The sequence below is a fragment of the Neodiprion pinetum genome, chromosome 2 (genome assembly GCF_021155775.2).
Source record: "Neodiprion pinetum isolate iyNeoPine1 chromosome 2, iyNeoPine1.2, whole genome shotgun sequence".
NCBI lineage: Eukaryota > Metazoa > Arthropoda > Insecta > Hymenoptera > Diprionidae > Neodiprion > Neodiprion pinetum.
This window is the reverse complement of record NC_060233.1, coordinates 14,414,523-14,539,048: the sequence shown is the minus strand read 5'-3', so window position 1 is coordinate 14,539,048 and position 124,526 is coordinate 14,414,523. Positions and strand designations below refer to the sequence as shown.

Sequence of the window (124,526 nt, the reverse complement as noted above, 5' to 3'; positions counted from 1 at the left end):
AATGATTTGCACACCCGCATCTCATTTATTAGACGGCATTGCCGTCTTACGGGCTTCTCATCGGAAGCAAAGGATTCAAAAAGGGTAAACATAACATCTACACACTACAGTCTCCTTACATCGTGCATGCAGAGAAGAAATTCTTACACATTAAGCATCTACATTTGAACTAATCACTGTTTAACACAATCCTTGGTAAGCTTCAAAATTCGTTTAATGTACACGTGAGATCAAAATTGGATTTATCATTCTGATATTCCAGTTGTTCCAAGAACTTTAGTTTTGGTTACCGAATTACTGATTCTTACGCTACTGGATATTTCTTTTGAGTTTCCATTGCCACCGAAAAAGAATATGTTAAAGATCAACAGTTGCTTTATTTTTTGTGCAATAGATAAGGAAACAAGATTTGCTCGATTCTGTGCATCAGTAACCAAGAATTTCCGCTATATGTACTGCAAAATAAATATCTTCATTACGAGGCGAAGCAGGGAATCTGAAATCGAATTGAATATTGATTAAGTATGCATAGGAAAAAATTCTTATTACAGTATAAATTCGTTTACAAGGGAAAACTTTTAGATTCGGACCACAATCAAAATGTGTTATTTGTCATAGTTCTGTCGTTAGGCGCCAGGTGGCGTAACGCAACCTAGAGCGGATTTCTCTACGGCGCGAAAGCAAAGACCAGAGCATGCCGAGCTTTCACTACGCCACGATTAAGCACATCGTACCGTTGGTTATGTTATAACAAAGTACTTTTCTTGTTGTAATGAACGTACACTAATCCCAATACACCACATTATTTTGTTCACTTGAAACGTGAACTAAGAATTTGACTAGTTTTACTTATTTTCCATAAGCCTCACAGAGTGAAAGGAGAACATTCTTTGGCACGGGTGGTTCTAGTTCCGTTTAAAGCATGTGTGATTAGTCGTTCGATGCTTCACGCATCGTGAAAGTTACTTCGCCCCCGATTTCACTCCCACGCGAATAATACTTCTCCATGGCTGACAGACCGTACAGCGAGACTTTCCTTTCGCGCTTCTCAACGGTCGGAGATGAGTAATCCAGCAGAAGTTCATCGAGCTGAAAATCGGCCTGGTGTCCAGTCGATCCGTTGGTCAGGATACCGGAGCTTAAGAAATTATTCGATGCTGAACTGAGACCGAATGAAGCAAGGCCTATCTCCCCCCACTGTCGGCGAAACGGGTCACTAGAAAATTGGACTCATCGTGTCTGGATAGCCGTGTAACCGTCGCTCTCTGCACTGCGTCCGAGACAAACCGTGTGTGCGTATCACTGTAGAGGAGTGCGGTGGACAGTAAAATCCGCGATAGTATAACAGTCCAAGTGCGAAAGATCTTTCGGTCATCGACGTCACGTGGAGCTATTCGTGTAATCAGAAACTTTTCGATCAACTCGAAGTGACAACTCGTTGATAAATTTGATAAAAAGATTAGACCGAATACGGTACGAAGACTCCGAGGCTCAGTTCAAAAAGGATGACAACCGGCTAACGCGGGAACCAAGAAAATCAGGATCATCGATCATCATGAACTCCATACAGCTGACAGAAGGTGGTACCTGTACGATTCTGCGGCTCGATGAAGACAGTAAATTGCTGGATATTGAGGCCGGCAACCCCGCGACCTCCAGACTTGTCATCGAATTCGCTAATTTGAGCTACGCGGTTGACTGCGACACAGGCAAGTCTTCTTATTCGATTGTATTTCAATTTTTCACGATCCCAATTTTCTCACCAACGTATACGAGTATGGGTATACAAATCTCTCCGTGTATTGGAAGTGCGATGATTCGTGCATCAAAAGTTAACAAAGATCGATTCTCCCACCGTAAACACACAGTTGCTTTGACTGTCATGTAGAACGCTTCAATACATTGCGGTATGATAAGAACTTTTGAGATTTATCTACGCTTGGCCAGACTTTTTTAGTACAGCGATAAGGCGATGATGCAGTTACCGAGGAAGTCGGAAATGTCGGTAATGAAAATGACAATTATCGAATAGCTCGAAAATGAAAACAGTAAATCGATTTTTTCTCTGCTTTTAAATGATTCAAGTTAATCATAAACATGAAAAACTGTGATAGATATTTACAGCAAAACTTAGACGATTTTGTACACCGTAGTAGAAGAAACCGGTTGTACCACTTCAAGAATGTTGCGCCCCCACAAAATATTTCTGCTCGTGCGATATAATAGCATTCAAATGTGTCTCACATCACTACATCAAAATGATTGCAATCGACCCGTAAACATTTTTTAGCCAGCAAAATCAATACCGCCATTGAATTTATCATAAATAGTTAATTACTAGTACTATTTCATATACCAAGGACAAAGTCTTCGTAAATTTGTTGATTCTCTTCGAAACTGTTTGATAAAATTCGATAAAATTATGTAGGTTAATTTTCATATCATAAATCGATAACCAAATTCAAAAACACGAAAGTTGCTAACTCATTGAACTCAGCTCAAATGCACGTTTGGCTAAATCAACCATGTAACGACGAAGGCAATTACACCAACTGCGATCTTGATACTTTGTCAAATGGATAGTTTCATCTCAAGAAGACGTAGTTCACTTAAAGTCAAGAAGATGTGAAAAAGCTGGGTACGGCATTGCTACAACGATGGAGATATTTTAACATAAACATCAGATTTGTTTCAAGAATTGCTAGGAAAAATTATGCGTACGCATTTGCTTACAAACATCAAGTCGTGTCACGTGTTTACGTTGACTGTGAAGAATATTAGATTTGTTTACGCATAGTCTCGATTACAACTATACGTATGTACTGCGATTATGATGACAAACGTAGTAACTTTTGCTTATTAAGAATAACAAGATGCTACAAAGTATTAAATTATGCAGTCTTTATATCGAGTAAAAACTAGTAAACCAACACTAGTAAATTGAAGCAATTCTGTACAGTTACAATAAATATTTCATATTCATTTACGAGAGCTGTCATGAACAAATTTCGTAATGATCCAAAGTTTCGAATACTTGATACTTCCTGAAACAGCCGGTAGGCTCAGTTCAAGGCTTCGCAAGATGAGTGAATTAAGCATCAGAAAAGTGGATGGCCTTGCAACCATGTATTGTAGAATCTGTGACATGTTATTGCATTTCTAAGACGCAATAAATCATTCTTCCATCGTCAACGTTGAGTATTAGACTACACTTGTATTTTTCTTCTATGCCACTTTCGTCAACTATGCCTAGCGAATCTGACTGATGTCATTTAATGCAATCATATATCATCTATTAAATATATCCATAATAATAAAAACACAGTGTCCGATCCAACAATAATATCATTAGTCAACAAGTGAGCACCAAAAATCGCCAAAAACGACAGACAAGCCGCGACTGTCTCATGTAACAGAAATGAATATGGATAACAAGACGTGATATGAATTTGAATAATATTTTTGTTACCGGTAAACCGCGAAGAAAAAACTTGTATAGCAGCTGTGGTTTCGATTCACCACATCGTTTTGGTAATTTTTCTTTTCTATTCTTAACAGGTACTCAGAAGCAGAAACAAATTCTTTGCTCAGTGGCCGGACATTTTCGACCTGGTCGTTTAACCGCCATCATCGGGCCTTCAGGTGCTGGGAAGACTACGCTCTTGAGCATAATTTCCGGCCTGCGAGCCTCTAAACTCATGGGGACGATTACCATTAATGGCGTCGAGAGAAACAGGGAAGCCTTCCGAAGACAGGTCTGCTACATACCCCAGGATTTTGCACTATTGCCCCTGCTTACAGTACGTGAGACTCTCCAAATCGCTGCTGACCTGAAACTCGGATCTCCTCATACGGATCACCTTAGAAGACGTGCGGTAAGAAGACTGAATTTCATACCACGAATAAGGATCAAAAACAAAGTCCGAGTATTCTAAACGCTTTCACAACTCTTTGGTAGCTGAAACATGTTTTATTGCGCAGTGCCAGCATTGTAAGGTGGGGAAATTGCAATGTATGACCGGTTTTAGTAAGCCTCAATGAATTTCACAACAATTTTACGTTCCCTTACAGGTAATCGATATTGCTAGCAAGCTGGGACTTCTGTCGAGTTTAGATACAGCTGCAGGTAATCTCAGCGGTGGTGAACGAAAAAGACTGTCTATTGGAATAGAGTTGATAACTAACCCACCCGTAATGCTGTTAGATGAGCCTACGAGCGGATTAGATAGTGCAGCATCAGGCCAGGTTCGTTTTTCCGAATGATGCAGGAAATCATGGGTTCAGTAATGGAAGTTGTGACTTTGTCGCCACAGGTGATTGCCCTGCTGCACTCACTTGCCGAGGCAGGTCGGACTGTGGTTTGCACTGTTCACCAGCCTGGCAGTCACATGATATCCTTGTTCGATGACATCGTCGTCTTGTCTCGAGGACAAATAATGTACTGCGGACCGCGAGACCAAATTCTCGACAGCTTTGCAAAGGCTGGTCACGTTTGTCCTCAGCTCTGTAACCTGGCCGAATTCGGTAAGAGACTTTTTGTCTTGGGTTGACCTTGTTTAGTAACTTTCATCCGAATCACGGACTTGATTGTTTTGCTTCCATGCAGTACTGGATGTAGTTTCGACACCAAAGGAAAATTTGAAGAGATTGCGGGACGTGAGCAACGAAAAATACGAGGCAGCCAGACTACAACTTGAATCTACTCGCGGTCCTCAACTTAGTAAGTATAGTCAGACCAAAAATCACCAATTCCAAGTCATCTACGTCGATATTCTTCAAAGTTTTCACCTTATTTCCTCTATTAATTTTGCAGAGCACCAAACATCGAACGGTTCCAGGCCACCGCCAGGTTATTTTAACAAGGAGAAGGACGAAATTTCGCGGATAAGAACTTATCCAGTGTCCCACTGCAAACAATTCCTCATCCTTTTCAAAAGAGCGATGATCTGTATACAAAGAGACAATGTAAGGCGATCGAACTAACATCATTTATAAGTTTAAAAGTTACATCATTTTACGTTACCCTGCAGATGTTGACAAAACTCAGAATCGTTGCTCATCTGATGGTCGGACTTCTGGTTGGCATTGTATTCTATGACTTTGGAAGCAACGCAGCCAGATTTCAAAGCAACAACGCTTGCATTTTTACTTCTCTGTTGTTTCTATTCTTCGGTAACGCCATGCCAGCTGTACAGATGTGTAAGTTTGCAGTTATCTTCACGATTAGCAATTTTCAGTTTCTCGATTGCGACACGTTGCGAACGTGACGAAATCACTGTCACTCGCATCATCTTTTCTGCAGTTCCAATCGAAGCTGCAGTATTTCTCCGAGAACACATGAACAACTGGTACTCGTTGCAATCGTACTATATGGCAAAAGTTCTAGCAGATATTCAAGTGCAGGTGGGATAAGTCAAAAAGTACTTTCCTAGACTTTCTTACTTCAGTGAATAATTATTTTGTGGTCTCTAGGTTCTCTGTCCAACCTGCTTTCTCATCTTTGCCTACTGGCTAACGGGGCAGCCCCTTGAATTGGACCGGATATGGCGTGTCTGGCTCATCTGTGTTCTGTTGACGATGCTCGCTCAGTCTTTTGGCATTGCTGCTGGAGCTGCTTGCGGCTCACAGGTACATCAATATCTTCGATAATATTTTGATTAAAAACTATTGGGATGAACGTATCACGATTCTTACACTCCGACTGAAGACCATTTATGATAGTCCCCGTGTTTGTACCGCAGAAGTTTACAGTACGTGGGTTAAAAGTGTTATTTCACACTGTATCAGCGTCGCTGGTGCTCAGACAGCCGCGAAGGTCTCAATTGACGTTAATCAGGGTCATAACTAGAGGAATCGAGAAGCCAAATTTGAAATAGAGGTTCAGCTAAGCTGTACTAGCAGTTTATACGACCGTAACGTTTACGGTTAAGAATCTTCAGCATACACCTACCTTTGATACCAGTATACTGCTGTTGGACGGTTAACAATTTGTAATGAATTTATGGTCTACAAATTTACTGTGGGAAAAGTTGATAATCGTTTCATATTATTCAACCAATCGTGTTTATTTCAGGTGGGCGTTTTTGTTGTACCAGCTTTGAACATCCCGATGTTTTTATTTGCCGGATTTTTCCTTAGACTTGGAGAAGTTTCGGCATATCTTCGGCCTATTTGTAGCATCAGCTACTTCCGGTTTGTACTCTTTGTTGCGTCAATAGCTTTAACCAAGTAGACTGCTTTTTCTACAGCAGGCGCGCTAACTCTGGGAAATGCAACGATGTTTAATTTCCAAAATATAATAGTAAAACTTTCAAAACCGAAGACACAGAGTTTCGGAGGCTTATTGTTAGTGGCATATTGGGATATTCTTCATAATTTCGTATGAATAATTCAAATAATTTCCTCTCGATACCTTAACGTGAACCGTGGGTTGGTATTGCAGATACGCTTTTGAGGGAGTTCTTCAGGCGTTGTATGGGAATTCCCGTAAAAATTTGCCCTGTTCGGAGGTTTTTTGTCCTATTCGTTTACCGGCAAAAATTCTCTCGAACTTAGGCATGCCTACAGCACCATTTTACGTTCTGGCTCTAGCTCTGACTATATGGATCTTCGCACTGCACATATCCGTTTATGGATTACTTCGCTGGAAATTGTATCGTGCTACGAAATAAAATCTCATAAACTAAATATTTGCATTTCGAATATATAGTTTTTATTAATTGACAAGAAAAAGGAGAAGAAAAAAAAAAAAACCATGACCATCTGAAATATGTCTAGTGACTTTACAGGCAGTAAATGAATGGATGGCTTGGCTAACAGGGATGATGGCGTAGCGTCTCTCTTACCTGGAAGCCTCTTAATTCGTTTCATTAGACTGAACAATCTTTTATATGGGCTGTGCGCGCATGACTTTATTCTCTCATTCCCAGAACCCTGATCTTGTAGTTTGCCTACTGCACCCATCCTCGTTTCATTCTGCTAATTCCAAATCACTAACTCACTTACTTCTTAAACCGTACACTTCGTCTCTATCTTTCAAACCAATAACTTGAAAATGAACATCAAACTGATATTTTAATCGTATCTACATTTATTCGATCCTACTTCTCGGGTCTGGGACTGAACCCTCTTGGGTTGATTCTCCCCAGATTTAATTTCTTGGACAATATCTACGTGACCTAATTCCCTCCCAGAAAAAATTACCCTATTGCAAAATTCCCCCGGACATGGTTCCCGGCTATTCATTTATATCTATTTATTTATTTTACTTTATTTATTATTTATTATCCTGGAGATTTAAAAAAAGGAGAATCGTCCGGGGACATTTTATGAAGGGGAGATTCTATTTGGAAAGATTTGTGCGGAGGGGAAATTTTGTCCAGAGTTTAATTTTACGCGAGAAATTTAGTTCACCGAGATACTTTACTTCTCGACTTTCCGATTATTTCCTTAATGCAAAATCATCAGGGGTGATCATTAAATTACGTCACAAAAATATCATAGTTTCTGATTCCCCGCCCCAAGTCGTGACGCTCCTCATTTAGCAATTTTTAATTTAGAACTTGATTAAAAAAGTACTTATTATTATAATTATTTTTTAATATTTTTGAATAAAGTAACAATTTGTATGTTCTTGGACAATAAATAGGTATAGGTCTATGTATTGGAACTTGTAGGAAGAAAAATTTCATGCCGGAAAAAATGTTTTCTCTATATTTCGATTTTAGCTGGCCCCTCCTTGCTCAATTTTTTTCAGAAACTCGATCTAATAATTAGAATTGAATGAAACAAATTGCAATCTCTTTGTCAATTAAAGTTCTTAATATTCGTATCCCTAACTTTTTGCTGTAATAACAACCATACCACCGCTGCTTGCAAGGAAACGAATTAAAAAACCTTTGTCATAGCTTTTCAACAATAACTCAACACTGTTTTATATTTTTTTTTTAAATCCTAACGGTTTTGTCTCAAGAATACCTTAGCATTTTTTTTCTCCATTACAATCATTGTTTATAAATCAGACCAAACAATTTTGGTAAACTAAGCTTTAAAATTTTTTGTCACAGAAAAACTTCTTATTGTTGAGATCAATTTGGTTGGTAAGAAATAAAAAAAAAACAAACCAAATTGTTTGTAAGAAAATTTCCAGACCCTCAGAATTATTTTTCTACTGATTGTTTTTACTTTTAAAGATTATATTTGAAAAAAAGTATTTTATAGGTACTTACAAACTATATGTATAGGTAGGAACCATTTAGTTGTTTTGATCTTTAAAACTCAGGCGAAAATCATATATGGTTGATGCATACAATGCTTCGCCGGCAAATAGGCAATCGAAGTGAAATCTTGTACCCAGATGTAACGTCGATTGCCTATCTGCTGGCGACAGACGTTCGCATCGTTAACCTTCTACGGTATAACAGCCGTGGATATGTGTTAGATATTTCTGTCAGACCTTTAATTAAAAAATGTGTTTATGTTTTCATCGAATCAGATATTATAAAATAGATGACACTAATTGTAACCACCTGTCTTTTTATTACGATCTTGCGCACTTCGGTTTTTATAAAAGAGATGAACATCTACCAAAATTTGCCGAGAAGTAAAAGTAAAAATATGTAATGAAAAAAAAAGTATGAAAGACGATTTTGATCAGATAATTTGTAAAATTCTTTAGAATGGAGCTCGTTCACTTGTCGGTATATTTGTGCGTTTGATGACACATAATTTAAGGATGACTCGAAAAATCGAAACATACTCCGAACACAGGAATTTTATGAATAATCTGGATATTAGAAAAGTCATTTAGATTTTTTTGTTATCTTCAAGTTTCGCAATATTGCATTAGTCTTATATTACTTGCGTAAAAAAGGATTGCAATAAACAAACAAGCGATCGCGATTAGTGTCATTTTTTTTTATAAAACCTGAATCAATGACAAAATACATACATACTAATCAAAATTTCGACTGACACATTCAGTTAATTCAACCAAAATTACATGTATCGTGTTCTTTTTGTCTATGATTCGATATTGGAATAACAAAATTATATTGTATAATAATAAAATTCAACTTGTTCGAGTATATATATGAATTTTTTGAGTTGTTTTTAGGCAACATATTTATCACCAACAAATGGCATAAGTAATGATAATATTTTTTTTCTAAATGCCATTATGTCGAGCAAAAGTAATCAATCGATTGATCATTTTCAGCATGTGAATTGATAACAATTTAAAGATAATAGCGTTAATTAAGAAAAAGAAATGTTAGAATGTTCTTGGGACAGAATCGTTTTGATCAAGAATAGCCAATCTCAAAAAAAATTATGAGATAATAATGTTTAAAAACTGTAATAAAGGCTTATTCATTTGTTTACTTGCAAATAGCATCAGTACGGTAAAACGTATCGTCGAAAGTTAGACAAGTGACTTTTTAGAGCATTAAAAGAAGAAGCGATTGTAAGTTGTTTCATTCAATTCTGATTAATCAATCAAAATTAATACGCACTTTATGAAACAAAAACGAAATTTTGGAAAAAATTGAGCAAGAAATGATCATCTAAAATCGAAATATAAATAATAACAAATTTTCAAACATGAAATCCTCCATTTTATACATTCTATGACATGAAAAAATTGGTGATTTTTTTTAAAGAACTTCACGTACCTAAAATGAATTTAACGATTATGACGAGCTTTCGGGGTCTTTTGCGGGGCTATTCTCATAACTGTTCTGTGGATTTGTTTTACCCTGTAAAAATGAGTGCTACTGATATGCTAATAAAACTCCATAATCTAAAAAAATTTTACCAAGCCGATCTTGATAGCTATAATCAAAGAGAAGTAAGTCCTACGCCTTTGGTGAGAGTAAAAGGAAAGGATGATCCCATTGTTGAGTCAAACGCGGGAGGTCGGTAAGAATTGCAGTTTGGAATACGAAGGATCGATACCGTAGCCAGCCGGTAAGGTAGAATTTCGTCCCAAGTTGAAGCTGTGCCGAGAGAATTTGGCAGCTCTCGCCATCTACTTCGTTCGTCCATGAATCGCCAGGTGGCGTCGAGGCTCGATTCTCGCCGTCAGAGTGGGCTGCGACGTTTGTGAGGCATTTGACCCAACTGCCATGACAGTGTGCCGTCCAACACCAACAAGGTGGTGGGTTTTCGGTGCTGGCCATACGCGTCTCGATTGAATCTATTAGATTAGGTAACCGTTGTTTCTGGTTAGTGAAATTGATGCGCGGTGGAATCAGAGCGTCTCACGGTTTAACATGCAGGTAGAATCGGAGCGGGAATCGCGGTGAGATGTGTGGTTATTCGGTGAACCTTAGAGCGGCTGCAGTGTTGTGACGTCTCGTGGTACGTGTTGGCTGTCAATATCGTCGGCCAAGCGTGAATATCACGTCGAGGCCCCAAGAGGCTGGATCTCCTGGGTTATAACAGTTGTTTTCGAGGCGGCGTATTCACAGTTGTGTTTTTTAAATAGTAGGTTTCGTTTCAAGGTAGTGTATATTTCGCTTCTCTTAGTCGCCGGCGACTCAGGGATGAGTGCTGAATTATTGATTCGCGTTGAAAGAAGAAGAAGAAGCTTTAAGTAAATAATAACACGGTTATCAACCGGAGAAGGTGAACATGTTCAACTTTATGAAAAAGGCTGCGGAAAAAGATGACAAGGAGAAGCGTAAGCGAGAAAAGAAGGAGAGGAAGGAAATCAAGAAACGCGATCGTGGCAGCATGTCTGCCGAAGAACTTCTCCGTCTCGACGAGGTTCGTAGACGTTTCTATTGTTCGTATTCACGAACCCTTATATTGCTAACCCTCGTTCACAGATATCGTCGCACTTCAATTTGGCGATCAATTTTTATTCCCACGCAGTAATTAATTTCCATAGCGTTGACATAAGATTCTCTAATCCCAACGAAATACCTCCATTTACAAACGGCATTCTACGCTACTGCGGGAGATTCATGTTTACATTTTGTCATTTCACTTCATCCTTTCCGAGGCGGTATTCAGGTATCTGCAATGTGAGTGGCGGGTAGGTCAAACCCGGTCGGTTCGCAATCACTTTCCATTTCGCACAACTGTCGTAGTCAATTATTGAGTGAATGAAAAGAGCTTCGCCCAATCGACGCAACCATTCGTTGAAAGTGACTCCAGAATGCAGTTCATTCAATTATCGACCCTCTGTCTTAATAACTTCGGCTGTGTGCAATATATGACGATTGTTATTTGTTTCAGGTTCGAAGATCGTTGAAAATCCGCGGCCGACGCAAGGAAAAGGAAAAACTTCCAAGTGGAATAACGGCTGATTACAGCGCGTCATTTTTTGCACCGTTGGATCGAGATTTGTTGGATAGTATTCATCACCCGGCTGGTTCGAGCTGGTCTCGAGGTACGGGTGACGGTTTGACGCAGAGTGATTCCTCCGAGGCTTCGTTAACGTCTCTAACAGCCGGTGGCAAGACGCTGCCACCTCTCCCGCCGAAGCCTCCAAAAAGAGGGATTTTAAAAGGTCCGAGACTCAGTATAACCAGCATAACATCGGAAGTGAGCGTGGTTCAGAACGGGAATGAAAATCACCAAGATTCGAACGTCCTTGTGAGGAATACGCTCCAAAACGAGGTGATCGCTTACCAAAACGTTCCAAACCTGAACAACTCGGGTATCGGGAAGGAGGAGAGCTTCAGCGAGGAGGAAACCTACAGGAGAAGTCCTCAACACCGGGACAACAAACTGCTCCAAGTTGTCACGAGCGCCAGCCCCTCTGCGGACTCCCTGACAGACACTACAAATTCAAGTTTTGCGACTCCGCCGTTCAGCTTGTCTCCGGTAGGCGAGTCTCAGGGTTTCTCCAGGTGGCGATCGTCGGGTTCGTTCGAGGAACAAGGCGTCGAACTTACCCTACCTGAAATAGTTCCTCTCAAACTACCAGATCCGAGGGAACTTACTATTCAGCGACAACCACCGCCTAGGAATGATTTTGGATTTTCGCTACGACGTGCTATGATTGTGGAACGTGGTGCTAACGGTGTTACTCAAATGAGGCCCGTCATCTTTGCGGAGCCTGGTGCTATTGTGCAAAACAACAACGAGACTGGATTACTACCTGGCGACAGATTAATCGAAGTGAACGGTATTAACGTTAACGACAAATCCAGGGAGGAAATCATTGATCTTATCAAAGGATCTACCAACAGCGTCACCGTGAAGGTAAGCTCATCTTTTGTCCATATTCACTTCACTAGAAATATTGATGGATGGTTAAGTTAAGAAAGTTTAAATCTCGTCTTTTATGGCCGCTCCTATATAAATCTATGCCAAGAAAGATGTTACGAATGTTTGCGATATCGATCTTCTTTATTGATTTCGTTAATTACGTATAAAGTTTTTACTTTCCAGTGCGATCCAATCATTTGATTACTTACTTTGTACTAAACGTAAGTGGTAGGCTCGAAACTTCTCAAATATGAAAGAGCAGTCGATATGTGCAGATTCGTGTTAGCTGTCAATGCCTACATTTACGCGCCTAGCATGTGTCGACATGGTTGGATTACCGGTTACGAGTCGAGTGCCAACAGTAACGTTGCAAACCGTTAACCAAGTACCGACTAACAATACCAATCGTCGTATTCAATCGAGTAGGAAATAGTTGCGTTGAAATTTTTTCTTACTTATTGCTACAAAACGTGTGCGAGAAAAACAAAATCCAACGGACCTTTGTGAATGCTATAAAACGTTATAAAAGCGGTTAAATCGATTAACCGGCAAATTTAAAAACGGTATAACATCATTCTGTACGCTTCACATCTTTCGATGCCATATCCCAATGAACATTTTCCGGGGCAGACATTGAATTAATCCAGTGTGTATTCCAGATTAAACGGTTAAGTTCGTCATCATCCGTGAGGTTGAAGTATAGTAACCTTGTTGTAACGATGCATTTTAATTGTAAGAAATGTCTTTATTCGCAACTCTAGGATTGTCTGTAATTTTCATTGAACCGTAATACAGTGGAACATATTCGTATGATCATGTTTTGAAAACTCGACTTCTTTAAAGTTATTCTAAAATTGCATAATTCGTTCAGTTATTGTTACTTAAACTTTAATCTTGTCATCATTTCGTGTTAAATATGTAATGAATAATTTGGTCAGCTCTATTAACCCGGTGACGTATTATCGTCAATAAAGTACAAAACATTTCGATGAAATTTGATCAAGAGCTCCAGTTAGCGATTATTTTAAGTTCTGATAATAACCGAATTTATATCAGTGGAATATTTGATCTCAAGTTCACCGGCTATAGTGCACCTTGATAGCTTGCCGAGTTTCATTTGCTGTCTTGAAGACCCTAAAATTAGAAAATTCGGTCCAACATGATGGATCGACATTTCAGGTACACATAAAAAAACATATCTTCTTCGGCTCCGTTACCTTTAGAATTTTCTTCGAAACACTATTCCGAATCAAGGTTTGCTCCCCTGGGTCTCAAGTCTCGATTTACCTGCAGCTGGGCTGTGATGACGGGACGGACTGCGACCCTTTAAGCTACCTGAGATTTCAAGGGGCCAACAGGGGTTCAGTTTTTGTCCATAATATAATATGCAGGTGGTTGGCCATTTGCGGCGTTGGCAGATTTTCATTCCAGTTCACTTCATCTCCGTCCTGTAGGCTGTAGAATTTAGTTTTTTTTTGTTTCCTTTCGTCCTGTCGTGTCTTTCTCTTTCTGTGTGTTTTATTGAACTGAGGTTCTCGTTCCGCTGTGTGTACTACCTTGAGACCATTATTAGCACTCATCTCGTTTACTTTACTGATTCGTCACGACGTGGATTGACACCCTCTGTGTATGGTTCGGTGGAGAGAAGACTTTGTAGTAGCACTTGCATATATTGACATTGAAATATGTCCACAAACCAGAATTGGGCAGCAGAAATTACTTTCGTCATTTCATTACCCGTAAATTACAATTACTGTGAATAACTGTAATATTTAGTAACTAATTACAATTGCGGGAAATAATTATAAATTTTGATTTACCAATTACAGTTAGTATAAACAATTGTAATTTTATGATTATCAACTACAATTACTTGAAATAATTGTAATTTTTTTGTTGTCAATTAAAATTACTTGAAAAAATTGTAATTTTTTTGCTACTAATTACAATTACTTGGAACAATTGTAATTTTTCTGTTATCCATTACAATTAATGGAAATGATTATGTTTTTTTTCAAATTTCAATTGTTTTTCATAATTTATTTAAACAAATTACCTTTGGAAACGTAATGTCGAATTCTCAACATAATTTCAAATTCCGAAAACATCGGGAACTTCATGGAGCTTACATATTCACATTGACTGGTCAAGCAAATTATTTAAACAAATTAATTTTTCAAAGTAATGTGAAATCCTTGATCAGCTACCCAAAAAACTTTGGTAACCATAGCCCATTCACATATTGACTGTAAAAGACTCGTTCCGATCACACCATTTGAATACTCCAAAAACGGAGTAAATTTATTTGTCTATTTGTTATTATTTCACAGGAATAACGTTAGAGAAAAAAATTCAATTGGACCACATCGTGTGGTTTACAATTACTCAAAAGAATTTTAATAATGTCTGATTTAATTACAATCACTGAGGATAATTGAAATGATTTCTGATTAAATTCCAATCACTGAAAGTAATTTTGATAAACTTTGATTAAATTCAAATTACTCAATGTAATTTTAATGAAATCCAATTCAATTACAATTACTGGAAATAATTTCGATGGACTCTGAGTCAAATACAATTATCAAAAGTAATTTCACTGAACTCCGATTCAATTATAATATTATTACTGAAAATAATTTTAATGAAATTCAATGTCATTAAAAATTATCCTTAGTGATTTGTAATTGTTAATTTTTTATTACAATTTTGCCCAACACTGCCACAAACCACGTCAGAAAGCCAATACTATACTTATGCTCAGCTGCTCTGCACAGTGTCCGAATAGCTAATTCCTTTATTCAAGATCTCTGACGTGCCTTTGCACGATCGCGAGAAGTAAAGGCTATTCTGACGGGGTTTTTTCACATCGTTAGGGAATTTGGTAGGTTTGAAAGAATCGTCGTCACTCTCCTAAAATAGGCTAAATAAAGGTCTTGTTCGGTAATACCTACGTATAGATAGGCGTATCGTCGAGTTTTCATCGGTAGGCCACCTTTTAATTATTGCAACATTATACGGTAATGTGAGGGATTTCTCTGTGTCACAGGTCAATAAAGTGAAAACGAAATTTTGACATTTCGGCCCTAAGTGGGGCCCTACTCAGAAAAATTAGAATAAAGTTTGTTCGTAACAATTAAGAGAAACATTATGGCTAAATATTGTTTTATAACAGTGGTTAAATAAGCCTACGGTAGTTGAATTAATTTATTACAAAAACCACATCCTGACGTGAAACTTTCATTACGAAAGGAATTATATATACACACACAAACGAGGAATTAACAAAGAAATCTAACAATTATATTTCCATGGCCAAAAAGTTTTCCATTAAACATCAGATTCAAAAGGTGCGCCACGTCGTCATCTAAATAATGACATGATATTAACCTTCACATCATTTCCATCATCATTGATCATTAGTTAAAAGAAAAAATTTGACCAGTATCGGAGGATGTTTCACATTTACTTGTCCGGCTCTTTCGGTGAATTTATTTTTTTATATTTTTAACGTTGGAACAATTTACTCAAGTATTCAATGTAGTGGACAGAATACGTCGTCACGTCAGCACGAAAGACGAGGAAAGAAGGATCTTAAATTGATAATGATGTGAAGGGAAACTCTAATATGGTTACGTTTCAGGGGAATAACATGATGTCTTCAACGTGGTGCCAACAAATCTAATTGTTCAAATGTTAGATTCTGTCTTGCGAAAGATCGTTCAATTTCAATGTCTGTTGGAAGTTAATCTGTAATAGAAACTACTGAAATTTTTAGTGTCTGATCTGAGATTGACACTGTTTTTGTCACCAACAATGTTGCACATTTCTAGAATCAATTTTTTCGGATAATCTTTTTCGCGGTACATGATACTAACATTCTCGTAAATAAAATTATGATCAATTAACGCAACTATGCGGTATCGTAACATCGATTACTAACCACACCATTGTCACGCAAACAATTTATGATAGGAACTAGATACCTATATTATCTTAGACGTAATAAAAGACATTGAGATAAAGTAGGCCTCGCACAAGGGCGACTTTATGCTAGTCATTTTACATAAAATAAATTATAGGAAATAGCCCAAGGTCATAATGATCATAAGTACTGTGAAGGAACGATGGTGCATTTGCTTTTCCTCTATAAATTCTTTTCTCATCGCTCGCTCAGGGTATAAAATACATAATCTCATCAGAGATGTGTGAATCGAGATTCTCCAAAGAACATTCACCAAAAAATAATAAAACAGTTGTTTTGTGATGAATGTCTTGACAGTTTTCCCCTGCATTTTATGCAGCCATTAGTTTTCAATAATATACGACAAAGGTAGAAATAAATTAACAAATAAAACTTTTCTTCAATGGCAATAAGTACGGCATAACGAGTATGGAGTAGTTCGTAGATATTCTATTTTCAATGTTTGAGATGATCCACTTGTCGTTTTACACTCGATACATGCCACCCATCCAGTGACACACGGCTGTGTCCAACCTGATACCAACCTATCGGAAACAACAAACTCATGTCTGCTGTTGTTATATGTATATCTTATGACGAGTGCAGTTTGCTTTGGATGATGCATGTATACATACACTGTGACTATACCTGAATTACATCACACAGCAGAGCTTGTCGCAACGAGAAAACGTAAGGCATCAGGGACAGAATCCGATTAGCTGTAGCGCGATAGGCTTATCTCGTTTGAACTTCTTGTCCACACCACATATCCTGGTTATCTAACCACTATCTTACTTCTCTTATCATCGCGGAAAAGCTTTCCGACCGGGTTTGCAATTCCAATGGAAGATTCTATCGCAATATACTCTCTGGAATATTCCGTTAGATTAGAATGAAAATTTTTACCAATTTTTTCATTCAGATCACGTTATACCTATGTGGATACTCAAACAAATTGGTTGTTCAGGTAGCTCAGAGTGTGGCCTCAGACTGAAAAACTTTGTTGGTGAATTCCGACTTTCAATGTATTCACAATGAAAGATGAAAATGCTTGTGGAGGATACGAACATTCATTGTCGGGAGGCATTCCTAAAGCTTTTGTTCCACCTGGTACTGTCTGCCGTTTTATACTACGCAGACGCTGTTTCAAATCAGGATGAAAGAACCTGTATTTCTTTGGGTATATTCAAGCTTGCTCCAACCAGTGAAAGATTGCGAATCTTAAAAGTCCTTTGGTTACTTTGTAATTAGTCAGGAAAAGGTCGAAAATTTTCGTCGGTCCTATTACTTTTGGCTGAATAACTGATAATGGGAGAATTTCAGCCAGAGCGGGGAATGGCTCGCATCGATCTCTGTACTGTTGGCAGTCTTAGTTTTCTCTGCCAGCCGGCGAGGTAGAAGCCACGCCCACACCATGACACTTCCTAATATCAAACGACTTGGTACAGTGCTGAAGGAATCAATGTGCATGTTGTCTCAGTTTTACGATTTGTTTTCGAAGCAGACCTTCGACGTTGAATTTCAATTTCTGAGTTTTCACTTTCATTTCAACGTTCGACACCGTAATCGGAATTCGATTGAAATTATTGATACCGGTAGAAGGTTTAAAACAAGCTCAAAGTTTCCGAAGTATTCGTAATTGTCACGCACAACGAGCATCTCACTAGATAAAGATTTAAAACAACTAAAATTGATACAACATTTGAATCCGGCTGAACAGACTTTCTAATGCGAAAATTCAATTTCGAAACGATATCTTTTGGTGATCAGTTAAATCTGTCTATATTCCAATAAGTGATTAACGATTGCATTGGATTGAATCCAGACTTCACCGTAATATCAGCGATAAGTACACGTAGACCGCGCATTTCTGTGGCTTTTGACATCGTATTATCGTGGCTAGAGTAGTCATAGCAAAACTTGACCTGAACTTAATGGGTATCAAAAATAGCAAGTCTGACATTCAATATCGGTACGATATATCATATATGTAATTATTTTACCAAATAATTCTGTGTATGGAGCAGGAGTGTAAAAAAGATATCACACGAGTAAAGTGGAATAAATATGTGAATGACTACGGAATTATCACCCAGTGGCCAATTGTGGAACCTGCTGTTAGACTAGAACAATCAAATGCGGAGGACTTGAGAAAATTCTCGGAATCTTTTATTACGGATAGAAGTAGATTAATGCCAATTCGAATGAAGACAAGTAGCAACCAATAGAAAGAGACAGACCTTGGACTTTATTCGCGGATTCACGTAGATTTAAATCGTTGTGGTATTCAAATACAGACTGATGGATGAGAAAATCAGCTATCCCAGATGTAACAAACTTATTCCGAAATGAGTTAAAATTTTTATCAGATTGAAATCGCGCTACAATTCCTACTAATACTATAAATGCGAAAGTGTGATTGTTGGTTTGTCTTTATTTCACGCAGCAACGGAGTAACGAATCAACGTGATTTTTTTCGTAGACATAGTTTATAGACCGAAGGGTGACATAGGCTATACAAGTTATGTAAAATGGGTTCCATTATTTTACAAAACCGATAAAAATATGATAAATATGTTCACTTTTCACATGGAACGTAAACTGTGCGCTTGAAAATTCTGACCGTCGCCGCGAGATGGCGGTTGTAGCCCGCCTACCTTACCATCTCAGCTGTTTTAATAATACATCCACCAGATGGCTTTCGTTTCTCGCGATTAAATGACACTCCTTCGAGTATGTAAACGCCTCGCGATGGAAAACGGGTTCCGATCAATAACAATTAAATCCAACATTTCGTTTTGGCGATTAATATTGTAATACCGCTGCATTCATGTTACGTATACAAAATTTCATCTACTATACATTTCGGTACACGCTTCTTTACATTTTTTTCTCCGTACCTCGCATAGTGAGGCTCGGAGCGAGCAAAGCGAGTGATAACCGGTGTTGGCTCTCCAAGGAGCGAGTTCTTAGTTCAAACACAAAGAAATGGATTGAAACTGAATCCGTGGACAGATGTATTCAAAACAATAAAACATTCGAATCGGGTCGATCTCTTCGCATCATGCAATCCGGTTTCTTGTGAAATCCGGATCGGTAGACACCATAACGAGTTAGTTTTAGTACGTTTCGATCTCTTTACGATTACGGAGATATGACAACGGTATTCTAGTACGGCACTATTTCAGTGTGTTCTGTCTGTCAGCTAGCTGCCTCTAAATTATCCCAACACGCGCGTACGTCCAATAGTGTGGTTATAACGCGGTTGATGCACTTGAGGCAAAAAAGCGAGTAAAGGGGATCGCGTATCGTCGTGGATGGCGCCAGGCGTGAAGAGGAGGGTCTTACACAAAGTGCACTGGCGCTGGGCGATGCGAATAGCGAAGATCAACGGATTAGCAGATGTGCGAGGAATTAGGCTGCTCGCGTTTGTCGGGGTGGGTGCGATGTGTCACCGCGTTTGATCGAATTTCTGTATGCCAAGTGCCGATGAGTCGTCGCTGGACGCTAAGCTTGCGATATTTCTTACTTGTTGCACCCTAAGCAAAACTAACCATCAAAGTCCGAGGGCACATTTGCTCAAAGAAATCATGAATTTAACGGGTTGGAAATGAAATTGCGAATCAATCTTTTTGAAGCCTTGAGAAATCACTCGAGATAAATGAAATCATGGGAAATCATTGCGAGTAAGTTGAAATCACTCACAATGATAGCGCTGAAGAAATTGTACGGCAAGCGGTGGTAATCATGGAAATCGTTGTAATTCTTACGGTGAATATCAAATGGTTTAAATTCATTAGCATTTTGTTGATTTCTATCTTAGCTTTAGTTACTTTCCAGTTACCAAGTGAATTGCAAGGATATTTATTGTGATTACTTGCAATTTTAACCAATTCGGAAACCATTGGGAATCTTGAACGCTTGTAAAACATTAGAAATCAGTTGGTACACTAAAAAATCAACTAAATACACGTCAGAAGGTCAATATTAACGGAAATAATTCGAAATCAGTGTTAACGAATTAGAACCACTTAATTGATTTCCAAGTGAATGGTCCATTGCCAACGAAAAAACTGCATGTTTTCTAAGCTCTGTTGCGTTCATTCTTTATGGCTCATAATGATCAACTGCATTTCACGCTCGACATGCCAGTCATTTGAAACAGCTTCAGTTCACTTCGTCAAGTGGGATTCTTGCAACGGTGTTTAAGTGCTGTTGCAAACAATCTCAAAGGCCGCTACAAGTTCAATGGCCAATTGGTTGACCAAGTTAAAAACCGGAGCTCTGAAAAAATTACGCTCACTCTCTCTCTCTTTCTCTTGCTCTCTCATTCTCACTTTTGCATTTTTTTTTAAATTCCGATAAACGACTTGCACTATCTGTTACTTTCACTGCAGCCTCACGTTATTGCTGGATTGGCGCCAGAAAGAGATATGGAAAGAAAATGTAAAGTATACTTGATAATATTCGTTTATAATCGAACATTGTCCGGTGCAAATTAAAGATAAAACTTGAGTTGAGAATAGAGTAGGTTGTTTTTACTTTGTAGATCTTTGATGGTTTCACCATTCATGCACGGATCTGGCTATCTCTTCCTGAACTTCCATTCAAAGTGCGTCGCCTTTCCACGATTACCGGAAGGTGAATAGAAATAAATCTTATTTTTTACGCGGGGCTCCAGTACTTGTATAATGCAGACATAGTCGGACAGGCGTGAAAAAACTCCTTTGAAACGAACTTTAAAAGAAGGACGCACTTTGATAACGATCTTCAGCATTTCCTAGTGTCGTGTATATTTATTCAAGACATTTGACAGAGAATAAAGAACGCCGCGGTGATGAAAATGTGCAGCTTCTTTCAACTCGCTTCAAATTTTCCCCGCCTCTCGTCACGTGCAACAGGTCAAAGGGCATGTCACAGTCACCTTAGATCAGTGAAACGGTAAAAATGAATCGCGGGTAGCGCAACGTAATAAAATGTTTATTCAGACTAGACTTAGCCGTTAGCTAGCCAGCCAGTAGGAAATGCACTCGCGTATACCAACTTCGAATGAAATAAATAGTAGGCGTTGATTATAGCGGACACGCGCACTCTGCGCTCACATATAAATTATAATCGTGAGCAACGGTAAGCCGCGACGCGACTCGGTTAACTTCGACGCTGTATTACAATTGTCATCCTCGTAGTTACCATCATGATCACCGTCTTCGCAATTGTAATCACGATCATCGTGCGATCTTCCGCTTTTTAATTCCGTTCACGAAATAATTGTATACCTCTTAGTTTTTACGTTACACTGCATCATACGGCGTGGGGGAAGTTACGAAATGCACGTATGGCATAACTTGACGTGGCGTCCGTTTAACCAGCTTCCGGTTTCCTGCAAACGGTGTTTACAGTTAACACAACCCGATAGCCTGTCCTCTTACCCAGCCCATTACAGAGGCGTGGATACGCGTACCCGTAACGTGGATTATGCGTGTATCATATAACTTTGAACATTCGTACACCTGTACCGAGATGAATTTCTACCTGCGGTGGTTACTAAATTGTAAAATTGGCTGGTATGGGTTGCTACACGTATACATAAACAACTTTTGTGCTCAATTCGAAAATTCAGCATCAGATAGTGTTAAATGGATACAAAGTTATAGACCATGGAAGTCCACACCGAAACTTCTCTCACAATTTATAGGCCGTAATCATTCTCATTTTTTAAAACGTTATTTTTTTTTTCTACTACACATGAAAATGAGTTTCGTATTTGTAATCAGAAAATCTAGTACGTATTACAATTTTTTTTTTTATCACCGGTACTCGTAATTTATTTTAGTCTTACCATGATTCAATTTTAGTCTTACTTGATTCAATTTTTTCGAAATCACCAATTGTTCGAATTTATATCTTTCAACAATTATATTCTCGTAATTAACGATATGCACATCCGCATGTCAATTATTAGACGGCTTGTTCGTCTTATTTGGCTTCCCATCGGAAGCAAGAATCCAAAAATGTAAACATTCTCCATCTACATACATTCTTACATATACGAGTATAGTGCTTGAAGAGAAGAAAAATTCATATTCAGACAGACTTGATGTTGCAATAACTAGGAAATGTATTCAAGGACAACTATAATCATACTAAATAATTACTAGTATCATATTTGTTTTTAATCCCAACAATATTTAAACAGTTATCGTAACAATACTGATTTGACTAGATTTTTCCAGTAACTATGTAAAACATAATTTTTCTCGTCGTCGGTACGCTTGATCACCCGCCTGTTACGTCACCTGCGCGGCTACGTCTATGCACAACAAAAGTGAACAGTACGTTGGATTCGTCATGTGTGAGAGAACATTGTTGGCCCCATTATTTCATAGGTGTGGCAAGTTTACAGATAGGCGACGTTTCAAGGTTTACTGGAGACCCGGAACATCTTGTACCCTCCGTCTCGTGTACTATGTATAGTGTAGTGTAAAAAATGAAAGAGGCAACTCAGTGACTAAGCCTGTGCTTTTCTGCAATACAAACACTCTAACCTCATCTTCTGATACTTCTATAGTTGGCGAGTGAGTTGGATCCTTTTTTTTTTTTTTTTTTTTTGAAGTGAACGTTTCAAAGCACAAAATCCTATGTCCACTGAGAGAAATTTTTAGTTCCGGTTACCGCTCAGTCCTTAACTATTTTCATTTTTTAACCACAATCGAAAAATATAGTTCTAGGTAGAAAATGTAAATTAGTTTTCTAGCTGTTACAGGAAAGTCTGGTATCCGTTACTATTCTTTCTTTAAATATAAATTTTAAATTTAATGCTCGTGCAACGATAAATTGACGTTAAAGCCTTATTTAACTAAAAAAGTAGAGTAAACCTAACAAACTGATTTTGCGTTGCAATTGCCAAAAAAGGATCGACGATAGCGCAAAATCGTTACGCGTACCTCGTTTTTCGTAATTCCAACAATATTGAAACAGTTTTTATAACCGTACCTGTTTCACTGAATTTTTCTAGTTAGTGTAACAAATGCAATTTTTCTTCGCGATACAACTCTAATCTTCTAGAGACTTATTATTCGAAGCAATAACTCATGCTCCATTTCACGTGTATAATTAGTTATACGGCATTAATATGATATCAGCATTTGTTTACAGTTATATATATATATATATATATATATGTATATATATGAACGGAACGGTCAGAACACTTCGGTTATTTATACGTATCATTTTTGACCCGTCCAAGTTTATATAAACGTTCGTGAGTCAGCTGAGCTATACTCGGTGCTGCAGACACGCGTGAGTTTGGGCACGCACATGCGTGTAAAACGTATGTATATACGATTCACACGTGCGCAGTGACACGTCTGTTTATGTATATAGCATATATAGCGATTCGTGGCAATGAACCATAGGGTGTGCTGGCTGGCTTTATGAGGACAAAAGTAGCTCTCGATAGCGAGTCATTTGCGAAATTCTACGATGCGCAAAATTCACAAGTTCTCGCAGCCAGTTTTGTACGATTCCAAGGTATCTTGAATTCTGTCGAGTGATATTGTTTTCTTGTCTTTGTACGCTGCTCTTCTTAGAAAAGACTGGGTGGTGCAAGAATCCACAAGACGAAGTTCATCAGAGTCAATGTTTTTTAGGTTAAAGAGAAAACGGAGCAAATAAAGACGCTCGATTAATAATAATTGTTTTGTTCTCTGTACGCGATACTCCGATGAGTGTATAAATTCTGTAAATAATAGCTCAGTATCGGTTGCAATGGGTTATTCCATGCGCGTCACACGACATTCTACCAACCAACCAGATCACCTTCCGACATCTGACATCGTATAACTAACTATCCTATACACAACAGACACGCGCTGAATAATACCCGCAGAATGATTGATCTAGTTTTGCAATACGCTCCAGTATTCGGTCATGTCAAGGTACGTCATACGAATGAAGAATAATTGAGCAATACAAATTCTAACCCATAGGTCAATCTTTAGAATGGACTGCATGCTCTATGCCTTACATTTCTTCGTACAGATTGACAATATGCGTTTAATTATAGAGAGACAACGGACTCTCGAATACAGCGTCAAATTTTTACTTAAAATTTTTCATTGACAAGTGTTCGTCAGTACACCGGAAGCATCATATTGGACAGAATGAGATTCGTTGTAGGAAATATAAAATTGTTGTAAAATGGGTATCGTTACAACAACGATTCGGATATCGTTGCAATTGAAGAAAAATTTGGTACAACTAAGTATTTATAAGTATAATTTTAACCGTCAATGCTACATTTTTTGGTTATTGCAACACAAATCTGTTTCCTTTATGTACTAAATTTTATTACTCAAGTAAGCCTTCAAGATTCTTACGTATTACGGTATCTTTTTCCGCGCATAACTATCAACTGTTCTCCAAAATAATTTGGTACTAAACGCAGAATTGATTGCTAGCACGAATATGCGAGGGAAAATTGTAATGAAGTCGATCTTTTGCCAGAATTTTAATGCCAACTAGACTACGAGGCATATTTATATCCGGGGATTGCGTAAGAGATTTTTCAACAATATAAATTTTCTTCACGCGCGCCCGAGAAAGGGGGGAACGCTTTGGCGTTTGAGAACTGCTTGCAAATCGTTGCATCGAAACATCCAAGGTTATTCAATATTGCACGCATACTTTCCAGTGCAAGTCGCGACTTGACGTTCGGAATGCGGATACTTGGTGTCAGTGTAATATCGGTTAATCGTAGATTTCTCCGTACAATAATACCAGGCAGTTTTTTTCACTCCTCGTTTTTTTTTTTTTTTTTTTTTTTTAGCTCCGATTTTACTCTTATTAGATGACTCTTATTAACTCATGAAAAGCTGGACAAAACCTATTTTTTCAACTTTCTTTTACGAAATTTGTGATATGTTACACGAGTTTGTACTGTATCGTCAGTATCACAGGTAACATCTGTTTTTCAAAAATAATTAGCTCAAACTTAATAAGAACGTCGTAAAATTACGCGAAGTTAGTGGATTTTCATAAAAATTTATATTTTCAACGAATGACAATATTAAATCATATCTATTTCAAACAACACCATAAGAATAACTGATCTGACTTTATGAAATATTACGTGGAATAGTGAAGAATTTTCATTCAATTTTTACTCCAACTTTTATGTCATTCGAAATATTACAGTTTTAGCGAAATACTTATCATACCTACTACAATTTATAATGCGTTATTCAGTCGCTATTAAAAAAAACTCGGACATTGGTGAAGTAGAAGGACTTTGAAATTACCAAAACACAGTTTGTAAAAATAGGCTAATCTTTTTCCGTTCTTCATTATTATTATAGATGCAACAGGTGTCCAGAGAGCAAGAAATTTTGGACTTGAAAAACCGATACAAGTGAGAGAATTTACAAAACAAAATAAATGCCTAGCATTATTACCAGTATAAAAACCCGCCAAACACACACCCGCGCGTAAAAAAAAATTACCCATGGACGTAGCGAGTGTGGGGCAAGATTGCATTCGCAAAGTGTAGAATATTTGGCGGGAGCTTAATGATCAGGAAAGATTGTCAGATCATACTATTCACGGAATGAGTAAATTGCAGTGAAATAAAAATACATGAAAACCCGAGACTCCAGAAAAAAAGCCGGATGGCCACAATGGTTAACGACCTGTGGCACGTTCCACTGATTGTCAGTTTTACCGTACGAAGACGAGCAATCAAATACAAGCAAATAGAAGCTTAGTTGTGTTGAGTGATGATGCATAATCCCGGGGAGAAACGGCACACGATAATATTCGAAGTTTGACGATGGAAAAATGAGATCACGTCGCGTCGTTATGGCAGCAGGGCAGGAAAAGAGCACAGAAATGGGGAACCACGGTGCCTACTCTCGAAGCTTGGTGGCAGCACCATCGTTGGTTCGAAATTCAAATTCAAGCATACAATATTACGTTGAAATTCATTTTCCTTTATAGAAGATCTTTTTTCTTTACTTGGAGAAAAGCGCCATGGCAAATGAACCAGTTTAAATTCTTCAATCCCTCAAACAAAATACTTTGTGATTTTGGAATACCGGAATTTCGCGGCAAAGTAGACCAACGATTGTGCTCTACTTGCAATCAGCTTGACAACTGTGGTCCCCCATTCCTGGATTATTCCCGCGTTTATCCACAAGGAGGAGGGATCGATGATTCCTGCCGCGTAATAAAGACGTCCTGGCAAGGACCTCGCGGCACTTCTATGGAGGGTAGAAGTAAGGAGGACTGTCTCCGTGTATGTAAAGTGTCCGTAAAGCAGAGGCAAATTAAGATGGCGTTGCTGCAGCAAAAGTTCCACAAATCGCCAATCAGATTCATCCCGATTGAACCCTGATTGCTAGGCGCCAATCAGATTGGTACTACCAACAAGAAATTATTGCTTATGAGCGCCATTGTGGTCACTTTTTGAACCCCTATTAACTAATTTTGGCGGACACTATTTCAGTTGATACTTGTAGATGAAACAAAACACACTCATATTTCGAAATCTTAGTTCCTTGAACAATCATTGTAAAATTTTAATAGAATAGAGATTTTTTTCTCCAATGTTTTGTTACGATAACATTACTAACTCGAAGCTCGTAGATAATCGAACGTCGCGACGACGCTCGAGAGTTGAATTTGTTGATCCAAGATCACATTGTGACATAACTGAAATTGGAGAACTGAGAAAACTTGTCAACGGTAATCGGACACGTTACGTTCATTTTCTTTACTACCAGCGTCGCTAGTTTTCTTTTCGCACCGAAGCGAATTCAGCATAATAAATACGTGTGAAGTAAGCCAATAGGGTATTACAATGAATTTTATTTCAAGTAAACAAATTCCTAGCCTGTATTTGAAAGTTCGCACAACTTGACTAGGATATTTGAAATATTCAAACTGTCGCCTTATACTTCCTCCACTGTCTTCGGTGCATACGGAACACCAGTGCCATCTTATTTTGGGCAGCTATTTGTTTACATGGAGTTTGGTCTCCTTTTCTAGTCTCCATGCAAGATTACATCGACGTAGAATACGAATGCCCACGAGGGTAGGAAATCTGTCTCGCCGTAAAAGGAGACAGAACGCATCTGTGGCCAATATATATCTTTTATTTTTTTACCTACAGGAACGTAGAAAGTTATTGGTAGGTGAATGAGCGCAATTTATGCTCAAAAATCACTACAATTTGCATGAATCGATACAGCCAGAACGGAAGAAGAAGAATTCGCATGGGCTTTGAGTTTCGGGCACAGTGGAAGAAGGAAGGTGATGTCACGACCTATTTCTCTGGGCACAGTGCTTTGATATACGGTTGCTACTTTCCAGAAAATCCGTAGTACTAGAGTCGAATGTAGTAAATCAAGTGTGGGCTAACGAATCCTATGTACTTATGGTTTCGGCGAAGGTCTCGATATCGCTTTTTGCATAGATATGTTCTTTATACGCATGAATAGTACTTGTAGCGTTTTTGACCAGGAACACTTCATTATTCCAATTGCAACGAAATTCGTATTACGTGCGATGGAATTCCGAAATTGCTTAGACTATAGTAAGTTTGGAGGCAGTCAGCGTAAAATGACATAGTCGCTGACACTTTGCAATTGGTATCGGCCGGCAAGAAATGATACAAGAACTCGTATTACACATTCGTAGAATATATTCAGTCCGAACTCTACGAAGTACTACGGTATTTATTTTATCTTTGAAAAATAATAGCGTAGTGTAGCAATAATTCTGCAACGATAACGACAAGACTTTCATTGGTGTTCCATCCTTAGCTCATGTATAAAAATAACTTTACTAGATATACTAATGGTATTATACATATACAGCCGCATTGTACAAAACAAATATTATTGGCAAAACTTGCAAAAAAGTAGAATTCTGTACACACGCGGAAAAAACTTTTATTACTTGCAGGTATTGGAAAATTCTAGTTAAATTGGAACAGTCCAAAACGTTTTAAATATTATTAGAATTACTGGAAAGTGTGGTACAAGTAACTATTTAGTGCGATTACAATTGTAAATGCTACATTTTCTGGTTATTGCAACGTTAAATCTGTATATTCAGTTAATTAATACTTTTATCATGAATTTCTTAATCCGAGTTCTTCAGTTGGAAAAAAAAAAATGCTGAGTAAAGTTCTTATAATTTACTCGCGTTAAATTTGTGATTTAACAATGATCCAATTGTCTATCGAAAATTCATTTACAAATAAAACGAGCTATTTTTCGGTAAAAAATGATTGAATTAAGATATTTTTCTGAACTTGTTAGCACAATGAAACGTTCAAGATTAAATTAAAATTCAGCGGTTCAAAATTTTTCCCGCCATGTAATACAAGAAGTTTTTCAATTGTATGTAAGTAAGGTAGCTTCGATAACACTGTCAACTTTTTCCTGAGCGGGTTTTTCTTCTAATCAATTTTTTGACTTGGCTGTACGTTCCATACATTCTTAATCCTGTTTTTCCCATAATTCGATCTGCTCTAAGTATCATTCATTACCTGCTTCCACCCTAACCCTCTTCGCATCCATTTATCTATGTAACTATGTACACTTAAGTTGAGATCCGTACACCGCGCGATCTCGCGTAGGTGTGTCAGTAATTCAATTTGTCAATTGAAATCAATTGTACTAATTGGCGAGCAAAGATTGCGAGCATACGAAACAGTCTGCCAGCCAGAACTCACACACATCTCATTAGAGGCACTAAACAACCATAAGTTTGCGCAACGATACCTTCTGACGGAAAGTTCTTTGTTAACGATATCTTGAGAAACTCGCATCCTTCACTCGATCATTGTGATTCTACATCTGTTTTACCATCACGACATATAATCGCAAAATTTACCACATGCGATCATCGAACATGAGAAAATTGGTGCTTTTGATACAGGATCCTGAATCCTCTGAATCGATTACTCAAAGTAAATTCTCGATTTCGCTTACAGTCGTAAACGAATGAACGCCAGCACGAGTGATTATTGGTACATGCATCGATCAATTACTCATTGTCAGAGCTGCCCCAAAATTTCTCATTGTCTGTTACAGGTGCAACCTGTCGCCGAATTATCCGAGCTGTCACGACGAGGGGGTAGCGATGGAACTCACGTCGTACTCGCCCCAGCAAATATCCAGGGTGGCACGCTGCGACGATCAGGGAGTTTACGATTTCACCAGAATACGGTGAGTTTTCCACGGCCAACTTTTTCTCCTCAATCCTCCGTTCAACATTTTGTATCGACCTTAGTCTTATTTTAGGGTGACAAATATTTCGAAATTAATATAAAAAGTTGAGATAAGGTATATTTTAGATTTAAACCTCGATCGAAGATATCGAATTTTTAAAATGGCAGCATGGAAGAACTTTAATTTTTGCCTGAAATGCTGATCTATCAAGTTGAACCGGTGCCCCTAAGAACGGACCGATCAGTTCCACTTGCATAATCTTAATCGGGTTGGATCAGGTTATAGTGAGATACTTACTAGGCACGAAGTCTGGCGACGTAGTAAAGAACGCCTCTTGAGAAGCACGTGACCTTTTGATAGGAACTCGAAAGTTCGTCCAACCACTGGCTGAGTTCGCTTCTAAGATATTAAAGGTACTCCGAGGTATCACGAAAATAAAAGAGAACAGGCATCGTGCCGTTCGGAATAGAAACCCTTCAAGTGAATCCAGTGAGCCTTAGAATGAGGATTGAGGACTAGCTTTGCTTCGGTTCAATGACACCCCTCAAACTTGGCGATATAAAAATTTGGACTACCCGGTTTTAACGTTAATCTGATTGACTAAATTTTTGTCCGCACCGGGAGTTTTCGCCCCAATATCTAATAGTGGTAGAAAATATAGTGGAGTACCCTTTAAACTATAGTATGGCAGTCAAATTTCTGTTACAACGTCAGGAAGATTTTTCATCTAAGTTGGGTCGTTCAACTGTCACAGAAATCGTGAATGCCAGAATAACAATAGTCGCGGATTTGTTAGAGAAAGTTAGAACGCTTATTTTAACCCGTAATTTACTGTTCTGTGGGAGGCAACAATGCTTGACTACAACATATATGTTTATGCATATTACATTTCTAAATGCCGCGGACATCACTTAAAGCAGATGACGATGAAGTAAGGTGAATATGAAGTACTCTCCGATCATCACGAGTCAGTCTTAAGTCTTTATAAGTACTTCAGTCTGAAAGTTCGAGTTGGGTTAACTTCGTTTGTGTAATTTCGTACAGGCTTGCAAAACTTTGTAAGTAATTGATACACGAATTAAAGATTAGCAATCAGATTGCGGAGTTTCCTGCGTCTCATATGTATAGCCGGAGGAAACCATATCCGTACGTTGTGCGGAAGTCGTACCTGTGAACGTCATATATCGAGTGACTGACTGACACTGATCGTTGTTTAACATTCCTGGATGTATCTAAGCTTGAACAGTATTCAGATCCAAGACATTGCAGGTGCACGTACTTGATTAGTTGGGATCGGTTACATGCTGCTGTATTTAAGAGTATGCGCTTATGGTTCCTAGAAGCTTAAATTATACCGAACTGTAAATTTCTCTTTAGAAGAATTTATGTCGGTGGCAACGGCATGAGTCACGATTCGAGCCGTGCGTGACTCTAAAACGGCAAATACCGCAAACGGAATTATTTTCCCTCTTCAGTTCTAACTGAATGAAACAAACCCGCAGACTTCCAGTAACACGAATATCAAACAAACAAGTTCAGTCTTTATTTACTTAGCTGCAGACAAGCTGCATCTTGTAAAGAGTCCGTATGTGCATACGTGCATACAGAATTAGTGATTTGGTAATATATGTAGGTATGTCGTCGAAACTACGCGTGGTACGCAGCTAATCGACCGTCACGAGATTAAAATATTTCGACGGTGATAAATGTCAAAGAGAAATCATAAGTCGCTGGCAATGAGTCATGGATTCGATTGCGCGTCCGCTGTGTTAGAAATATCATGATTGTATCGCTGGGGACTAAATTCACTAACTATCGGCAGCTAATGCATACCTTCTTCGCAGTTTAAAGTTCTCGTTTACCGTGGCAAACTAATAGTGCAAGTATTTTACGCAATGATACAAACTATCGTTACGTCAGAAGAATGCCTGACGAGAATTCTTGCATAGCTCTGTCGAAGAGTTGTAGAAAGTTGAATGGAGTGCCAACAGCACTCGAAATAACCAACGTAACTCGGAACTCTTTATCGGCTGCGTTCTCTACATCGGTCGGTAATTCAGACTCATCGTGCTTCATCGATATTTGAAGATCAGTTGAACAAGTTAATATCATCTTACCTACTGATGGAAGTAAGAACCATCAGTCGGTAAGTGCTTATCATCAAATACACGTCACTTACATTTTCTCTGTTTTTCTTTATTTTTTAACTCCGCGACAGAAAAACAGTCGTTGCGGCATCCCTATAAGTATATAATCGTCACACGAATTCTGATTGTAGATAAAGTAATGTGATTATCGTCACATGATCGCCCCTTCGGTTCAGGTATCGAATGGTTCAGGGGAGGTATGTGGGTCAGCCACAGTACGGCTTCCGGTCTTTTCGTAAATGTTGAAACTTAATCCCAGCCTAGAACTGTAAAGCGTAAACTTTTCCTTCGTTTTTTTTTTTTTGCTTGCTCTCTTACCCGAGAACAAGTGAATACATCAAAAAGCACAAAGTCGATACTAATTTTCCCAATATCCCGGATGTACCGCAATAAATGCACCCACATTTTTTCCTTCGATCATAGATTGCACGAGTCTTATTGTACTTCCGGTTCTTGCGCGTGTTTCATATTTGGCAACGTTCGCACGGAGAATAATATTGTTCGTTGAATTTACGTACGGGTTACATTGCGTAAAAAATACTGCAGGCGGGGAGTGCCACGCACGTGCAGCAGCGCACAGTAGGTTCGACTGGCTACTTCTATATGTGGAAACGTAATGCGTCCGTGTCGGCCATGTTGCCTTCTTTGGTTATGAGTGTTTTCATGTTTATCTACCGATTCAGTTCCTCATACCTTATTCTATCGTTCAATCCGCATGACTAAACACACTGGTATAAATTTCTCCGTATTATTGAATTTTATTTCAAAGACGGCGAGTTTTAAACATTTTATGAATTTGAATTTTGCAATTCGCTTCATACGGTCGAAGGTCAAGTCGTTGATCCACTTAGTGTACGACCTGCCCCCGATGCTAATCCGTGAATCATCAAATATATGCTGTAAGAATAGCTTTCGATTCACCCGCCAACTTCACATTGATCCTTTTCGGGTCCGGTTTTACTTTTCTTCGGGAGGTCACGTGGGTTGGATCTGCTTCGTAAATAATACGGGGTTCATCGAGTCCCGGTTTAGCCCGTAGGAATTGACAAGTTGTTTATGAATCGCTTGTATATTTATGTTAGCAGATAACGTCTCCGATCGTTAATTATATTACCACATGGCCCGCATAGATTCAACAGTCACTGTATAAATCAAACCGTCAAATTGGGTCCGCATATAATACACGTAACTAGCTGAGATGGATTACCCTGTGAGTTGTTTTTTTTTTCTTTTTTCACTTTCGAAAAGTGTGACACGCGTGTCACATCATGCTCCTTCATTAAATATCGTCCCGCGAATTGTACGAGGTGCATACGCAAGCTCGGCAAAGATGCTGGGAGTGGCTATAAAAACTAATCGCCAAGGTAAATGATACATAAGCATATAATACCCGGACGTGCTAGCAACAAAATCACGGATTATTGTACGCTGATGTAATCAGCATATTCGCTTGTATTCTTAGGAGGTTAAATTTTCTAAGAACCGAAACCCACCGCGGCTGAAAATGTCTGTAATAAACTAGCTGTGCTGGAAATTCCTGTTTAGGAAATTATCAATTTACGTTCAGATCTGCGGCTTTGCGAAACCGCCCATTATTTTTAGACCGTGCACTCTGGCAGCGGTGCAAAAAAAAGAAAAAAAGAAATAAATAAATGAATAAAAACAAAAAATAAAATAAAAAATAAAACTCAACGATGGTTGGAAATTTTTTCGGTACCGTAGGCTACTCAATGAAGCGGAGGGAAAAAAGAGATAAAAACGGAGAGACAAATTAGGAGCGAGAAAGAGCCTCGCCCACTCGAACTACTAGGACATCGTCATAGTTGTCTGCTCGAATGGCGTCCCACGTGCAATGGCTTCAGCTGGTCCTTGTGTCCCCGACATCGATCTCTGACCACTGCACAGCGCCCACCTTTTTCTCTCCTCTCTTTGCTTTCTTTTTATATCTGTGAATAGCGAACGTTAAAGTGCAGAATCACTCACGCGGTTGGACTCGGGGAGTTTGATTGAAAAAAACAACTGCTCTCCTCGAGACTCGAGCAATTTTGCACTACCCATTTTTTGCATTCTCCATTGACTGTAGATCGAATTTCTTTGTGAGCAGTTGGCACTCTTCAGCTATTTAGATGCGCTGTATGGAAGGGTAGAATCATAAGTGGCCGATGCACGCTCTCGCTCACCTTGTTTGGAATTGCACCAAGTGCACGAGTCCCAACTCAACCAGTTATTTCCCCTATGGTGTATCGGCAAACGCGTATGTATAACCAACCGTAGAAGTATGCATCGTTCTCGAGTTGTAATTTCTGCCCTGGATACATGACTCACGAAGTAATGCATTCGGCATCATATGAGAAGTAGGAAAGCGACCCGAATGACAGATGGCTCACTGTAGCGTGCAACGTGGCTTGCGGAAGCTCGACGACACGTGTTCCTCGCCTCGACCGTCTCTTACACGGTTACATACATGTCTACCACACGCCATTCAAGGGCTCTAGTCGAATCCTTTTTGTTAATTTTTAGCAAGACCTTAACAACACTTATCGGTTAGCGTCTGTTCAATAGGTCGAATCTCTTCACGCTCTTTGAAACAGGAGCTTATCACTTTCCTTTCATCCTCGAAGTCCATCCTGCTGATGAAAACATCGAATTTGACGAGAAAAAGCGTGTGCGTCATAGGCTTTCTTCAAAACGCTTACTGTCGCGTATTTTCTCTGCCGATTTTTTTTTATACTCAATTGGCTGATCCACGTGGGAGAACCAGCTCGACCATACGAAAACGAAGAGCGTTAAAAATAACCCACCGCAATCAGAGCTTCATATGCATTTCTCTAATGAGTTGGACGGTTTATTGGACATCAACATCCGTTGAACGATGAACGGTTTATCGGTGATATCGAGTATACAACAAAATTTGTAAATTGTATGAAAATTGGAATGGACTACCTGAGAAAGGTTGACCAAGTCTTAAGCCGCAGGCTGCTTCTGTAATGCAAAATTGAAGCCGACAGCTCGATCTGGATCTGAAGGCACATGGCTTAGCTTGACGCCCACCTGCACCAAATGACGTTCACAATTCTCTCTTCGATTAGAATCTCCGCGACTGCAGGAGCACGAAAGGCTTACTTGATCCTTGAACCATTTTATGCTGGTGCCAGTAGGGTGCTTTGGTCAGTAGAATAAGCGACATCGCTCCGTGAGTGTATCGCATAGCTGGCGTTCAAGACCATTGAAGAAAGTGAATATCGTGGGCGACAGGCCATTGCGGCATCTTTACAGTATTTCGCAATTGTCCTGCATGAGTGGGAATCGTTTATGACGAAGAACAATGGGTTGCGCAATTCTTGTATACGTGTGCAAAACCAGATACCTTCACTTAAACAAAACTCCACCTCGCCTAACAGGAATCTCTGAATTCGGGAATAGGAAGTGTAACCGGTCGTATAATTGTTCATAATGGGTACTATTTAATCAGTTGAACATATTAACAGAACCGCTTTCACAGTTGCTGAACTCGAGTCGTTCGTTGCCCTCGATTTTTTTTATGCACCAAGCAGTCTGCTGATGAGATACGAAATGGTCTGAGAATTGCTCAATCCAACTATATGTGTATAAAGTATACGGTAAAAGTGTAAAACCCAATAAGGAAATAATAAATTTTCAAAACTCTCTCACCAGCTTGTAATAAAATATCTACAGCTGCTTCTAGGATAGTGCCTGATTTTATTCAGCCGTTGCCCTCGATGTCTGGTCCAAAAAACAGTCTGAAATTATTGGGAAATCGCGACAGCTGAAAAGTTTAGAAAATTACCGAGACTGCCCGCTTGGATAAACATTCTTTAAAACCTTTCCCTCTGTTTTCTTTCAAACTTTTCTCTGTTCCAATTCGGGTTTCCGTAATCAAAGCTCCAGTACTGGTTCAGAAAACAAACTGCACGCGATCGCGATGAACTAATTTCTCCGATTCCGTCATCGCCGGACCTGCATCAGTGCAGGCGACTCGTTGCTCCGCTATAATTAGAGGTTTCAACCTCGTTGAAGACTCGCTTGGGTACTCGTTTAATTGCCAATTGATAATGATGACAGTGTGAAAACAAGAGGATCGCACAACGACAATAATAATTTGACTCGGTGCTACAGTCAATGAAGACGCGTTGTTCACAACGAGTTTTCGCCGAAGGTTCACAGCATCTTTATAATCGATCGTTAAGACCGAACTGATAGGGTGTTGGTGTCTTGTTCGTTGGTCACATCGGCACGGCACGCATTACAGAAACCCGAAGGCAATCATGCGTGTATACAAGAGGTTGGTTTTGGCCTTGGCGACAACGCGTGATTCGCCTCAGATAAATCGACGATCTCAGCTTTCGCTTTTTCCTTTTTTTTCGGTGCGGACCGCAGACCTGTGCTTTGTAATAACGTACACGAACATCACTCTGTAAATAATTTTCAAAGTATAAAAGCACACCGTGACTTCACCTTATTCTGACTATTCGGACGTCGATCAGAAAAAATTTTCATTTCACCCAATTCCTTGGAGTTTCTGCCGCAACGAGTCTCCTCAGATCTCCGTTACATCAAACATGCTGATACAAGAAAGTATATCGATGCCTACAGTCGTGTTACACGCTAGAGTACAATTGTTTGTTTTTCAACTACAAGGCAACGAGCAAGCTGTCCGCCTCTGATCCGTTGGCTTTCACAACTTTGGGGCGTGTTACTTATCGTGTGGTCTTTGGTACCCACCTACCAAGCAAAGGTACTGCGCCACTGCTGTGTTCCATGTGATAATTCAAGGCACGCACGCAGTGCGAAGTGGTGGAACAAATTTAATAAATTCCCGACCGCCCCTCTGCATGATCGTCAGCTCTCAATGAGATGCAAAGACAGACAACCGCGCAATCCATGACATGCGAACCCGTAGTACAAGTGAAGAGGTACTGTAATAATCCAGAACTCGTTTATCTGAATCGAGACCATTGCAGCACCCGAACACCAGGAAACTTGACGCGTGACACTGAATTAGAATTAGGAGTTGAAAAGCAGATCATGACCTGACTCAACGGAGATGGTTTCGAGATCCGTTTAATCCCGCCAATGGGGTGAGACTATTGCAAGGGACAATGGTGGCGGCACATCAGCGATTCCCAGCCTCAGCGGCCTCGGAGATTTGTGCTGTCTTACGGAGCGGCTAAGAATAGGGGTAACAATTCTTCCTGCGTCTTGTGCCTAGCAGCAGCAGCTTCCTGGATAAACTGGGAGAGGGTTCAGCGGTTATTTCGTCTGCAACGACGCGTGCGTCCGTTACTTAGAGTCATAGCCACAGTCCCGGCATCCAGCCTAGAGCTGCTTACAATTAGAAATGATTCCTGAAGTCTAATTTCGTTCAGGGGAAGAAAATGGAGGCACGAATTTCTCTCTCTCTCTCTCTCTCTTCATCTCTTGTCCTTCTCTTTCTTCGTCTTCGTCCGGAAAACCTTGACAAGGAAGTAAAAAGACGAAGATGAAAGAAAAGCGGAAAGTGCAGGAAATTTGTTTTTAAACTCAACGCACTGCGACGGGCAGGATACGTATCCGGTACCACTTGATCTTTCCTGCGAAAGATATGATGGCGTTAATGAGACGGTGTAACAAAACAAATATAACTCTAGATATTGTCAAATCAAAAAATATCCTGTAATCTTTATTGAAAAACTGAACGAAAATCTAACCTGTGTCGTAAAGGTTAGTTACAAGATCGCTTGTGCTGATGAAAAAACATTCCACATGCCAAAATCAAACTATTTTTTACACCTGGATCCATCCACCGATTTTCAGCCATCTTTTTAAGGTCAAAAATTCGTCTCGCAGAATCTTGTATATAAATTTTGGTGTACATTAATATGTGAAAATTCCCCAATGTTTACAAGAAATGGGTTAATTATTTTATCGCGTTCTCGAATTGAACCTTTTTGAATTTTTATCCCTTTTCTGATTCTTCAGATTGGTTAATCTATTTTCATATAAACTTTTAGGTTCTGCAAGAAAACACATTTTTCCGATATTCTCAGTCCTGCAGTGTATGCCAAGGGGGGAAGAATAAGTTGATTTTATTTTTTTAAATGGAAAATTGAGCATATTGGAGTATATCCCAAAATTTTTAGACTAGGATGAGAATAAGATTACAAATACATCGACATAAATATATTCTAAGGATCCCTGAAACATTGACATCGGCTTAACTGTGAACCTACTTTCATTCGATTTTAAAAATCTCAAGATAGATTCCAAAGTATCTATTTTTTCCAGAGAAATGTTGAATAAAATTATTCTCCCGTCCTTCGCTCATATAGGACTGAAAATTCCTGAGGGTCTAGCTAACCACAGATCTTATGTTCGGAAGCATTAGACTTTCTTACACAAAAATCACCTTAGGTCATATTGTTTCTCCAATGATGGTAAATTCTGAATTCGACAACTGATAAATACGTTTCTCATAAACTGTAAGACCTAAAGGTTTAAAAATAGTAGGATTACCATATCTTGACTTATTACTAAAATATATCCAAATACCTGCGATATTAAAATTTTCATCCTAAAATGGTGGACAAAAGTTTACGGATCGTCTCTGTAAACATGCTTTCAACTATACGGACGGTTGTAAAAAGTGATTCGTTGTCACGTCAATGACAAGGAGTAATTTTCGCGGCATTTAGTCTGGCGTCTCTCTTACTTTCTATAGTACGCGGGGTGTGCATGTGTGTGTGTGTGTGGTGTGTCGAACTAAAAACGATAGGGAACAACGAGCATAAAGTAATCGTCGGAGGAACGTGCGACTGGCTCGAAGTGAGTGACTGCCGTTTCTCTCCCTGAGCAAGGCGACTCTGCAGACGCCTGCAGACGACGACGCCTCGCGTCTCTCAGATTGAGTAAGTCAGTCAGTTCTTGAGCGACTCGCGCCAGTCACGCTCCTCCGCGCCTAAACGCGACCGACGCCAACATGTGAATGTATAATATTCGCGTTGTAATATATAACCGCCTAATCCTCTCGAAGTGTTCACTTTGGCTCTGCTCCAGAATTCTCCTTACACTTGAAAGAGTAAAATTTAATTATATTATTGTCATAATTATTATTATGCACGTCTCGTCGCGACGTCGACGCCGTCGTCTGATAAACAAACCGTTAATTGCATTCAAGTAACGATCTCTGCCTTACTACATGTATAAACCTGACGTATTGTTACTCGGTAATTTACGGTATAAGTCGTTCAATACAGATCCTTTAACGATTCTCTCGCTCCAACTTGCACAATCAGTGATCGGTGTGGTAGTATTTCGCGTTTTATTGAAATTGGCGTTAAAGTGTGTCCAGACGAAAACGTCATGTAGGGTCTGAAGAGGTGCTCGGTTGAGTTTCGCCAATCGCAGGAGAAGTCCAGAGTCCAACAAAACGCATGGCGACAAACCCCAGGCGCCATTCCCGCGACACAATGTCGCCGAACCCAGCGAGCAAGATGCATCACCACAAGGCGTGCAAGGGCAAGGCTCACGGAAGTGGCATAGCCAAGCAGAACAACTCGAGAGGGCCGATAATATCCTCGCCGAGTCCGAGGCCAGGGTGCAGATCATCGTCGTTGCAGAAGAAGGACTCGAAGTCGAGTTTGAACGGCCACAGCGAGTCCGGAGGTAGCAGAAAGGTGAGCAGGAACAGCGTAAGTTCTTGGGAGTACAGCGACACCGACAGCCTGAACTCGTCTGAACACGGGGTTGACAGTGTCGACCATGCGAGTCACATGATAAAGAAGATAAACCAGGTGCTGGATGGGATGGACGATGGGAAGAGGAGCGTAAAGACCGGGAGGAAAATGTCAAACGGCGATGAACACGGCAAGAAATTATGCTCGAAAAGAGAAAGCTGGGCCGAGACGCTCCGGGGTAGAATCGAAATGACGAATAAGTACAAGAAGATGGAGGCCGGGTGGGACGACAGTGTGATCAACCCTCCCAAGGAGAGGAAGTGGCATCGCATCACTGCCGAAGTCGAACAACGGACCGGTGACAAAACCGTTGCAAGGAGTAACTCCTTGCCGAAGAAAACTTCTCCGTCACTTCGCAAGGTCGTAAAGAGGACGCGCAGCAGCCCTGTAAGGAATTTGTACGACGTCGTCGAGTGGGAAGAACTCCTGGAGCTTGCCCAAGCCAGGAAGGCCACTCGGGTCGGGAAAGGGACCGGCGGGAAACCAGCATACCTGAAACACCTTAGCAATCTCCTCGAAAATAAGGCGCCGAAAACTTTTAAGGTACCGTTTCGAGGGAGTTGGCTTCACCGAGGAAAATATTATTTGTCATAGTTATTTGAAAGTTGTAGTAAAATTTTGCAATTTAGGAAAATCTAGTAAAATTTTGTATAGTCACTAGGAAATTCTAGTGAAATTTTGCATAGTCACTAGGAAATTCTAGTGAAATTTTGGACAGGTACTAGGAAATTCTAGTAAAATCTTGCATAGTCACTGAGAAATTCTAGTCAAATTTTGCATAGGTACTAGGAAATTCTAGTCAAATTTTGTGTAGTCACTAAGAAATTCTAGTCAAATTTTGTGTAGTCACTAAGAAATTCTAGTCAAATCTTGCATAGTCACTAGGAAATTCTAGTGAAATTTTGGACAGGTACTAGGAAATTCTAGTAAAATCTTGCATAGTCACTGAGAAATTCTAGTCAAATTTTGTGTAGTCACTAAGAAATTCTAGTCAAATTTTGCATAGTCACTAGGAAATTCTAATGAAATTTCGCATAGGTACTAGGAAATTCTAGTAAAATCTTGCATAGTCACTGAGAAATTTTAGTAAAATTTTGCATAGGTACTAGGAAATTCTAGTAAAATCTTGCAGAGTCACTAGGAAATCCTAGTGAAATGGCATCGTTACGATAACGGTTTGAATATTGGTGAAATTACAAGAAAATATGGTACAAGAAATTATTTAATACGATCGTAATTGCGATAAAAATTGTCAATGCTGCGTTTCTTTTCGTAATGTTATTTCAATGGTCGATTTTCAGAAAATTCGTTATTTCATAACTGTAGGGTTGTCTGAAATTGAGTAAATCGTAACTAGACAAGGGATACTCATGTTTGGGAAACTGAATTCCTTCAAAGGCATACTGAAATTACAAAACAATGGCTTTTGTTCCAGTGTTTGGTTATGTTGGCGCAACTGTAACTTCAGCCGGGTGAAAATATTTCATCTGCAAGTTATTTTAGTCCATCAAAAAATGACTGTAGGATCGAATAACATTCGTGGAATGTCAAAGAGACAAATGTCTCAAGTCAAGTAAAATGAAATTCCATTTATTTGTATATTGGTTGTGTAACAGATGGTTCAACTAACGCGACTGTATCTACAATAACTGTTCTGCCTTTTATTCTCCGTTTTAAGCTAAATCTACATTTGCATTTTACCATTCAGAGATGGAGTATAAAAAAAAAAAAAAAAAAAAAAACATCTCAGTCTCTTCTGTGTGTTCTTCTTCTCGTATCATCATTACCAGCAGAACGAAACATCACATCGTATTTCTTACATCTTTTAACTGTGTATTCAGGTTTACACTGAAACACGAATAAAGGTTGTTATTTCGGTTACTTAAATTTAACTCGTGTGGCAAGTTGATTTTTCTATACGATAAAAACTACCCTCCAAAAACAAAAACTTGATAATCTTGGCTGCTGATATTTTTTGTTCGATTATTGATGCAATAAGTCTCTCGTGAGTAGGCAAATAAATTTGGTATATTGCAAATGATTTGACGCTTTTTTCTGCCGACCTTTTGTTTGCCTGACATAATCGCAATCCTGCTTTCACATTCTGTACGTATCGTTACATAACTTGACATAACTTCGATCAAAGTTATACCGGTTTTGAATTTGGCGAAGAAAAAATCATCGCCTATTAATTTGCATTGCCAAATTCTTTCTCTATTAGTCTTCAAACAGATTTATTCCTATGCTTGCAGGTATTATGTACGGATTTAAAAAAATCCCAACAGCTGTTGAGATTTTCTTAACCGTATCTTGAAATGTTTGAAGATTTATTCAGCTCTTCGGAAACTTTGTAAATTTTTTCATTGTTTTACAGTTTGGTATATAAAAATATTTTTTCATTAATACGTTTTCCTCAGACGATTCTCGTTAATACGAACAAGAATTTTTAGTGCTGTTCATAATTCTTAGACGCTATATCATCTGCGATTATATGTTGAGCAACGTATAATAAATGAGTTTGTACATTTTCTGTTTCAGGTAAGGATTTCGCCTCTTTAAGCAAGACATTGAAAAAATTCACACGTGAGTAAGTTCCATCGGTTATTCGCTTACCTTTAACTGTTGGCACTGCGTCGATATTAAGATCGGAAAAAAGCGAAGTCAAGGTGAAGAAAATCCGTCGCGTCTCTGCGAGTATGTAAAAACATGTTTCTTGATCGCGTGATTCGCTTATATTAAGCAGGGAATATAATTCATCTCGCTAATTGCTGTGCGAGCTCAATTGAGAAATAGGTGAGGTTTGATTAATCGAACTAATTCAGAAAGCGCTATTTGATTTCACTGATTACGAATACCCAGCTTGTTTTATGGCTCTTCTTGTCAAGATAAAGTATAGAAACGTATTTTTTAATTCATATCACGGACCGCAGAGTTATGACACGTACGTTTAAACTACGTTCCGTATCCCAAAATGCCTTTTTTCCTCTCTCTTGTGTCAATATTATTTAATATTAAATTATTTCTGTCAGGCCCGTCGTTTTCTCAGTCAGCCTTGTTCAAAATTCGTGTAATTCTTAGCCACAGCAGCTCAGTTAGTCGAAATAAACGCTTCGGTCGTCATGATGATTCCTGTTTTGGGCAGTTTGACCAGATTCCTTAATGGCTTTTTGGAAACGGGTTTTATTTTTAACGAATGCAGATATTTCGGATAGCGGCGTACGAGCGAAGACGATCGGTGGCAAAAATATCTTGAGACGATTTAAGCCCAGAAATTATCGCTTCTGGCTGCGAGATTCACGTATTACGTGATTATTTATCGGTGCAGTTAAAAAAATTTTAAAATCTTAAAGTGAGGAGAGTTATAGTTATTTGCCACCTTTCGCAGCTGCTTAATCTGCAGAAAACGGCGTCACTGTGCTTTTTAAATGCAACATAATTCAGCTCTGGTAATGAAATCCTCTCAACTATTCGTATGCAAACAGTCGCTGAGTAATTCTAATCCTGTTCCGAGATTTCTGATTCAAATATTGGAAATACCGTTTCGCGAAACTATCATAGGCCTGAACCCAAGGCCTACCGATCAGTTTATCAGATAAGGGAAATTCCGCATCACGTAGCATTTGCAAATCTTGCGTTAGTTGTATTCATTGCATTATATCCCCGTCCGTGATGTATTGAATGATAATTTCAAATTGCATTCCGTGTAATTACAAGCGGCTTGATGAATGTTAATGGTAAAACGCATATCCACGGATGTCTTGACAATTTCTATGCATCGACTTATTTATTCAATCACCGTCAACCCGAGAGGGGATATGCATCGATTCGTACGCAGATTTGCCCATTCGCGGTCTATTTTTTTTTATCAAATCAAATATAACCTCGGGGTGAGGAATGGCTGCCGTTGCGCGTATAGGTATAGCGGTACGTTGTAGGAACTCAATCGGGTCGGTTTGATTAATTAATAATCACCGACGTCGGCAGTGACGTATTTACATATACAAATAAGAGACGCAGCTATAATCTCAGCCCAGCTTGCAGAAGGCAGAAAAGCAGGTTGCTGCTACTGCCCGAACCGTAAGATAATAAATTTCACATTATAGTTCAAGTTGGCTCAGAGACGCCAGCAGCCAATCTCAAACGTTTAGAGAAATCACAGGGCCGGCGGCAGGACATATTTAGTTGACTTTTGTCAATTTTTGAACAGCTGTTGGGAAAGTTTTTAGGATTTTTTTTATAACTTGATGCAAAGAAAATTGGAAAAATTATCCTGGAAAACCAGGAAATGTTGGGGGAAAATCAGGGAATTTGTTAGAGAATTTGAGAAAGTAATTATTGTTATTTTTTTTTTTTTGGAAATTACGTAATTATGAATCTTTCAATTTTTGATTAATGCTAATAATTTAAACTTATAAGATGATAATTTTCATCGCTCGCAACTTTCCTTTGCGAGGTTTTTTCATTTCGCTCGATTATTGGTATTTATCGATTATACAGAGATAATAACGATGGTATTATTAACGATATTAATAATTATACTTAAAACAAAAATTTTATATTTACAACTATGATAGTCTGCTTTTTTATTACTGAATTATTCACTTTCAAAGTTTTATAAAATACAGAAACAGTATTTTAGAATGCGGTATTTCGATATGTTTAAATTTTCAACAATACACGAATATGATGACTGCCATATTAATTTATTCATAACGTCAATAATACTGTATTCTCGAATAGCTACTCAGGTTTATTTCACTCTTCAGTAATGCAGCCTCGAATTGCAGTATTATCAAAGAATTTAGTTTCCGATCAACCTTGCTCGATACGAGCTTTAGTCACGCATATTCCAAAGAAAGAAATCAGAAAAAGCATAATTTCGGTCGGAAAAGAAGCTAAAAGTCTGAAAATATTCAAACCCAAACCGAGTAGCCATCCTGTTTAAGGATTTGCAGCATGACGGCTGTTATTTTTTAACCGAATAATATAAAATCCGGTTTTGAACCTACACGTGCAAAACTTCAGTTATTCACGGTTTGCAATTCAAAGTGTTAGATACACAATCGAAATTTGCATAAGCCGCGGATCGATATAAGATAGGTGGAAATGAAAAGACGGTGAATAAACAAACATCGCTTATATTCTGGTAACAAATGTGTCTACAAAGGTACGTCAGTTCATCAAGCAGAAAAAATCAGGCACCTGCCTATGAATCTATAAAGTCAAAAGACGAGAGCTCGTCATGTTTCGAATCAGAGACACCACAAGTCTCCTTGCAGTTACGATCGTAAACCGGAATGGTTTCAGTTCAAGGCCGTGTATAGGGAGATCTTGTCAGCTCCGTTAATACCTATCGTGTGGCAATCGAAAGGTCTTTGCTTCTGTCACATCTCACAGCTGGATTCACGAGGCGGTCCGTGGTAGTATGGGAATTTCAGGTGTCAGTGACAGAATCCGTCTCGATACGATCGGCGTAGTACGAATATGGTAATGATTTAAGCACGCGTCCACGTCGGCCTGGATTTGCGAGGCAACCAAAACCTTAAAGTATGAATATAATCAAAGATGCTATTCAGATCGGCGAGCTTCGCACGAATTATCGCTGCCGGTTAATATCGAGTACAACTGGATTTACCTTTTTATTTCCACACTCCTTTCAAGTCACAATATTGAATTATTCACATTTGAATAATAACCATCTAACAACCTCTTACCTGCAGCCGCGACTGATCGGTTAGAAGTAGGCGCAGTTTTCTACTTCGAAACACGTAGGAGGAATTCTTGCGATAATAGTCAAGGCTTTTCTCTACGTTACTGAAGTATTAAATCCCCCGGGATATCGTGATATTATCGCAAAGTCTACGAGATCGAATCCCTTATCCGGTTGTCTGCACCAAATACGACGTCCTCGGATTTACTAACAATGGATCTAATTTTCCAGGGTGCAAGCCCCACACTCGGAAAACTTATATTCTGGTCACGAAAAAAATCAAAGAATATCACTTTTCTTAAATTGAAATTACAAACGATTTTTTTCGACGACAACCTTACTTCTTTTACAGAGAAGAAAATTTTTGCTCAAACTGATTTTTTTTTTTTTGTACATCAAGGCAGTGGGTGACCACCTCCGATCCAAGTGTCGTTTCCTATTCATTGTAGTTTTTTTATCGATATAATTGCGTCGCTCGGATCGCGTTTATGCTTCTAACCGAACTGCATTTACAACTCTCCTCGTTATCCTTACTTGAAGGTAAGAATTTCTTTTCAATTTGAATTCAATATAAACCGAATGTAGAAGTAATAAGCTGAACGGTTTAGGATTTAGTAACTTACTAGAACTAGGATAATGTGTGGGAAAAACTGCGTTTTAGTTCCTGGAGAATCTAGAAATGTCATGGAACTTTTTTCCCAAAAATTTTTGGCCAATTCTTGGTTGATTCTCATATCCTGTCTGTCCGCCACTAGAGTTCCGGTTCATCAGTTGCAGGCGAAATTTATTTTCAACCAGACACCGGCTTCGGATTCTACATTTAAACAAGGTGTTGTTGTAGTGTTAGCATTTGCATTAATAGAGTCTTGACGTTATATATTAGATATTCTTCCTCCCTGTGTCTGCGTTATCTCCGTCCAAAAGACACGAGATTTAATCTGAATACCGGCAAAGAGATATTGTAATTTGTCCTCTACCATTTGTCCAACTCTCCGATATTCGATCCTTCAGCAGCTGCACGCATATGGCTTTCCGCCAGGTACTAGAATCCGCATCATTTCCGTATGTTCAAGGCTTTTTTTAATCCGACCAACTTCAACCTACTACGCCTGACGTATGTATATTCTTATCTCAGTCCGCGAGTAAAAAAAAAACGGTCACATAATATGCGTATTTCGCTTTGAACTCCTCTCGGTGTAATTATTGTTTTCTTCATCCTTTCCCCGCTTCTCACAGGAGATCGTGTTTCTTCACATGCGTCACGCGGTGCAATCTTCCATTTGTATCGGTTCGACCGAGGCCCTCTCATTTCTACTTCGAATTTGCAGTATTGGAGAATGGTATCAGGCCGGAGATTGTAACGTTATTGTATTGATGCATCTTTAAAAAAACAATCGTTATTTTACAATCTTAAACTTACCTGAAATTTAGCAAACCGTTAATACTCCGTCAAGAAACTCAGAACTTCGAAATTCAACTGCTTCAGTTATTCTAAAGGTGCGAAATAGTATTTTTTTGTTTCAACGTTGCGATACGGTAACGTTACTAACTTCAGCCTTGTAGAGTGGTGAGGTTTTTCTCACTTTTCGTGACATAGCATCTCGTTTCAAGAGCTTATATGTATATTTTTCTCAAACAGTGCAGATGTACCGCGCAAAATGAAATATCTTAGAGCCGCCCGACGTCAATTGGCGCAATCAAAATTATCTGTTTTATTGGGAGATTGAAATTGCGATGCGACACTACCGGGCAATCCGCAAACTAATAGTAATGGCCGCTCTGTGTATACAGCTGTCAACGCGTACCGAATGTGTTTACATGCGCCTACACCACACGTGACGAATTAATCACTTTAATCACTGATGATTGCTTATTAACAATATACTAATTTTTATCATACTCCCATATATAAACACAGCAGTCGTATTGACATTGTACAACTAGCGCCACTCTGTCCACGGTGGTTGTTTTCATTACCAATACATTGTAAGAAAAGTGTGGTTCTGGACTTCCATTCTCTAATTTGAATCTAACACTTCCCCTCATGTCAATTCGACACTATCTGATGTTGAATTTCTCAATTGATCACAACAATTGTTCAACAGTATTCAAAACTGACGAATTTTGGTCAATTATGACACCATCATTTACTTTAAAGCATTTTCAACTTTTATGATCTTTACGCACGAATATGATAACTGTCGAGTTGCATTCGCGCCCCCTGTTATTTCGATTTATACGACACTTGTCGGGGATACCAAAGAGACGTACGCGAATTGGCCAATAGCGCCAAATACGGATGTGCAAACAGCCGAGCAAGGTTGCCAAATCGTTGTCTTTGCGTCATAGTAGAGGTGGAGTTCCTTTGGTGCCCTGAATATGGTCAAAATGTAGGTATATTTTTTGATTCCGTACAGCGCGTATGGAGAGATTGCCAATGCTGCAGCCATTGTTTTGCATAACTGACAGTGCCGACGGTCGTAAAACATGAAAACCACGCACCCATCGTACGCAGCATCGAATTTTGTTACGTACACGGCGTATGCATACGTCGTTTTGTTGGTTCACGACCTATATAACGTCACATGCTCAGACAATTAATTTTACGATGTGATGGAGTATCTTCTTCATTATGAAAGACCCGTTTGTACCATCCAAGTTTGATTCGTGAACACATAATGGCACCCTTTTTTAAGGCTCTCGAAGTTAAATGTACCTACATCGGCACCAATGGAAAGCGATGATGATGATAAAGAACGTTCCTTAGTTCGGTTTGATGAACGGATTTTACATAGTTCTTTACAACAAATGAGATTGAGCCATCAATTTGTACGTAACTACTGTAGTAAATCTCATCTAGTATATCAAATTACTAGGTGAACCTGTCACGCCAGTAACACCCAAGTCGCAATGATGTAGTCATTATTCAGTTGCTGCTGTCAATCAATTTCCCAAAGAGATTCGTTGGGGACAATCAGTCGGTATTAAATTCAATATCCCGTGTGATGATCCATATCAACGTGATGCCTGAATCCTTAGCGAACGAAAATCCGCTGGATACTTCTTCAAAAGTTTACCTTTCGCTTATTCGGCAGTTATATGTACGTGTTTTTTCTCTTTGTGGTCGTGTTGAATGGTTCGAGTTAATTTCATATGTAACCGTACTGTCTTTTCACGCCTTGTACAATATTCAAGATTGTAAATTTCGTAAGAAGCATTCGCGGTGCGGCTGACAAACTGCACCTCGAAGTGGTACATGCAAAACCACAGACTACATTGCACTACTTTGGAAAAGAAAACCAGCCGCATAATATGCAAGCCTGTTCCAATTACCTCGCGGTGTGCGTGAATAGCTAAATGAATGTACATGTGATTGCACACTCTTGAGTCATTAATGCTGTGTAGAAAGGGAAACTTGAGTATAACACCCGGTCTACGCGCGTGACTTCGTGGAAATCTAAAAGAAGCTGTTATAGTACCAGAGTCGCTTCTTAACTGTTTACAACACCCCGGAATCGAGGGATGCGCATGTTCAGTATCCAGTTTTAACCACACGCATTGAAAAAGAAGGTGAAAAACGAGAGAAGCGCCAAGTCAAACAATAAACACAACTGTTCGTCTTAACGTGGAAGTCGATCGTTTCAGCTTCTCGTGGTGGTACTACGAGAGATCACCGTGGTTGAAAGGAGATATCTGTATGAGATAGCAATGAAACCATCGAGTATGCTTAAAGTTAAATACACCGTGAACTTTTGACCCCAGCAGGTTGCCACCGTTTACGGTATGTCAAAGGGGAGTGAAGCTCAATAACGGGAACGATTCATTAAATTATCTACACTTCGGCTTGTTAGTCGGATTAATTGGTGGGATAACTTCGATCATTGCCCTCCAAGACCTTTCCTGGTCCGCGATGCGAGTATAGCAAGCTGCGGTCATCCTATAATCGTACCTTATAGAAAGTAGAAAGACAACCGGGTTCAAATAATATCTGGTTTTCGATTTGTGATGATCCCCGTTTCGATCCAACGGCAAGAGAACATATCTTACGCGGTTTGAGAAATTCGAGAATTTTTAAGCTAATGGAGTCGCCCACTTAAGATGAACCAATCTAGCTGCATTCTTATCTAGTATTGCCTGATAATCTACAGCTTGTGACAGGTTTAGAAAGTATTTCGTGTTTTGGTGCATTGCAATTCGACCATAAAAACATTTTTAATATAGTCGAACCTCGATTATACGAATCAATTGGAACCGGGTCTAGTTCAGATTAGCGGAAATTCGGATAATGGAAAAGTAATATTAGACAAAACTATACCGCATGATAAATAATATTAGAAACATAAAGCACATATTTTTACGTCAATTTTACAAACATAATGTGTTCCTTTAACACACGTTACATCGTTCTCATTACTTTTGCTTCTGAAATTGCTCAAAATATCTTTTATTTTAACGTAAGATTGTAAATGAACCATCTCTGATTTTTTTTTATTCTAACAACCGGTTTATTTACTCCAATCTTTCGGCTCTTGGTTCCGATAACAGAGGGTTCGGATAACGGAGGTTTGGATAATCGAAGTTTTACTGTATAAAAAACCGGAAAATACATTCCTAGCTCTCAATAACAATACAACTATAATAGAAGTCAAAAAAAAAAAAAAAAACGATGTTTATTGCCCTGATTTTTTCCGTGAATTTTTGGTGTTTGAAACCGTAGAATTTAATAATTAAATCATGATTATATTAGATTGGCTCTAGTTTTTATGTTATTATAGCATTGTAAGGGGTGGGGGGTTCTAACATTTTGCAAACAAAGACGGAAGGTAGATGCTAACGCTTTCACCAGGATTTGAGAGCGATGGAGGAACGATATCAGGGTCGGTGGGATTGTCACATGATGGCAGATTACTACTGGACTCTACAAAGGCATAGTTCCCATAAACCTTATAAAGGAAAACCTTCATTAGAGAACTTTCTGAGAATTACTATATTTTCTATATTTCTTTCACTTTTGTCTGAATAAATTAAGTATAACTAAAGTCATTGATAGTATTTTTTTGATAAACTTAAGATATTTTTAAAAAGAATCGAATTTGTCATCTAAATATCGCCTTTTAGAGTGATATGTGAAAATGTCGATAAAATAAATAACAAGGATCAGTTTTGAAAAACTACGCTTTTTTCTAGGGTCGTTGACATCAAATCTTCCTGAGACCTCTCAAATATCAAGGGCAACAAAACCATTGTTGACCAGTGTAATCATTTGCTAGTAAAACCAACTTCCTGGTCACACGTCTTCCCTGTTTTCAATCAATATTCTAACCACTGGAACAGACTCCTCCCTTGCCACAGCCAGATCTCAGCCAACACGTGCAACTCATATGGTCTGCATGACTTGCGGCAAAGCGAGTAGCGTTATAATTAGGGCTGCGCCGTTTTCAATGAGAATAAGGTTCACTGAGCTACATGCATCGCGCTGCCTACTCGAGATGCGCATAGTCTGAGGAAATAAACATAACCGACGTTGATGAACATATACTGGAGCAGAGCCTGGGCTGTACCACGTGTGTGTGCATACGCCTATATATAAGAGATGTCGAGTGTTTTCATGTCTATGCACGAAGAGCCACTGTTCATAGACTGAGGTTACCATCGGTCAAGTATCCCTTTGAAGTGAACTGCTCCTAAGTAGCAAGTTTCCAGGATTCCAAAAATTGACTGTTTCTGTACAAGTATTTTTCAACAACCCGGTCCTATGGCAGTACCTTATCAGGTTTTTAAACCATGGTCAGGTAAGTCAGATCCTGTGAGATGTCAAGTCCATTCGTACAATTTCGACTATGACCTTACTTATACGTATGATGAGAAATGGGATTTTGGAATAGGGTCGACGTTTTTTTTTTTGTTTAGTACTGTAACTGTGAGACATCCCCGGATGCATACAAAGTAAATCTAGTCGTCGAAAAGTTTAGAAAAGTTGCAGGACCGTTAGAAACTTCAAGATTCATGAGAATGATACCATTACAACTATTTCTAATCCTAGCTGAGCCGTCTTTATGACATCGCGAGCTGATTGTATCACGCATTGTGTCGCGTGGGTATTCACTGTGACAGTAAAAGACATGACTGCTGACTTTCTTGTTACCGTAAGTCGGGCTGATGATTTCCATAAGTCACACTTTCGATGCCGGGCGCGTTCGAGGATGAGGAAGACGCAGTGTGAAGATTAACACCCATGAAACGTAGCAAATACCCAACCCATCTTGCACTCCTATGGGACACGAGCGATCGAACCAACGGCACAATCTCATACGTGAACTCGCGCGGTGATGAACTCGGTTGAAAATGCTCTTCCTTGTTGCTCTTTGTCTCTACGTTTTTTTACATATCGTCGGTTTTGCGTTTCCCCCTAAATCTCGGAGGTATGACAAATCCATCCGGGTATACTTCGAAAGAAACGCCGAAAACAGTGAAATGGTACGAATGTCATTGAACAACAAAAATTATCACCTGTGTTTGCAATTTGAATGGTATTGCCTACTTGCGAAGAATAGAACAAAACGACTCTACAGTAATTTTTTTACTCCTTCACATTTTGCGATTCCCTGACTAATGAAGAACAAGTAGAATAAGTATTTATTTGTTATACTGATAAATATGTGTATTTTCATTTCACAGGCACGATCAGAGGAACATTTGGCTCAGGAACAAGCATGGCTGGCTGCGGAAAGAGTTTGGCTTCTGCACCGGAGCGGTTTTTCCGCAGCAACGAGATGCGGCATCGCGGATCCCGACACTGGAAAACTTCGCGTACGTCTTCTTCCTTCCGGCGATGAGGTCCTGGTTGACGAAGAAGATGTTGAAAAGGTGAATGGTTGGCAGCTCCGGACAATATGACTAACTTTTGTACTTCTGATTTAGTCAACACCATTGTGAATGGATTATATGATCTATTTTACCAACCTTGTCTGAGATTCGTTCCATTTCCAAGGGTTCAGATTTTACGTACAGTAAATTTATCACTGTATTCGTCGGCCGCGAAGTATCGATAATATTATTGTCCGTGTCAGTTTGCCCTCCTCAGCGTTTGAGAATCAGTCAACACAATAGTTGCCGAGTTGGGCCAAGATAGCTGTGCGACCAATTTAATTCTTCTCGACTTAATCAATTATATTTTATAAAGTTGACGACTGTTGTTAGTGTTACTGAAAATGACGTACTGGATTCGCGTCAGGGTTTGTAACGTAGACACGTTTTACGCTGGGATTGGTTCTGTAACATGTATGATAGAAAGATTAAATTAAACATCGTCGCTTCGAACAAATTAGAGTGTCTCGCTAACACAATCAGTACTTCACGCATAATTGAATTACAGTATTTCTCTTGCTTGTATTGTGCTTCGTGAGTGAGCGAACATCACGATCGATGCGTGTCACGTCTGGGCTTTATAACAATCGGATGAGTTGTTAAAAGCATGAAAAACGGAATCTAGTACTGAAAGAATCGGTTAAATCGACTATGAAATAAAATGTATCGTTTCTATTCCTTGCAGGCAAATCCACCGCAGTTTAACAAGGCTGAAGAATTATCGCAGCTGCGATTTTTGAACGAATCATCGGTGCTGCATACCCTCAGACAAAGATACGCAAGCAATTTGATTCACACTTATGCTGGCGAGAGCATGATCGTAATCAATCCAGTCGCACCTCTGGCTATTTATTCTGAGAAGGTGAGCCTGAGTTTTAATATGATTTACTTTTTCCCGCGACCTTGGATCGCGAATGGTTTCAAAGGAATGACTTGTACTTGGTAACGATAACGTCCACAGGAAACAACAGCAACAATTATAATACGAATGACCAAACCGTGCGCTTAAATGATTTTTTACTCTTTTTCCTTACGCTGCAGGTGGTTCACATGTTCAGAGGATGCAAAAGCGAAGACATGCCTCCACACATTTACGCCATGGCGCAGTCAGCTTACAGAGGGATGTTGGCGACTCGAAGAGATCATTCCCTTGTCTTGCTCGGTCGTAGCGGTGCTGGAAAAACCACAAATTTCAAGCACGCCTTACACTACCTCGTCTTGGCCGCGGGAACTGTAAATAAGGTCAGAATTCATTTATCTAGCTGACAGATACACCCGTTTTATGCTCATGAATTTTGAGAGTGAATGATACGTGCGAACGGATGATTTATGCATAACCTACTAGACGAGATGTCGGTTATGGGCTACAGAGATTGTATGCTTAAACCTACTGGACAGTATATAATTTGAGTTACGGTATATTTCATCACTAGTTGATAGAAACTCGTACAATTCGGTCAGAATATCCGATGCTTTTATTACTTACATTTCACTAGCGATGCTGGATTGAGAAAGGCTACTTTTAGCAATTACGGGAGTCTACGGATCAATTAGTCCCACGACTTATTTATGCAATTTCCTTTCAGATTTTGACCATTGAAAAGCTCAACGCGGTTTTCACCGTACTCGAAGCATTTGGCAACAGCAGGACTCACATGAACTCAAATGCGACAAGGTTCACTCAACTGTTTAGCTTGGATTTCGATCAGTCTGGCCAAATCGCATCCTCATCCTTACAAGTAAGTGAAGAAAATTAATATAAATGCACATTTTCCGGTATAGAAGTGTATTATTTATTTATTTAAAGCCAGATAATACAATGTTGAGTATGAGGAATATTCTATTATTATATCCTATAGAGGTGATTAAACACCTGTGTGTAGGTTGGCCGTAGAAATTTTTTTTTTACCAAAATAGATGGCTAAATAATATTTAACAAAATTATAGTATTTCCTTATATCAATAAACCAATTTCCCAGTTTCTCTTTTATACTATTTTCCCTGAAGTTCAATGATTTCAGATCATTATCAAGTTTTTTGAACTACACCATCGCTGTTGTAAAACTATTCCTATGATAAATTTCTTTTTTAACAGTAGCTATCCCACATAAAGCTGCACTATGGAATAAAGCATAATAAATGGTTAACATAGTTTTTCGATCTAGCATCTTTATTAGCTTACAAAATGTATAAGTCAATCCCATCTCAGATGGCAATCTATAATTATTCCAAATATTTACAGGATACTGTTCCATTTAGAAATATATTATTCATCTTAATTTCGATGTTATTATGGACACTAACTTTATACCTATACACCAAAAGTCACGAAGACTGTTTTATTAATATTCAATGAGAGTGCATTACTGGCTAACCAAATTGCAACTTCTCCCAGACAAGAAGAGATTTCAATTTTGACTTCATTCCAAGTGTCGCATGAGCATGTGTTACTATTGGTAAATTGATAACCCGAAAACAATTATTTTCAGGTTCTGCTTCTGGAAAAGTCGAGAATCGGACGTCGCGCTGACGGAGATCCGACATTTCACGCAGTGTACAGGCTTTTAGCTGGTGCGGAAGGCCCGTTGCGGAAGGAGCTTCACCTGACGAATCTCGTGGCTGAAAATAATCCGTTTATAACGCCTCTTCAAAAGCACGAAGACAAGCAACGCGCAATGGTTGAATTCAACCGGATAGTAGCCGCCTTCAAAATACTCGGAGTATCGGAGACGGAGGAAAAAGTCATATGGCTTGTCCTGGCTGGAATTTACCACTTGAGTTGTGCAGGTGCCGTTAAGACTGGAACAAGCTCTCAGAGTCGCTGGCAATTCGGGAGGGTCGAATGTGCCGAAAGGGCTGCCACCCTGCTCGGAACTTCGGTCGAGGAATTGAGCAGAATCGTATTCTCTTCCAACAGTGGTGGTGGCACGCCGAACAACTCGAGGACAACCATGAAAACACCGAGTCCTGAACATAGCAAGGACATCACGGGTGTGGAGGCCCTGGAAGGATTGCTGGTTGGGTTGTATTCCGAGGTATTCCACTGCGTCGCCGCGCTGATCAACAGGTGAGAATTTTTTTTTCTTCGGTCGAAATGTTGTGCCGCGGAAGGAAAATCATTTGATGATCATTTATCAATTTTCAGATCGATATCAGCGCCTGTACACACTGTTTCATCACTGCTGCTCTGCGACGCGCCTGGGTTTCAAAATCCAGCGTCGTGCGGCCGTCAGACAGGAGCGACATTTGAAGACTTGTGTCATAATTATCTGCAGGAAAGACTTCAGCTCCTCTTCCATCATTCCACTCTTGTTGCTCCGAAAGACAGGTGACAGGCAATTATGAATTTGACACAGATTACCACTCTTGATGGGAGTGCTCCACTCAATTTTCTATTGATAGTGCGATAATTTCTTGTACCATGTGTAACTTTATATTTAAGAGACTCTTTACGAGAGAAACAGCTGAACAGTGGGTGGTTTTTGGAAATTTATAACTCGGTAACCAATTATTCAATTCGATTGGGATTTGTTGTATTCAGAAGTATGCGGATTCAGCATCAATTTTGGACGAAAAATTGCATCTCAACTTCAAGCGGTTGTTATTAGAAGCAAGAAAATGGTATAGTAAGAAAAAAAAGATGAACTATCCGAAGTACTGTTTTCAAATTCCGAGTGAATTGCATGACTCATTTCCGAGTCATCGTGAATCCCATAAAACGTGTCTCTAAGTGAAATGGTTGACGTTATTGCTGAGCAAGTTGCTTTCTATTAATTAAATTTAGTGAAAAAAACATGCAAGTAAAGCTTGATCTACGTACTTCTAAATAAAACCAACCCCAATCGAATTGAATAATTAATTGTGTCGAAGTATAAATTTTGAAAATAAACCGCTTTCTCAGCCGTCTACTCGTGCGAAGCCTTTCAGGGGATTAGTTACTCTTGAGAGCCATAAAACAGGCCGTTTTTGAAACATTATCCCTGAAGTCACGAATAACAATAGACACTTGATTTCCGCTCGCAACGCTCCACGTCATTGTTAATAACTTGTTGGTTACTCAAGCTGAACGACCTTTTCTCAAACGTAAATAAAGTTGATAAATGGCCAATTCTAGTTTAAAAAAATCAAGTGTCTATCGTTATTCATAACTTCAGAAGTAATGTTTTAAAAACGCCTGTTGTATGGCTATCAAAGCTAACTAACCCCCTTGAGCGTTGTGTCTAACATGAAAGAGACGCGTTGTGTTTCGAGTTTTTCATCTAACGTTTAATTTAACCTGACAATCAGATACGCTCAGGAGGGCATCGACATAGACCACGAGGATGATTATGGATTCGGGGGCGTCGGTTCGCCGCAGGCTTTAGTTTCGCTTTTGGATCGCAGTTCGCAAGGTGCGGCCATGTTGAGAGCTAGTCAAAGTGATCTCAGTAGCAATCGTCAGACGGAACGTCGGGGCTTATTATGGCTCTTGGACGAGGAAGCATCGTGCCCGGGAGGCAGCGACGAAGCATTTCTGGACAGATTCTTCTCTCACTACGGAGACAGAGGTAGCTCAATGAAAGTTTCATCCACCCAATGTACCTGGTGATCTCAAATATTCGTCCAAATCTCTGCTTACAGATCATCAAATGCTGTTGAGAAAAGCACCGGGCAATAATCAGTTTGTTCTTCATCATCTGCAGGGCACCAATCCAGTGCTTTATACGGCAACTGGTTGGCTGCGAGCTACTCGTGAAAATCCGGTGGCTAGAAGCGCCATCAGCGTTCTCCAAGAGAGCCAGAGGTGAAGCGCCGTACTTTTCGAAATTTCTTTAAATTTCGCCGTTCTATCGGCAAACCCTTTTTCATTAATATCATCGCATTTTGCCGATTGCAGAGAGGATGTGAACAGGCTGTTCGTTTGTGCTCGCGGTGCCGGCGTCTCGGGTGCTTTGAGCGGTTCGGTACACGGACTCGAAGGTTCGCAGACCTTGAGGCGAGCTTCGAGCATCCGAAGGACATTCACTGCGGTCAAGCGAAAGAACGTTTGTCTCCAAGTCAAATTCACCGTGGTAAGTTTTCCCAGGTGACGGTACACCTGTTCCATTATTATCGATAAATTGAGTTTAACACTCTGAAGCAGTCGTTTTTTTTTTTTTTTTTAAGGTCAAATTCCTTGAAACTGGGGTATATAAGGGTTCTTGAGGGTGCTGATTTGAATAATGGGTTCAGATTATGAGAAATTTTCAAAATTCAAAATGGGGGACTGAAAATGAGAAAGTGATCGGAATGGATGGAAAATTCGTTTTCAGCGACTCCGAAACCCCCTCGAGTAACGAATTTCAAGCGAATCGGATGAACTTTTATATTTTCAGTCCGCCATATTGGATCCGCTATATTGAATTTTGAAATTTTGACGTCGGATTCGTTTTTACCGATCCCAAAAACCCAAGACTACCAAGTCCCATTTTTCTAGTCTCCGTAATGTTCCCACAATAACATTTAGTCTGTGAAAAAAGAAATTTTCAACACTTTCGTTATTTATAGCGCTCACTATATTCGCAAAATCATCATAAACCCTCTTAAAACATCAACATTGACATCTTAGAAGTCCAGTTATGCAAAAAAAAATAAATAAAAAATGACAGCGATATCCTAAAAATTGAATGTAATTTTTGAATAACTGACTCGAAAAAGGTGTCTCATATATCAGATGCTGTGTCGCAAATGGTTAACACGAAAATAATCGCGTTTTTAACCTTCTTCGACAGTAAAAATCGGTAATAAAACATGTGCTTAAAATTCCGAACGTACATTTGCACGAAAGCATAAAAGAGCTTATATCAAGTTACTCATTTTACCAAAACTTTTTTCACAGTTTTCCGCAAAATTAGTACGAATTGATGATTCAATTGAGGAAAAAGTTTTACCGAAAAGACTTGTATGTTGTGAATTGCTTGAATTTACTTCGGGCATGTAATAAAACATTATGCTCAAGGTTTTCCAAAGCCCGAAACATAGTTCATCTTTGATTCTTGACCTGACCTGAGTTCAATAAATTATATCAATATTACTACAGTTATTCCGGTTTTACTTTCAGGATGGACTCATCGAAACTCTGAGACGAACACGTGTCAAATTTGTTCACTGCTTACTTCCGCAACACAACGCAGGATGTACCGACAACAAGAGTCTTCTTTCCGTGAGATCAAACCAAGGAGAAGACAGCATCATTAACGTCCCGCTACTTCGATCTCAAGTAATAAATCCGAAGTCTGAAAATAGAATTACTTTTTCCGTACTTCAAGTGAACTGTCATAAATAGTGTCGAGTGTATTTTAAAATTGGGGCACTTTCATGTCAAATCTATCAGATTTTGACCTCACCTTTTCTTTTCATGCAGTCACTTTCGAGTTTTGAATTTTTAAACCCTGAAATTACCGCTTTTTTTTTTTTTTTGTTAATTTACTACGCGAAAGAGATTTAACGAAGGAAATTGTTTTTTAATAAATCGAGTGCTTTAGAAACTTTACAGCCGTCATCTAAAAAGTGTCAATAAATTTATAAACGGTGATGTTAAAACCTAGTCAATTCCGTATTAATGTCCCATTCATTAGATTCAAGTTTTGCTTGATGTATTTAACTTGCCATCCTTTTGATCATTACTTTATACCATCGTCACGTTAATGAAATTTCGATTTTCTTGTCCTTCAGATTCGAGGAAGTGAGATTATCGAGGCAATTAGGTTACACAAAGTTGGTTTCCCGAAGCACATGCCACTCGGGGAGTTTCATCGACGTTTCGGATTGCTCGCCACCGACAATCACGTTCGTCCCGGAAGTCCTGTCGCCGATGAACGCCGCGAAGTTGAGGACATGCTCCTTTCCGTCGACATTGATCCCGCATCTTATCGCGTCGGTCAGAGTCAGGTGAGTTCTTTGAAGAAATCTTATTGCGCATTCGCTTTTCCGTCTGCTTGCAAATAGCGACATGGCTTTTTACCTATACGGTTAAGAATTTTATAGCCGATTCTCAGCCCTTTCAACGGATGAGCACTTAATCTTACAATTACTTAGGTACAATAAAGCTTTGAACTTCGTAATTTCCTTCCATCATTCCACGATGTATTGTAAAAATTGCGTTGCGAAAGTTTGAACCAATGCTCCGAAAATTTATGACTAAACTAGTAACTTTGACGGTCAAGTTTAAAGTGGAAATCGAAAGGTTTCATGTAAGCATCAAGTACATCAGCTTGTCCCGTCGTCTGTATGTTTTTAGTTTAATGGATCCGATCGATTGAAACGTTTTCGTGCGAAATATTTTCTGCCATCGTTTACGGAGAAAGTAAATATATTGAAACTTAGCCAGGAACGAGACTTTCTTTACGATGTGCTTCAAGTTATTTTTGGTATTGCGTGGGCTGATCGATTTGATATTTGGCAAACGGATATTCGTTGACTTTGGATACATCCTATCGTTGTTATGTAGGAATATAAATTTCTTACATTTGTTTCCCATATATTTGTATTGCTATATTACGATTCTCGGGCTCTAGCGGCTATGTCGCGAAAAAGTCGAGAATTGCCTCGGGACTCAGACGCGTTACTTCTGTATGACTGCTGCTTTCACTGACATGAAACAAACTGCTCGTAATGACGTGCGAGACGATGAAAAATTGTACTTAACAACTTTAATACTTTCATTCTGATAACGTAACGCGATTCAAATACGCCGTTAAAAAAATATCCAATTTTTGATCGACTGCGCAAGTGTAGAACGAAGAATTTTCGTTCAGTTTTTTCACAGATTCAGGCTGTGTATTATCGAATGTAAAGACCATTGCGGAAATTGGCATCTCGTGCAACCCAGATGCAAGGCTTTAATCGTTTATGCCCTCGAGCAGCGAAACGCGCCAATGCAACGGGCAATTAATGGTGAATGATTTTTATGAAATTCCAGTACAGCCTTATCAAAATACACTACACACAGCTGCAACATAAATATCTAACAAACCTAGATCTACCAGCGGCATTTTAATTGCGAAAAATCGATCATTCCAACTTTCTGTGGTGTCAAGTCCGTTGAAGAACCGTCTAGATCGGAAGATAACCCAGGTCTGCAACCGATAAACTGCACAGGTTTTTTTTTTTTTTATACTGTTTCTTGTAAATTTTTACTCACTGAAATCGGGAGGAATACTAAAAATAATTCCATCACGTTAGGTTTTTTCTTGAACTCGTGTTTGTAGTTTCATTTAGAGTGAGACACCCGTTTAACTTGAAATCTGTTATCCTATTCTTGATTCTAAAAATTCCATGCAAAAGTGATTTCTTACTTTCATTTAATATGTATTAGAGTGAGACACAAGAATAGATATAAAGAGAATATAAATGGAATGGAGGGAAAATAAGGGAAGGAAATTCAGGAAAACAAGCGTGTTCGGAGAAGTATCAAAGAGAAGAAGAAAAGGCTTCATAGGGAAAAAGAATGAACACGGAATGTTAAGTACATTTCACGAAGAAATTGTTTGTTTAATATTTCTAAGAAATACTGTCTAGTTCCTTGCAATGAAATGGTGGTTTTTTCATTATTGTCATTTTTTTTTATGCAAACATGTATTTAAAAAAAAAAAAAAAAAAAAAAACTGTACGTGATGGAGGGAAATGGGTGTTATTTTTGGATTCAGCAGACTCAAAAACATAAAATTTACCAAAAACATCCCATGCAGCTGAAATAAAATATATTTTTTCAGACCTGTTTAATTATTTCAAGAAAGTAGTCCAAGGGCATGGAGGGAATGAGTATTTTCTTTGGCTTCGTTTTCTTTTACCCCGGAGGTATAGAAAGTCGCGAATTTGTTCGTTATTGTCAGCCCGCGATAGCCTCTCGAAATTTTTCAACACCTCACGCCGTCTTTACGACCGTCAATTGAGGATCCTCGATCAATCGAATAAACGACCGCACCATAACTTTCACGCTATGGGTATAATTTTATTTGAGAGAACAGAAAGTATAAATTTAAGGGTGTGTATTATATACGAGTAGACGGCTGAAAAAGTGGGTTAACTTTGGGGACTTATCATGTCACTATAATCAATTATTCAATTTGATTGAAAACTGTCTTATCCAAACGTATGTGGATCAAGCGTCAATTTCCTTTCTTTTTTTTTTTTTTTTTTTTTTTTTATAACACAATCCGTTATCAACGTTTAATTTTTCCAGCTGCCAAAAAATCTGTTCTATAAATCGTCATACAAATCGAACGTCATAGTTTATCACACCGGTGATTGAACGACGGAGGGATTGAAACACAACGAATGCCTAATGACCCTGTAAGCACCTGACTCCTCTTCGGGTTGTTAAACTTTTATCGCCACCGTCTGGCGCCGGTCTATCATTTTTATTTGTATTCTTCTTTCTACTTTAATGCCATAAAATTACCACCGTAGTTTATTCTATTCGTCGATTATCTCCGCCAGTCTATCTTTTCTCAAGTGTGTAATAATAATATATAGTAATATTAATATTAATAATGACAACAACAACAATAATAATACATAATCTGTTACCGCTATTACCGTCATCCTTGTTGCTCTTATTTTGAACGTATAAAATAATATTATACGTGGGTCGACCGTTATTTTCAACGAAAAGCTTGACCAGTCTTGTTGCATCAGTTCTCGAATTCGAATCCGTTTCGATGATCTTCTTCCATTTTCGTAATAATCTATCGGGTAACTTTCAATTGGTTTCCGAATGAATTATTCCGGAGCTGTGTCGCGATGTAATTTTTTATTTTTTAGTTTTTCATTCTTCTTTCGCTGCGGCAGACGTGTAAAAGTAATATTGGAGAGAGAGAGGGAAAGAGCGAAAGAAGAAAAGAAAAAAAGAAAAGAAAAAGATATGAAAAACTGGTTCCTATACACATAACGGCATTCAATTCGGTGCTACAGACCGGTCGTCGACGTTGCAGCCGAAGCAAAATGCGACCGATAAGTGAACGAAAGTAGCGACCAGACTCGAGTCCGAGCGAAGGAGTAAAACAGAAGTCGCATCTTTCTCATCGAGCTATAATAACTTTCCACCAAGAGCTATTCAAGCAGCTGCAAAATCGCCAAGAACCAGTTCTCAATGTTTCCAATGGTTAGGCATTATCTCGGAATCATTCTTTCAAATAATCGTCAAGATCTGATGAGGTATAATCATATAATCAAGTACATGATAATTTAAAATCTGCTGGGAAACCTTACTGTCAATTACGTTGAAACTTGAAGATTCTTTCAAGTCGGGATTGCTGTCTATAAATATGACCAAATATGGTGATCAAATATGGCAATTAAATATTTTATTAATACAAAATAAATACGAATCCCCTTGACGATACAAGTTATTGTTCGGACAACTTTTTCGCTCAATCAATAAGTAACATTTCTTTGAATCGAAAGAACGGTTTTTTTACGTCATGGATTTCGGGTGGTAGAAAATAACGTAGAAAGATAAGGAAATAGACGGGTCACAATATGGAAATTTTAAAAAACGGGAACATCTATCTTGGATAATTTTAAAATGTAGAAAGGCTAAGTACAGAAAACCAAATATTCTTATTCGATCCGACGATTCTGTGTTTTGATTTTTCTATAGTCCGACCTTCTACATTTTAATCTTTTTTGAAAATTCGACTTTCAGATCCCTTACCGTTCCATTCTTTCTACAATCTTTCCTCTGCCCATCAAACCACAATTTCGATTACAAACCTGTAACAACGACAGTTCTAGAAGTTACTATAATAGATCACGTTCTCAGACAGAATGGTAAAACAGGGTGTTGTCAATTTTACTCATACAAAATTCTCTGACTTTTTCATAGGAAACTTAGGTAATGTTGGGCAGCTTTTATGACAAGAAACTCCAGAAGTTATGCACCTTGAATATATAAATTTAAATCTAAAAAACACACGGTATTGCTTAGTTTCACATAAACAATTAGAAATTGAACAATGCCATTTCCAAAAGTTAGCTTAACCGAAATTATGAAGCATAGCTGAAGTTTGAAAACAATTTACGAAAAACACCGTTTTGTTCCTAACTCAACCATAATGTTAACTTTTTTGACTTCCAAAAGCGGGACGAAAGTGGCATATTTTTCCCTAAAACGCATTTGCGGGAAATATGAGATCGTATTTCCCGTAAATCCTAATCAGCGGGATATACGAGCTCAATTCAAAAGTCCCAATTTTCAAATCAATACTGCGGCCAGAGTTGAGTCGGAAATAAAGTCCTATATGTACTTACATCCTATATATACGTAAAAGTCGACTTTATTCCCTTGTTACATAATGTGCTATTTTCCCTATGGTCCATCATAATTCCCTGTTTATTGCCTGACTTTTCATTATAGACAAAATTCTCCGGCAATTCCCGGTTTTCCGGATCTGCCGCACACCCTGTAAAATCTATACATAATTAACCATCGAAAGTATAGTTCACGTGCAATATCTATCGGTGTACATCGTCGTGAAAATGAATAAGATGCGATTGTTCCTCGGCCAATGCGTGGGTATGCAGTAAAGGTATGCATGCACGGATTTACGTAAGACACGATCGTCTAGGATCTTAAGTTGATGCGCCGCGTGCCGGAGGGACATAAAAATTGCGCGATACTGCGGGCAGGCATTCTTCCTCTCATAAAATAAATCTCGACGAGGCTGCGGCGTCGGGATCTCTTATATGTACCGTTAAGAGACGGCCATCAACGCGTGGCTTGAAATCCGACGACGCTTTCGTGAAAGAGTGCCTGTGCATTAAAGCTATGTTGCATAATTGTAATATTATTCGCAAGCATCGCGGTGAAATCACAAATAACTCGATTCGCGATGCGATATGGATACACGTATTATACACAGAAATTTAATGCGTTATATCGAATATGAGAAATTATTTATTGAAGATAAAGGCACACGGTGTAAGTAAGAACTGTACGAATAAACTAAAAAAAAGTTATTGCTAACTTTTTTGCAATAGGCAAAACTAGATGACGGACATTTTCGATAATCGAGTGATGTGTTTTCGAATGAATTGTATCTTAATAAATAACAGTGAGTATAATAAATTATGAATCAAAGGTCGTTTTATAAAAATTCTAGGTGAAGTCGTGAAAAAATTCTGTGAATTATTGTTATTTTGTAATGAATGACTCGTATCTTCAATCGGATAGTTGAAAAACATATCAAATTTCGGTCGAATCGATTTGGCCGTTAGTTCAGAATTCAAAATATATGTAACCGGATGTAGTAAGAATTTTTTATGCAGAAATAACAATAATTTTTAGGCATTTTTCTGTAATTAAGGTCACTCGAAGTAATTATTGGTAAGTTAAAAAAATTTTCATTTGAAATTTGACCAAGATCGGTCAAAGATTCATGGATCATCTCGCATCAATCGTTAATCGATAAAGCCGTTTTTCCGGAATAAGGAGTAAAATAATTCTGCTTACAATATGCACACACATATATGCACGACTTTTTTTCGAGGCGATTTTTTACTCGACGAAAAATACAATGGGCACACCGTTTTACGAACGTGCCTAAAATGTGGTGTGCAGTCTTTCATGGACTATAATTTAGTGTCAATCTTACACTATCCGGTATTAAATTTCCGAATCAATCACAAGAAATTGTTTTACAAAACAGTTTACACCAATCAATTTCGGTCAGATTTAACACCATAATTTTTCACAGTGAAAGCCTTCGATGTCTTCGAATAGTTTCGTTAAACCTAGTAAATAGCAGGCGAAAGTGAACAGTCGAGATGTTTTATGAGTTTGAAACTCAATGGTACTTTGAGAAGAAGAAAGAAGTATGTGATCGTCGAGTGAATGGTGATTCGTGTTGAGCGGCAATCGATGAGAAAAGAATGACACGCCAATTCATGGAACAAGAATGTTTGCGCCATAGCAAGCTGGGTATAAGGTGTATGTGTACTGTATACTAGATGAACGCAACATGAAGGTGACGTTTATTCTTGACTCGTAAACACCGAGTTCGTTATGGAATGCAATCGTGAAGCGTGTTAAACAGAGGATGTCACGTCTATCGTCTGCCTCACGTCTTTGGGTTAGTTGGAAACGATGATCCTCTAATAGATCCAGGATTCTAACCAACGTTCCGTCAATTCTTATCGATGCAGCGCGCGTTCACACGTAGGAACATTTTTCATTTGAAGGGGGAAAAAGTGGTCGAAAAACTCGGCAAGCCAACAGATCGACTCGATCATTATTCCTAGGAATTTTCAAATTGAACTTGAAGCAATACATTGTCAGATTTTAATAAAAGACCTCGAGTTTTCCTCACGACATACAGGAAAACGTACTAGTTTACTTTGTTTCTTTTTTCTTTGTCTAATTGTTAAATCGCATTGGAATCATGTTATTTTTGTCGCCTAAAAAATCGTTTGCCAGTATCTTTTTAAAATGAACGCACGCCTGTATGTTTGCATCAAACAAACCAATGGACTGATTTGGCTGAAATTTTGACAAAAAGTTGTTCATGCCTGAACGATGTTCCGGTAAATTTATCACATCTTTCAAACTTTCATAAAATTCTTTACCACCGCGGTCTTTGATATAATTCATTGACCTATGAAATATAGCTTTATGCCGTTGAAAAACGTGTTCAGCCACTTCGCTATACTAGACTTTTAAATCACATGGGTTGATGTACGAAACAAATCACTAAACTGATTTCGTTGAATTAAGAATAAAAAATAAAGTATGCGAGTACATAGCGCAGATAATTTGATAATTTGTCGCAATTCGCGCAAAAGAATAAAAATTTCTGGCAAAATCCCTTGTTGAACAAGTTCACCCATTGACAAAAGCGAGGACAGAAGATAACGAAAGGAGATAGAAGGTTACTTTCTTCTTTCGCCCCGATTCTCCGTGACCAATAATTATAATATTTCACATTCCTGCTGAGAAGGACAGTTTCTCTCATGTTTGGGCCATCTACCTCCTGTAATATAGTAGCCACTTCATATCTCTGTATTTAATTTTCACTCTCATTTTGTCTTGCCGAATAAATTCTACGATTTTAAACATGCCTACTGCAGAGGTTGTGTAGAGTAACAGTGTTGCCGGTGACCCGTTCGCCATGAATGCTTGCCTGCAGCTTACCTGCATCCCACACGGTAGTCAGAGTGTATTATACACCTATACGTATACGAGTTGGTCGAGAAACGTGTTCGCCTCCGCATCTTCGCAAGCCGCCTTACTTTTTTACTTGCTTCTTTCTCGCCCACCGTGGAGCAAATGGCTGTTGCTATCGATGTGAAAAAGAATAAACATGAGGTAGATCCGTACGATCCATTCTGCATATTGTAAAACGCGATTTCATTCGTATTATACAAACATCGGTATTCCGCGTGATATTGCGCAACCAAAACCGAATCGATCAATCTTGATTTTCCTAGATAGTGTTTCGTCCATCCTGGTTCTTTGACCTCCGATAACTACGTACTTTAACTTGTTTGCCAGAATACGCAACTTCTCGATGTATTCTCGGATTCGGAACTTAGTTTCCATTTTAAATTTGGAATGAATAATCATTCTCGTCGTAGCTTCACACCTGGCACTGATTCCAAGGTGTTATTCTCAAATCGGCAACTGTAATCGAATTACTAGAGCGGAAAGCGTGACACTATTTGTTGATGGTATAAGCGAACTTGATGAATGAAAATATGCCGGTGTTGAAAAGGAATGCAGCGGTACCGCCCAATTCCGTTTCGGATAATGTTATTATACTCTGGAATCTGGACTCGCTGAAAACCGTGAGATCTCTAGTGCGGATTAAGCCTCGGGTCAACAATGTCGAACAAATGACCGCCCCGCGGAATTCCGTACTCAACATTACTCACCAGCTACACCTTAAATAAGTAAATTAAGTGCCACATGTGTTCTGTTTATCTAAAAAACAAAAAACTGCCGTTATTTTCTAACAACAAGTGAGTTATTTTCGTAGTGTTTACTTGCGCAATTGCTTTGAATTCGATAGTTGAAAACAAAAATTAGAAAAAGGTAGATGGACAAGATCAGGAGGTTAGATTCTTAAAATTGCTCTACGGAATTTCAAGCCTGGCAATAATTCGAGACGAATCGATTACCGATAGGTATAACAGCGATCGATACACTTGATCCTTACAAGTTGTATTGCGGGCGAAGGTTGGAGAACTCTACGCTCCACTTTCATTTCACAAGCCTCGCGGTGATGTGTTCTTTTTTGATGTTTTTTTGTTTTGGTACGTTTGCTATCGTTAGTTTATTTTCAACTTTAATTTTCCTAATTCTCCGTAACGCTGCGTGCAAGTAGATGAAAAAATCTGTATACATGTATGTATATATGTATGTATATACATGCACCTGAAACCCGCTGCCACCTTTCTTTCTAGGTAACTTTCCCCCGCAGCGTCGTACGGTTCAACGTCTTATGGCTGCTGGTACTTACAAGGTACGCATATCGTCGTAGGAAGTACTCCAGTCCCTTCGAGAATAAAGCCACCTGCGTAATACCGAGAATCCCTGAACTTACCTTCTTCGATCCTTGACGTCGGTTATACCAAGGCGATCCAATTCATGCCCCTGTAACAGGAGAGATCGTGATCAGACATTTTTTGTATTTTCAAATCTGATTTTAAACGTGTAACGAGATTTAAGTACAATACGGACGGATTCACCGCTGCACCGTTGGTTTCGGTCGGAGATGGTCTGCCTTGAGCTATAGCATGGATTAAATTTAGCTATTGTAGGTCGTTCAATACACATTAGTTACGTGTACTTGTTCAATACGTACGTTACGATGGAAAATGCCAGCCACGGCAGCGGCGTGTATCTTCATCGCATCTATTTTGTAACCGATTTTAGTTAAAATATGTATGCGTGTGTTTGATAACCTATTACCAAATTCTTTCGTGGAAATGTTAGATGAACAATTCAACACGGGGTAGATCCGTCGAGTATGATGTAAATCGGACTACAGTTTAATTGAATCTCCCTGTATTTATGCAATTCACGGTACAATTCACCAATCGTCGGTTGTCTCATTGTTCATGATTGGCTAAATCTTTACTCTCTCTCATCGTGGATCATGAATCAAACGCTGATCGCTGAAATATACCCTAAATTGCATAAGCGCAGGCGGATTTTCAATAAATGTATCCGGAATTGCATAAATGCAGGCGGATTTTCGCAGCATGTACCCAAAATTGCATAAATGCAGGCGGATTCTGGAAGCATGTACCCAGAACTGCATAAATGCAGGCGGATTTTGATACCATATATACAGAATTGCATAAATATAGGTGAATTTACCTGATGTTAAATTGCCCGTGTAATATTTCGATGAAAAAAACTGGTCGAGTCATTTTGCTGTCAAATATTACAAGTTTTCATTGACAAGGGCAAAAGGATTATGTTGCGAACCTCCGAGGCGGCGGCGTAGAATCAAACGAGTTCTGGTCAGCATCGCGAGGGCTGGATATCATGCTCCAAGGATCTTATTGCGGGTTATATAGGATACCTCTGCAAGAGTGAAGACGTAAATCTACGACATCCTGGCAATAATCCAGAAGTACGGACTGCTCGTAATCAGTCGCCCATGTCTGTCGCGTGTATACAAAAGATTCCAACTCCTCGAGCAATTCCTAAGCTTATTTCAGGATGAAGATAAAAGTCGTTAAACCGTATTACGAATCAGAGAAAAACTAGCCGACCCTTATTATTTGTACCATTGCCGGTCGAGATTTATTCAAACAACTACGATGAAGCGAATTTTCCACCTCACGTCTAGCTCGCTTTTACGTCTAAGGAAGCTAAAGAATTATTATCGTCGACTCTGTTAAGCACAACGATATTCTCAGCATCGAATAATTCAATTCAACTCCTCTCAATAGCCGCCATATACATTCAACGGGCAGTCACACATTACGCTGAAAAAGAGGATGTAAATAAATTAACGGTACGTAAAATTCGTACCCGTTTGCAAAATTATTTGACAGACAAAATCAACCGTCTAGGTACTTGAGACCTGACTGATCACCAAATTTGTTTTACAATTCTAAAAATTGAGGTCAAAGATTGAAAAATTAATTTATATCGGTAGCTTTTGTTTACGTAGCGTCGTTTTGGCAGACATAAACTTTGATCTCATCATTCGTTCCTCCAGCGAACTTTATGTACGGAATAAGCGTGCGCTCGTAATCGACTTTCCGCATAAAATGATGCAGTGCTCGCGTCTTTACTATGTGGGCCATGTGAAAGCCGCAGCTACGCAACGATTCCAGCACTTTTTAGTCTCTCGGTGCTTTTGCAGTCATGTATAGTCGGTAATTGGGCTGACAGTTCCAATTTCCAAAATTCGTGCCCTGCGCTGTATTATATATAAGTAATCGCAATACCAAGACCGACTTTTATCGAGCTCTTGTCCGATTTGGCGGTTGGCACTTTTTCCGTTTGGGATACTAAAATTCAACAGTCAATCAACAATTCCTGAACCAATGTCACAGTACACGATGCGATTCGAAAAAATGAATCATTAATTATTATTTTTGATCGGTGATTTGTTGGGATCAAGCATGCGTCTGACATAAACGGTCGAAAGTTCGTAACTTGGTTAATTGGAACGCGATAGAAATCGTCACCTTCTACAGGCCGTACAGTTATAGAATGCTCTATAGCAACGACTCAGAATCCTTTTACGGTTATCTAATATCGATCGATCTCTCTATCAATTGTCAACACTTCGAGTCAACGAGTCGATGAGTTCTGATGGGTACTGTTGGTAAAGTTATTCAGTATAAAACTTTGCAACCTATACTATCTAAAGAGTAAAAAATTTTAACCGCTCTGTCGTTTTACAGATAAAACATCTTACAATTTACGATCACCTCAGGGAATGAATACAAATGCATTGCTGAAAAGCGGATATATTTCGAGAACTCAAGTTCCGACAACCAATCATTCAATTTTCTTGAGATTTGTTTTATTCGAAAGTATGTAGAACGACCTTTACTTCACATTGTGGTGCATATTTAGCGAAACTGACTTGGCGAAGGTAGATAAATTTGGAATTGAAATACTCTTCACCTGTCAAAATTCGCGACATGGAAGGTGACACGTTTCTTCCGCAATGTTGATCGCTCTTATTACCTGGATCGTATCTTCCTTTCTCCCGATTAGCAATGATGTGGTTGGCGTTGTCCTCAGTGACGCTGATGGCGCGTGGTAAAAATAAATAAAAATTTGCGTTTCTCTCGTTTTTAGAACCGCGTTAACATTCAACGTCGGTCTGCACTAACGCGAAGCGCGTGCTAGTCTCGCAACTGTGTCATCCACGTCTTGCCAATTCTGGTATTTCCGCTACAAACAGGCTTTCCGTATATCATCGAGACTGGGTCGCGGTGATCGCTTTGTCACTATCCAGGATACCGCAATCTAATCCTGCCCAGCCCATTCAGGTCTAGCCAAGCGGAATCCTAACGCCAAAACGAGTTCAGAAAGCATTTTACCAAGTATCGTTAAGGCTTTCATCGATATCTCGAAACCAGTGACTTTCAAGTCTGATCATCAGTCGTCGGCACTCGTAAGCAATGCTTCATTTCGAAGGAGTGTTTGATTAGTGTTTGTCATTCATAAGCTGGCACAGTGCAAGGGCGACAAATCGAAACAGGACTTGATCACTTTTACGAACTGATTGTGCGCAATCCATTAGCTCAGAAATGTTAAGCTCGTCAGGATGGTTGGAAAAGAAAAGGACACTCCATGACTCGATTGAACCTACATTGCATTAACCCAGATAAACAATGCTCACCATCCCACTTTTATCGTCTTTTCTCGACCCGTATTGTCGCCTTTGCGGAAACACGGTATAACTCTACGCGTTACTCGGACAATGACCGCGAATTGTAATTTCATCATCTCTTCACCAACTGCAGTCATGGATAACGTAAAAGTAATGGAGTAAAATCACTTGATCCTGACCTGGCATGAAGCGGTTTCACGACATCCGGAATTCTCGAGAACTTTGTAACCGTTCGTCTAGTTTGATTTAACGTTGTTTACAAATCTCGGCCAAAATCGTCATCGATCATTTTACAGCTAAGCATCCATCTTCTGAATATTAATAATTCTGTACCGATCAAACGCCTAGAAACTGAGCTCTGTAATGATATACATGCCAATAATTTTCGTAGCCTATGAATATTATGCAGCGACGCATTATACACACACACACTTCATTTTTGTTACAAATTACTCTTGGAAAGAGGCAAAACCGCGACAGTGAAGAAACAGCTTTAATTAGATGCTAATTTTCAATTATATTAATGGAACGTAAGTGTTCGGGTCACGGATTGGAAGAGAAACCGGGTTCGCGACACTTTGAAGTGTCTGCGACTGCATCGGCAGGCGAACCTCTCATCTACTCGCGCGTACGCTTTGCATAATTTAACATAACTTGAAACTTGCAATTACATAAATCTTAGGAATCGAAAGATGCGGATGATGAGCGTTAAGAGTGTAAACGTGCGTCTTCGGAACTTCCGCCTGGATTTCGTCCAGCTGGCAATGCTTTCACGATGACGGTAATCACGCCAATTCGTACCCAACAGTGTCCCAGCTTTCCTCAGCTATGACTAGGTGATAGATGATTTCTATACCTACACTGTCCAAGATTCGGATAATCGGCTTTGTTCGAGTCGACGTTTGAAAATTTATTACAGGCTTCCGAAATTTATGTTCGAGGAGTCAGAGTCGGCTCGTTTATTCGTTCGAATCATTTCTCGAAGTGCTGAAACTAGGGTAGTTCAACTAATCGATGAGTCTTTTAATCGTCTTGTCAGTTACTTTATCGGTCGACGAATTTACTAGGCAGTTCAAGTTTCCAATAATCGATTAATTCGATACTTTCAATTACCTAATCGTTTTTAAAATTATTCGAATCATCGATCCTGTCGATCTAGGAGTTACATCTATGAGTAAATGGCCGAAACAGTGAGTTAATTATGGGGATTCGTATCTCTGGAACTAATGAAATTCTAATGAAAAAAAAAAAAAATTTACGCAAAGCCAGATCTATATACTTTCGTATACAAGAAACCGTGATCGAATTGAATAATTTCTTGTTGGGATATAAAGTCCCAAAATTCACGAAGTTTTTCACCTGTCTACTCGTTGTTTCTCCAATTAATCAATCGATTAATCACAGAGCTCGCAATTGAAACAGTCAACTTAGTTGTCGTTGAGAATGTGATTCAGCGCCGTGCAAAACGTTTCATTTAACACCGCGGCGCGTTGCAGAATCCTCGTCGCTTTCTCGATTCTTCCGGTTTGGGGTCGCGTCAGGTCGAGTGCGATAAAAGCCGGGCCTCTGGGGATAGTTTGAATAACAGGTGCCTGGCAGCACCTCAGGAGAAAGGTACACCCATATACCAACCTGCAATATCATGCAGGCGATGACCTCTATTCCATCAAAGAGAATGTTTGACCTCCTCGAAAAGCAAACGGGAAACGTCTTAGCTGCTCGGTCATCGCGTCATCGATTATCCGATTCCTTTGAAATTAACCTCGTTAAAAAACTTCTCTGCGTTTATAGTCATTTACACAACAAATTGTCATGTAGAAAATTTTCACGTTGACCATGAAAAAAAAGTTGGCCCGATTAACAAGCGTATAGTGCAAATCCGAACTAATGGATGGATCGATTAACGAATTTTTTTTAACTCGGTAAAAACGTCTTGTCGATTCGCCAACAGCTAAATACTTATTGCATATAGTGCGAAAATGACGATTGTTCTGATCGGATCGATAATTACGATCGTTGCAAATCAAGCGATCCGAGTTATTCAAATTGGAATTCAATCGCGTTCTTAGCCGATCTTAGACGCCATAAATGATAAGCGGACGCGGCCAAGCGAACGTGCCTTGAGTTTAAAATGTTTTCTTGCCTGAGGTGAATAACTCTTGTCGGACACGTTGAGTTATAAAACCGTTTCTTACTCTCCTTATAGTCAATTCGATTCGATTGAACGTCATATTTATTATTTGAATCATATTTGGTGCCAGCCATTTCAATCTATAAACTTCAATTACTCGCCTAATTAATTGTCAGTACTAGTGGACGTAGGTCAGGTTCAGAAGGTAGAATTCTGGGGCGTTCCGTCAATGTATTTCAGGAGATTCTTCACCCATGAAATACGCTTGCTCTTCTAACTCGATCGGTTAGAAAGAAAACCTCAATCTTAACACGCCAAAAGATGTCTCCAACCAAGGAGTCAATGTTTTTGATTCTGAAAATCAATTCAAGTAATAGGTCAATGACTCAAACTCGATCACTAAAAAATGGCGTGAAAAACTACCGACAAAAATTACAGCGAACTTGTGTTGAAGTTGTGAAACTTTCAATACTACGTGTATTTTTATAATCAAGAGATTTTGAACTGTGACAGAGTTAGTTTTCAATTGGATTTACTCCTGAGTGGACTTCTTACGATTCATGAAACTTAAACTTCAACTTGTTTTCACTAAAATTAATCACTGAGAGTTTTTCGGGAATTTTTGCTTCATTTTCGATGGTGGTGTGAAACCTTCTTTAGGAAGTTAGTTGGCAAAAAATCGATACTTTCTATTCATTTTATTACAAGATATTCGTGATCTCGTCAAAGATACAAAAATAGAGAAAACTGGAATAATGAAAAAAAAAAATAGCTTAAACATCGGTGGTATATTTCAAAACGCTTCGAAATGACAATGAATCTAATAGATTCGTTAAATTTCACTGTACGATGGCTCGTTTTATTCAAATATGTTAGTAACTGAAAATCCACGAGATTTTTTAACCATTTTGAAGCAATTTGAAGTTGAAGCATCGTTATCTAAGATTTTTTTGTTATAATTTCATTATTTTCCATTTTTATATGTATTCTGAAAGAGATATTCATAACTCACATCGCTAACAATTTGGTAAATAGTCGATGTACGATCATCTCGTCGTAAAACTGTTTTAAAACATTTTTTCCTCAAGATTGGTGAGATAATCCGGCGAAGGGAAAACGGCCCATTTATTGTGAATCTAACGTAACGATCTTCTCGAGATTAAAGAGTCGTCTAGCAGTATCCAGTATCCGGCAATACGTAAGATCAATTAATTATAAAAAACGAATAATTTCCTCACTCGACTGCTCGATCCTTCAAAATGCATTCAGCGTTTATTCACGTGATCGGATGTTCACGGTTCGACGCCTCCGTCGTGCTGGTGCAAAACGGAATTTGTTCCCGAGATATTTTTGTGTCGATCTTCAAGTACCGACGATCTTTCGTCTCCACTAGCAACGTTTGGGATTTCGAAAATACCTATTTATTATGCTCCTCCGAGGTGTTTCTTAAATTCTGAAAGTAACTCTTGGTACTACACGATGTAGCACGTTTCGGAGGAAATTCTTCCGCCTGCGTTAAATCACCTTTTGTGTAGTCTTTGGCCAGCCTCGTGTGCTTTACGCTGTACATGCAAATGAACTCATCTGTATCTGCGCTCAAAAGGTACCGAGTTTCTTACTTTCTCATTTTCACAGTCTTCTCGACGTCGCTTTGACGCTTTATTGTCAACCTCAAAAATGAATCCTTTGCATATGAAATTTATTTTCGCAAATGCAGAACTCTTCAAGTACGTGTCCCAATTTTCTATTACACACCTTGATACTCTACGTTTAAAGAACTATTGTAACGTTGGAAAATTCGAACGTCACGGTCGCTTGGAATTCGTGAAATATTTACGTAATTCGAGGTGATTCGGCTGTGCAATAAAACAAGGTTCAACCTTGAACCGTTACTTGTTTCATTATACATAGATAAAAAGCTACAGGTTTACAATCCGCAAATCGCCAGGCAATTGGCTAATTTTACTTGAGTAATTATTGCCATATTTTCATTCCAGTATAATATCATTTCGTGAAGAAGACGAGTGTTCTTCTTGTATTCAAAGGCGGAGACTATTGAAAATCAGGTTTAACCGTGAGTAACGGTTAAAAGAGTTTTGTATACATTCAATGAGTGAGTTATATATGCGTTCGGTGTGCAGTTGCGGTTACCGTGATTACGAAAGAACAGCGTAAATTGCAGCTGAACAAACACGGGGCGCTTCTCAGATGTGTGAACTATCATTGGCTGCGTTTACTCTGCGCAGAAAAGACATCGGTAGGTAGTTTTAGAGCTGGACCACGTGCGTCTTGGGGAAGTGACGATTGGTGGATAAACAATGAATATAGGTTTCTGGGACTTTAAGTTACCAGATATTCACGTTACGGTGAAAAATTTTCCGAAACAAACTTTCGAAAAAACCAGTTCTACCAGTAAAATCATGCTGTGCGACAGGCGGGTATAACATAAAACCGATATTTGCCGCACTTTCTCGAAATTCCATATCTAATTATATTGATTATACTGTAATGTATTCTATGGCAAAAAAATCATTTTAAAATCAATACAGAAATTCTGCGATTAACGTTTTAAAACTCGTTCTTCACGACTGCTGGACGTTTAACTGCAGGGCATTTCAACTTTCTAATCAATTACTTACATCGTTTGGTTTATACAGAGCTTCTTTACATCACTCAGTGACTATTATGTACCTCACTGCACGAGATTTTCCACCAATCATCATAATATTAACACCGATTTAAATATATGATCACATTTTCTTCGCACTCTAAGAATATCAGGATACACTCCGACCTTTTTTATTTCTTTTTGGCGCAAAAAACAGATTGAGTCATACTTGTTTTTTGCCTACAGGAACTCCTACAAATTTTTTGACAAGGGTTTAATTCATATCTCGAATTGAGGATTTTCATGTTCCGCAATTAGTATGTAGTACTACGACATATCAAAATTATATATATATATATATATGTCATCGTGTTTCAAGTCAAATTGCTTTTCAGCTTCTTGCACTGTCAAGATTCATCACTTTGCGCAGCTTATTTCCGGCGCAGGAAGTGACATTCCATCGGCTGAGTTGAAGACATGCTTGCAGTGAGTGTAGAATCAGTGATGTAAAAAAAGAGATTGAGCGTCGGTACATTTGGTACCAAGAAGAGATCCATCTTTGAACAAAGTAGACCAAAACTTGGCGTACCGTGACGGGGCGACTTGAAGCCTTTATCTCGGTCTGGACGAGGTGACAAAACCCAAACGAGAGCAAAACGAGTACCCGCAGGAAGTGGACCGTGTCTGGTGTAAAGCGCTTCCAAATAGTGTTAGAAGTATCGAAAATAATTTACGGTCGTTAATGAAATCTCCAAGTGTTTCGGTGGTCGAGAAAAGAAAAAAATCCTTTTTCTTCTCCATCGGCAACGTTCGAATTATAAGGTATCGGCGATAAGCTTGACTGCTTGCACCAAACCGTAGAATTCGGACAATCTTTAGTCGGGCATGCCTGAAACTTGTCGAGCACTTACACCGACAAATATTTCAGTCCTCCTTTCCAGGAATGTCGAGTTTCAAATTATTTCTCAACACTTCTCTCGGATCTGACCATCCTCACCTTCTTTCGACTGACGTACCGACGCAATCATATCGCTGATGCTCAAGTAGGCTAGAGCTCAGGAAAAATCGCTGCCTGACTAATTAATGAGATGGATGTATAATAATTGCCCGGTGAGCAAATGCTTTCTTGCCTGTTATTAAATAGAAACTAGATTTACATTACATTACTGGACGGTTAACATCTTTCACCGCGGCTTGTGATTCGATGCTATTACTGCGCGAAGAGTTTGCTGAAATTATAATCCTCGTACTTATATTATACAGAGTGAGTAGCTAACGGTCGAATAGTGTAACGCGCATGCGCTAAAATACCAAAGCGGAAGCAATTGTTTTGTCAGGCTAACAAACTGTCATAAGTTTAGATGACAGGTTACCATAATGTATGTAACCTCAAAAACTTTGACAGCTGTCGGTGGCAGTTGTGCTCAACTTCGTTCGTTTCCCGATTAATAATTTTTACGAATAGAAACATTCTTAATCCGCCCATTCGATCTTAAAAAACAGTACCTACAGCAAAAATGTTTTATCTATTACAGATGCCCTCAATATTTTTGCAGAACTGTCAAACTCTTTGAGGTTATATACATCGCGGTGACCTCCTATCTAAACTTATGATGGTTGGTTATCCTGACAAGATAACTCCTTTTGTTCTAGAGTTCTAGCGCATGCGCGTTACACCACACGACCGTTAGCTACTCTGTACATGTACTGTGATTTCATAGGTGAGCCGTCAATCTTATATTATACGATGGAAACTTCCTACTAATCGTAAATCAAGCTTGAGGCCGATGCTCGATACATTTTTGTCTCGATCCGAATAACGAAGTTTGTATCCTTAGTTTCCAATTATCGAGACTGTATGTGGTCGGAATTTTTTTTGCCGAGAGTCGAGGAGGGGGTCGGTCAGTTTCAGATTCGACTGACTTGCCTGTGAAAGAAATTTGCTCCTCATTGCATCGACTCGCAAACTCGCATCTCTAATTTATCAGACGTCCGCAGCTCGCCGTGAACAAAGTTTCTAAGCGAGCCGCATCCTCGACCTCGACAGGGGTTTTAAATCACCGTGTTTCGTTGTTGCAAAAACCGTCAGACCACCATGGCAATAAATTGCATGGTTTTGCCCGGTGACTTGATTGCGGCCCTACTCTCCTGACCTCTTTCCACCCGACTTGTCAGCTAAATCATTCGCTCTTCCGTCGAAAAAGTTACGGACCAATAAGAAACCCAGTGATTATACTTCGAAACACGATCGCGTGTATCTTTGCCTCTTTTCCAATCATCAAAACCCATCCTTTACTGATTCTGCTTGTCGCCATGTCGTGAGAACACTTTGAGAACAAGAAAAATGGGTTCGCGGTTGTCGTAATACGTTCATGAAATTCAAAAATTCTGGATTCGTCTTATTGTTAGTATCCTTGTGTCTTAAATGATAATTTTTGTTATCAAGTTCCAGTTGTTCGCGCGACGAACTCCCGAAAACCGAGGCGTTCGCAACTGCGAATCCAATAGTAGAATCGTCAGTGGAACCGCATCTCTGTTTTTGCCTACAAAGTACGAATTTAGCGAATAGCGTATGAAAATAAGACCTGTGATTTGTGCTACAGTGGTAATAAAGAATCCTCAGGGTCGGGCGATCGGCTGGGAGCTGATTCTTAGTAGAAGCGGCGGACAAACGCTGGGGTATGTAATTGCATCTCTGGGAGGTTTCCTGTATCTGGGTTGGTCTTGCAAGCAAAGTACAGAGTACTTTCTGGATGATAGATACCGCGGAGCGGCGAAGCAAAACGTGATTCCCGAGGCTTGTTGGCGCCTCGAGAGTCTCTCCAGGGTGTCGCGGGTCTTCGTAGATAGCGTCGGGAATTTATCAGAGCGAGAAGAGGTCGCTAGGGTCAAGCGTCCATCGACAACTTGATCGATTCTTCTTTGCTCCAGGATTATGAAGTCGTTTCACTTGAAACGGGTACCTTTGAAGCATCACACTTATCAAGAATATCGTAACTTTATTTCGGGGTTGTGTGCGCGGTAAAACGAGAAATTTATTTCGGTATTGGTCCCTCATATATCAATAATTAGAAGGTTGGGTGACATTGAAATTTTTGAAAATACGCAGCAAACTAGAAACGTGCCCTTTTCAAACCGTTATACTTTTAGTTCCTCTCATACTTCATGGCGTATAGTTTCAAAATTCTTGAAGTGCATTCTCATCCAATATTTGTTACTGCTAGCAGGGGCCAAAAAGTTGATTTTATTTTCAAAAGTATGAGCATATTCATTAGTCAATATCCTACACTATGTTGTAAAGTTTCAAAATGGAACACTGATGTAAAATAATTCAAAACAACCATCAACTCCATGTCGTAGTTGCATTTCTTAACTTCACAGTTTAGTAGAAAATTGATCTACGAATATGCTCACGTTTTTTCAAAATTTTTTAATTGTAATTGTTCATAATAAATGAAATTCTTCATTGGTATTGATCTTGACAAATATTACGTGAACACGCACTTCAAGCACTTTAAAACTAGCTAAAGTTCAAATCTTTAACATCAATAGAACCACATACAAAGGTTTGAAGATGGGCATGGTTCCAATTTTTAACATATTTTTACAAATTTTAGATTCATCCAGCTCTCGAATTACTGACATTATGAACAAATACCGCAATACTTGTCATGTTTTCTGTACGGCAAAGAAGTGAGAATCAAATCGGAAATATCGAGTTATGTTTTAAAAAAAAAAAAAACGACAAAAACCACCCCACTCGAAGTAGAATGATTTACTGGTTCACTTGCCAATCAGTTTTCCTCGAGAAAACTACGAGTGCTGATATTCATTCCAGGTCTGCTATCGACTCTTCGGTGTTCGCTGTTTCGTCATGCAGGTCGCTAATTACCGCTCGTTGAAACGGCCTGATTACCCTGTCAAATTTGGGGCGGTAAAAAATTTGCCCAATTTGTTGCCAGTAAAACTCCGTACATATATCTCTGGTACTCTCGAGCGATGTTTATATTCTACAAGGTTGCAATTAGTTACGTTACCGTAACGATTCATGCTGAGGAAAAACTTCGATACCTTTATGATTAAATTCTGTACTATAACCGACAATTTCTCTTTACGATAACCGTTTTCATTTCTTCATTTTATGTCTTATCGTGTGGACTGCAGTCTAAATGTCTCCAACGACGAGCTGTTTCTCAATCATGTTTATCCATCTCTTGGAAGACCCTGCTAACGACTAAAATTATTAGCTATGCTACTCACGACACTTTCCTGTAAGTCATCTACTTCTGTCTTCCGCTTTACTCGTGACATCTGTCACATTTTCCTTATGCTACTCTCCAGTTTCTTCCTCTTTGTTCCTTAGGCAGTTTTAATTCACCGCTTCATTTCGTAACCGCGTGAATCTTCATAGCTCTGTACGTAATCGTGCCAACACTGTACGAAACGGAAGTCGTCTATTAATAGTTCCTGAAAACCTATTAAAGCACAGTCGTATATTACAGAACCTATTGATTCCTCGAGGCTTATTTGTTACTATATAATTCAACATCTCAGAATTTCATTACTAAAATCCGAATCAGTACAAATTTTTTCATTGAACGGTGTTATGCCAGTACATCATTACTGAAAGTTAAGTGTTAGATGTGTATTACATATCTATTGAAACTCCACGAACTATGATTTCATATATTTTCCTCTTCTCCAAGGTTAAATACATCTTTACGATCATGTCGAAGAACATTCCATTTACACTGACCATTCATCGGCACTAATATCGGATAATCGAGGTTAACAATCATTCGGTGTCACGTCTAGATTGCTGATATTTAATTGATTATGTATAACTATACCTATGCCCATCTATAGCACAAGTTTCGAATTCTACTAAGAATTATATATTTATGAGGAGCGTACAATACGAATTATTGCAGACATCTGAGAATGTCATTATAAGTCATCGCTTGCTCTCGGAAGGCAGGCGTTCGCTTTCTTGCGCAACAAGCTGAGGCTGGATTCAGGCGTGGGTTATATAAATAGTCGGCAGCGTCGGGTCTTCACTCGAACAACGTTGAGATGCTGCAGGGCAGCGCATGGAGCGGAATCGGGACAACCGGTGCCGAACCAGGTAGGCAAGCAGGTGCTGCAATCCTCGACATCTCGAGCAGGTTCCGAGCCAAAGAACCCGGAGTTTAACGCAGGCAAAACCCCCGTCTTTGGATTAGTACCAGTACCTACAGCAGTCCGCGACCCTCGCCTGTTTGCTCAGCAGGCTCACGTTCGCCGAAGAGAATGTTACCCACACCAGGCGACGCTACGACGTCGAAGAGAAAGAGATTTTTCCCTCCGAGGAGAGAAGATGACCATTTTCATATCGCGAAGGCAGCTACGATATCGTTTTTTTGTAAATTTGGCATTTACCGTGCTCTCTGCAAAGTTCGTGCCAAAAACCAAATCGATTTCTTTCTACAGTAAACTCACTCTCCACTCTGTGACAAAATTTTGGTGCAGACCTCTCTAACGGACTTATAATTTCGCAGGTATAAATCTGAAACTATCTGATACCCGAGACGAGATTTAGGATATTAAGAAAATTTCAAGGTTATCGAGGCTTATGTTATATGAAACGTTCTTAAATAGAGAAATAACGAGCTAACAAAACCTCATTTAAATATCAAAACTACGCCAAAAGTATCGATTCCGATGTTTCAGATTCTAATGAGAGCCGAAATTGGGACTTATTTGACCATCGGAAGCCTTAGTTACAATATTTCTGTATTAGACTTAAATTAATTCTTTAGGTTTTCTTTTCTTGAATTCCGCAGATTCGGGGATCTATTAAGTCAAACTGCAGAGCTATAAGGATCTGGAGGGTTCAAATGAGACCTAAAAGATAAAGGAATAGAGGGTGAAGAAGTTCAAACGAGTTTCAAAATTTCGACCGATCATTTTATCTCTGAATTGACCATAAAAATTTCCAATCACTGAAGCTCACATTTTTTACAGTGCCTAAGTCGACGATTCAATATTAAAAGATCCGTCGCTTCCAATATCGAGAGTGAAGTGATTCGATCAGTTTCTCCGAAAGTCTACCGACTTGATACTAGATACTATATACTTGAATTCTTACGCCTACTTGTCGTTTTTTCTCTCTTCAATCCGCAGTTACCTCAATCGCGCATCTATACATTCGATGTAATAAGATGCTATTAGCTTTTTGCCGGTTACTTGAAACCGGTTTAAACGATGAATTTAGCGAGCTTTGCATGCCGATCTTATACTCCGCTTGTATGTACTTACGTATTCAAACGACACATTACGCACAACACTTGTGGCAACAATTGTGACATTCTGTCGAAGTTTCAAATATATTATGTACTGCCATATTTCTTTTCTGACCTCCGTACAATTGCCTGTGAGAAGATAGTGATGCGTATTTCTGAGGAACAATAATCCATCAATTTATTACAGAATGTTACTCGAACTTCTTTTCACACCATTTACTCGTTTCACAACCAAAGTGCTGTGATGTCGTCATTACCGAGTGTGATATCGAGCGAATGTAAACACGTTTTGAAATTGACCAATCGAATCACAGTATAAAACTGTTTTTTTCCTCATCGCGCCCCCCCCCCCCCCCAAAAAAAAAAAAACTGTTCTCATGGATTGCCTCGCGCACCGATTCGAAATTTATATCTCGCGATCTTGGCGCGATCGAGGAAGAGAGAGCAGCCAAATAACGAGAGATGCTTTGCTCATACCCGCATACTCACATAAAATATATACCTACCCAACGGTTGGAACCACATGCAATAAAACTGTTCCACTTGGGATATATTTCAATGTCTTGGCCGCACCTTGTGACCACTTTCACTGGGGGGGGGGGGGCTCCTCCTCCTCCTCCTCCTTCACGCGGTATATTTCTATACGCCTTCGTGTCGAGATGAAGAGAAGAAGAAAAAACAGCCACGTAATTGTCTGCGTGGCCATTTTCATATCTTTTAATTTTATTATCACTACCGCCGTTTAATGAATAATGTCGCTTTGTTCAAATTTACATTCCATATCTGTATCCATATAATATAAGCAAACCTTGTTTACCTATATAATTACTGCGATGGAATCGCATTGCGCAGGGTTACACGCTTACCATCTGCTGGTGATTCTTATGAGGCAGAGATTTTATTCTATTTCCTCTTTTACTTCTCTATCCCTTAATCAATCTCTTTCTTCTCTCTCTTTCTCTCTCTTTCCGTCCCGTTTCCCCCGCCTTCACCACAAGCCAGTATAACTTTTTCTCATCTTCTTACATCTTCTGCAGTCTCTATTCCGACTTCACTTCCGCTTCCCTTCGTCTAGATCCTAGACTAGACTTGAGATAATTTTTTCCACATTGTCGCCTCACTGTAAATGGTCATTACGATCCAAGAACGGAATGATATAATGGAAACCTGACAAGTTTAAGCAATCGGTGAAAATGATGAGTAACTTTTCTAATCGCAATATTGGGAATTTTTCATACGTGCCGAATTTTGCACCAATTAGTTAATTAGCAAGGATTTATCGACATCGCCTTCGAATGGATCTTGACCTCCTCCGACTTGGCTAGAAATCAGTGGCTTTCTTGGAGGACGGAGCCATGGAACTGCGGCTGGAGACAGCTACGGCAGAGTCGGAGTAACCGGTCGCGTGGACGAGAAGTTACCAATTGTGTTGGTTCTGCTTTGGCCAGGTGCGCGAGGTGGGGAAGGTGCATGAAAGACAGGGGGGCGCACCTGACTGACTAGCTCTCGGTATCCGAGATCCAAGAGCGCTCTTCCTGGACTCAGTCCGAGTTGGTGCCGCGAGCTGCAATGTCGCGGATCCTCTGCTGCTTCGACCGCCATGCCAGTTTGTCACAGTGATAGAATCCCGGCCGAAGATTGATTATGGATTTCAAAAAAATGAGTTACAGTTGAAAACTTGCCGGCCCCCAACAGTCTTGAACTGTCGCGACGTTACGGAAGTAACGATCAAACTGTGTCCACGTGTCATTAATCGCGATTGTGAAAAGCGGTATTAAGACTGTTATTGAAAATAGTGTAATAACAACCTCAATATCAAGTCAGGCAATAAGCCAGCCGGCTGTAACGGTAAACGATCGACTCACGTTAGCCACTGAGTTTCAATCAACCGTCTTATAGATTCCTTCATAGATTGAAGTATTAGATCATTAACAGTGAAGGTTGGTTGCGGTTGTTTTCCGGTGTGTTAATGTGGATCCATCAAAATCGATAGTCACGTCTTCGTACCATTGAAAACACCCTGGAGCATCGGCTCTGCAACTTGTTGACCGTCCTATACGAGGGTCCAATTGTAGACTAGATAAAGCTAGCTGCTTACAAGAGGTTTCCGTGACTTGACGTTATCTAACCAACACTCGTCCGGAGTGCTGCTGATGTATTATATTCAGGCAACACACAAGCTTGACCGCGAAGCGTCTCATTCAGTGGACGTTTGTTGTTTGAGAGGAAAGTCGTAGACCTTTGATAAATCGTGGAATCAGCGTGCAACGACGCTGGCTTAGCTCGATGCAAGCTTAAGTATCGAATGAGTGTCCGATGATAGTGGCCGGTGAATAGTCCACGAAATTCGATCTGATTACCAGAATCTTTGAAAGAAAAACTCTCTGTGTTCATCGTGTGTGATTGAGTGTAACGGTAATCATGGCTTCGGCGAAGGGCGTTTGCATACCAAAGTCGACGAATGGTGTCGGTCTTCAGAAATTCTACAACAATCCAAATTGGTCTCCATCTGGACCTCAGCGTCTCGCTAAAGCCAGAAGCACGTCGAACATTGCGAAGCAGGTTTCATTAGCCGTAACGAATTCGCAAACACAACGACAGGATAAAAATGGCGTTGGTAACACGGCGAGTAAGCGGCATAGTATCAACGGGCCTCCGAACAATAGATCATCACCTGCAGGTGCCGTTACAAACAAAAGTGCGCGTTGCTCGACTTCATCGGCGAAGTCGGCCGCGCCAAACGTGACCGTGATACAAATATCGGGAAGCGACACCGGTTTGGCAACAAACAATTCAGCCGGTAATCCAGTTCCGGCGGTACGCTCAAACGTATCTGGAAAACCGCGTCCAAGTCTGAGCAGACTGAGTCGAAGCAGCCTGTCCCTGAGCCCGATGAAGAGCGAGCCGAAAAATAAGACCAACAAAAAAGAGAAGGAAAATTCGTGCACCATACTGGAGGACAGAGCACTTTTGAAGAAAGGTTTACTTCCGAAAAAGCCGGACGCTCTTCAAAGAAAAGGTCTCAACCGATCCACCAGCCTGTGGAACGTTCCTGTAGACTCTACCCAGCAGCAAAATACACCTTCGAAAAACAGACATAGCATCCATGAAGGAAACAAAAGCAATGCAATTGGAAGTGCTGGGAAAAACGAAAACAGGGGAATCCTGAATCGCACCACCAGCCTGTGGAGCGTTCCGTGCGCCGCTGGCTCGGGGAAAATGTCCAGAGCGAAATCCGTGTCGGGACTGCGACCCAGCCGAATACCACTATTCACGCAACATCTTAGCACACCAACTGCGGCCAATTGTTCTCTGGTCGATCTATCGCGAGTAGATCGTAACGCAGAGGTCAGTACATCCAAGAAGGTCGAAGACTGCGACGAGCTGGACCGATCCGTTGACGAGCACATTTACCAGAACTGTCAAGATGCCGCGGTCAAGCGAGTCGACCCAATTTATCAGAACTGCCGGACGAACTTGCCAAGCCCAACGAAAAATTTACCCATTTACGAAAATCTCAAGGGCCAAGGTGCGTCGTTGGAGAGGATCGACAGTCTCAAGGAGCAAACTCCGAAAGACAAAAATGTCCCGGCGAAGAAGGAACTGCTGCGCACCAAATCCGTACCGTTAGAGGTTCACGATTCCGTGGACCTGGAAAAACGTGTCAAACAGTTGATGGCTGAGCTAGACGAGGACAATGATAACAAAAGCTCGAAAAGCGTCAAGAGAGATTTGAAGATAGACCTAGAAACTTGCCGGGCGAATCTTGCTAAGAGTAAGCAGGTCCTCTCGCGAAGTCGTGATAACTTGAACAGAAGCAGAGAAGAGCTTGCACGGAGCAAGGAGAATTTGTCTCGTAGTCAAGAAACATTGGAGAGAAGCCGTGGTTTCGCGAAAAGTCACGAGAGTCTTCTTCGTCGTGGCGAGCCAGAGACAAACATCCAGGAAATACGCCGGAACTGGGAGAACCAGATTAAAAAGTCACAAGAAAAGTCGGAATCTCCGATGACAAAAAACAAACCGTCACCGAAACCAAGAATCAACACGAACACCGTGAACTTGTCGAAGAAACCACCTCCGGTACCCGTGGCAACGGATGCGCTCCTTGAAGCGAAGAGAGTAAATGGCGCGAAGAGGGTGAAGGACATCGAGCACCTCGTAAACTTCTTCAACTGTAAAAATACCACTGAAGTTGTTCAGCAGTCACCTGGGGCAAAGGATATCATTGTTCCCAACGAATGGAATAAAGAAGGGTCTGTCGCAGCTAGCCCAGCCGCTGATGAGAACAACAAGGACATGTCGAAGAAGGACAAAAACGGATACATGTCCGACGACAATTGTTCCGAAGACAGCGGCCACATGAGCAACGAGAACGACGCGGAGTGGAAGGACCGCAACGAAGAATTGAAGAAATTCAACAAGAGCGAAGATTTCTTAAAGGGTATTATCCAGGACCTAGACACCAGCCTCGAAAGAACCATCGAGGTTTTTAACGCCACCCCGATAGTACAGCGCTTCATTCCCACCGCGGAAAAGAAATCGGCTAGAAAAAGTTTGTCCATATCCAGCGGGGCTAGCAGCATCGAAAGCTGGGAAGATGCAAAGTCGCAAAGCCCAAGGAGCTCCAGCGAGAGCGAAAGCTGGAAGACTGCGGCTACGAAAAAGATGTCGCCTGCCTCGCCGATTATACCGTTGGCCGAAAGACAACAGGTCACCATTAAAACTACACGCTACCGTACTCAGGTAGTGGGCGCTTGGTTGTGGAATTAATTCACGCGCAGTCAAGCTAATCTTTCTCATTTTCTTACCTTCCTTCTCTTCTTTTTCCTCCTCACGCTGATCTTGATATTTTCAGATAACGAGCTATTGAATTAATTTTATTCTTTTAAATCATGCTAACAGAAGTTTGGATCGCTCGATCCTTCTGACCGCCAAATTCGTTGACAGATCACACCGCATTCATCTTGTTTACAGTCAACTTTAACTTTTGCCAAGATTTCCCTCGGCCGTTGACCGTGGACAGCGAGTATTATTATAATTTGCAATGAAATTTTCAACAAGTTAGGGCCTTGATTTCCTCCCAATGCTCATCCGTTGTTGTTTCGTTTATTGCTCAGCATTCATTTAAATGTAAATAATCATAAGGGATGCCTTTGTATTCATGCAGCAGGTATATTAACACGTTGGTATAAATAAGAATACTGGCATAATAATATCAAGCCACACGTTGTAACTGTATCGCTTTTATCTCGCATCAAGCGAAGTGTCGCTATCTAGTTAAATTGGACGCGTGTCCATTTCCGTTGACAGATATTTTTCCGCTCTGGAGCGTTGGAACAACTCGAGTCTCAGAGGGATGAGAAGTTAACCGGTCACGTAATTTTGCTGCAAGCAAGATGCCGCGGATATCTTGCACGTCGTAAGCTCAACACCTTGAAGGTAAGCGTCGAAGCCGTTAACTGACTTTGCAATTATGCCGAATACCATGATCAAGAACCATAAAAATGATTAACGTCAACTTTTTCCGACTATTGGAAATCTTGTTGCAAATGTAAAACACTTTTATGTAACAGTTGCAAGACATGGCAGTGCGGTGTATACAAAGAAACGTGAGGAAGTTGATGTCTGTACGAGAATGGCCCTGGTGGCGTCTCTACGTTAAAGTAGCACCACTCCTCAATGTTCACCGCACCGAAGATCAGCTCAAGGCAAGAACGGTGAGTCGTTGGTTCTTCAAACGTTCTGTAGTAACTGTAGTTTTCACGTTTACATATTTAAAACTGTATTTGAATGCCAAATTACCCCGTAAAGATTTGGGAGGTAGAAACTGCTTTGCTCACATCAATTTGATTGGTTTGCAGGAAGAACTCGAGGTACTGAGGGCCAAGGTTGAAAGGCTGGAACAAGAGCGAAATCACCTGAAGCACGACAACGACAAATTGGAAAATAAGGTGAGTCTAAAGAAAAATACGTACCTACATATGTATCATTTTTTATCAGTATATAAGTAGGTTGACGACAATCTATAGTCAAAACCTGTTATAATAAACTTGAATTAGCCGACACGTAGCGAGGCTTTTGTGCGTTCCAATTAAATCTTTTGAATCCGTGTAATTGAAGGCGTGAATAGATGCTGGAATCACAATGCACGGAATTCTTGGACGGTCTCCCGATCGTCAGTCGTGAGGTTCGAAGTGTCCGACGTTCAGTTAACGTTCATGTGAGAGTTGGAATAATAAAATACCGAGAGTTTTTTCGTATATTATTAACCCGTCGATACGCATATCGCGCATTTTTTTTTTTTTTTTTTTGCCATTTGGTATTTCGACAATGATCTGGATGTTTTCTAGTGCCGAATACGTAAGTTGCCAAATCTGTAGGATTGCATGTGAGGATCAGATGAGAACGAAATTCTTTGCGTGTTTCATAATGTGACGAGTCTACCCGGTGAAGACAGGTTTGCACTTAGCAATCAAACGAGCATTTAATTACGTGGATCTTATTTGTGGCTTTGAATACGAATGTACGAGATCGCAAGAGTGCAAAAGAGACGGAAAAAGCTTTTATACGACGAATAGTAAATGGATACAAACCGTCCGTAACTTTTATAAGGTCTACTTCAGACGGCTTGCTATTGTCAGTTGAAGACGACGTTCTCCGCGATGATAAGATTGGTTGGATGGTTAATCGGATACTTGGAAAACGTCGAATTCCATTCTCGAGGAACATCCACGTGGAGGATGAATCGGCTAAACTCTTTACCTCCTCAAAAGAGTAACCAAAAAAGGGCTGAAAATGAACAAAAACATCGGTCTATCCTGAGAAGAGGACAAGAGTACCCGGAATTGAACGACTAGTTCGTCGACCTCGTCTCGCTGTCTCCTGTTAGTAAAAGGTGACGGCTCATGGGATTCGCACACCTGCTGCACATAAACCATTGGACGTTGGATTGGCAGTGGACAGATTCAATAAGAACAAGAGACCTCGAGTTGCAGCCGGATGAACGAATAGATGGACGATAGAGGATCTTCTGCCTGACCCCTAATGATTCAGTTCATATTATTAAACTCGTGAAATGAGCTTACTTCCCGATAGCTTACGTAATCAAGACTGTCGGATGCTTCATCATAAATGAAAGGAACCCCTTGAAGGTGAGCTTCAAAGGGATGTCAGGTTCGGTTGATGTTTCTCAAGTATAATTTGACACCCATCCTTTAGAAACAGGAAAGTATCCTTATTTTCAGAAGCGAATTAGAGTTTACGATCATGTTTCTCACTCCTTTGATGAGCCGTTGCAGCAACCGATTGAGGCCGTATGCGCATCAGTAAACAGATTCGACAAGCGTGTAAGAATATTCCTGGCTCCTGAGTCCCAGATTCGAAATGCTAATTTGTTGGGCCGAATTTTCTCGATGGTTGTTATTCGACAAGAAATGTAATAAGCGTCTAGCAGAACGTTTTTTCCTCGAAGTGAAATGTAGAAAAATACGTGCGCGGATACCGGCAGTTAATATTCTTTGATTGCTAGCGATTCTGTAAAATAGGAACAAACTCCTAATTAATCAGCGATCTCTGCTGATTGCTACGCGTCGTCAACTCGATTCTCTCTCCTCAATCGTGTTTTGCTTAAATGCATCTTCTCCAACCCTTCCACCCCGGAGAAGAGGGACAGCCACTAGTTGGCCAATGGCCAATTCCGTCTGCCTTTTCTCAGAATAACTCAGAGGTGACCACCTCCTCCACCACCTCCGTTTCCACGAACGTTTTGCTAACAGTACACCTCTGGGGGTCGAAGGCAAACGGCAGTTGCAATCCACCTCTTCGCTCGGCCGGTTCTTCGAGCTATTCAAAAGTATCCCGGTTACCGAATGTCAGTATTACGCAACCGAAGTTCATCTAAAATCTGCGAATCGGACCAGCTCAAAGAATTCAGTATCACGTAACGTAACCAGTTCGTTCTCCGTTTCAATATCGCACCCTAGCTAATGCGTGACGAGTGCGAATTACATAGAACAAGACGGAGTGAATAGTACATGTTGGATGTAAGGTTTAAAGCAAAGGAAGTGTTGATTCATGCGACGTTTCATTCAGAGAAATTGTTTTACAACATCGTTGTAACAGTGCGACGATGTAGTCAGTGCGAGTGACAGGAAATTCTCAACAATAGGCTTACACAGAGGTCTTACAATTACGCGGACAATGCACCATCTTGTCTTGTATCATAGTACGTGACAAAAAGTACTTGAAACAACGGTCGGACGTCTCGACACATCTGTCAGACCTATACGGGCATGATGCGGCCGACGGGCACTCCTCGGCTTTCTCTTTGAATAAAAAATCTCCAATTGAGAGATTTAGAAATGCCTCTAGCGCCTACTATGTATGCTGGACCCATACCATCGCCGATGGGTTCGTGTTTCGTGGAAAATGGGTGCGGCCACAATGCAGCGAGGAGACAACAGATGCCAATCAGAAAGTCGATGACTAGTGATCTCGCTGCTGGGATCGTCGGTAATCATTCGCGAAGGCCGCCCCTTCCTCCAAATTCGTTTCAGCAAAGACCGTTGAACAAAATTGCTATAATAAAACCAAACGCATCAACAAAAATTATCAGCAGAAGCCCATCACCATGCTTATCAATCGGTTCGAAAAGCTGCAGATCAATTACTCCGGTTCTTTCCCGGTCAACAAGGTCACCGTCCGTTGGCTCGGTCAGTTCTCATTCGGGAACGTCACCGATTCCCAGAAGAACGTTCCCCCAGGAGTCTATGCCCATGAAACTCGACGAACTGCAAGACAAGGAACAGGCGCCGGTCGTTTTCGATGCCAGTCTCAATTTTGTCCTGGGCATCGAGAAGCAGAAGGTTCGCCAATCCTTTCGACCAACCGCTGCACATCTAGAGCCCGCCACCGCTTCTTCTTTCCTGTCCTCAAGGATTTCGGAGTTCCTTCAGCGGACGGATCACGTGATGGACGAGTGGAAGAGCTTGGGGCACAAGGATGAAGCGACGGAGTTTGGATCCTTGACCAGCCTACCTCACAACGACAAGCATCGTCCCTTAGGCCGAAGCCGCAGTGCGACCAATATCATGATAAAGGGTTTTCAGTACTTCAGTAGAAGCAACAGCGTCGCGAAAAGTCCCTCGGGTACTCTGTCTCGATTGTCTGAGGACAGAACGCTGTCGGAATGCGACGGTGACGAGGTAGCGAATAAAGCATAAATTACTTTTTAAGAACTCGCGAGAGCTTAGGGGAATTGGCCGAGTTCTACGATAGTGATATTTAACCGAATGGTCTCTGTCCATTTTCTTTTCCAGTTGAGCGAAATCACCGCTGACTTCGCCGAGGAACACTCGACCTCGACCCTTGCTGCCGAACGAATCGACGCCGAGACATCGGAGCGTCTCAGGCTGGAACGTGAGCTCCAGGATGTTACCCAGGAGAATAAAAACCTCCAGCAGACAACCGAGCGACTGGAAATGGAACTGTTGTACGCAAGAGCTGCCGATCTTAACGGGGTTGCATCCGACGGTGAGGACGGCGACGAAGGAGGTGTCTACAAGCAGAGGTACGAACATGCCGTCAGGGAACTTGAATTTACCAAGCGGAAGATGGCTCAGCAACACGAAGACGACCTCGAGCAGCTGGTTGGCCTCAAGAAACAACTCGAGAAGAAGGTGAGCGTCATAGTTGTTATTAAAAATCAGGTACCACTCCCTTGCGGTACGGTTATTTTTACCAGCACCTATACCACGTCTTGGAATCAGACACTACAGCGTACCACTTGAAATATATTTCAATTTAAAAATACTAAACTAAAATCTTCATCATAATCTTCTTTAGTTGGCGGATGCCTACGAAGAGGTTGAGGAACAACGACAGGTCGTTGGTCAATGGAAACGCCGAGTGCAAAAGCTGAACGGAGAAATGCACGACTTGCGTTTGCTGCTCGAGGAACAAACGGCGAGAAATAATCTTTTGGAAAAGAAACAACGCAAGTGAGTGGAAACGTTTTCCGTTCTATACATAGTAGGTAGTCTTTCGAAAGCTCCGATAGTAAATTTAGAAATGGAACACTCTGCAATTTCGTTTTACGGCAGAGTTGATTATTTCCATTATGTGCATGATTTACATTGGTCAGTTTCTCAATTCATCAGATCTAACAAGTGTTTGGCTTTCATCCAAGCGCCACAGTACCGTCACTACCGGTAAATAATTACATTGGCATTCGTGATGGTCTGTGTCTGTTCGTTATTAGTTACTGGATTGAATCCAGCTTTCGATAAGAGAAATATATCACTTTTGCCTCGAAGGTATTACCAGTATCCGTAACGTGCACCATGTCAGTGTAACGTTTGTTTTTCTTTACCAGATTTGATTCTGAGACACAAAATCTGATGGATGATCTCAGACAAGAGAAAACACTACGAGAACGAATTACCAGGGAAAAAGAACTGGCGATTGCTGAGAAATTCACCATTGAACAAAACTTGAGTGTAAGTCAACTTTCAGAAACAATAGTTTAGGACATCGAAATCTCGTAAATTTTACCATATTACAAGTACATGTTGTGATAACAGGACGCCAGGCTAGAGATTGAACTGAAAGAGGAACGACTGCACAGTCTTACACAGGAGTTGGAGGATCTGACTTTCGGCGGAAAGACCGAGGAGGAAGTTGCTCAGCTGAAAAAGGCGAAACACGAACTGGAAAAGAAGACTAAGGACCAAGAAGAGGAGTTGGACGACTTTGCTGGACAAGTACAACTTTTGGAACAAGCAAAACTGAGACTAGAAATGAGTATTGAACAGCAGAGAAAAGAAATGCGGAAGGAAATGCAGCAGAGAGATGAGGAGCTGGAAGAAGTGCGCGGCAATGCGCATAAAAAACTCAAAGCTCTCGAGGCACAACTGGAGACGGAACACGAAGAGCGGACTATTCTTCTTCGAGAAAAACACGACCTGGAACGTCGGTTGGTAGCTTTCGAAGAACAGGATAGAACAGACCGCGCTACAGACGCTGAAAACATGCAAAGGTCGGTTCAATTTTCATCCATTTGAGGATTGCTGTTGAAGTTAAAAACTTCTGCGGCTCAAATAACTAACCGATCATTTTCTATTCTTCTAATGTAGACTGAAGAGGGACCTGAAAAGGACAAGGGCGCTGCTACGTGACGCGCAGACCATGTTGGAACGAACCAAAGGCGATTCTGCTGGCAAGGCTGCGCTTCGACAGCTGAAAAATCAGCTGGAAGACGCTGAATGCGCTCGGGCGGTTGCCATCAAGGCAAAACAGGCGTTGGAACTTGAACTTAACGAAACCCAAGCTGCTCTTGAAGAAGCATCTCGCCTTCGCTCGGAAGCTGACGAGCGAGCTAATGTTGCCTCTAGGGAACGAGCGGAGTTACGCTCTCAGTTGGAGGAAAACGAGGAAGAACTGGCAGAGGTTGGTAAACATCTTTGTAGTCCCTTTCCTTGAACATTGTCCGAAACTGGGCCTCTGATGTACACAAATGGTTTATATAGCAGTGTATGGTACTAGCCGAGTATAAGAAGAAAATATTTTAACGTACGAACATGGGTCCGTTATAAGATGTAGTTAATTAAAGTTCATCAGAAACGGGCGCTTCATGGGAGGTGTCAAACATCACAAAAATTCTTTTTATGTGTTCAGTTGGTGGCTTCAGATATTTTTCTTGGTGTTTAGCATAATCCAGGTAGCAAATGGCCGTTAGAGAATGTACACAATATTCCAGTTTCAAATAAAAAAGAAATTTAATGCGTATTAATAATATACACACCATACACTACCCACTAGTATGCATTACAATATTGTAGAAACGGGGCTCAACTCCCATAGGATTTGGTTCAAGGTTCTTTTCAAGTCATAAATCATGCTTCCAGGGTCCTCTTTACGTATTTAATAATATCGGTGTATCCTCAGGTTCTGAAGAAGTATCGAGCAGTGGTGCAACAGGTTTCCGCCGAGCAGGCGCAACTCCAAGATTCTCAGGCGCAAGTGGTAGCCTTAGAAGCCGAAAGATCGTCACTCAAAGATCAACTAACTGAACTTTCGCAGCGTCTCGAGTCCGTGGAACAGCTTGGTGACCCAACAGCAAACAGCCTAGCAACTCGAAGGTTAGAGTTCCGCACAAAGGAGCTTGAAAGTAAGCTGGAGTTGGAGCAAACTACCAGAGCACGATTGGAGGTCAGGGTTCATTTTCATCTACAGCGAAAACTACTCGTGGTCCATCTGCGTTATGAATGCTCATCTCTTTCCTTTTGCAGACCCAGATCGCCAGACTAAAGGAAAACGTGGATAAACTGCAGACCGAAGCAGCTCTTCTACGCACGAAGGAACAAACGGCGCAGGACGCGGCGAGGAGGCTGCAACGCTCCCTCAGGGAATCCCGCGATGAGGCAAGTTCCGCCGTTGCCCGGGAACACGAGACCATGAGAGCTCGACGCGACCTTGAAAAGACTTTGGAAGCAGCCGAGGCTGAGACCAAAGTTGCCCGCGACGATTTGCGTCTGGCTCTTCAAAGGATCGACGACCTCCAAAGCGCAATTCAAGGTGAATTAGACCTTGACTGCAGCGAGGAGGCGACAACCGATAACAGCGACAGGTCAGTGGCAAGGCAGTGTTGTTTATTCGAAGTGAACTTGTCGCCTATTTCTAACTGAATGAAAAACTCTTCTTTCAAGTAATATCTATTAAGCTGATGTATTTTTCAGTGATTGAACGAGTTTTCAACGCAATTAAAAAAGCGATAATTACAAAATGTAAACTGAAGCTGATCAATGAGGAAGAGAAATAGAAGTACGATCGGGACGAACAAGATTTGCATGAACGATTAGACGAGGTCCTCACCACAGAGGCGGTTATCAAGAATGCAAATGGAATGATGAGAAACTGTCTCAAAAGAATATAACGGTATGTCGCATTCTCAACTTTGGCGAAATATAAAGTAACATGTATTAATTAGAGACCGTATAGAATTGATTATGTACTATTGCTGTGTGATTGCGAAGACAGAAGTGATGAATGCAACTATTAGAGCGTTATTTTTACTATTCTTAGTGAATAATAAAATCAAACAAAAAACTAAGTAAATAAAAAAGCAAGCTGAAATACGTTTACGATTACCTGAGCTGTACTCCAACATGTAGAATCTAAAAGTCTGTAACACTGATCATACCACACTATCCTTATCGAAGTGTGTTAAATCAAGGAAATCGAGTGTTGTATTGCTTGCATCGAAGACTTTTGTTCCTCTCGTTTTTGTACGCGTGTGTTGCTATAACGCTGTTAAATGTCAGAATTGCCAAATGTCTTCCAATTATTTCGACAACTCGTCATCTCACACTTACTTGGAAGTATTTTATACCCACACGGGCTCATAACAATCGTTTTATGTTTTACACAATTTGACCAGCGTGCTGGCATACGACGTCTGCGTCAGGAGGCTTAAATACTTAATGCCAATCAGCCAAACTGTGGAATCCTGTAATATTTTCATTTTCTACGACATGATTTAGAGATGTATAATCAATTCAACCGTCGTAGACGATGATAACGTTCAATAAGCTAATCACTAAGTTCACTTTAAACGATTGTATAAATGATAAATATGTGGTTATTATTATATAAATATAAGACGATCAATTGTCTGTAAGGATTTATGTAACTTATTGCTTTGTATAATGCAAATCTTATTTAATTATTTCACAGGGTCTTCTGTATTAAAATCCCAATCCCCAAACTCAAAATACACAGCAAAATAAACATCTATCTTTCTCGTAGTTCGGCTGAGCGTGAGCGCAAAAAATCCTGTGCTTTCCAACCAAGTAACACACATGTTGTTAAAAGTACCGAAAATAGCCACCTGGTGTCGCAGGGAAACTGGCCGATCTCACGACAAAAAAGGCAGCCAAGTTACGGTAAAATCGAGAAACTCCAGATCCCAGCCTTACTGAGGTTTCTGGCCGTCCGATCGTCATAACCTATTCCTTTTAAAAATATTAGTGTCGATTCCAACAAAGTGTCAATCAACGAAATTCAGTACTGATGCTTGTCGAATGCGAATCATTATCCAATTAGTGTCGGAATGAGCATGATAACGCCAGCTGACTCACGATGTAACAATACATATCTTGAAACCAGAATCAGTTTTATTAATGCGGTAAAGACGTACCATTCATAGTCTGTTACGTGAAGCCGATTTGATTGAACCTAGCTTTGTTTCCTGGAAAGGTAGCATAAATTTATTTTTAATTATCCTGACTGTCTGAGCAAATAGGCACAAGTGAAAATTCTCACCTTTTCTATAAAATACAACATACTATCCTGGCTTTACGCCAGCGTAATTGAAACCGAATCAACTCCGTAAATCGAAAAACGACTTTTGCAAGAGGTCACAAACCGATCCATGCTCCTGCTGTATGTTTATGTCAAATCGTAACACCTTACGACTCTCACATGCTCACGTATCACATGACATGCGTAGTGACATTGACGCTGATAAGTGTATGTTCGTTATCGCCACGGTAGGGCTGCTTACAAGTGCGTCGGCTAACTCGCCCAACGATAATTCTGCTCTGTTCTTGTATAAATATGAGATTACAGCATAAATTATGTATCCGTTGCACTATAACCAATTAAGTATGATCATTTGAAGCAGTGCAGTGCTTGATGTCTAACCAAGACTTGTAACAACTCGTGAGTATGGTCCAAATCCGTTATCTAAACATCATTAATACGAACAGTCTGTTATCTCATGTCGTGACGATCAACTGCGAACATTTGTACCACTAAACCGAATGATGTTGGTAAAATAGTGTGCAAGAGTCGCAACAATGGATAACGACAAGGCGGCTGCATCGAACTTGGTAAGTTGTGTTTCTATCATCTCTTCGAACTTATCCTTGAATATTCATTCTGTTCGCGAACTACGGAATATCTGACGATGACCCTGCACACGTGGATCTCCGGACGAAGCTCGCTATCGGAGAGACGTAGTCGAGCGTTGTGTCAACTTTTCGCGCCAATCCGAAAGCACTTTGGCTTATTGATATGATTGTGCCAGTTGGGCAGTGGTTGTCATTCCTTCGAATTCAACGTGAGATGAGTTGGGTATATGGTTGAAGTCATTTTTGATATCAGTGTTCCGCGTGTTTACCGGTTAAAAATTGTGCTAACGATACAGGAAATTTTCAACTGCGATTAGCTGCACGAATCTTGAAATATTTGAATATTGGTTTGACACAAAAATCGAACTTGTCAACCGCTGTCAATATGTAAGAATTAAAAAAATATCCCAGAGGTGACTGACCCGCCTGTTCGTCGAGTGTTCCGTGCGTGTATATCGGGACGTCGTTGCAAGGAACATGCGCGCGAGAAGTCGGAGATTATTTTGGTGAACCTACCAGGCCGAGGAGAATCCCAAGAAACGAAGAGTTGTGAGAGGACGGGAAAGACGCCGAAGGGGCGAAAAACAACAGCTAGCTCTTCGAGTAGAATCATCCGGCGTTTCGAGTCGTCTAAGCTTCCCAGTGATTTAACGACACGCGCGCTATTTTCACGTTCCATTTTCTTCGTCCGCAGTTCGCGTCGCCGTTTTTCCATTCACGTTTATCGTTTCAATTGTTTAACGCAATTCATTGACTGTTCGGTTGATACACGATATGGTAATGTCAATCTCATTTAAACAAGATCTAATTACTCACGCGTTTCTATTAAATTTGTGCATCTCATAGTATGGAACTAACGTTCAAACTCGACCTGTGAAATTGATCCGAACTTGAAACCCGATCCTCTTGTTTTCAAGAATGGATGATATTGTGATGTATCATATGTTTTATATGCTGTATCTTACGGCTCCTCGGGCTATTATATCAATGCTAATTGTATATCGTGATGTTCATTCAAAACCCGATGAGACGAATTGTGGCGATTGTCACACTGCGATACTTGATTAAAAAAGGTCGTCGAGATCCGATTGCAGCATCATAGAATTTTTTAAACTATGCTTATCTGACCTATAGTAGAATAAAACTTTTCTTCTTAAGGTCGATAGGACGGAGATAACTGGTTCTTGCCAGCACAAAACCGACCCAAACGGGAGAACTCAGTGGAAGCAATGGATGGGCAGCATCACTGGTAAGTGTGCTGGATTATGTACAGTTTCAAAATCAAAAATTGAGCCATCCAAGTTCGACTTATAGATCCATTTCAATAACTAATCACACCCTAAAACTTGAACCGAACTACGCGACTTGATTTCATCAGCTCTCACCACGAATTAAATTCTATATCAGTTTACGTTTACAGCAACGATGTCGATGATCTCCGCTGGCACTGTCTACGGGTGGTACACTACATGCATTTCCCGTCTTACAAGTCCCGAAGCTCAGGTGCATTTTACGACTGACGAAGGAGGCTGGCTTCTGTCTTTGACTGTAGTGGGGTCAATGATAGGACCGTTCATCGGAGCTGCTATGGCTGATAGTATCGGCCGGAAAAAGACTCTGCTGATATCTGTTCTTTACTTTATTATTGGCTGGGTAACCGTGATCTTTGCCCGAAGCGTGACAACGTACTACGTGGCTAGGCTGATCCTTGGCATCGGAGTCGGCGTTTCGTACACGGTAAACCCGATGTACGTTTCCGAGGTTGCCGACATAAACATTCGCGGTGCTCTTGGAACCTTGATAGCCACGAACGTGTTCACAGGTTCATTATTCGCCTGTGTAGTCGGATACTGGGCGTCCATACAGGTCCTGACAATGATACTTCTTTCGGTCCCGATTTTATTTTTGGCAACATTCATCTGGTTTCCGGAGAGCCCATATCACCTGGCAGCGAAGGGAAGATACTCGGAGGCTATGGCAGCCATCAAATTTTTCAAGGGCATCCAGGATGAGGTGGAAGTCAGGGAGGAGCTCGACTTTATTTTACGAAACATAAACGAGAACATAGACAGACAGAGCTTTCGGGAAAAGCTATCAGAGCTGCGTCTACCCAACAATCGCCGGGCTCTTTTCATCGTCATCGGTTTGATCGCCGCCCAACAACTGAGTGGGTCCTTCACCACTACTTCCTACTTGGAGGATCTCTTCAAGGACGCTCACATAGCCCTCGACCCCGACCTTGCGACATGCATCGTCTTGGCGGTGAGCCTGGTCTCTTGCACCTTGTCGACCTACACGGTGGAGAAGGCGGGTAGAAGGCCACTCCTGTTTGCCTCGACTCTGGGCACAACCACGACTCTGGGCATCCTTGCGACTTACATACTCCTGGAAACCCGGACCTCGATCGACATTTCGGTTGTCAACTGGATCCCAATTCTGGACGTAATCCTCTTCCAAATTGCGTACCAAATAGGCTTGGGAACTCTGACGAACTCTTTGATTGGTGAACTTTTCCCAACAAACGTCAAGGGCATCGCGGGCGCCACGATCACTGTCACCGACGGTATTTTGGGATCCACTATTTCCAAGCTTTATCAAGTAATCGGTGATCATCTCGGGATATACGTCGTTTATTACTTCTTTACTGGCTCCTGCCTTCTCGCGTTCTTCTTTGTTCTCGCATTTGTGCCAGAAACTAAAAACAAAACATTTGCTCAGATACAAATTGACTTGGGCGATAGTGAACTTCGATGTGTTAAGCGAAGAAATAAAGACTGATGCATGAAGCCGTGCAGATATTTTTTTGTCTCATCTAATCGTCTCCACTCGTTCGTTAGCATAATTTTTCCGTTAACACCTGATCGCGCCCCCTTCCCTTCTCCCTCGATCATCTTTCGATATGCAAATGAAAGGAATACGGTGTGACTTACATATTGTCAAGCGGACATCGCGTCGCGAAAACATTTATTGAAATTCCGTAGCTTGGCTTGCAACTAGAGAAACAGACGCACATGTCACACAAGGCATTCTTATCATTGACAGTGTATGCCTGAATAACGGAGTTTGGTACAAGTTATAAAAATAATAACTCAGGCGTCGCTGATATAACTGAAATACGAACAATCTATTCGTGGTTCTCAGCTGACGATCATCGGCATTTAATCAGTAACTGCGCGACTGCTTCGCTCGCACGAACTATTCTGGTGAGCTCGTATACAATGCAGTTGTATTTGTTTTTGCTGTTGCTTTATTCTGAGGTAATTACCAAGTACATTATTACACGCACTTGAATGGAATTGAACTCATTTCTAGTGGATTGAACAGGCCACATCCGATGGTACTTGTCGTAGCTTCGTGATCAAAGAAACAGATTCTTAATTACCGTGAGCGCTGAGGAGATAGAGAACATTGGTTTACTTTCTCCAACGTCCTCTCTCTCTCTTTCCTCGGCAACTGTCAACTCTGCATTCTAACTATTCGAAAGACTGGAATTTGTACCCACAAGACTATCATACAAACCATCGAAATGTATAAATAAAATGTTTGATTACTATTTTTCAGTAGAAATCTGCTTGATGTACGCAAACACATTTATCATACTACGCATACTAGTCGCTTTGCATGCTGGTCAATATCATCATTCGAAAAACGAGTATATCGACTTAAGAGGCTTACAGGCTGATTTTAAGTAAATAATGAATAAACCGACTGTGGGGAAAAGGACGCAATGGAAGCAATGGGCAGCTGGAATTACAGGTTAGTGTTTTTCGAGTGAATGATTGATGTGAGGCAATGGCTGAACACTAGAGCCTGACATTAATAGATACTCATTCATCACAATTCGACCAAGACTCTCGGCATATCGCTCAGTTTATTAGCTTTCATAAAAGTTAATTTCAGCTAGTCTAGCGTCTACCAAATCGTTATCGTGTTTTGTGTGTAATCAAATTGTGCTATTCACGATATGATATTCATATAGTTGCAACTGATCAATCAAATCTTTATTCGAATCTAAGTCTGACTTGTTACACTACTTCGTGATATCGGAGTTGAAGTTTGAAATATCTTTAAGGGGATACATGGGTTTAAAAATTTCAGAAATCTATTTTAAATTTTATTTTCTATCCAATAGTACAACATGTGAAGAATATTTTCCCTAAGTTTTAAGTCAATTGGAGTAAAAGTCTAGGAGAGAGAGCCTTCGGAAATACCTTTCTTCTTTTCTCAAAACTGTATTTTTGAAATCGGTGGCCAAACTTTTTTAAAAACTAGTGCACAGACCTTATTGAAATTTTGCACTTCTTCTAGATAGTATTGGCTAATGATTGAACAAAGGATTTTTTTTATTCGATCACAACTTATTTTACATGGTGTAAGGTGTACCGAAAATCGGACTTTTTTGCAAAAACTTCTGCAAAAATTCAAATTGCAATTATTTAAAAAATTCTTCGTTCATTCAGTAGCTATAATCACCTACTAACTGAAAATATTTGATTTTTTGATGTCAAATAAAGCTAGCATGAGTTATCGTCACCACCGCGAAAATACTGGGTCTCTAAAAACCAGTTTTGAACAACTGAATTTTCAAAAATTTTGGATGAAAACTTTATCAAATATCGTTCAAATATTGTTCTTTCATATGCCTTAAGTTTGAATATGCTTTTTTTCAACCTTCGAAACCTGTGTAACCCCTTAATGTAGCAGCTGATTAGCATTTACAATGGGCATTCCAATAAAATTCGACAAGTCTGTGACACTCACCGCCTTCAAATTTTAAAACTGCCCTTTTGAATTCTTTTTGAGACTTAGTTCAGGGGTTATGAATTTTCCAAAATCCCTAGTTTTGATGGATGCTTATCTTTCAGCTGATTCTAGTCTGTCACCAGGGGGTCACATCAAAAAATGTCTGAATTTTTTCTGTCACTTAAAGTATTGACTTTTTTCGAAATGAAACAAACGTTTTTTGAAAAACCGTTCACCATTCGAGAGATTTTCTCTCAGACATTCCTCCAAGTGACGTCTTAGCAAAGTACTGGAATCACCTGTCAAACAAGCGACGGCCGAAAATAGAGATTATGAAAAAATTATAACTTCCGAATCAGGTGTAGGAAAAATCTGAAAACATTCATTCGTACGTCGAAGCTTAGGCACTTTCACATAAAAATTGATTAGCAAATCGGAAAGGGTGGGGATAAGAGACTGGTCGAAATTTATTTAAACTCCACAATACAATCATGTCAAAATCTGGGTGCAACAAATTGTTGAATGAATATTTCATTTCTGCCAACAGCCACCATGAGCATGGTCTGCGCTGGGACTGTCTACGGATGGGCGACAACCAATCTCTCTAGGTTGATGGATAAGGATTCTCACATCGTTATTACGTCGGACCAGAGTTCTTGGATAGTGTCATTGACAGGAATCGGTTCGATGATTGGACCCTTCATCGGAGCAGCCTGCGCCGATACGTTCGGCCGAAAAAGGACACTTCTATTGACAAGTTTGATATACGGAGTCGGCTGGCTGATCGATATATTTGCAACTAAAGTGGAAGAGCTGTACATCGCTCGCGTGATCCTAGGGACTGGGATCGGAATTTCCTACACGACAAATCCCATGTACGTCTCGGAGATCGCCGACGTCAACATCAAGGGCGCCCTCGGTACTTTGATTGCAGTGAACGTATTTACCGGGTCAGTTTTCACCTGCAGTTTGGGACCGTTCGTGGCGATAAGAACCCTTTCCATAGTTCTCTTCCTGATACCGATTCTCTTTCTGTGTCTGTTCGCCTGGTTCCCCGAGACTCCCTACTTCCTGGCCTCGAAGAAGAGGTACGTCGAGGCGGCTAAGTCACTCTCGTTTTTCAAAGGAATAACGGACAACCAAGAAGCAAAGAATGAACTCGAAGCAGTGATACTGAGCATAGAGAAGAACTCGGCCACTCAAAAGTGGACGACCAAATTTCGGGAAATGTTACGTCCGAACAATCGCAAGGCACTCGGTATCGTCGTGTCCCTTATCATCGCCCAATTGATGAGCGGCAATTACACGACCATGGCGTATTTGGAGGTACTTTTCCAATCAGCGAATATCGGTATCAACACAAACTTGGCAACTGTGATAGTCTTGGTGATGGGACTTTTATCCTGTGCTCTTGCTACCGTCACTGTGGAAAAAGTTGGATGCAGACCGTTGCTCATGACCTCAACATTGGGAGCATCCGTCACCTTGGCGGTATTGGCGAGCTACCTCATCGCCGATCGGAACGGCTTTAACGTGACATCGGTAAACTGGCTTCCGGTCGTCACCATCATTCTTTTCCAGCTCGTCTATCAGCTCGGGCTTGGCGCGATTCCTGATGCCCTCATCGGCCAGCTGTTTCCGAATAATGTTAAAAGTATCGGCAGTGCCATAGTTACCATTTCGGACGGGGTTTTTGGTCTTGTTGTTGCCAAGTTGTATCAAGTGATCGGAGATGCCGTGGGTGAATACGTTGTGTACTATATATTTTCCGCTGCCTGCTTCCTGGCCTTCCTATTTGCATTTGTCTTCATACCGGAAACGAAGAATAAGGAGTTTGAAGAAATCCAACAAGATTTGGCTGTCAGCAGACTTCACTGCTGTAGGAGGTGAAATGAATCTGTTTTAAAGAACATTTGTCGTGCGACGTGAAGGGACACTTTTTTCAGTACTTATTCGAAAGCTTGCGTTTGTCGTGAGGTACATTAAGCTATTGGTCACTGTACATTATAGGAAGAGGATGGAAAATATCAATGTAACCACCTGGGAAACGGAGGTGATTGTAAATAATTCTTCGATCCCAAGACAAAGCAATAACATTTTTACACAAAGTTTACGCTTGGGAAGATTGCACCATCCGAATTTATCGAGCAGGAAATGCTGTGAGTCCATACTGATTATGACGTTAGCGCAACCCCGCAAACCAGGTACGAGTATGTGCTACGCTAAGGGTAACGTGTAATTATGCTAACGAGGCGTGATGATATCAATTACCGCATAAAACTGGTGCGTGCTGACAGCCACCTTCTAACTCCTGCAGAGTATTCCAGCATTTGCAGATCCCAACGTTGCTAAATATCATTCTACGTACACGGATATGGCAAACGCTTCTATAAACCAAACGTGCAGGTCATTTCCGTTTTCGAACGTTATACACGTATAATCTACGTTGAAAGTAGCAAGTTTCAATCTTGTATACGATGTTGTGATGGTTTCTCATGGTCAGAAATTATAAAAGGTATAAGAAATGCTTTTGAAACCTACATCAGTTGACGCCATGTTATGCTGACTAGGTTGTTAGCTGTTTCGGCTTAATGGCAGTACATAACGTGGGTTTCGTGAGTTTTGCAATGTACAATGAGTAATTTTTGCAAGATGAGCGTTGAAGATTGGTCTTTCCGCGTTCAGATAAGATTTTGTTCTCCTCAGTTTATGAGACGGCAGCAGTGCGAAATAATAATTTATGAAGACACCAGGTGTTGTTTATACTCGCTCGCTAGACCCATTCTCCAAGCCTCATGATTTATCTTCCTCAGAGCTACGGCGAAGCTTCACCGCCGCTTCTGCAGCTTCTTACCTAATCGGTGGGCAGGATCTGAAGCCTACGATATATCTTATATTGTTTATTGATTACGTCGAAGGTAATTAATTATCATCGCCCAACGGTTGGTACTCATTATTCTCAAAAGACTCTGCTCCTATGTTCCACAGAACGCATGACCCCAATAGTGAGAACACGTCTTTAGTTCCTCGACGATGTCGCAGCATCACATCGTCGGTATATCATACATCGAGTGAAATAATTATTTAGACCGACATGCACGGCAATTAGGAGCTGGTTTCAATTTCCAACTTTCAAAAGTGAGCGACACATATACGTAGATATAAATTTCAGAGCAAAAAGGGCGGAGTGGATTCTCCCGGCAGTTTTAATTCTATTGCAGGCACTTCCCGCTCGCAGGTATTCCAGACCACGTCCAATTTGTTTCTCCCAGTCCACGCAAAGCATTTTATATCCGGCACTCGTAGCAGCAGCAAGTGGGGTACATACCCATGGTTGCCCATTAAATCCTGATTTAACGCCAGTTCCATGGCGAAGTTTAGTGGGGCAGATACGTCTCGTTTAATGGATCAACGAGTATCGCAGCGCAGAACTGCGACGGTTCAAATAGGTTTCATCTCGAACGTGATCCGTATTAAGGTAAAAGCTAGCTGAATTTAAACTGCGTTCGACGCTTTTGGTGAGTATTGAAGGATCATTGAATGAATTCGTTTCTGATTTTGAAGGATGAAATTACTTTCGGCTTTTTGCCATAACGCGGTCAGCACCTTCTGGCGCAACAGCGGGACACAATCATGTTGTTCGCGTAACCTTATATGTTCCGTGAAGGATTAATAACCTGCGAGCCACGAACCCCTTCGCGAGAACATTTTACCCGTAAAAAACACATCCGGGTATTTGTGTCAAGCCGACCATAAGGGGGTCTGGGATATTAAGAAGTAGCCTGCCGATATTCAGGCTGTAAATCAATTCAGTAGAGCAGCGGAAAAGCCGTCTGGATAATCCTACGACTTTTTGGGGCGTAAGACGAACGACCTATTTACCACCGGGTGCGGAAACTTTGAGGTCTGCAAGGTATTTCGAGCCACCTTTGATACTAATTTATCGATATGATTGGATTTCGTTGTTCATGAAACTGTCGGTTGTCGATGTTGGTTCGGCGTTCAATGTCGGACTGAGATATTCAGTCTTCAAGCTGGCACGACACGTTTTTTTTTAAATCGTGCAATAAAGTCAGAACTCCAGGATTTACGCTCGGCAGTCTTGTTACCTGAAAGCTCGTTAAGCGAGCAAATACGAGTGGGAATAGCAAACTGAATAGATGTCGGAATTGATTCATTCCACCGTTTGGAATGTAAATAGAACTGTGAGAAATATCGCCGAATCAATTGCTAATACACAGATCCTAAGTAAAGCAGATAGATTTTGGTGAACGCCAACCACACTTCCTATCGTATTGTTAAAGCTTGAATAACCAACGTCGCCGACTGTACAAGCTCTGGAACGTCGAAAATTGTTCGGCACCCATTAGACAGACAGTCGACGCTCCTACTTCGATAAAATCTGAGCTTGAAAAGAATTCATCGTACAGGCAGGTATACAGTAAAGTAAAGTGCAAGTCGATTTTATTCGTGAAATTGGTCAGCCTCTTATACCATCGCCTCAATTTTATAAAACTTGTTCGCCGGCCCGTGGTCAGTCTAGGATTACCCAATAGCCCGGAAAAGTGAACTTCCGCCCTCTAGAGCATTTCTATCGGATATGAGAGATGTCGGAAATAGTAGTCGGGTATGGAGCTTATATACCCAGCGATGTATTCAGGGCACCAAATCCAAATAACGATCCAGTCGCTTTTCGAACCAATTTGAATGAAAGTGAAAAATTGGAGCTGAACTGCTTCTGTAAGTACGTTACGTAGTTGGTCAAATCTGGTTCGAAATCTAAGGGACACGGAAGTCACGACGTACGTAACATAGCTATATAAATCATAAGTTTCCGAAGTTATCAAAGCTTAATTTATATGACACGTGCCAGATATTTCTAGAGTTTGTTCAGCTGAAGATTAAATCCTGGAAATCCATCTAATGGACGTAACGCTTTCTGGGCCTCGCAAGAGATTTGTAAATTATTGATCTGATCCACTAGGTGATTGGCCTGGCGTGAAAGGGAGGCGTGCAAAGGGTGGCAATAGTGACGGGGCGAAACGATTCAAGGGCCGATCAAGCGTAAGGAATGTCTGTGATCTCGGTTACCCCCGCGACTTTGAACACTCGGCTGATTCTGTGCCTTCACTTCCGCCGGAAGTGGGCCATCGGTCGTTTCTACTCAAAGATTTTCGGTTTTTCTATACCTTCCTTTCTCCTGCCTTTCAATCCGTCAACCAAAAAGGTAGCGAGTGACTTACCCCTGTATACTCAAGTGTTGTTTAGACATGTGAATGGAATTTTTTATTTCTTTTATTTTGGAAGGCTTGATTATAAAGTTACATCTTATTCCGCACAATTTTTACCTCACGACAAGTTCAACAACAACAAACTGATTTCTTAAATTTATGTGAATTGCTCGAAGTAAAACGAGCGATTCAATCTGCAATTGCGTAATTTGTTCGAACGACCGCGGGGAGACGTGAATTTGAAAGTCAAATAGTCGGAGATTCTATTAACCTGTAAAATGGCAGCTGGAAACGTCGACGGAATGAGGACTTTATAGATGCGCTATTACTATCGTCTCCCGCTATTCCAAATCAGTTCATCTTTTCCGGGAAATGTTGACCGGATTCACACGTTTTCCCAAATCCTCTCGAAGCCTACAAAGAAAGTATCCGAGGTGTACGTCGTAGAACCTCGAAAAAAAATTCTTGCTTACATGATAACTTGGCCGTTGGAGGGATAAGAATCACCCCAAACAACATCTGAAGGTAAAAACAACCCATATATTGTCGTTGTTTCATGGTGAATTACATCCAATTGGTTTCGTATGAAAATTGCATTGTCTAAGTAACAAAGACTATGGAAAAATCTATTTTTCAGGACAAACTGTATGGGTGATTTTCTACCCTTTAATCGGTTGAATCAGCACGAACAAAAATTCGTGTCTAATGTTTTTTACTATGTATTTTAATGTACAATATATCACAGAGCAATGAAAATCGGTGAGTAAACATTTCGGAAACTTCGGCGAACATCACTCTACACCAAGCTTTTGAGGTGCATCACCTTAGAAAGAGGTAAGCTACTGTCAACGCCTATCGAAATGTAGTTTTCACACGAAATGTTCGATGGAAATAACTAAGCAGACGGACAGCTATAATCTGGATATGGAAATGGATATGGCTACGGCTATGGATAAGATTGGGTTACCGCAGAGCGAAGTGGGATTGGACAAGATAAATGTGGGGAGATGGCTTGAAGAGTGGACAGCCATCAGGACTGAAGGAAAGAAATTGGCTCGAATCCGAATCTTTCGCATCACCCACAGGCGACAGAAAGATGGACAATCTAGAAGGTAGAGAAAGTCAATTGTAGAATAAGATCTCTTGAGAATGAGACGTCGTCTTGAAGCAGCTGCTAACCCACACAAGAATCCAAAAATTCATATATTCAAGTTGCTCTTTTTTTTTTTGTTTGAATGGTTTACTGCAGCCGTGACTAGGAAAGGCCTTTTGGAAAATAGGTAACACGTAATTGGAAGTGTTTTTTACAAAGGCTTTAAAAATGAATCCTTATTTTTGAAGATTGAGTCAAGTTACTCGTGCATACATTTGATCGTAACTTTAGAGTGAAAATTGCAGTGCAAAATCCCCCATAAATTCAACCCGTATTTGATTAGGTACGATTCCGAGGCTAGGACACTTGATGTATACTGTCCCTGCATATACGGTGGGCTGCGATGCACTGCATCGTCAACTTCGTTGATATTGGAAGTGTTTGGCTTATGGGTCTCATAAAATCTCGGTCTGAAAGCGTCGTAAAACTCAGAATTTTCATAGCAACTATATATCGCCACCATAATATTATATACAGATATTCCCTTGAAAGCCGTTAACGGTGCATATTTACGAAATGCGTAAGTTGAGTTCTCAGGGTTGGCTTGAGTCGAACTCGATGCACCGAAAGTCAGGGACATGAAAAAAATGTTACAGTGTTTCGGGAATCGCATTTCAATTTGGATGTATGTGATATGATCATTAATGGGTTCCCAGTGGCTTATTATTTTTTTGGGATTAAAACTAAAACAAAATTTCTTTCTACAGAAATTTCATATGTTTATGACCAAAGTATCGTTAGTTTCTCCTGTCACTTGCATCGTTAGTCATTGGAACACCAGATTGAAGTTAGTAAACATTAATATAACGAAATATTAAAACTAACATCATTGTTTTAATTTAGAACGCCTTTAAAGGAGTTTTATTTCCAAAATCTGAATACAATTTGCTTTTTGAAAAGAGATTACTCAATTTGAGATGATCGTACAGTTGTAAAATAATGCTTTTTTCTACAAGTGAATCGTTACATTAACGTTACGAACTTTACTCTCTTATTGGCATCTAAAATTTGCTTGGAAAAGAAACCATATATCCGAGGAAACTCGTTCCCGTTTTGATTCTTGATTTGAAACAAAAAATAGTGAGCCACTGGGAACCTATCAATGAACATTACTGTACAATGTACATACAGAGTAAAAATACATCAAACGTAATTGTTTCCCCAAGAATTGTTTCTTGTACTCATCTATTCTTCGATTTTGAGTGCCAATCTGATGGATTTCTGTTATAGGTATAAAAGGAGAATATGGCCATAAAAAGAGAACAATGTCGACGCTTTGTCCTGCGTAGTTGGACAGTTAGGATCGCGATTGAGCAATACCCTTGGTATTGAGCTCGCCGTCTGTTGTATATAAGTTTTTTCTCATCTATATATCCGCCTTCCAGTCTACCAGCTCCATTCTACTTGTATCTATATGTCACCTGCACATATCCCGCGAGGATTTATCCCGCAGGTATTTCGCAACAGTGATGTTATATGACAAATAAAACACTAGAATTTCATATTTCTAGAAAACTGCAAGGTGCGGTGAGAAAGGATAAAGTGCTTCAAGTCTTAGGAGATTGAAAAATGGAAAATTTTCACCGTATCGGTTACACTATTCCGAATGCAGTTAATTTTTCCTTGACTATAATGACCGGGCTAACTGTTGAAGAATAAGATTCTACAAAAACTACATTTTGATTAGTTAATCGACGCGTACGTGGAAAACTTACTACCAAAGTAGCAAAAGCGACTTCTATATATGGTATGTAATAGATATTGATACGCTGAACTATGATGCGACGATCTTTTGTCGCGGTGGAATTGGCCCCACTGGAATGTGCGACATCGTTTCTTTGGCGACTGAGAGAGAAAGCTCGTACAACAAAGAAAATAGCGGTGAGTTCCGTAGAAGGGAAAACGCCAAATTGCAACATTTTCATTCCTGCTTTATTTATCCGCGTTTCTTTCTTGTTCTTTACGGCTGTGTCCGTCGAATGTGAACTTTGTGACCTAGTCGGAAGTGATAGAAATCGTTTTGTCAAGAAAAAATACGGCGGAACAAAAAATGCGGGGGTTGATTCTATCCTTTTTCAAGATCACATAAGATTTTAGCAAAAATGAAAATGCGCCAGCGTTACGGTTTTTTTTTTTTTTCATTCACACTGACACTGTTGACTCTGTTCCTCTCGGAATCAAATAATGAATGGCAAATGTAAAACACTAAATATGAACACAAATAAAAATGCAAAACAACAAGAACAATATAACACACACACCCCGATGAGGGAACCGCAAACAACCGTACACAAAATTAATATAATATTGACTCAAACTAAACTAATGATAAACTGAACTAAAGTTGAAGTACTTTCATATTACGAGGCGTTTAAGTACTCTTGTTCATCCGAGTTATCCAACTTTTTAAAACATTTTTAATATTTTCACGTTGGTAGTTCAATATTTTTAAAGCCAACGTCCACTGTTGCGGCACAGCGCGGAATCGGAACGGCTTTGCCTGGCTTTGGCGTACCATCGCATACCGTCGCACAGCTCCGCCAGGCGATGCACGGTACGGCACTTTTAGTTTAACGCAGTAATAGGAGCGCTAGGCGCAAAACGATATTGTTTATTCCGCTATACCTCTCACTTGTGTGAGACCAAAGATTTCTTACGATTACTATCGCAGCTGATCTCAATAATCGAAGATGAATCGGTGAATCATTCCATTTCTGAAATTTTCGGTTTGATATTGATAAATATAAAATTTAAATCACACGGCCTGATGGAGCTGTGCGACGGAATGCAAAACAAATTTTAATGTTGACCTTTCTTAGTATTTTCATACAGTGTTATTTCAATCTTGTATTATTGACTTCGTAAAATATTAGAATATATTGTTACAACGGGGGGGAAATTACGAAAGATCTAAGAGAATCAAAGAGTTCTCTGTGCGATTTAAGTGAACGCCGAGCCAAAGAAGTCTCACGAACAAGGAATATTAGACAGAAAATAGATGTATTTTAACACAAGCTCTCTTTTTAAAGTCTAGAGACTGACTGTTTTTACAATAATATCGGTTGACGCAGCAACCTTATTCTTTTTAAAGACATAAGAGGTTTATAAACGTCTTTTATCTATGATGACTACTAGATCATTTAATAGGGGACAAAACGGGTGATTTCACCCTTTGTAACATTACTCCCCCTCGAGGAAAAGAGTCGACCCGACTCGGAAAAGATAAACAATTACAAAAAAAATGTGATCTAGCAGTCAGTGCTCGAAGGTGAGTTGGAGCTGTGGCTCTAAAAATTTAAGAACTCCCTTTTTTACTATCTGGCATTTGCCCACAGTCTCAAGGTAAACCACAGAAAACCTTGAGCAGATAGTTGAGCATTAAATAATCTCAAAAATTTATGTGCCATGTTTTATAAAGGTTAGTGTTATTGAGTGTTATGTGGCTTCATGAATTCGAAGTTAACAGCAACGGTCGAGATCGATGTCGAAAAGAAATCCAATCCTCTTCATGAAGGATTGTCCAAACGAAACAGGTTCGGGTGAAAACATCGAGGCGAGAACCAAAAATTCCAGGACCAAACAGGATAGAAACAGACTCCTTTTCACAGGAAATAGGGGAATAGATGGGTGACTGATCCTAATCTTCTTAAGAAACAGCTCACCCTAGAGTTTTGGAAGGACAAATGTGAGTGATGGTATGACAATTCAAATTCACTAAGTGAATTCGGGAGAATACACGAATAAAATAAATGAAATATGTATTCAAAAGAAAAGAAACGATCTTATCTGAATCATTTCTGCATCCTTCTTCAAAATAAGACCACCAGTCATCTTCAGGAATCGGGAAAAGATTGGATGGGAAAAGGCTGTGTCAAGTAACCTGAAAAGTACTCACAAAAACTGACATATGGATTAGAAAAAATAAGAGAGGATCGACCAAACGTTCACTACTTCATTCAAGCGCAGAACCGAAACACTCTTCAAGCCAAAGAAATCGATGTATCAAAATTTCTCGAATCGAACAACATCGAACTAACCTTAACCTGTCAACGAACTTTCTAACCTTCAGAGAGCTACTGAAACGATGCTCTTGACTGATAAGGAGCTAAACGATCCAGATGAACGACTTTAGATTTCGAACGAGGGGAACGTCTAATTCTAAAAACAACGTCGTTAATCCGGTCAACAATAAAATAAGGACCTTCCCAATTGCTTTGGAGTTTGGGACAACGCCCTTGTTGCCGACGAGGTTGAAATAACCAAACTGAATCTCCCTTCTCAAATTTTAAATTTCTAGCTCTAATATCATAACGATCCTTAGTCTTATCGGAGACCATACGAATTCTTTCCCTAGCAAATTCATGAACCTCGTCCAATTTTTGACGGAAAACGGAATTAAAATACACCTGGGACGAAGCCACGGAAGGATTGACACCCTTTTCTAAATCTGACGGAAGTCGAAGATCCCGACCTGTCAACATCATAGCTGGAGAAAAACCGGTAGTGTCGTGAATTGCAGAGCGATACGATAAAAGAAATAAGGGAATCCACTCATCCCAATCTTTCTGATCCCGATCAACGAAAGAAGAAAGATAACGAAGAAGCGTCCTATTCAATCTTTCTACCATTCCATTAGACTGCGGATGCAAAGCGGTGGTACGAGTTTTTCTAATCCCTAAAATTTGAAGGAACTCCTTCATCAAATTCGACTCAAAATTTCGACCCTGATCTGTGTGTAATTCAAGAGGAGCTCCGTAACGACAGACGAATTCTCGAACGAAAGCTCGAGCAACGGTGCTAGCTTCTTGATTCGGAATTGGGACTACTTCTAACCACTTTGTAAAATAATCTGCTATCACCAGGGCATACCGATTTCCTGACCTAGAAAGAGGAAGAGGGCCTAGGATATCGATTGCGACTCTTTCAAATGGAGCTCCTACGTTATATATTTGAAGAGAGCTCTTCCCTTTTTCACGAGGTCCCTTCTTGGCTAAACAAACCGTGCAAGTTCTACACCAATTTTCAACGTCAGCTCGGCAGTGAGCCCAAAAATACCTTTCTCTGATCCTACCTAAAGTCTTATTAGAAGCGAAATGGCCACCGACAGGTGAATCATGAAAGCTTGACAAAATCTCGGTTATCTTTTCTCTAGGAACCAGAAGCTGCCAACGAACCGACCTGGAGTCAGGTGATTCCCATTTCCTATAAAGCAACTGATCAAGGAGAAACAAGGAGTCCCACTGCGCCCAGTAAATTTTCAAAGACTGACTCATAGAAGATATTTCTTCCCACTGAGGCCTGACTCCTGTGGATTTCCAATTCCGAACTAGGAGGAGATCTGAATCTTTCCCCTGGGCGATGATCCAGTCTTCTTTATTTTCAACGAGAAAAATTTGACGAACGTTAAGCGAGGAATCTAGCTGTTTATTTAAACGAGAGCACTGTTTGCAATCGTCCCCGCACGGACGACGAGAAAGTGCATCAGCATTACCATGCAGAACTCCGGGACGGTGTTTAATTTCGAAGTCATATTGACCTAACCTCTCCAACCATCGAGCTACTTGGCCTTCAGGTGATTTGAACGAAAGAAGCCAAGTTAAGGAAGCATTATCTGTTCGAATCAAAAATTTCCTTCCATAAAGATAATGATGGAAATGGCAAATAGATTTTACCATCGCCAATAATTCTCTACGGGTAACACAATAATTGCGTTCCGGTTTAGACAAGACCCGACTGAAATAACTAATAACGCGCTCTTGGTTATCCTGAATTTGAGATAAAACCCCACCTATACCACAGAGAGAAGCGTCAGAATCTACGATGAATTGAGAATCGGTGATGGGATAAGCTAATATCGGTGACGAAGTTAATAATTTTTTAAGAAGAACAAAGGCTCCTTCGCATTCGGGAGTCCAATCGAAAACAACTTTAATTCCTGTAAGAGCATGGAGAGGTCTCGCTATAGAAGCAAAGCCCTTAACGAAACGTCTGTAATAAGTACAAAGTCCTAAGAAACTTTGAACCTTTGCTTTTGAATCGGGACGAGGCCAATTCAAGACCTTTTCTATTTTAGAAGGATCTGTCTTAACACCTTCCGCTGAAACGACGTGTCCGAGAAAAGATACTTCCTTTTTGAAAAAATGACATTTTTTGGGACTCATTTTTAGACCAGCTTGGAATAAACGACTAAAAACCTGCTTAAGATTTTCCAATTCCTCATCAAAAGTCTTACCAAACACAATGATGTCATCGAGATAAACTAAACAAATCTTGCCAGTCAGACCTTGAAGGGCGAATTCCATCGCTCTTTCGAAGGTAGCTGGTGCATTACAAAGGCCAAAAGGCATAACTTTAAATTGCCAAAGTCCACCTAACCCTGTGACAAAAGCTGTTTTCGCTTTGTCTAACGGATTCATTTCGACTTGCCAATAACCACTCTGTAAATCAATCGTAGAGAACCAACGGGCACCAGAAATTAAATCAAGGGTATCTCCTATCTGAGGAAGCGGATATGCATCTTTCTTGGTGATCTCGTTCAACTTCCTATAATCTATACAAAACCTCTTGGAACCATCTTTTTTATTGACTAAGACAATGGGAGAAGCCCACGGACTAGAAGACGGCTCAATAACATCTGCTGTTCTCATATCCTCTACTAATTTTTCAACTTCCCTGCGACCATTTAAAGGAAGCCGTCTAGCTGCCTGTTTAATCGGAGCGTTATTCCCTACATCTATCGAATGCTTAGCTATGGTACATCTCCCGATGTCGGCAGAGTCTTTAGCAAAAGTCTCTTTAAAATCGTTAAAAAGGCAAACGAGACTGTTAGTCTGAGCGATATCTAAATCTTTAGAAGACCTAGTAAAGAGTTCCGTGAGATAAGAAGGAACGACTAAAGAGTCCGACACATGTTCTAAAACGCGCAAAGACGAGAGGGTTTCTTTCTGTTCAGAAGAGTTAATAAACCTAGACGTTTCGAGGTTGATTTTACGGTAACCAGAACAGAGAGTCGAATCCCCGGTAGAAATGACGCAGTTGTGAGCGGAAAGAAAATCTACGCCTAAAATGCCTTCATCTTCTATATCAGCTACTAGAACTTCATGTGGGGATTGAACACAATCTGCTACTGTTACCTGCACGACCATCTTACCTACTACAGGGGTAGTTGCTCCGGTAGCAGTGCGAATAGACACAGAAGGAATAATTGAAGCAAGAGACGAAATCATATCAGGACGAACAACGGAAATTTCGGCTCCAGTATCTATCACCCACAAACAACTTAGTCCGTTAACGGAACCTTTAGCATATAGGCCGGTACGTCGCAGGCCTCTAACCACGAACTGTGAAGCAATAGGGCTAAGGAACTTGGAAGAAACCGATGATATCCGCCCTTTCGAAACATCGGTAGCTAGTTTCCCGAATTCTGAGGAACAGAAGGTTGTGCTGCCCAAACCGGATTAGAGGGAGCCCTCTTGGAGGCATTTTTGCGCCACGAATCTTCCGCAGTCTTCAACTGACGGTCGAGTTTAAAACAATTCTTCGCGATATGTCCTCTTGCGCCGCAAAACTGGCACTCTGAGACAGGCCGATTGGAGTTTGATCTATTGTAACGAGAGAAACCACTATTTTTCCTTCCTGGAAGAGAATCTGAGCTAGGCTGATTGACTGAAGGACGGGACGAAGAATTTTCTGAAGGTTCAGCTTGGCTCAAACGATGAAGTTGACGCGAACCTAAATCCGCCTCGTTTATGGCTTCTAATTCTAAGCCTTTAATAATTGCTTCATGTAGAGAAGTTGGAGCTGCGAGCCTCAGATGATACCGAAGCTCCGGATTCCGAATCGCATTAATGAATTTCGCCCGAGCTATCTGATCTCTAGCTTTTTCTGCACAATCAGTAAGAGAATGTCGAGCGAGACGTTCGATGTCATTTCCGAGAGAGGCTAAATCTTCCTTGGGCCCTTGACGTCTATTTTCAAACTGAGTAAAATAAAGTTTGGAAAGATGTTCTTCGCCAAACCGGAGTTTAAGAGCCGCACAAATGCTGTCGAAATTTTCAGAATCCGAATCTGAAAGCGATCCAAGAACTACCAAAGCCGGACCGGACAAAGAGGCTGTCAAATTAGCTGCTTTCTGGGACGGATTCCAACCATTAACCTTACTAATCATGTTAAACTGACGTTCGTATAGACTCCAAGCAGACGAACCGTCATACGAACCGGGCTTCAAATTCGATTGTTTCGAGGGCAACTCTACAATACTCGCGGGAGGAACAGAGACCTGATTGAGTCCGAACGAGCTCTGAGTCTGCGGAGGGAGAACATTGACAGTTCCGCGCGATTTTAAAAAGGCCAGGAACTCTGCCTGAATATCTACGCTAGGATGAGACGACGCGACAGGAGGCTCAACTACTTCCGAAATATCACGTGACGGAACATCGTGGCATCGCGGAAAAGAGCTAACCTGAGCTTGTCGCGAGACATGAACAGGTGGAAAATTTTTAGCAACAGGGGGAATTTCGCCTCCCCCATAAATAGCGTCAGACCTTGATTGATCCGGAATTGAATGAATGGAGGTCCTCCTTGCCGGGACCGGGACTGAAGGAAGAGAAGTCCTTCTACCTGGGGATGGAACTGGGCGTATCGGGAATTCCTGCGGCCGCTCCTGAAGCTTCTGCAAACCTTGCAGGATCCCGATCAGCGCCTGAGACACGATTTCTTGTTGTTGACGCTGTTGCGAGAGGAGTTCGTGCAGAAGATTCTGCTGTTCTTGTTGCTGCTGTTGTAGCAGTTGTTGATGTTGTTGCTGCTGCTGCTGATGCTGTTGCTGCTGCTGTTGATGTTGTTCCTGCTGCTGAATCTGACGCATCAGCAAATCTTGGTTTCCCTGGATGAGCTCTGCCAAGAGAGCTAATTGGGGCTGGGGCTGAACCTCAGCTTCCGAACGACGAGAAATGGGTGGAAACGCTGGTTCAGGAGAACGCTGGCACGATGAAACGCGTCCGGCAGCTCGTCGCTCCGCGCGTGATGCTCTCGACGTAGGAGTTTGTTGCATTATTGTTTTGTATACTTCTTTACACTCAAAATCCACTCAAATGGCACAGAAGAGATCCCGCTTCTGACACCAATGTTACAACGGGGGGGAAATTACGAAAGATCTAAGAGAATCAAAGAGTTCTCTGTGCGATTTAAGTGAACGCCGAGCCAAAGAAGTCTCACGAACAAGGAATATTAGACAGAAAATAGATGTATTTTAACACAAGCTCTCTTTTTAAAGTCTAGAGACTGACTGTTTTTACAATAATATCGGTTGACGCAGCAACCTTATTCTTTTTAAAGACATAAGAGGTTTATAAACGTCTTTTATCTATGATGACTACTAGATCATTTAATAGGGGACAAAACGGGTGATTTCACCCTTTGTAACAATATTAATATTCCCATGAATTTGCCTTTCAATAGCACAATTACCAATGTTTGTACCTGAATTGGAATCGACGAAAGACAAGTGGCATACAAATACTGTGACGACTGCGGGACACGAGGCAAGAAAAATCAGCTATCTATGAAACCTGACTGGTGATTGTATATTAAATTAAGTAGCAACATTATAAAATACTGAAAAAGTAACAAGCGCGGCATTAAACCAAAGTAACGTAAAAAAGAAAACATAGGCTTCGTTTTACATCTCGATAGTTGAATGTCTGTAAGATTTCCCTTTACGTGTAACATGCTGTACCATGAGTTTTTGTAACGGCGAAACGATCCATGCGCCTGAGGCAGGCAACCAGAGTACAGCTGGTGTTTAGGTTGAGCACCGTATCACACTACAGTCATCCAAAATGTTAAATATTATTTGTCAGAATAACCTGTATGATAGGAAATGTCGAAAATGCTGAAAAATTAAATTCGAACAATTAACCAAGGCAATAATGTAGCAGTTAAGAGCAGAACTGTCATCAAATTCAGTTATTCATCGCGATAATAGAGTGGCGGGATACGGTGCTCAACCTGAACATCAGGCGTAACCTCGGTTGCTTACCTCAGGCGCACGGATTGTATCGTTGGTAGAAAAACTCACGGTGTATCTGTATATTCAGTTAACGTATAAATATATGAATGAGTGTTTAATTATCATCGAACCGGCAAGTTTTCAATCATTTTGCTGTAGCGCGATACTTTTTCAAAAACTATTGTTTGAAAAATAATAATCACAATAGTTATGCAATTTTAATTCGATTAAAATTTTCACTCTACTAGAATTCAACAGCTTGCAGCAAGCAGTATTTGACGCATGGAACCAGCCGACAATGGAACACTGGCGTTTCCGTAATAGACAGTTGAAAATATAACAAATCGACAAAATACATATTCCCATAGAAATCACCGTTAGGTAGCGTCATATTTCAAACGTCGGGACACCAACCATCAATCATTGGTAAATAAACCTTTCGGCTGAACAGCGTTCACGCATCGAAGGGTGAGCTCGTTTTCGGTTCAGCTTATTTTATCCTCAGTCCTTTTTAAATTAACACCCCCTTGCCCCTCTGGGCGAGACAACGGCGCTCTGTCCACAATTCACCAAAAGGCCACCAGGTACTTCATACCAGGCATGTGGATATAAATTATACGTGTACTATTATACCCATGCATGCGTTGAGCTTTTGAATTATAATTCCGGATTATAATTAGCCCGCTGATGTGTAACCAGATTAAATTGATTAATTGCAGTCAATTTCGAAAGATTTTCAGGTTTTTTTATTAACTGTCACAACACGTTGTCTGAAGAGTATAAAGACCGATACCTACCCCTAGGTAAATTTTTGTGACCTGTCTTCGTCGGGCAAGTGGGCCCAGGTGGGCCTGGGAGCGTAGGGGGGTTCTGCTCTATCGATTTTACCCAACGGGCTCGCACCGACATTCGTAGCAGCCAAAGTAGTGTCGGTATGGAAGCTTCAGATTGAGTGCATACAAAGTGAGTACGTAAGACTACTTGTCGACTGCGACTTACAAATATCGATCACCTCGATCATCCCCGGGAGTAGACGGGTAACTGCGTCCACCGCCGACCACCGCAACAACCGCCAAGCACCTCCAACGATGGTCAACCACCTCCTCCCACCACCGGCCACCTTCGTCCTCTTCGTCTACCTCGTCGACGTCCTCCTCCTTCGCTCCCACCCTGCACCATCCTCGTCGTCCTCGTCGTCCTTGTCCTTCTCGACAACCGCCGATCACTTCCAACCACCTCCAAACACCTCCTACCATTTCCGAATACGTCCAACCACCTCCGACTACCACCGACCACCTTCGTCCTCTTGGTCCCCCAGCTCCACCATGTATTCTATAACATTATTGTTCATAATTATTCCAACAACTTTTCATTTGCTCTCTCGATGTTGAATTTTCGTAGGCATAGAATCGTAACGCTGTTTCAGCTAGTCGCAAGTAAAGTATCTACGTTGGGTAGAGAAGAAGAATTGTTTTTCGAAAAGTGTTCGTGTGGAAAAAAATTCAGAGTAACTGTAATACATCACGGATGCGCTAATTTTGATCGAGATGAAATGGATGCTCCGTATATGAGACAGTATTTAATGCAATGTCCTGATTTAAAGACCTCAAAAGGTGATTGTCGGCGATTATTTTTTGATAGGAAGAGATAGAACGAAGCTTCTTAAAACTTCAAGTGTATTTTAACAGACATCAGAAAGGTACGAGCAAAAATTTTTATCATCCAACTCTCGCAGAACGGCAGCGTTATTAGCGGACCCGTTAACTGAAGAATATATCTTGAGTCAACGGCTGACCATCAAAGGGCCTAGCTTTCTTGTCTGAAGGGTAAAAACTAAAATCATTATACATCATATCATACCATCATACATCATACATCATACAACATACATAATCATACAACATACATAATCATACATCATACATAGTATGAAAGTTCGAAACCAAAGTTTGGATGTTCGAATCTTCGGATGTTCAGAAAGTGACGTCACCCAAAATTTTTTTCTCCTGACGTCATCGATCTAAAACCAGTTGGCCGAATTCCTCAGTCTGGAAACAAACGCGCAGTAGAGCGGACGTATGAGAATCGCGCTCCGCAGATTTCGAGTGTCGGGTTCTCTACCTCCTGGATCCTGCGCTCCGGGTCCGCTTCCTGGTGCAACTCGAGTTCCAGGACAAGCGCTACATAGTTTTTACGCTCTAGGTCCGCTACCTGGTGAGACTCGACTTCCAGGAGAAGCGCTCCGTAGTTTCTGCGCTCAAGGTCCACTACCTGCAGGAACTTGACTTCCTGGACAAGCGCTCCATGGTTCCGGCGCTCTAGGTCCGCTACCTGGTGAAACTCGACTTCCAGAACAAGCGCTCTGTGGTTTTTGCGCTCCAGGTCCGCTACCTGGTGAAACTCGACTTCCAGAACAAGCGTTCGTGGTTCCTGCGCTCCAGGTCCGCTACCTGGTGAAACTCGACTTCCAGAACAAGCGCTCTGTGGCTTCTGCGCTGCAAGTCCGCTACCTAGTGAAACTCGACTTCCAGAACAAGCGCTCGTTGTTTCTGCGCTCCAGGTCCGCTACCTGATGAGACTCGACTTTAGGGACAAGCGCTTCGTATTTCCTGCGCTCCAGGTCCGCTACCTGGTGAAACTAGACATCCAGAACGAGCGCTCCGTGGTTCCAGCGCTCCAGGTCCGCTACCTGGTGAAACTCGACTTCAGGAACAAGTGCTCCGAAGTTTCTGAGCTCAAGGTCCACTACCTGGTAAAACTCGACTTCCAGGACATGAGGGGAACGAGGAGGAGGAGGACGAGGATTTCTGCATAGTGAGTGAAATATTTTTATAATATTTAATGACCATTGTAATTATATTTTATCTCAAATTTTTTAAACTTGTCATGTTTACAATAAATTATTTCAATTCATTTTTGGCGCAATCTCATATTCAGTAGCTATAAATGCGCTAATAAAATTAATTATATTAATTATTAATTAATTAATAATATTAATCCTTACATAATATTTTTGATGTATTCTTATACTGAAATTATTTATTACTATTGAAGGTATAACCCGAGGTGGTGAGCGGTGGTTGGAGGTGGTCGGAGGTGGACAAGGAGGAGGACGAGCAAGAAGAGGAGAGCAAGGTGGACGAGGAGGACGAGGATTTGTGCTCGGTGAGTAAAACATTTTTGTAATATTTCATGGCAATTGTAGACATATTTTATCTATAATTTTTTGAGCTTGTCATGTTTACAATAAATTATTTCAATTCATTTTTTGAGCAAGCACAAATTCAGTAGCTATAATTGCGCTAATAAAATTTATTTTATTATCAATTAATTAATGATTCATATTGATCCTTACACAATATTTTTGATGTGTTCTTATACTGATAATATTTATTACTATTCCAGGTATAACCCGAGGTGTTTAGCGGTGGTCACTGGAGGTGGTTGGCAGTGGCTGGAGGTGGTCGTTGGTGGACGATGAGGACGAGGATTTGTGCTCGGTGAGTTTAAAATTTTTATGATATTTAATGACAATCATCATTATATTATATTGAAAATTTTTCAAACTTCTCATGTTTACAACAAATTATTTCAATTCATTTCTCCCGCAAGCACAAATTCAGTAGCTATCAATGCGCTAATAAAATTTATTGCATTATTAATTAATATATTAATTATATTAATTCTTACACAATATTTTTGATGTGTTCTTATATTGACAATATTTATCACTATTCAAGGTCTAACCCGTGGAGGTTAGCGGTGGTTGTTGGAGGTGGTTAGCGGTGGTTGGAGGTGGTCAAAGGTGGACGAGGAGGAGGACGAGAATGACGAGGAGAACAAGATGGACGAGGAGGATAAGGATTTGTGCTCGGTGAGTTTAACATTGTTATAACATTGATTGACAATTATCGTTTTGTTTTATTTAAAATTTTTCAAACTTGTCATGTTTACAATAACTTATTTCAATTCATTTTTCGCGCAATCACAAGTTCAGTAGCTATAATTGCGCTACTAAAATTTATTTTATTATTAATTACCTGATTAATTGTATTAATCCTTATACATAATTTTTGATGTGTTCTTATACTGATAATATTTATTACTATTCCAGGTATAACCCAAGGTGGTTATTGGTGGTCGCTGGAGGTGGTTGGCGCTGGTTGAAGGTGGTCGGAGGTGGCTGACGTGGTTGTCGGTCATAGTACGCGGCTGGAGGACTAGAAGAAGGCAGGGGATGAGGACCAAGTAGAAGTAGGAGTAAGTGTAGGAGTAGGAGTCGGGAGTGTTGGAACTTGAAGTAGGAGTAGGAGTAGGAGTAGGAGTGTTAGGAGTTGTGGTAGGAGTAGCAGTAAAAATAGAAGTAGAAGTAGAACTAAGAGTAGCAATAGAAGTAGTAGTAGTAAGAGTAGGAGTAGGAGTAGAAATAGGGGTAGTAGGAGTAGGAGTAGGAGTAGGTTGGAGTACCCTACCCTACCCTACCCTACCCTACCCTCCTCCTATACTCCTACTTCTACTCATACTCCTACTTCTACTTCAATCTTACTCCTATTTATACTACGATCTTACTCCAACTCCTGATCCTACTCCTATTCCTACTCTCACTCTTGAACCTACTCCTTATCCTACTTCTATACCTATTCCTACTCCTGATACCACTCCTATTCCTACTCCTAATTCTGAATATTAATGTTACGGGATATATAGACTGCGTATCGAATTGAATCCCACATCGAAACTAACAATTCTTTTATTGTCATATTATAGCCGATTATAGTAGATAATCTAGTATGTTTCCTACAAAATTATAAAATTTATAGTTTGCATCACTGATTAATCATGAATGCATCGTATATATCGATGTCGTACATGGACCGCATATACATTTATACTTTTTGGTCTCTGCATCATTATTGCATATGATCTATTTGTATTCATGATCTATGTGTACATTCTTCTCTCGGGTACCTATACTTTAAATAAATCACTGTTTTGCTACGAATTTTGAAAGATATTTATTCGCATTATTAATTTTTTGTATCACCGACAAGTCGGTAAGTACACTCAGGCCAAGTACTGGCTTGGGCTTATCATTGCGAAGACTGTGTTACTGAGAAGGTGAATGCAGCCAGCATCACGTCGAAATCGAAAACTCTCTGATGTTCTGCGATAAGTTCTTAACTCTATCGTTGGAATATCTCACGCAGCAATTTTCGGTTGTCAGATCTGAGCCCACGAGGGCAACTGTCGTTATATTCTTTATCCAATGGTAAGGCTAACCCCTTTGCATTTTTGACGAAAATTTTCGGCTCTTTGTGAAGGGCTGGAATATAATCTTTCCTGCACTATACCGACGTAATTTTGCGAGAGAAATCGATTAGGCGCAGGCCCGATACGCTGCGATCGACGCATCAAAAGTTACAGCCAAAAAACGAGAACCCGAGTTTTCGACATTTTTTAGCAGGTGCTATTTTGCTCGCCGTTTCTCTCCTCTTGGTTCCACGCTCTTTTTGCTGCGTTTTCTGAGTTCCTGATGGTCCAATTGGTCAGGTAAGGGTCATTTCAATCGAATCTGAGACCAAAAGTTTTCGGCTCGAAAAATGAAGAAAAAGTAAGGCTAACCCCTTTGCATTTTTGGCGAAAATTTTCGCGGTTTTGAAGAGTGCTCGAATAAATTCTTTTCTGCACTATACCGACGTAATTTTGCGAGAGAAATCGGTTGGGCGCAGTCCCAATACGCTGCGATCGACGCATCAAAAGTTACAGCCAAAAAACGAGAACCCGAGTTTTCGACATTTTTTAGCAGGTGCTATTTTACTCGCCGTTTCTCTCCTCTTGGTTCCACGCTCTTTTTGCTGCGTTTTCTTGAGTTCCTGATGGTCCAATTGGTCAGATAAGGGTAATTTCAATCGAATCTGAGACCAAAAGTTTTCGGCTCGAAAAATGAAGAAAAAGCAAGGCAAACCCCTTTGCATTTTTGTCGAAAATTTTCGCGGTTTTCAAAAGTGCTGGAATAAAATCTTTCCTGCACTATTCCGACGTAATTTTGGGGGCGAAATCGATTGGGCGCAGTCCCAATACGCTGAGATCGACGTATCAAAAGTAACAGCCAAAAAACGAGAACCTGAAATTTCGACATTTTTCAGCAGGTGCTTTTTTGCTCGATGTTTCTCTCCTCTTGGTCCTACGCTTTTTCTGCTGCGTTTTCTGAATCCCTGATAGTCCAATTGGTCGGGTAAGGGTCATTTCAATCGAATCTGAGACCAAAAATTTTCGGCTCGAAAAATGAAGAAAAAGTAAGGCTAACCCCTTTGCAGTTTTGGCGAAAATTTTCGCGATTTTGAAAAGTGCTGGAATGGATTCTTTCACGCACTATTGCACCGTAATCTTGCGATAGTATTCGATTGGGCGCAGTCCCAATACGCTGAGATCGACGTATCAAAAGTTACAGCCAAAAAACGAGAACCTGAAATTTCGACATTTTTTAGCAGGTGCTATTTTGCTCGCTGTTTCTCTCCTCTTGGTTCCACGCTCTTTTTGCTGCGTTTTCTGAGTTCCTGATGGTCCAATTGGTCAGGTAAGGGTCATTTCAATCGAATCTGAGACCAAAAATCATTGGCTCGAAAAATGAAGAAAAAGCAAGGCTAACCCCTTTGCATTTTTGGCGAAAATTTTCGCGGTTTTAAAAAGTGCTCGAATAAATTCTTTTCTGCACTATACCGACGTAATTTTGCGAGAGAAATCGATTGGGCGCAG

At 40.2% G+C, this 124,526-nt stretch overlaps 4 protein-coding genes across 15 annotated transcripts; all 4 read left to right on the top strand.

Annotated features, from left to right (window-relative positions):
• The first annotated feature begins 719 nt into the window (after positions 1 to 719).
• Positions 720 to 6,788, top strand: LOC124211821 (ATP-binding cassette sub-family G member 1). Of its 4 annotated transcripts, none has more exons than XR_006881520.2 (11): positions 720 to 1,709; positions 3,559 to 3,875; positions 4,072 to 4,245; positions 4,314 to 4,524; positions 4,607 to 4,720; positions 4,814 to 4,965; positions 5,031 to 5,199; positions 5,303 to 5,403; positions 5,473 to 5,628; positions 5,742 to 5,990; positions 6,074 to 6,192. XR_006881520.2 is itself a non-coding variant. In XM_046611275.2 (11 exons), exons 1-11 carry the CDS (start codon positions 1,556 to 1,558, stop codon positions 6,669 to 6,671), a joined length of 1,896 nt encoding a protein of 631 aa, XP_046467231.1. In that variant the 5' UTR covers positions 726 to 1,555; the 3' UTR covers positions 6,672 to 6,788. The 4 variants fall into 4 exon arrangements, 3 of the variants coding, with proteins under 3 accessions (XP_046467232.1, XP_046467233.1, XP_046467231.1); XM_046611275.2 differs by lacking the exon at positions 5,742 to 5,990 and adding an exon at positions 6,443 to 6,788 and having other exon boundaries at positions 726 to 1,709; XM_046611276.2 differs by lacking the exon at positions 6,074 to 6,192 and having other exon boundaries at positions 722 to 1,709; positions 5,788 to 5,989.
• Positions 6,789 to 10,135: 3,347 nt separating this feature from the next.
• On the top strand, positions 10,136 to 95,514 carry LOC124213348 (Myosin heavy chain-like). 6 transcript variants are annotated; one of them, XM_046614589.2, is made up of 25 exons: positions 10,136 to 10,767; positions 11,242 to 12,213; positions 29,284 to 29,418; positions 51,690 to 51,878; positions 52,564 to 52,740; positions 52,920 to 53,120; positions 53,465 to 53,617; positions 54,368 to 54,945; positions 55,024 to 55,206; positions 56,166 to 56,425; positions 56,499 to 56,661; positions 56,755 to 56,929; positions 57,958 to 58,116; positions 58,572 to 58,787; positions 87,036 to 87,164; positions 87,299 to 87,442; positions 87,587 to 87,676; positions 91,043 to 91,402; positions 91,569 to 91,723; positions 92,098 to 92,221; positions 92,306 to 92,760; positions 92,858 to 93,170; positions 93,669 to 93,932; positions 94,013 to 94,350; positions 94,460 to 95,514. In XM_046614589.2, the coding sequence occupies exons 1-25, from the start codon at positions 10,633 to 10,635 to the stop codon at positions 94,464 to 94,466; spliced, it is 6,075 nt and encodes a 2,024-aa protein (XP_046470545.1). In that variant the 5' UTR covers positions 10,136 to 10,632; the 3' UTR covers positions 94,467 to 95,514. The 6 variants fall into 6 exon arrangements, with proteins under 6 accessions (XP_046470545.1, XP_046470546.1, XP_046470549.1 ...); XM_046614590.2 differs by lacking the exons at positions 10,136 to 10,767; positions 11,242 to 12,213; positions 29,284 to 29,418 and adding an exon at positions 38,474 to 39,844; XM_046614593.2 differs by lacking the exons at positions 10,136 to 10,767; positions 11,242 to 12,213; positions 29,284 to 29,418; positions 51,690 to 51,878 and adding an exon at positions 52,127 to 52,246.
• A 150-nt stretch (positions 95,515 to 95,664) lies between these two features.
• LOC124213349 (facilitated trehalose transporter Tret1-like) lies at positions 95,665 to 99,420 on the top strand. 4 transcript variants are annotated; one of them, XM_069134001.1, is made up of 4 exons: positions 95,665 to 96,443; positions 96,563 to 96,613; positions 97,793 to 97,883; positions 98,055 to 99,420. In XM_069134001.1, the coding sequence occupies exons 2-4, from the start codon at positions 96,581 to 96,583 to the stop codon at positions 99,410 to 99,412; spliced, it is 1,482 nt and encodes a 493-aa protein (XP_068990102.1). In that variant the 5' UTR covers positions 95,665 to 96,443; positions 96,563 to 96,580; the 3' UTR covers positions 99,413 to 99,420. The 4 variants fall into 4 exon arrangements, with proteins under 4 accessions (XP_068990102.1, XP_046470555.1, XP_046470554.1 ...); XM_046614599.2 differs by lacking the exon at positions 95,665 to 96,443 and having other exon boundaries at positions 96,595 to 96,613; positions 98,042 to 99,420; XM_046614598.2 differs by lacking the exons at positions 95,665 to 96,443; positions 96,563 to 96,613 and adding an exon at positions 96,694 to 97,411 and having other exon boundaries at positions 98,042 to 99,420.
• An 83-nt stretch (positions 99,421 to 99,503) lies between these two features.
• On the top strand, positions 99,504 to 104,129 carry LOC124213350 (facilitated trehalose transporter Tret1-like). Its single transcript, XM_046614600.2, has 3 exons — positions 99,504 to 99,891; positions 100,196 to 100,390; positions 101,925 to 104,129. Exons 2-3 carry the CDS (start codon positions 100,330 to 100,332, stop codon positions 103,265 to 103,267), a joined length of 1,404 nt encoding a protein of 467 aa, XP_046470556.1. The 5' UTR covers positions 99,504 to 99,891; positions 100,196 to 100,329; the 3' UTR covers positions 103,268 to 104,129.
• Positions 104,130 to 124,526: the final 20,397 nt, after the last annotated feature.

What these genes read in the sequence shown, in the direction of transcription:
- LOC124211821 (XM_046611275.2), top strand. Translation starts at nt 1,556, where the DNA reads ATGAACTCCATACAGCTGACAGAAGGTGGTACCTGTACGATTCTGCGG. An exon ending in TACTCGCGGTCCTCAACTTA is followed by an intron (nt 4,721 to 4,813) that starts GTAAGTATAGTC and finishes TTAATTTTGCAG; the next exon opens with AGCACCAAACATCGAACGGT. An exon ending in CATGCCAGCTGTACAGATGT is followed by an intron (nt 5,200 to 5,302) that starts GTAAGTTTGCAG and finishes TCTTTTCTGCAG; the next exon opens with TTCCAATCGAAGCTGCAGTA.
- LOC124213348 (XM_046614589.2), top strand. Translation starts at nt 10,633, where the DNA reads ATGTTCAACTTTATGAAAAAGGCTGCGGAAAAAGATGACAAGGAGAAG. An exon ending in TACGATTTCACCAGAATACG is followed by an intron (nt 29,419 to 51,689) that starts GTGAGTTTTCCA and finishes TTCATTTCACAG; the next exon opens with GCACGATCAGAGGAACATTT. An exon ending in TTGGAAAAGAAACAACGCAA is followed by an intron (nt 91,724 to 92,097) that starts GTGAGTGGAAAC and finishes TTTCTTTACCAG; the next exon opens with ATTTGATTCTGAGACACAAA.
- LOC124213349 (XM_069134001.1), top strand. Translation starts at nt 96,581, where the DNA reads ATGGATAACGACAAGGCGGCTGCATCGAACTTG. An exon ending in AGGCGGCTGCATCGAACTTG is followed by an intron (nt 96,614 to 97,792) that starts GTAAGTTGTGTT and finishes TTTCTTCTTAAG; the next exon opens with GTCGATAGGACGGAGATAAC. An exon ending in ATGGATGGGCAGCATCACTG is followed by an intron (nt 97,884 to 98,054) that starts GTAAGTGTGCTG and finishes TTACGTTTACAG; the next exon opens with CAACGATGTCGATGATCTCC.
- LOC124213350 (XM_046614600.2), top strand. Translation starts at nt 100,330, where the DNA reads ATGAATAAACCGACTGTGGGGAAAAGGACGCAATGGAAGCAATGGGCA. An exon ending in ATGGGCAGCTGGAATTACAG is followed by an intron (nt 100,391 to 101,924) that starts GTTAGTGTTTTT and finishes TTCTGCCAACAG; the next exon opens with CCACCATGAGCATGGTCTGC.